Source organism: Ixodes scapularis, unplaced genomic scaffold (assembly GCF_016920785.2).
Source record: "Ixodes scapularis isolate PalLabHiFi unplaced genomic scaffold, ASM1692078v2 PGA_scaffold9__187_contigs__length_104089568, whole genome shotgun sequence".
Classification (NCBI taxonomy): Eukaryota; Metazoa; Arthropoda; class Arachnida; order Ixodida; family Ixodidae; genus Ixodes; species Ixodes scapularis.
Window position 1 is genome coordinate 60,794,704 of NW_024609884.1, and position 133,104 is coordinate 60,927,807.

The 133,104-nt window shown below is 46.7% G+C and overlaps 2 protein-coding genes across 5 annotated transcripts; one reads left to right on the forward strand and one right to left on the reverse strand.

The window, feature by feature from the left end:
- Nucleotides 1-6,102: 6,102 nt before the first annotated feature.
- LOC8027571 (nucleolysin TIAR) lies at nucleotides 6,103-104,537 on the forward strand. Of its 4 annotated transcripts, none has more exons than XM_029983288.4 (13): nucleotides 6,103-6,254; nucleotides 6,326-6,357; nucleotides 6,459-6,555; nucleotides 45,832-45,927; nucleotides 79,434-79,491; nucleotides 83,301-83,388; nucleotides 86,867-86,942; nucleotides 87,001-87,109; nucleotides 87,171-87,278; nucleotides 94,506-94,590; nucleotides 102,898-103,024; nucleotides 103,181-103,323; nucleotides 103,383-104,537. In XM_029983288.4, the coding sequence occupies exons 1-13, from the start codon at nucleotides 6,243-6,245 to the stop codon at nucleotides 103,516-103,518; spliced, it is 1,167 nt and encodes a 388-aa protein (XP_029839148.1). In that variant the 5' UTR covers nucleotides 6,103-6,242; the 3' UTR covers nucleotides 103,519-104,537. The 4 variants fall into 4 exon arrangements, with proteins under 4 accessions (XP_029839148.1, XP_029839049.1, XP_029839114.1 ...); XM_029983189.4 differs by having other exon boundaries at nucleotides 6,140-6,254; nucleotides 102,898-103,090; XM_029983254.4 differs by having other exon boundaries at nucleotides 6,140-6,254; nucleotides 102,898-103,039.
- On the reverse strand, nucleotides 42,443-44,697 carry LOC115318736 (piggyBac transposable element-derived protein 4). Its single transcript, XM_029978452.4, has 2 exons — nucleotides 44,614-44,697; nucleotides 42,443-44,402 (listed from the first exon to the last, which is right to left on the reverse strand). The coding sequence occupies exons 1-2, from the start codon at nucleotides 44,618-44,620 to the stop codon at nucleotides 42,604-42,606; spliced, it is 1,806 nt and encodes a 601-aa protein (XP_029834312.3). The 5' UTR covers nucleotides 44,621-44,697; the 3' UTR covers nucleotides 42,443-42,603.
- Nucleotides 104,538-133,104: the final 28,567 nt, after the last annotated feature.

Consider the following 133,104-nt stretch of genomic DNA (forward strand, 5'->3'; position numbering starts at 1 on the left):
GCCAGGACCAAATACTTCACATATCGCGCGCTTTCGGCACCGCGGGTCGCCCCCGTAGGTGGAAGAGGTTTCCGCGTCGTCCGGTTAAAATATGACGCACTGGTATTTAGTTACTCCCTCCGTGCCCGCTGGCTTGCCCGAACTACCCGAACCCCAAGAAACGTGGAAGCCCCAAAAAAGGTAGACGCTTAAATATGATTGTAGGGCCCCTTTAAAGGGATACTTCAACGAAATTTGAAATATTCCCGTCGGGTTCAAAAATAGGTTGAATATGATCCACAATATCCGTAAATGACAATCGCACGTTTGTATTTTGAGCCTGGTGGCTGTATTTTTCGTTATAAACGGCCCACTCTGGCAAGCGCTCGGAGAAGGCCCAGCGGAGACCACGTGACATCCAACGCAATCGTGATATAGGTCGTCTCAAGACGAGCAAAGCTACGGCGAGGCTGACGTCGAGAGGATGGCCTAGTCGTTCCAGCCACCGAAGCGGCTGCTTTTGTACGAATTTTGAGTGACGGTTTAAAATTCTATAATCTTGTAGGGGGACAATAGCGACTTCTGTGACACACAAAAGGCATTCTCGGGAAGAGGGGAGTTCCTCCTGAACCTCTACTCTCGTCGTGGCCGGAGACGAGACAACCTCCGTCACTAGCTGCCAAGGTTACTAGACGGGCATTACAAGCGAGGCGTTAGCGGCATCCACCAGGTGCTCTTTGCTAATCGTTTAATTCGTTTTAAAATTCCTTTTCGTGACTTTTTTAACAAGATATTGGTATGTTCGATTTGATGGTGCTTTTTTGAACACATATAGACCAAAAAATGAGCGCCGAAATTTCGTTGTAGTATCCCTTTAAAGGGGCCCTGGAAGGAGTCTTTTTATTATTTTTTTTTAATTTGTACCGAACCTGAGCGCACTAAACGTAGTAACTTAATTAAAGGAGCGATGCAACAATTTTTGTACTTTGCGCAAATACCGCTTAAAACGGATCCCTAACGTTAATGACCTATGAAACACGCGTTCGTTTTTCACCCCACGCAATAGAAGTCCCAGAAAAAAATTAAAGAAAAACGAGCAGCGTTCACCCCCTCAACTCGCAGCCAGAACAAGCGGCCACGTGATCTGGAGCCGATTCTATGCCGCCAGTGTTGATCATAGCCACGCGCTGGGGTTGGCAAAGCGCAGGACACGCGCTGAGTTCCAGACATTGTTATGGCTCGGCTGTTGTCGTCGTTGCAGCGATTGGACACGGGTCACAACCCGAATGCTTCTCGAGCTAGCAATTATCACGAGCCCAAGTCGAGTGCCCACGCAATGCTCGGGTCCAATCTATGAACCGCATTCAAATATCGTCACTTGGGTGTACTGCGATCCCCGAGTTACGTCATCAAATTTTGCAAAGGAGAGATTGAATGAAAATGATCGCTTTTGTCCTTGCAATTACACCGCAACAAAGGAGTTTCTTGGCCAGTGGCGTTGCGTGTGAGTATCCTTGAGTCCCAGGTGTGCCAGTAAGCTCGTGTCAAGTGAAAAACATTCTGATTGAATATCGTTGCACCGCTCCTTTAAACTTTTCTCGAATTTTGCTTTATTCCAAAAGTTATAGGCAAATTAAATTTCTAAAAACAAGCAATAAAAAACAACCTCATGGCGTCCTTGGTTGCTTGAGTGGCCGTGAACTAGAGGAGGGGTAGTGAGCTCAGCGAGCGCTCACGGCTGCCGCACTCCGTGTTGACGGCTCGAGAGGGCGCCACTAAAGCACGTGTTGGATAGGCTGTATGAAGCGGACGGCCAGGGCAGCTCGTATTGCATTTGCAGCGCGACTAAACACTAGTTCGGCCTAACATTTCATTGGCCACAAACGACAGCAAACACGGGGTAAAGATCAGTTCAGAACGGGAGCCACCTCGCGCTGTCACACCGCCGAAGGGCCAAACCGCAAGCCAAAGCTTCTCGCCGAAGGCCTTCGGAGCGCTCGGAACCGGTCGGATCCTCGACTGCAGCGCCGCCGCGTACATCCGGGACCTTTCTACACTCGCCGCTCGTAGCCGTCGTGGGCGTCTGATCCCACTACACCTTGCTAGTATGCGCCGCCTTTTCCACTGCTTGGTTGCGGGTATGTCGACGGGTCATTTCTTGTTTCCATACTTTATAAACTGCATTTGTTTCTTTTCTGATATAAAACACTGTACAAAAACTACTTTTATAACTAATTGAAACGGCTCGCGCCACTTATATTTTGTATTTCGACTAAAAAGAAGCTTTTGGCGGCTCTCAGCAGTAGTAGGCCCAGGACCAAAGACATCACATTTCGCGCGCTTTCGGCACCACGGGTCTCATCCGTAGGTGGAGGAGGTTTCCGCGTCGTCAGGTTGAAATATGGCCACTGATATTTAGTTACTCTCCGTGCCCGCTGGCTTGCCCGAAACCCAAGAGATGTGGAAACCGCAAAAAAGGTTATACGCCATCAACATTCGGTAAAAGCTTTATTTTGAATTTTCATGCACAGTTAGTTACTAATCCAGTGCGTGTTTTTTGTTCCATAACTCCATGCTTCGTTCTTGTCTTCTCTTTTGGTTGTTTGATTTGGCATATACGCGGAGAGCAAGTCGTCTGCTTCTCGCATAGGAGCTGCGGTGACGTAAGGACGACGCCGACCTCTGATTGACTTTGATTGAAAGGATAGTGGGTAGACTGCAATGCTAATGCCTCGAGGTCTACCCACTCTTTTTTCCCATCAGCCAATGCGAGCGTTCTATCGCAACCCCTGTGCAAGAAGCAGACGAACTTGCGCTCCGCACTTCACACTTCGTACTTCATCCAACATTACTAAAACACTCCGTTGGGAAACTCCCATAGAGACAGCTTTGAAAAAGTGGCCCCAATCTGTCTCCGAGCACCGAGCTAATGACGAACACAACGCCACCATTTCCCCCGCAGCGGCCTCTCGAAGAACTGCACGTGACTTCTATTTTGGCTTAAAAACAGATACAGCGGTAGAGGTTACAGGGGTGCCACCCCCGTCTCCGTGGTGGACGCGCCGCGTTCAACTACTGACGTTAAAATGCACCTAGGTCAGGACGTGCTACCTGAAAGGCCCGCTGAGGCATGGTTGTATGAAAACAATATTAATTGTTCCGCAAAACCTTGCGAACTAAAGATGATAAAAACATCACGCGCCCATAATTTGGTATTAAACTCCAATAAATTCCATACAAAAAGAGTCTTTTCGGTTTGTTTTTACGCAAAAACAGGCTTTCAAAAAGCTCAAGGGGACCACAGTACAGACAAACGATAAAGAGTGGCGCTGTTGTCGCATTTAGCTCGGTCTCGGTGGACGCCAGCGGCCCCGGTTTCGACGGTGAGTTTCCCACCTGAGTGTTTTAGTAACGTTGACTTCATCGCATACTTTTGAACACCATATAAACGGAGGAGAGGGAAGCTACTTTTGTAAGAATTTTGAGTGACAGGTTAATCTTCTATAATCATCTGGAAGGAGAATAGCGACGGCCTGTGCAAATCCGGGAAGCTCAATCGGAAATGACGTCATGTTGCACATGACGTCAACGTGACTTGCACATGACATCATTTCCGATGCCCTCCAGAAAAAAGGGGAAGAAGGAGCTCCCCTCTTATCAGGATCCTTTTTTGTGCCTCCCGGATTTGCACAGACGTCGCTATTCTCCTCCCAGAAGGTTATAGAAGATTAACCCGTCACTCAAAATTCTTACAAAAGCAGCTTCCCTCTCCTCCTTTTACATGGTGTTCAAAAGTATGCGATGTGACGGCAGTGCAAGGAGCCTATAGCGTAAATTCGTGCCCTATAATAGCCGTCTGCAACTTCAACATGTATTATACATGCGTATTGGCTTGTTTTAGCGCAGTGTTAGGCGCCATGAATTTCAAAGAAAAACACTCTAACTGGCACATGTTTGTACATCCGATTGTAAAACGTTCCAAACTTTTTATTCTGTCACAACACTAAGCAATATTTGCTCTTATAATCGAGCGCGAAGAGAAAACGCCTTTGCGTTTTCCCATAGGAATGCATTAACGGAAGTCTAATTTAGACTGGTCGCTGTCTGCTATAAATAGCAACCACCTGAACTTCTAGCGTTTATTGTTAATAACTCTATGTTCTGTATAGAGTACACAATCCGTTCAAATACACAGAGAAGTTCAACGCGTTCAGTGTGACTGTTCAACGACGCCCGTCGGCGTATCAATTCAAAGCAGGATTTCGGCACTTTCAGGCTTTCACTGCATTGACAAAGGAGGCTTGAATCGCCTGGAGCTGCCATCCCGTGAAAAAGACGTGGCGGATGTGTGCTCACTAATATTAGAGAGAAAAGTGTACAAGCGAGCTAGAAAACAAACATCGCAACCTAAACCCGGACACAAGAAAAATAAAATAACAGTCAACTCTCGTTCTCGGTGTTTCTCTCGTGTGCTGGAGGATGGTGGCCTCTAAAATCTGCTCTGAGCTGGTAGGTTTTACGCGGGTTGGGAGCCGATGGAGAGAGAGAGAGAGAGAGAGAGAGAGAGAAAAAGAGAGAGAGAGAGAGAGAGAGAGATGAGGTTTGCGCACTTCCACCCAGTGTTCGCCGATCAGTTCCCAAGTCCTTCGCTGATTAAGGCCTTAAGCTCAAGATCAAAGTTAATTAATCTTTGAGACTATGATATCGATATTCTCAACTTCGCGGGACGCCGCGCGCGCTCCGCTCCCATGGACAAAGGTGGCGAACGCTCATTTTCCACCCAAATGTAGCGTTAGAGGTCCGAACTAGATGCCAAAGTTTCAGCGCTAACCGTTATCTAATTTAAAAGTTACAAATGATTTTTTTTGAAAATTTCAGTAGGCAAATGGTGGCCTACGGAGCTTTCGAATACGTGCAACCGAAAGCAGGCAAAAATGGGCCCTATTTTACCATTGAAATTTTCAGAAAATTACATAACTTTTGAATAAGATATCGGCTCGTGCTCACAATTTGGCATCTGGTTCAGACATATTGCGCTACATTTGGGCGGAAAATGAGCGTTCGGCGATGCATAGTTTATTTTTGCAATAAAAATGTTTTTATTTTTTTAGGGGGGGGGGGGGGGGGGCACTTATGTCAATATCATATCTGTAGAGTCCCATTACTCCCGCAGTTCGTCGCATTGTGAATGTAAGGGATAACCACATCTTTAATTTTATGCACTATATATTTTCCATAAGCTGAATTCCTACTCTATAATATCTCTCTCTCTCTCTCTCTCTGTGTGTGTGTGTAGGTATTCCGAATTCCCGGCCATAGAGTTATTATAATGTACTTTACAATAACTATGTTCCCGGCATGGGGTATGCGAATCGTAGAACGAGACTAGATGGACAAGCGCGAGCATATACAGTTTTGAAAATCTAGCACTTCCAGGTACAAGTCAAAAACAGGAAACTATTTCCAATTGTTGATCGTGTGTAGTTTCAGTTCATATAATCTCAAAATTCGCGAAAAAAAAACAACAAACAATAAAACACGAACGGAGGTTTATTATAGGAGACATCACTATCGAGGACTCGAGATGCCCGTCAGCTCGCAACGAGTTCGCTGATTTCCGCACGCCGTGGCTATATCGACGGTCGGAACGCTTTATTTCTGAAGTGTGTCATCTTATCCACTCGATAAATGCGACACAACACATTCTTGTACACCGTGGACACCCATTTTCTATAAGTAAGTTCTTGCTTGCGGCGGTCGAGAAATGCAGAACGATAGAAAGAGAAGCAGACGCCTCTTTCGCGTCCTCGGTGCTCCGTCGCGCAACGTAGAAACCACCACAATCCACAACCACGCCGTTACTAGAACCTACCGGAGCCGGGAAAAACACTTCCCGAGATTCATAGCGCGTACGAAAGGACGCAGGAGAGAAGGCTCACCGGACCAATTAACTGCCTGGTTTTTATCACCTGCCCCGCTCTCTGCACGTGAAATATCAGCGTAAGCCTGAACACGTGGAAAATAAACGGCGTATGATTGGTCCAACGAGCACGTAAATTCCACCGTCTTGTCAGGGCGGCGAAAGGAGCTCGAGGACTCATGACGTCATAGGAAGTAGCAGGGGAACGACGGGATAGCAGTGTGTCAGCTCCTCTGCATCTTTTCTGACCCAACCAACCCAACCTCCTTGGCTGTCCGCGCTCCCATGATGCCTCGGCGCTTCGGTTGTGCTTCGGTTGTAGGTTTAGAGTACTGACGCCATAATGGCAAACAAGGTAAAGCTCCTCTATTTCTTGTCGCTTGCTTTGATTTGTTCCGATCTGATGACATGCTTTGCCACTTGCAGGACCAGGGTAACGACTGTCAGCCACGTACGCTGTGAGTACACTACTTCTGGCTCGATGTGCCGGCCGCTGCGTTGCCGGCGCTCGCGATGTCTTCCATGTGTTGATCAACGTGTCGCTTTCTTCGCTTGGCAGGTACGTCGGGAACCTCGACACCGCCGTCACCGAGGAGCTCTTGCTGGCCGTCTTTGGACAGATGGGGCTAGTCAAAGGTTGCAAGATTATTCACGAGGTAAGGCGGGCCGGGGAAGGGCGCTCCGATCCCAGCTTTGTTAGCAAGCGGTAACCCTAACGCCAAGGATGCCGCCGCTCGCCGCGCTTTGGCTCTCGCGACTGGCCCGGCAGGATCTTCGCCGTTGGCTCGTCCCCGAGTCGCGGCCCGATGGGTCTGGGGCGATCGCCCGGGCTGGCTCCAGCTTGGGCTATCGCTTTAGGCCTAGCGGCCGAGCTCTCCCGCGCCCACCGACTGTTTCGCGCAGGGTGCGTCTCCACTGGTTTGCCGCTTCGTTCTGGACTCATGGAAGGTGGCCTGTCCAACCACAGGCCACGTTCCATGTGTTCCCTGCACGTGTGGGGGCTTCGAACTGATGCCCGGTAGTTGCGGCAGCGAACCCCGAGGCACGGGATGTGGATCACTGCCGGCGCGGGTAGCGGCGTACCTCGGGGCCGGTGTCCGGGCCCGTCGTTCGAGTGTCTCGAGGGCTGCCCCGCCGTGGCTGCCTGGGGTCTCCGAGCAGACGCTCTCATGGAGACTGCGAACGATCCGCCACAGCGGGGGGGTTAGCACAAGCGCGCATCCACATCGCGCGGAGAGGCCCATTCGCACACGTGGAGCCGCCGACGAGGGCGACCCTAACCTCGAGTGGCCACAGAGGGATCCACGGCGGTGTCCCGATCAGTGGATTGTGCAGCTCGGCTCTTTGCTCCATGCATTGGTTCGTTGTGGGGGCCCCAGTGCAGCGTGACTGGCGGTGCGTGTTCCAACCGACCGGGATGGCACTAGCTGCTAGCGCAAGTGCCGATCCGTGTACATGGCTCGCATTGGCGGCACGTCAACTGCCATTATGATGGTCTGGCCACGAATCGCGTACTTCTGCAGCACACATTTCGCATCGCCGGGTGGCGTCGTGTGCGAGCCATGTATTTCGCTTACTGCCATGCTCGAGGGTACCTGCATTTTGCTTGGGATTGTGCATCAGCTTATTGTTTTTGAACGTCGTGTGAAATTGAAGGGAAGGCACATGTCGAATGCCCAAGAGGTAACCTGTGAAGTCTTGCAGAAGTTGCCGACAGGGAAAGGTATCGGGCGCGGGTTTATGTTGCATCTAAAGGGTTCTGTGTGAAGGGGAACTAAGCACTTTGGTCTAGTTCCACTTTTGGGGATGAGATAACTTTCACAGCTGGGCATGAGCGCTGCTTTTTAGGCCATTGAATTTGTTTTTGTCTGACTGCACTCTGACCACGATTGCAAACTCTCAGCTCTAGTTTGTTTCAGTGCTGGCATTCACAGCGAGGTGCACTTGCTCGTACTGAGCGAATCGGGGTGTGCCAGAATGCAATCCCCTCGGGCACTGTTAGGTCTCCTTACATCCTTTGCAACCAAGGGAGGAAACCAAAATCAAAACTGCCGCGCAGTACAGGTTCGAGATGAATATGTAGCGTAATCTAGCACTATCGGCAGTACTACAAGAGCAGAGCATCTCATTCAAGTGATTGTGACCACAGAAGACTAACGCTACCAAAAGTTGTCATCTTCAACGATGTGCTCAGTTCCGCCGATGTGGAGAACGGCACTTGGATGTGCAATGCAGTGCACAGTTAGCAGGAATTGCTTTATCAATCTCCATGCACATTTTATAATGGTTTGCTCCAAAACATAGAGTTCACAAAACATTTTGAAGTGCTTCACACTTAAAGAGTGAGACTCGTTAGTTCTTGCAGGTCTTCTGAGTCGGCTTGTGACAGGCACTTAGGCAGTCTGTGAGAAAAATTTGATAAGTTGTTTTCAGTGTTTTCTCTGCAAACAGAAATTCCACACTACGCTGTTGTGTCAGCAGCATGCTTGTTGCAGTTTGGTTGGTACACTTACTGCATCATAGATGGTGACATTATCTGACTGCATTCGAAAAGTTGGTTTGGGACGGATTCTTCGTGTAGCGCTCTGCAAGTGCAGGGCATTTTGCGACTAAACTACCACGGTGCCAGTGTATGTCAAACAAAATCGCTGTTAGTCTATCAAGGAAGGTAACATCATCCTTTTATAACGTTTTTCAATAAACTGCAAAATTTGAAGCGGGGATGCAATACATTCTGGGTGCAGTTGGCTACCGAGTTTCGGTTTCGATTGTGTAACTTCAGTTTGTGGCATTACAGTGCGACCAAATACACATTTATATTTTGAATCGTGCGACTTCCCACAAGTGTTTGATACTGTTGTCCTTTCTGTCTGACGTGGAAAGAAAGTTGAGGCTTTTTTTTTTCTGATTTCTGATATGCTGCATTTTGTGCATTGGTAAACATAGTAATACCCCTGTCAGACAAGCACGTTAAATGACATTTAAGGAAAATGACATTACAGCTCAGCCAATCCGCATGTTTCATACACCATGCGGCGCGTGCACGCGCCACGTGCAGAACCAGGATCATGAGCTGATTCGCCGAGCGGTGAATGACATTCAATGAAAATGACATTTATTTTCCCGTCTGACAGGGGTATTAGATGATGGCTTTCTGAGATGGGGTTAGGATTGAAACGGGGCGAGTAATTGAGAAGTTGCAGCAGCCAATCCAGGGACAGTTTTTTCATGTGAACAATGATAACTGAAGGTGGGGTCTGGTTTCGTTCATGTTTGCATTGGATAATTTTTGCAGCTGAACAGTTTCAGGAAGATTAGTCAGTATTCTCACTGCTCTTTAAAGACATAAAAAACGTTATTGCTGCCTAGCTTCTAGCATATTTCATGGGGCGCCACCACCATGGGGCCAGATTTCCTGCAGTGCACCCAATGTATGTCATGGTACAAGTGCACTTTGCAATGGAAGACTCTCTAGTTGATGCCTCTTTCATTGCAAACCGATAGCAGATACACCTTTTATGGAAAAATGATAGTAAGCTCGTCTTTCATGGTGGTATTGTAGATATATACCCTCTTCGGGTCAAAGTCTACAATCACACCATTTGTACAATGACGTGAGTAACAAACAAGGACCATGAGGCACGAGGACAGTGCATGCCTCTGCTGCCTAGACGGTGGATGTTTTTTTTAGGAAGGTGACAGGGTGAGCAAGTTCTGAATGATTGACTAGGATGTATTTTACTGGCTGCTGTATCATGGGAGCATTTTGAGCCTCCTTTAGGAATTGAGTCTGTCATTTTCTTTGAAGTGATGACAACCAACCAAGATTTCAGGGACTGGTGAGCGACGGTAATGTTTTGTTGACAAACATGACACTTTTAACCTGAGTTGTTTAATTATTTGGTCGGCACATGATTGGCTTGGATCTGTTGTGCCGTTTTGTGGTCATCAATGTACAGAAAAACAATTACAGCATGTAATATCCACTGATTCTCTTTCGGAAATTATTTACACATTTCATTTCTGTTGCCGTAATGGGGTTTCTAGCTGCTGAATCATTCAAGTAGTTTGTAGTCGTCGTTTTCAAGCAAGCCAACTTTGGATGACTGCCGAGGCGAATTTTTCTAACAACCACACCTTGAAATTGGTGCCATTTGTCGCTTTTTTATGGAAAAGCCCTTGTCGCCCAACTGTATGTCGTTTAATGAATGGTTTCACCAAGCTCGAGGGATTGGGTGTGGTTGTTAGAAAATGTTCCCAATGAACTTGTGTCACTCGTGTTGCAGTGATGGACATAAAACCCAAAGCAAGATTTTTGCTAGTGTGAAGATGGTCTGACAGCGCTATCAGAACTGTAATTCTGACAGGGTGCTACCATACTGACTCGTAAAACAAACCTGACCATTTTTTTGAATGCGTGGCCATGCACCACCTGTGCCTACAAATGCTTGCGCAGAGTATGGAAGTCACCTGGTGCAGTTGCCTGGCTGGTGTGCACGTCAGTGGAGGATGCGATAGCAGTGATGTGATTGCTGTGCCAATTGCGCCAAGGGGCTAACCCTGATACATCCTGCTACATTTTGCCGAAATATGGGTAATCTGCACCAAGCCTGCGCTGAAGGACCAATTTCGGTCGCCTTTTTAAACCGAAACTAAACTGAGTACCGTGAGCTAGGTGGCGCAAGCAACTGCCCGGCACAAAGTGACTTGCATCAATCGTCCATCTGGTCTTGCATGGTTTTTCCCGCCGTCTCTCGTTTCACGCTCATACTCTCGTAAGTCTTGTCTTGTGTCTCTTTAAAATTTTTGTACGGATAGATGCAAGCATCTGCGGACATTCGACGCTAGCGTGCCGGGTACCAGCCATGCCGTCGTGATGTGAAATATAACCAGGTTTTTGCGTGGCGGGAGTTACTTTGTGAGCTGAAGCACTGGCTCCTGAGAGCAAGGACCTTGGGAAAACCATATTTGTTCCTTGCCTACCAGTCACCATGTTGGATGACGTCAGGTGTTGCCGTCTCCACGTCGCTGCAGATATGGTGCTTTCTAAACTGACACGTAAGGACTGCCGCAAGGTTATCAACATTCCTCCTCTCTTTCAAATCATATGCTACTACAAAAGTACCTCTTTAACTCGGACTGCTGTGTCGAAGTATTGATTATCTAGGTTTCTCTCGGTGGGCTTTCTTTTGAAAGGGACCCTGGTACGTGAAAAGTTGGCCGCGAAAGAAAGTTGTTGAAGTGAAGTGAGCTAAAGCAAAGAAGGCAATGTCTGCACACTGAACCCGCACGACGCGCTTGTTTGTCTCGAGTTCAGTCGTTGCGCAAAGTGCTCCAAGTACTTTACGATCCCGACTTGCAATGTCTTGCATCGATATGCTCAGGTTCTTTTTTTCTGTGTGTTTAGCTTGTACCTCGCCTCTGGACTGTTTTTTGTCGTGCGCTGGACCGTTACATTTTGCATACAATTTTGGGAACCATTTGGCAGCGGAGCAGAGTGGCATAATACTACGGCTGATAGAATGCCATTTCGTCGAAGCACGTTTTAGAGAACGGGCACGTTTTATGGAAGCACAGTTTAGAGAAGGCAGAGCCTCAGTTTAGAGAAATACCGTTTATAGAAAAGAGGACGCTATTTAAAAAAGGGTATTCTACTTCGCGCGTCTATCACTGGTGCGCTTGTTAACCCAAGCCCCCCCCGCTGTGCTCCAGTCGCTTCGCGGCGGCAGTCTGCGGCGGCTCATTACAAAAATGTTAACTTACCTGGCTTATCCGCACACGCCGCTTTGCGGCGGCCGAATTCGCTAAAAGGATGATCATCGCCATTTTCTTTGAACTGGGTTTCTCTTTAAAGGAATTCGATAAACTGGGGCCGGTAAAACGATGTTCGCTAAAACAAGCTTCTCTAAACCGCTTGACTCCGGTTTTGGTTTCGATCGAACAGCCATCTCCGCTCGCATGACGAAGTGCGTGCAACTGCAAGCTGCTGAAGTTGCCCTCACGTGCATGCGAACATGATTGCACAACGGAGGCACCAGCCGGGACGTTTGCAATCCATTTTAAATCTGGCACGTCGGGAACCAGTAAAACGGTGGCAAGTGGTTTTTTGTAATTGCTCGGCAACGCCTACAACACTGTGCACTTGTGGGATGTCTCTGTGTCTCTTTGGAGACATTGAAAGTGGACATTCAGTACTTGTCGAAGGAAAAGCGAGGCTTGCAGCAGCCTTTCAGAAAGTTTCAAAAAGCAAAAGGAAAAGCACCCGCTAGTCTTACTGCACCTTTTTCTTGTGTACAGTTTTGCATTGCACTGGAAGAGTTACATGTGTTGGAGACTGCTTGAATTTATTTTATTGTATAACTAGTCAATTTATGCTTTGATATTTACTAATAAGCTGGTCATATTCAAATTAATTTCATATGTGCAGTTTGGTTCTTATTTATCTATAGTGGGTACATATATATGTATCATTTAAAGGGCAACTCCTCTCAATTCTGAAGATTTTAGGATAACGAGTGATTTCAAATTAAAAAGCTCTTGTCAAAGACACTACGTCATTTGCTTCGCGAAAAATGGGATATATATTTTTTAATAAATTTTAAACGCGAGCGGAAATCGAAACTGAAACTTTGGCTCTGTCCGGCAACATTGGCCTCGGGCTTTCAAGAACATGGTTGTCACGTGGTACGAGACGTCACGTGATCCTCGGCCCAATGACAGGTGTGATTGGGGCGGGCGTGTGCCAGGCGCAGGTGTCGTCTGCACCACACTTTTTGCCACGTTCTGGTATCTATGACATTCGACGACGTCTGCACAACTGCGGCATAAGTCTGCGCATGTGGTGTCCGTAGTGTGGACGAAACTCCAAGAAGCAATAATCACAAACGGTGAGATGACGACGGCGGTTGTGACGCGGAAGACGGCGGTAACAGCAGGACCATAGCGGGCGGCCAGACGGCTCCCAAGAAGCACGCTGTGCAAGTGCGTTACGCCAACCATGTGGACACTGCTGAGCGCCGAGAGGTAACGTTGCTTAAGCTATGCGCTACGCTCGCCCGGAGAAGTAAAAACAAGGAAAAGGGGGCAATGGTGATGACATTTAGCTCAATATTGGCTATGCCCATGCCATAGCCTTGACTGCCCTGTTGGTTGCGCCTAAATTCGCCCGCTTGAGTCGGTCGATTTCGGCAACTTGGCGAGTTGCAAAGTTTGCCGGATTGTTTAAGAAACATATAGACAGAACTGCATTGTAACAATTGACGTGTGGTCTTCCTAGGCGATACTGAAGAGGACTGCATTGTTCTTTCAAAACCAAAAATGAAGTGGAGTTGCCCTTTAACTGAAGCATTGCAAAATATGTCATGTCATTGGCATTTCAGTTAACATGTTGAAAGATTCCCAGGTGGTCTAACTTGACCATAATTTGTTTATTGTGGCGAGCAAAGTGCCCTTCGTTTGTCCAGCACTTAAAACAAATATTTTTATTTTTCTAAGAATATCTGCTCCAATAGCTACTTTTTGCTGTTCCGAAACGCCGTTTTGGCTGCTCTGGAAGCCATAATTACTGCTCTGAAACACTGTTTTGGCTGCTTCAAAAGCCACTTTTGCTGCTCGAAAACACTGTTTTGGCTGCTCCGATAGGTGCTCCAAAACGGCTTAGGCCAATCACATCACTGCGATAGCTCTCCCTAGTGCACTTGTGGAGTCAATGCAAGATGCTATTTCTGTCTAGGCAGCCAGATAAGATTGCAATTTTAATAAGGACAATGTCGAAACTTGGCAGTGGACTGATTTCACCAAACAGTTGGCACACATGTCACGCCTCCATAACCTTGTCCACAAAAAAAAAGGCAGAGGAGACTCTGAGCAGCGGCGAGGTTGTTGCACCTAGTAGAGTGACTAAATTAATTGGCACTCGTCAAAACGGTTCAGTATGTTGCTACACATGGCATAGATGCTTGTAGCTGTATGTATCGGTAAGCAAAATTTCAATCTGTGTTATCCATAGACTTAGATGAATGAAGCAGTGCTGTGCTGAGTGGCTATGTGTTGGTGGAACTGGTTGCATACTTTATAGGTACTGCTATTGCTACCTCTGACCTTGGGCAAAGCATTTCAATAGATGTCACTCGTAAGAGACTCTTATTACTACTGAACATATTGGTTCAGCCATATAATGCTTCAGATTGGGGTGATTAGCAGGAGTGTGGAAACATCCCTCACCCCTAGCTTCAACACCGTAAAGAGTCTGTATACCTTGGCTTTCCTTTGCACTGTGAAGGCTACGAGGGATGCGGTGCTAATTGATTCAAACCACCTTTTGTCCATCCCTAATGATTAGTAGTAGCGTGGCTTATTTTATTAACTTGAAATGGAAGCATTCCATTCATCTGGAAACTTTGCCAATCAAAAACTTGACGGAGCCCAGCCGGGTGGTTTGTGTTTCCACTTGTCATCATTGTTAGTTTGACAGCGTGTTGGGAGAATGTGTTATGCGAATGCATCACCCCGTGGTGACAAATTTGTGGCATACCTCTCGCAGTTATAAAACTTTGTGCCTACATAAACCTTCCAACTTCGCGAGACATTCTGATATGCCATCAACCCCCAATCAATCAATTCGCGAGGCATTGAGCATGCAGAAATTAAGTTGATTACAGTAGATCCTTGTCGCATTTGTACAAAACAAACCTATGCAAAGGTAGACATGGGTGGCTAGTAAATGGGGAAGAAAATGTTCTCAAACAATAACTTCAAATGTTTTTGCAACATTATTTCCTTACCCTGCAGAGTATGCAAATCGATGTGCAAACAATATGTCTAAATGAAAAGTACAAGGTCAGCATAATGTGATCTGATCCTTTCGTCTCCGCAATCCAACAGCATTTATTTAGTCGACTAATCTAGAATCTCATGTTCAGAATATTTCTCGAACTCCCAGCAGATAAAAATAGTTAGCAAAAGAATAGGACAGAACTTTGGGGGCTTTCTAGCTTCTGGTAACCTTGAGCAGCCACTTGCAGGCATCACTGCGTGTAGTGCAAAATCTGCTGGCTGTCTTCGTAACTTTTGGATGTCAAGAATGTTGTTTAACCTCATGTCTACTAGAGATGTAACAGCCTTCCTATCATGCCACTTGCAAAAGGAGTTGAACTGGGAAGTTTTGCTAATAGTCTTGGCTTAAGCAGGCAGGGGCTGTATGTCTAGGCAGGTGCTTTATGCAGTCATAAGATAATTTCTTCCGTGGCGTTTCCATATTGGGTTATTTGCTTTTATGGTAGTAGTACCATTTTTGCATCACAACTTTTATTAAAATATTCAGAACTTTGCATCTGGGACTATAATTTGCCAAATCTAGATTACCATTGTTCAAGCACTTGAAATACTGCAAAAAAGAAAAAAAGCCTGCACCAGCCGTAAGCTTAAAGGGGAGAGGAGCTCTGGCAAAATATTGATGGTCATTGATTTTTATAAATGAGAATGTTTTGTGGATTGCTTCTGGTTTGGGCTATTTGCGGCATGCGATTGGGGGGGGGGGGGGGAACTGGTGATGTGCTGTGGGGTGTAATAACACCACGAAGAAATGCAGCAGTTATCAGTTTCTGGCCGAAAAGTCCCTGCGACGGAAGTGGGTTCGAGCAGTCCTATGCAAACGCTGGCTCTGTAACGTTTGCGTTGTTCTAGAAAACAGTTTGCACCGTGCTATCAAACAAAATCTTCCATAGCATTTTGCTTCTGAAGCGACATCTAGGTCCACATGTCGGCAGATCGTGAACAGCCGCCAAGGGTGATCCCCTCGAAGGTGATGCTAGTGGATCGAATGCCAACGGCGAATTGTCCGAAATTTTGCTCTGAAATCTTAAAACATTTGCTGGTCATTGCTCAACTCGGACAGGCTTGTTGAATCGTAGCCAATTGTTCCCCACGGACGATCGTGACAGCCTTCCGACGCTGTGCGGAACAGGCTCCAGCTGCCCATGTGCTGATGTTTATACAACATCTGGCGTCACAACAAGATGGCGGACCAGTAAAGTTGCAGGTTAATTTCGGTGTTGGTTATATCGTATTTCTACCATTCAAAATTGTTTAAAAAGATTTTTGGGAAATTTGCTTGCTGTTCTAGGCTCAGTCTCTTACTCCTTAAAGGCCGACGACCAGACTTGAGATTTTGCAAGGCAGAAGATCCTCCTCACCATGGGAGAGGAGGAAACAGGCAACGGTGGACAGGGTAGAAGGGGGAGAGGAGGGAGCAAGGGAAAAGTGGAAAGTGTGAACTGGTCGCCTGTCTTTCAAGAAAATAGGTTTACTTAAAAATGTTAAATTTGATGCCTAGCTCACTTTTGGCAATAAAGATAACATTAATGAAATAAGGTCTGAATAAATAAAATTATGAAAGCTACAGAATGCAATTTAAATTTCCTTAAAGAGTATTTTGTTTCTTTTATCTACCAAAAGCTCTGGGTGTGTTCAGTACTGCTTTAAAAGTTAGATGTAGTGTAGTGTTCTAAAAGTAGCATCCTTAAGTAAAAAAAAGCAACATATTTTTGTCTTATCTCTGGTTGCATTTTTGAGGACTGCTCCATACAGAAATACTTGAACCACAATTATGTGACATTTTTTTTATATGAAATGGTGTTGCGTTAGGCTGCTTTCACACAGTTGTTTCCTCACACTGTCCCGGCGCCGGCGGAAAAGGTACCGCGCCGAAAACGAGACGGTGGAGTGTTCGAACCAATGGTGACGAAGCTGCCGGCGGTGGCTACATGGATGGATAGATGGATGCTGGTGGCTATACCCTCTATTTTGGGTGGTAGCTTGCGCTACGTAGCCTAGAAGCCTTTCTGCACCTCTTTAAAATTCTGCGTCCAACTTTTGTACCTCGTTAGACTCTATAACCGTGTAACCCATTAATTCGTGTGCAATTTCACACTTCCCTGGATCTCTACCACCAATCTTGTAACCCCCTTTTTGCAACTACTTTGTGGCGGCGCCGATCACCAAATGTAGCGTACGATCGTAGCTGTCACAACTTCTTTTGTTTCTTGGAGCTTGCGTTTGGGTCGGTGATGACAATCTTTCATGTTTGAAAACATTTTATTTGTCTTAGCATGTCTTGCATCAATCACTCGTTATGCCACATTTCTTCCCCGACGATCAACTACCATATTTTTTCCCTTTGGCTGTTCTTCCTTAAAATTGCATTTACATCTATCGTAAAGGAACCAATATGGTCTCATCATTTCGAGCAGCAGCTCGGCGGTAAATCAAATTTTTTGTTTGCTCATTGTTGAAGAGCTGTAAACGTCAATCGACGTCCCGTTCCTTCCCGAGAAGAGTTTTGTTGGCTTCGTCGTTGGGGTACGATATGGTCAGTCCCCCCTCCCGTGGCCGTACCCATGGTCACCCAACTTTTGAAAATCCGCCAGATTGAGTGAAAGTTTTCTTTTTTGGGATTGGTCTTCCCTCATTGGGGCGGGACTCCGGCGTCCAGTCTCCCATCAGTGTCGGAGAGTTAGAATATCGTCCTTTAGCGCACTTCAGCTCCAGTGGTGCGATTTGGGGCCCAAACTGGTCCAGAAACCCTCTCCCCTGGCGGGAACGCTGACCCTTGCTGCACCAGGATGGGGCAAAAGACAGTGTGGCCTTAAAGTCTTAAGCTACTTCATAATTTTTCAGTTTTTCGTTGAAGGATTTAAAATATGTCGGAATATTCTATTAATTTTACATAGCCATTGCTGTGTATTACAGTGGGACCTTGGTTTTCAAATTGCTCTTTGTCAGTTAGGCCTATCTGATTCGTCACAGTGAATGCTTGCATCGATTTCTCCGGTCACCTCGTGAGTGAATGTCAATCCCATCATGATTCTTTTGTCATCAAATGTACAAGCACCTCATAGAACCAAATTTCACTGCGCTAAGCTTCGTGGCCGTAGGATACCATCGCCATCGTCAATACAGTTGTGTGACTGGCACTGTTCTGCTCCCTGATGACAAGAGGCAGATTGCCTCTTGTTCTCTTCTCTAGCCCATGGAAAGAACCAGGCAATCTTGTCGGCACACTCCCTTTTCACCAGCCAATCTCGCTTATATGCTGCAAGCACCACCTAAATTTGCCATTAGCTGCAGACAATCTTGGGTTTGCAATGAGGCTGAACTATAGCGGGTGTCCTTTTAACTTTGGGACCATATTTTTGAAAGCCCTCAGAACGGTCTGTAATAGTGACATAAGTGGGACTCAATTTTGTATGTATTTCCCTTTGGGTAGCTGTGGCATTTGGATAGCTGTGCCTTTTTATTTTGCCATAGGAAGGGGCAACTCATTTCGACACTGGACAGCGGCCATATCTTGAAAATAGTGTGTAGATCTGATCCCTTAATATTGTAAAACCTGCAGTTTATAGTCGGTGACAGGTTGTGAATTGTGTAGATGCTTCGCCCCACAGGCGTAACGCGTCCACTTCAAGTGCTTCCATGTTGTAAAGTAGAATGTCATCTCCTCCGTGACATGGTGACATCTGCAACATCGGCTGCAGGGACGAGTGGAGAGAGAGCGAAGCTTGCTGTTTCCCGAACGGGGCGACATTGTTGCAAGGTGGCAAAGCTACCCCTGTTATTTTGCACGAGGTGAAGTGCTCGAAGATTTTCTACTTTGTGTTATCGAAAGTGATGGGAGGACACCTTCATGTGACAATGGTAGGACGAGACAATTGCTGCTTGCCTGATTCATAATCAGACTGATTACAACGACGAGACTTGGCGAGGGCGCCAGTTTCACGGATAAATAAATAGTGCCTTGAAGGCATCCTTCATTTATTAAAGTGAGCAGGGAAGCAGACGAAGTCCGGTGATGCAGGATAGTGGTCACGTCACTCGAGTATTTCACACAGCGCATCGCATCTATAGTGGTGACCTCAACATTGCCACGCCACCAGGAAATCACCGTGAATAAACGCTTGCACCACCAGGATTTTGTGGCCATCCTTGTCCCAGGGAAAATATTAAACAAAGAGAAGCCATTCGTCTAGGGGAAGCTTGTGCCAACCTCAACAGGTGAGGCTTATGTGAATGTTAGAGCAGGCGACACAGAGCACTTCAGTTCAATTCTTGCATTGTCGTGCAATAACTATCATGAAGAAACATTTCCATCGCGCCAGGATTGTCCAATGCGACTTGCCTCGGGGCAAAGAGTAAACGAAACGAGAAGTCATCAGCACCACTTTCGTCGGTCTCGCCGAGTGTGGCTTAGCGATCGTCCATGCAAGTCGATGGCGACTAAATGGGACGGCGAGCAGACCATTAAGTTCTTGCGTAAAAGAAAAAATGGAAAACAACGAATTACCGTGCCCAAAAGCGAATAGTGGCACAGCTCTGCAACGTAAACCCAGGTCACTTCGAGAAGCCGGCGTCCCTCGGTGTCGCCAACGTTGGAAACTGTGTGCGCCATATTGAAAACGACTGTTCATCAAGCCTTGACGTCAGTGATGTCAAGAAATGAGTGGAAGCAATTGATTGGCGGAGTGATATGAGTCCCTTTGAGGCACATTTGCCACTGAATTCTTTACTTGTCAACTATCATAGTGGAAGGCGGGCAGCGTTTATGGCTCATTTCCACACAGTGCCACTACATATCAATTTGCACGAGAGAGTGAATACTGCAAGACAGTGTGAACGTGACGTCGGTATTTTTTCCTTATTTCACTCGGCTATTGTAGATGGATGGGCTGAATGTACAGTTAACACCAATTGAAATTAAAACAAGTGATTGTCAGGCCTGCCCGCATCACGTGTCCTGTACCTTGCCCCCACGAATGTCGCAAGACCACGTGGTTCGATGTGATGTGGTCATGGACACGAGACCAATGTTGCCTGATGCAACCAAAGTTTCGGTATCTGCTGATGTAAATTAAGATTACACAAATAATATTCCACACTTTGAGAATTCGAAGACGTAGAGCTGTTTAGTAGTGCTTTGGGAAATGGAATCCCATGTAAGCCTAAATTTTGTGGAATTGAGCGGAGTTGCCCTTTAGGGCAATAACAAAAACTTCCCTTGGCCAGTGTCCCCTCAATCGCCTGGAAGTTTCCACTTTTGAATGCACATGCTGCGAGCGCAGTCTGTACGCATGGTGCCATTTCTTGGCAGAGTTTGAAACCAAAGCTTACCCAAATGGGTACTAGGTTTTGTTACTGAAACTTGTATGTACAACTTCTTTCAAAATTTTAAATGTAAGTACCCAAATCGGCACTTAAAGGGACAATGAAGGCAACTTTGGATATTTTTTTAGGTGATTGAACTGGGTTCCAGGCATGTCCCAGGCAACATTCCTCAAATTTCAGCCGAAACAGGCGCTTGTGTGCCGCGCAGATCAATTAAACAGTCGCGGTAATAATCATACCGGGATCGATTGCAGCAACGCCCCGCGAGTTGCGGAAGAAGCCTGGAAAAGCAGACTTTGCGTGACGTTGCGGGGCCTACGTCACAAGACGAGATGCGTCGGGGATTGGTCGAAGCTAGAGAAGTGCCCTCTGTCACGATTTGGTTTGCAATTTTTATTACCAGTAATCCATTTCCACTTGAATAACCATAAAAACTATAAACTGGAAATGATTACTAAACCGTAAATAAAACAGCATAATTATTTTTCCCTTTGCTACGGGGGGTGCGAAACGGGCAACAAGCAACTATGAGCAAACAAAATAAATAAAAACGAACACGGCACGGAACAGGAACACGCGGGAGAGGTGTGGTTTTGGTTTCAGATGTCCTCAGTGTCGTGCTTACTTTGGGAGCCACCGCAGTAACCAGAGTCTCGATCTCCCAAATGCCACCCATACTGACTATTCGCACCTGATGTCCCTCCCTACCTCACGTCGCCTCTGCTTTCGGAGGCCCAGAAATGAGAATGGGTATAGTTCAGTTTCGGTTTCTTTAGTTCTTTCGTAGGCACAAAAATAAGTGTCACAAATGTCTATAAAAAATTGGGCAGTGTGCTAGGTTCCCAAGAAGCCTAAAAACACCAGTTAAAAAAATAATTAAAATTGTCTACATTGTCCCTTAAAGGCCTGAAGAGGTTGACACTGATCTGAAAAGGATAATGAATAACAGTGTGAGTCTAGCAATAAAAATATATTTTACAAATAATAATTGTTTGTTGGAGCACTGATAAGACTAAAAGGTCTGAACGACGCGGCCACTCGCACTCTTGGTGCATTCGCGATAATGCAGCACGTGTGGCAATTTTACTGTTCTGGCTATCAATTATTATGCTTATCTCTCATTTCCGACTGTGCACATTGCACCACACTAATAGCTCTGATTGCAACATTTCAGTTCTAAAAGAAAAGCAGAAAATTTTATGAGTGCAGTGTTATAAAAAACACAGCTTTCTAAAAGAAAAGAGATTGTGTTTAACATGTTTTTATTTGGAGGCATTTTGAAGTGATGCATGCGTCAATGTCTGGATGTTGATATGCTTTTTCCAAGTTTGATACCACATCTCGGTGAAGTTCTCCCCTAAAGCGGCCCTGCAGGGTCTTTTTTACTGGTTCTTAATTTGCACCGAACCTGAGCCCACTGAATGTAGTAACTTCAAGAAACTTTTCTTCTCTCGAATTTCGCTTTAGTTTAATAGTTATAAGCAAATTAAGATTACAAAAACAAGCAAAATATAACCTCTTTTATGATGTCCGTGGTTACTTGAGTGGCCGGGAACTAGAGGAGGGGTAGGTGAGGTCAGCGAGTGCTTACGGCAGCCGCACTCCATGTCGACGACCCGAGAGGGCGCCACTAGAGCATGTTCTGGATTGGCTGTATGAAGCGAACAGCCAGGCCGACGGCTCGCTTTGCATTTGCTCCGCGATTAAACACTAATTCGGCATGACACTTCATTAGCCACAAACAACAGCAAACACGGGGTAAAGATCAGTTCAGAACGGGAGCAACTTCGCGCTGCCATGCCACCAAACGGCGAAACCGCATGACAAACCTGCTCGCGAAGGCCTTCGGGACACTCGGAACCGGTCGGATCCTCGACCGCAGCGCCGCCACATACATTTGGGATCTTTCTATGCTCGCCGGTCGTCGGCACCTGATCCCACTGCACCTTCCTAGTATGCGCTGCCTTTTCTACCGCTTGGTGGTGGGTATGCCGACGGGTCATTTCTTGTTTCTGTACTTTATAAACCGCATTTGTTTGTTTTCTGATCTAAAATACTGAACAAAAACTACTTTTATAAATAAATTAAACGGTTCGCGCCACTTATATTTTGTATTTCGACTAAAAAGAAGCTTTTAGCGGCTTTGACCAGTAGTAAGTCCAGGACCAAAGACGTTGCATATCGCGCGCTTTTGATACCGCGGGTCGCCGCCATAGGTGGAGGAGGTTTCCACGTCGTTCGGTTAAAATATGACACACTGATATTTAATTACTCTCTCCGTGCCCTCTGGCTTGCCCGAACCCCAAGAGACGTGGAAATTGCTAAAAAAAGTAGATGCTTAAATATGATTGCAGGGCCCCTTTAAAGGAGTACTTCGGCTATTTTCTGAAATACCCCAACTAACTATATTCTGGGAATCACTGGCATTTACCCTTTGTGGTATGCTATTTAGTATAGCGAAATTCAGAATCGTTATTGTGAAATCAGAAAGGTACAATTATGCCAAAGCCAACATTCAAAGATACCCGCGTTTCTCAGTGCCGTGACGTCAGTGAGGGCAGTCTTACAAGTCGAGTGGGCTGTCTAAATATGGCCTATGTTGATCATTTTTTTCGTGCTTCTGCATGGGTGCTGGAAAAAGCTTCCAAAGCATTCATTTGACACCATGAAACTGCTTGTAATCAGTTGGGAACAAAGTCTTCAGTCCAAAGTGTGATCCCCTACCTTCTGCTGATGTCACTTTTTCATTGTTGCCAGTAGAGACTTTCATCCTGAAAAACATGGTGAGGACAACAGTTGTAAATTCAATAACTGAAAGTTTTTTTTGTTTTTTTTTTATTTCGGTCCAATATTTGTGCCCTTATTTCAGTGATGTGTGTTGGTGTGTTTCGAAAATATTCAGGCAAGTCAGGAACTAGAAAGAAAACACTGGAGTACTCCTTTTAAGGACGTCTCTTTCAAGGCTGGAACACATGTAGAAAAACCAAAAACAGAAATCTGACTGAAATTAAAAACATCCTAAAATTTTGCACAAAAAGAAAAAAAAAACAGCTATCTGAGGAAATTTTTTAAAGGGCAACTCTGCTTCATTCCTGATGTTGAGAAAGTAATGCAGTTATCTTTAGTATCTCCCAGGGGATACTAAAGTCGCCCAAAATGTGCTAATTTTTGGCGGGCGAAGTGTGGCAAGTCAATAGCACTGTGTTGGCACAACACAGGTGTACCAATTTCTTGCTTTTTTTGCACTTTTCTAGGCAAGGCATACGGGCGGCGCTAGCAGTGCACTTATCATTCATGTGATTAGCTGTGTGCACATTATGTGCCCGTGCAGTGCACACTTCTTTTTGTATGAAATATCCACCCCTCTCTGCCCCGCTAATGTTTTCTGCACGTGCATAGGCCCTATCTATAATGTCTAGCTGTGACAGCTGGCAAAAGAAGCAAAAGGTTTTGTGCCTGTAGCTGCTCTGTCAGTTGTGCAGCCCAGGAATTCTATTTCACAAGTTATTTCTTGACGGCGCACTTGGAAAACTGAACGGACACCGTGTGTCGATGGGCCTCTGGGAGGCCCTCTTGCCAAGCGATCAGACATCGATCTGTTCCGATCACTTCTTGCTTGGGCGCTACAAACGAGATTTGCATTCAGTAGTAGATGCCGGCTTGTTGGTTAAGTTTGTGTGTCCCAAGTCGGACCCTATACTATCAATCTTCGCTAGCAGGACGCCTCCCGATACAGCGGCAGCATCAACTGGGGATGTCACACACTTTTGTAGAACCTGAGGTCTAAACTGGTTAGGTGAACCTTCTAAATTTTCTTAAAGGGCAACTCCGGCCAAAACTCAAAATGAAATAAATTACTGGTATCGCTGTAGTGACACAAAATACGACTCCGGCCAAAATATTACGTCCGTAGGACGCCGCATTTTTAACTAATGGTGATAACAAAAATGCGACCCGCCGCGAGCCGCTGCTCCTTAGCAACATTGGGCCGTGACGTCCATATCGTTCTCTTTTTTTCCTCCGGTGCGGGTGTTGCGCGGAGTCCGCTTCTTTGAGCCACTAAAACCGCTACTTCGGCTTGTGATTGGCGTGTTTAGCCGTTGCTTTTATGTGTAGCCCGTGTAGCTTCGGTATAGCCTTTTGTTTATTTGCTTGTGAGGACTTTAAGACTTGTTTTAGCGAGCAACTCGGTGCGCCCAAGACTGCCCAGCTGTTCCTCGAAAGATGCCGAGTGCAACTTGTAGCGCTGTGGGCTCCTCAAACAACCCTCTGCACAACACGAAGGTGCTTTTTCACAAGTGTCCGACGGACCGGAAATTGGAGAAGTTGTGAGTTAAAGCTGTTCGACGAGTGGACTTTGGACTTCGGCTTTTACGCACCCGAGGAAAAAAGAACGAAAAGCAGTCGTGTTCAGCCCAGCACACGTGTGTTCGTGCGCCGCGGCCCGCGCCAGAGCCTAAAACCTTTGTGTCCTGGGACTGACCCGCAGCGCGAAAGCGAGAGTGCCCCCAGTACTGGGTACGTCATTGGCAGCGCGGCGTAAAGCAACGCCGCTCCATCTATAGAGCCCGGATGACAACTTAGGCCTAGCGACGAGTACGGAAGACCACACACACGGCGACAGTCGCCGAGTACGGCACCGAACGAGTTCACTTGTTTTCCAGTCGCTAGCTTTTGGAATACAAGCGATGAGTACGGCATAGCGCACGCACGGCGGTGGCCGCTGAGTACGGCACCGTACGAGTTCACGGGTTTTGCAGTCGTTAGCTTTTGGTTATACGCACTAACTCTTGCTACATATGGTCGATAACTACCACAAATACAGAATTAAAACAAAATCAGCTTACCTCCTATCTTTAGACGGCTAGCGCAACAGAGGTAGGTTGCGCTCAACCTGCGTACTCGTTGAACGAGAACGATCGTGACGTCACATTCACATAGCGGCTGATTTCTAGTGTTGCCGGGGTCTTGAGCGGCTAGTTTTGGTTTTGTTGGCCGCGCCCCAAACAAAACTTTCAGGCGTCGATATCTTTAAAACTACGCATAATAACGAGAAAAAAAAATTACACCTTGCAATTCAGGGACGCTGACTGCACTAAAAACAGTCATATCCCAAAATCGAAAGCATGAACCGGAGTTGCCCTTTAACTTGAGGTACCAAAGTTTTTAAACAATGTTGGCCTGATTTCCACGTAAATGTTTGAAATTCGAAAACAACTTGTTCAGTAGCTTGTTTTACATTTTAAAAAAAATATTAAATGTTTACACAAAATGAGGTCAAGCATATAAATTTTTAATGATTTAGTTAGTTTGTTACAATGCTGTACTCTTCCTCAGTCAGGTGTCACCAGCTTGTTTTCAGTTTGTGTGCATGCACATAAACGCTGGTTTGCGCATTTGCGTTCTCTTATGTTGAGTATGTAGCATTCTCTTGTAACCGCTTGTGGAGATTAGGGTCTTCAGTCTTTTCTTATTTATGAAAAGATGTTTACCATATCCTACATTGAGACACCATGTCTCCTGCAGATTACAAATCTACTAGAAGATATTCAATATATAAACTTGAAGCCGAGTTGTTGGAATTTGATTTAATTATGTACGTTACGGGTCGTTAAAGTAAACATTTTGGTGAAATAGGAGAATTTTTAAGTGGACTGTGTTTGCAAGAATCTAACCTGTGCGGTGATGCTATTTTAAAGCTATTCTGAGACTATTGTTTAAAATATTTTAATTATAGCATAGAAAATAGACTTCCATTATTTGAGAAAGTAGTTTACTGCATGCCACACCTCATCCAGACATTTATTAAACTATCATCACCGCATTGCTCCATCATTCATGACTAAAATGGCACCAAAGTTCTTGACAAACTTCAGGAAGCACCTGTAAGGCGTTGGTTCTATTGAAACAAGTACGAACAGGAAAAAGGCACTTGAAAGTTTTAATGTTCCTATTGAATGTTCATATAAAGATCTAGATTGTTTAAGGTTTTCTTTATATTTACCGTTTGTGTTGAGTGATATTATTCTGCAGAGAGGTGTTAGACGTAGCTAGATGTTGGAAGGGCCATTTAAAAAAAAAAAAAAAACAGTACTTCCAACTTGCATCTACATTTCGATAATTTTTAAGCCTTATTTTTTCGCCGTGGGCTTGAAATAATTTTGACAATGTTATAAGCAACTATTTCTCATAGATAGTGCATAGATTTGATCTCGCAAATGCTGCAAAATCTTGTCTAGTTATGTGGAAGTCTGAAGTGTTCAAGGGCTAGTGATAGATGGCGGCAGGACATTCACTGCTTACAAGAGAATGACAATCTGTAAACCAACCTTAAAGGGGCCCTGCAACGACTTTTTGAGTGGTTTTTAATTTGTACCGAACCTGAGCTCACTGAACGTAGTAACTTAATGAAACTTTTCTTAAATTTCGCTTTATTTTAAAAGTTACAGGCAAATTAAAATGACAAATACAAGCAAAAAATAACCTCTTTCATGACGTCCTTAGTCTTGGCTTGAGTGGCCGTGAACTAGGTAGGGTAATGAGCTCAGCGAGCGCTCATGGCTGCCGCACTCCGTGTCGATAGCTCGAGAGGGCGCCACCGAAGCATGTGCTGGATAGGCTGGATGAAGCAGGCGGCCAGGAATGTATTTGCTGCGCGATTAAACACTTATTCGGCATGACACCTCATTGGCCACAAACGACAGCAAACACGATGCAAAGATCAGTTCAGAATGAAAGCCACTTCGCGCTGCCATACCGCCAAACGGCCAAACTGCAAGCCAAACCTGCTCGCTGCATGCCTTCGGAACCAGTCGGATCATCGAGCCATACGAACACAGCGCTGCCGCATACATACAGGACCTTTCTACTCTTGCCGCTTGTCAGTGCCTGATCCCACTACCCGTTCCTAGTATGTGCCGCCTTTTCCACCGCTTGGTGGCGGGTATGTCGACGAATCATTTCTTGTTTCCATACTTCATAAACTGCATTTGTTTCTTTTCTGATCTAAAATTCTGAACAAAAACTACTTTCATAAATAATTGAGGTTCGCGCCACTTACGTTTTGTATTTTGACTAAAAAAAAAGAGCTTTTAGCGCGGCTCTAACCAGCAGTAAGGCCAGGACAAAAAACGTTTCGGTGTCGTCACATAATGCGCGCTTTCGGCACCGCGGTTGCCCCCGTAAGTAGAGGAGGTTTCCGCGTTGTCCGATTAAAACATGACGACTAATATTTAGTTACTCTCTTCGTGCCCGCTGGCTTGCCCGAACCCCAAGAGACGTGGAAACCGCAAAAAAAAAACGTAGACGCTGAAAATATGATTGCAGGGCCCGTTTAAAGGGCAACTCTACTCTATTCCGAAAATATTTGGAATAATGAGCGATTTCACAAAAAGAGCATTAATCAAAGGCACTACATCATTTGCTTTGCAAAATATGGGATATATATTGTTATTATTATATATATATTGAGCCGAAATCGAAACCAAAACTTCGAGTCCATCTGCCTGTGCCCTCCAAAAACATGGCTATCGCGTGGTACGAGACGTCACGTGGTCCACTATGCAACGACGGGCGAGACTGGGGCGGACCAAAGGGCCACCGTTGGGGCGGGCGTGTGCCAGGCACAAGTGTCGTCTGCACAACACTCATGACCATGTTTTGGTGTCTATACGACGTTTGACGACTTCTGCACAACTGTGGCATCAGTCTGTGCACATCGTGTGATCAAAGCTACGAGAGAAAATTATCGCAAACGGTGAGACGACGATGGCGGTTGTGACGCGGGAGATGGCTGGATGGCTTCCAGCAGGCGCGCTGCACAGGTGTGTTACGACAGTCACGTGGACACTGCTGAGTGCCGAAAGTAAATGCTGCCGACATCACCAGTTACGCTTGCCGGGAGAATTAAAAAAGGGCAAATAGTGATGACGTTTAGCTCAATGTTGCCTACATCAACACCATAGCCTTGACTGCGCTGTGGTTGCACCTCAATTCGCCCACTGGAGTCAAGCGAATTTGCTAACTTGGTGCTTTGCAAAGTTTGCCAGGCCTTCTAACCCTTCGATGCCCAAAACTTTACTTGAAATGCTGGAGACCTAGAAATCATGATGTGGTTTTACAACACATATAATAACAGAAATCTGGTCTTGGAAAAAAAATTGCCTTTTTTGTAATAGTGTTTTTGAAATATTGATTGTATGCAACATTGGGCTTTTGCAACATTATTTTACGTCCCATGACTGAAAGCAGTTACGACCTGGTGGAGACACAATTGTGTCTACGACAGTAGAGACACTTGTGACTGGATTTGCGATATTTGCGCCAATTTTTCTTTTCCTTTTTGATGTCAGTCGTGCACACCATCACAACTCCCATCCGCTGTCAGCTTTGGCTTTATAGAGGACAAGTGATCCGTCTTGACGATGCATTTCGATTCTTCACCACTAAGCGCAGGCATCCTCGCCCTTGCGACAGAGGGCGTTGCATTAATGGAGGAGGACATGGTGTGGGAGGAATTAAATAATTCTTCAGTTGTTGCTCCTGAGCAATACTGGGCATTAAAGGGCTAAGACACATTTAGACAGGACTGGGTTGTAATATTTGACGTGTGGTCTTCCTAAGTGATACTGAAGAGGACTGCATTTTTTTTAAAAAGAAAAATGAAGCAGAGAAGTCTTTTCAATGGTCAAACTTTTGTCAAACCTTGAGTTAAAGGTTCTAAAAAATTGAACCTGGTTGAACTCTGACCTCTACTCGTTCGCCACACCCCTAGTGTCACTATGTATTTAGTGATGCAATGTGGAAGTGATATGGAGAGTCCTTTTTTCCCCCAAAAACTATAGTCGACTCCACACACATCTCCACAATAATCACTTGTGACAGGTAGAGAGGGCGCGATCTAGCGCATAACCCTACAGAGCTTCGTAGAGTGTCGTAAATGCAGATAGTTGTTTGGCACAAAACACTGCAACAACCTTATCGTAAGAGCTAACGAATGTTTTATGCTGTGGACTGCACCACACTTCCCTGTTCCAGTCAGAAATAGAGCACTGCATACTTTTTTTATATTCGTCGCAACACCTCTACGTGCGGTTGACTGAACTTCACTTTATAATAATGTCTACAAAACGTGCGTTTAGAGGAACACTTGTTTTTTTCTGTGTTAAAACGGAAGCTGCAGCGGTGCAGGTGTCGTGTTGCAGAGACTGCGGATCGGAGTGGACGACACTTGTGACCTTGCTCCAGTTGAGCATGCTTGTGACGACATGGGACCAATGGTGCCCGCTGCAGGTGAAGTTTTGGTTTCGGTTTGTGATCATCTTTACTTGAAGGTTGCACGAAAGATGTTTTTGAAAAGATGACGACGTGAGTCATTAGTTACTCCATTTCTATGTATAACAACTATTATCCCAAAACTCCAGGAATGGAGTGGAGTTGCCCTCTCAATGAAGTTGCAGTATAATCTCAAACACAAGTATATTTGTGATTTCCCCGCTGTACATTTTCTCATGCTGCTCATCTTTCAAAAGTAGTGAGCAACTATTTTTGCATGATCTGCTTTTCATTGAGTTTTTTTTTGTGCATGTTGCCCAGCTTTCACTCTTGGTTTTTTCTGCTTGCAAAAGTTTTTTAAGGTCATTTGGAGATGTATATCGTGATAGGAATGACACTATTCCATCGTATTTTAGGATCTCTTCGAAAGGAGACGGACCCCCATCCTCCCATGTCCTGGAGATCTTGCGGGTTTCAGTTGCTCCCATTTATTTGATTTGCATGTTTTCAGCACTAAAGTCGGTTTCATTTAAGGTGCAACAATGCCACTCTAAGGCATGACATATAAGATATATGCTTTAAGGTGTATAGGAAGAACAACCAACGTGTTTTGACAAATGGTTCATTGGATTAATCTGCGTGACCTTTTCTATTAAGCAATTGTTAAAAAGTTGTACCCTTGTTTCATCAGTAGCAGTATATGAACCAATCGCTGGTCATGTCTGTTCAGCTGGCTTATGCATGACACCGTGCAAAAATGCAAATCCATGAGTGAATCACAGTGCTCCTTAATATAAATTTTTTTTAATCATCATTAGCAGCCATTTTGAGAAGGGATTGCATACAATCATGGCTGAATGCATCCCTGCTGTAAATAAATTTTGGTCCAAATCATGTACTTGTTGTTTGACTTGCTTAGCCTTGCTTGCAAGATGTCACTGCAGGTGAGTACAAAGAAAAATACTCTTACTAACTACCAAATATTCCCTAACGATTACTTCGAAGCTTCCATGGATATTGTATAGGCCTTGGGGGACCTTGGCACCCTCCTCTGTTTTATACAAAGTCTCCTGAATTGTTGGGAATTTCCCGAATTCCATTCTTCTGATCGTATGGATGCTGCTTCATATCCAGAGAAAAGGCTGCAGTGTTGTTTGGCAACATATTTTTGGTAAATCTCGCCTTGTACAGTTTATGTGGCTTAGACGCAACATGTTCCCACCTTGCTGGTGGTTCTTCATACCTGTCCTTGCAAAGGAGAACTAAATCGGTGATTGCAAATGAATACTGCAAAAGGTATGCGCTCAGCAGTAGAGGGAAGTCTGGGCTTGGTGCTCCTTAGTAACACTTGTCGGCATAGAAGTGGTGTGTCCATTTAATGCTAATGCACTTGTAGCCCCGCCTTTTTTTTTTCATTATCAACCATCCAGTTTCGACTCAAAATAATTTGATATCACACTCGCTGTGCAGGCTCATATTAAAGCCTTAATTCACATGCCTCATTAACCTCTGGTGGGAGTTCCCTCTGTCATGCTCTGATTGACGGGTGGGTTACCTCCTGAAGCTGCTTTCATGTGCCACCAAGAGATGGTGTGAGTACCCTTATGGCTAGTGCTTTGTGCATGTTCTTTGGGGCCTGCTGTGCTATCCTAGGGCCTCATTACATGACCCATGTTTTGCTCAAACCGCAGTGGATGCTTACCGGGCTAACGTTGGAGAATATTTTTTTTCAATATTCTTTCTTCTAAATGATAAGGCATAGGTGTACACACTAAACTTGATCCATTGCCAAAGGCTAGATGTTTTTTTAATTTTTTTTAATATTGACGTTTTAGTTTTTAGCAGTGAAACTGAAGAAGTTAGTTTCATAAGTGCCTGACTACCAACATTTTGCACTCAACAGCCATACGCCCCATTAGAACACATTGATATATATATATATATATATATATATATATATATATATATATATATATCGGTGTCTGAAATCAAATGCCGGGGCTCGATCTAAAATGGCCGGTAAAAATCGGTGCCTGCCTGTATCAATCTACACTTTTTGTCAAAGGTGTATTTCACAGGTGGGTTTTATCTGGTAAAATTAACAAGCCGTCCCTTTCTGTAAAAGATGGGGCAAAAAAAAAAGAAAAAAAAAACTTGCCAAGGTCAACAGCAGACAACGACGCAGAAGACAGTTGAGTGGTGGGGCACGTTTGGTGCACATATTGATAGATGGTGCTACCTGCTTCTTTTGGCTTGCTTTTAAGAATCTTGAAACTGTCCGCGACGATCGTGGTCTATTAAAATGAACATAAGCTTTTTTAATGTACCTTTGGTTTAAAAATAAACGAGGACAGTAATAGCAAAACTTGGAAGTAACAAAAATAAAAGAAAACGATTGCATAACGACGGCGCTCTTGCTACCGACGGAGTTTGTCTGCGTGCCGTCTGATTTCTTTTGCTGGTTGGCTACACCTGACGCTACTCCCGACACCATCTATCAATACGCGTGCCAAATGCGCCCCGCTGTTACTCTCGTCTGCGTCACCGTCCGCCGTTGACCCTGTCGATTTTTTTTTGCCCCATTGTTTTACAGAAAGGAAGCTTCGCCTTGTAATTTTCAAGGTGAAATACACCTTTGAAATACAAATTTGACGAAAGGTTTAGATTGCTACGAGCAGGCGCCGATTTTTACGGTCCATTTTAGATCCCAGCCTCGGCGTATCGGACACCCTATATATATAGAAACATAAACTTAATATTACAAGGGTTCCCTAAACAAAACTTACCCTATCTTCAGGACGGTTGCAAGACTTGGATCAGCATTCAAGTGCTTCTATTTGTGCCAATTGTTGAAACATGCTGGACACAAATGGCTTCTCTGCACGTCTCCGCGGATTGTGATGACCTTTAATACCGTCGCTCTAGCCTCCTCTGGGTTGGTGCTTCCACTGATTGAGCAATCCGTTCATTGTCCTTGGGCTGTCCACGCTTGTCCTTCAACTCTCCCAAAGGTGCAAGCACTTGCGTGTCGTCTAGACCTTGCTTTAGGCTGTGCCAAAAAGGGAATGTGCCACCTCCTCGAAATGATTGACACTGTTTTGCCTTGAACCATAGAAGCTATGAGCTATATGTTTGCAAATGCAGTCCCGCAAATGCGGTCTGCTCCCTCATTGGTACACGACTTTCAGAGCGTGACTCCTTCCAGGGAGGTACCGTACTGCCGAGCTGCCAAATGTCCATGTCAAGGAATCGTGGTATCGTCAATGACAACTTTTGGCTCATTTTATCATCCAAAAGCTGAATGTCAAAGCGGTGATCCCGTGTCGCACTCAATCCCTTATTTGCAAAATTCCAGAACTTTAAGAGCAACAAAAAGCAACAGCAGAGCATGTTTTGCCAGATGCATGTTGCTTTTTGGGAGGCTTGGGGAGTGAAGTCTGAATGAGTCCGGTACAAATAATTGCTCTGTTGAATTATTCTATTCATGCTTGACTTCTCTCTTTTGTTGGTGGAACAGCGGTACTCTCTTGCACACCTCTTTGTTTCTTGAGCCATCACATCCCAGATACCTTATGTCATGGGAGAACAACTGCAGACTTGTTCATAATCAGCCTTGTTAGAGAAGTTTTAGTTGAGTGCACAGCGCTAATGCAGAAGTCCTAGGGAAGCAGTCCTCTCCGATAAATCCGTGTCCTCCGGTCGGTTTTTGCTTCTTGCCTTGCTGCTACAAAAGGTTTGCAGCTCCATCAGGAGGTTTGAAAGCACATATGAAAACAAGCATGAGGTTGAACTGTTCACAAATCGAAAAGTACTTGTGAGCACGACGCACAATAAAGATTTGTTCAGCTATTACGTGGGCAGATGGATGCATGCATACGGATGAACTCGTTACGTCAGGCAGCTGTTTGTGCCACCTATTCGCGACTCCAACTAACTATAGGTGGCGCCACTCATTTTCCAAAATGGTGGTTATAGTGAGGGTCGGAGATGCGTGCCGCTGTTGAGCCTGTCCAGTGTGCTGGCTTCACTGAGCAAAACAAATTATTTCTGGTAATACGAGGAAGCTAGGGTGTTATGAGCGCAGGTCACCTCTTTACCCTGAAAACAAGAACGGTGTTTAGCGTAAGATTTACGCAAGGATGCGCGTTTTAATTCTGGAGTGAAACCGAAACTAACCTCTATTTTGGATTTGATTTCTGGATATAGGTCTTAATTTAGGATTCTGTCATAACTTAAGATGTGTCTCACATCGTAATTATTTAGTTAGAGAAGTTGTTCGCGGGAGCTTTATTTTGTGGCATGTTCGATCCAGGCTGATATTTGTAGTTGTTGAAAAAAATCGGTGCTGATATTTTTGCGTTCTGGTTGCCTTTCCTCGCTCAGATAATTGTCATGGTAAATAATGAACTGCGGGCCTTTTAATAGGTTTTGGGGTATTTAGATGAATAATTGGTTTAACCTTATTCCCAGCACAAGAATAAGAGAATAATTCCAATTGGGTTTACAATATGTCCACAAAACATATAAATTAATAAACGCTGTTTTCACTGCAACAACCCAGAGACGGAATCCGAGTCGGACAGCTGCAGTGCGTGCGTGCGTGCGTGCGTGCGTGCGTGCGTGCGTGCGTGCGTGCGTGCGTGCGTGCGTGCGTGCGTGCGTGCGTGCGTGCGTGTGTGTGTGTGTGTGTGTGTGTGTGTGTGTGTGTGTGTGTGTGTGTGTGTGTGTGTGTGTGTGTGTGTGTGTGTGTGTGTGTGTGTGTGTGTGTGTGTGTGTGTGTGTGTGTGTGTGTGTGTGTGTGTGTGTGTGTGTGTGTGTGTGTGTGTGTGTGTGTGTGTGTGTGTGTGTGTGTGTGTGTGTGTGTGTGTGTGTGTGTGTGTGTGTGTGTGTGTGTGTGTGTGTGTGTGTGTGTGTGTGTGTGTGTGTGTGTGTGTGTGTGTGTGTGTGTGTGTGTGTGTGTGTGTGTGTGTGTGTGTGTGTGTGTGTGTGTGTGTGTGTGTGTGTGTGTGTGTGTGTTTATAGCAACGCGTGGCGCATAGGACTTATATTACCTCCAGTGTTTGACTGTGTCTATCTTGATAACGTTTTCAGAGTTTTTCATTGCTAAAAAGGAAACAAAATTATACCTTTCCAGAAAGACTTTCGTGATCTTGGCGTTAATTGGGGGCTTACATTGCCGCGATTTGTATTAATAATAATATTAAAATTCAGATATTTTAATACGTAATTTTTGAAGCTCTAATATAATTTGTTGCTTATGATCTAATTTAAAACGCGCAAACAAATACGACAATCAAAAGTGCTCATTATCTTCACTAGTGCCAATTGCAGCATTTTTAATTACCAAGCAATAAAATAAAAATAGTCTAAAATCAATGAAAACATTCTAGCTAATGGGAGAAATCCATGTAAAATTACATCAATTCTGGGTAAGGTATATTTTGCTTTCAAAGTCGAAGAAACGCCTACCTGCTTGCGCGTCTGCTCACTGCAGCACGTTTCGTTGGCGTTGGAAGCCGGTGAAACAGTTGTGAGTTCTAGTATTGTGTATACGAGCGAACGCAAGCGCTGTGTGTTTGCGTTAGCTTTGAAAATTGCTGTCTTCGATGGCGCATGGCGATGAGGCGCACGCTCAACATGGGGCACGCAACTCAAACGCACACCGTTTGCGTTTGCTTCTATGCGCAATACTAAAACTCTCAAGTATAGGTACAATCCCATACCGGCTGCAGCACTACGTTGGGACAGTGAAGAGTGTTGTTTGCATTCGGCAATTACATTTGGCGAGCCATGATCGCGAACAGTTCCGCGGTGCCCGCTGAGCAGGAGAATCGGGGGACCCTCACTAGAGCGCTTCCCGTTTCCGCCGCGGGAGGGCGAGCGTCGAGCTAGAGACGCGAATAGACGCTGAAACTCGAGAAGGTAGGGCGAGGGAAAGGAAGGCGGGGAAGGAGAAAGCAGACGGAACGCTGGAGAGAGGTTTTTCCCTCTTCTCCAGCCTCACCGACTGTAAGCAGCTAGTCTATGGGAGCATTTTTGTGCACCATTGTGGAGCACCTTGAGTTTCTTGAGCTCTTGGCACTGTACCCCAGCTTTGACGAAGACACGTCTTGCAAGATGTTTTGTTCTGTCTTCGTGCTACATGTCGCTTTCCTTTTAACGCCCGCTTTCTTTTACCATTAACTACATGCTGATTGTCTTTGGGCACCTTGGGTGACTTTTGGATGCGTTATAATTCTGTCTAGTTAACCATGCTACTTCATTCTTGCGGAAGGACTGCAACACCTCCATTGAACGACAGTTGAGCCCATCCAGTAACTATTTACTCGTTTCTTAAGACAGTCGGTTTCTATCACTTTAGAGGGTTTGCATTTGGCCTGAGCAATGGAAGGCAGACTTCCATTGCTCAGGCCAAATGCAGATTCCTTGGGTGCTTTCGTTATAACCGGAGTGTCCACTAGTTTCCTACCTGTGCACTACCTCGAAACAGAAGCAACCTCAATGACAAGTTATTGGTGCTGTGAATGGTCAACCACTTGGTTCGCGTGAACCTTTGCAATATGCTTGAGCATGCCTCTGTGTGGGGCAAATCTGTCCTTCCGTAAGAGACTTTTGGGCTTTTTCAGTGTTCAAAGGGCTCAAAAGGTCTAGACAACAATAAACAAGTAGACACTCCATTTTTGTTCAAAACATTTGATACTGTACCCTCCAACTTTTAGAGATCAATCTAGCATCTTTAAATATCCATTGTGTCTTTCAAAATTCGACAAAAAATTAACTATATAGTCGCGAGCAGTGTAGTTGTACATGGTAGCAAATACTCGCCCGTAACCGCAAGTTCGAGCGTTCCACAGGGCATTGTTTTGGCATCATTGTTTCTAGGGTATGTAAATGACCTTGTTGAAAATGTCAGGCTGAATCACACTAGCATTCTCTTGTGTTGAGTGCGTTGGGGCTGGCAGACTCTCCAGACCGAAACACTTCCGACTAGAGTCGGTGATAGGTTAAGAAAAGTCTTCTGGCTGGGGAGGAGGAAGCAGACAAACTGCTAAAGAGAGGAGGTTTCCTCCTCTCCTCCATCATTCCTTCTGGTTCCTCCTCCGCTGCCCTCCTCCCCCTGGAAAACGGTTCTTAACCTGTAACTGACTATAGTGTAGAACTAAACTGAAGGATTTGCAGTATTTGCGAGGTCAAATCGATGCAGTTCCGAATCACTCGGAAACGCGTGCTGTGTGACAAGTTCATGAGCGATTGCACATTTGAAAACGCAAGCAGTGCATTTGGTCGCGACATGATGTCGTGATTGGGCAATCGAAACCGAAACTTGGTGACCAATCAGTACCACAGCATCTCGCCCTTAGGATCGCTGCCATTTTGGATCAAACGTGGAGAGCCTCGAGTAAGAGTGTTCAACTCCCACCATGGAGAGCGTTTGCAATTTAATGACGGCGTTAAGTGCGAAACACATGTACGACAAACCGTCCGATCCGACGTCCGATCAGGCAATACGGCGGTCGGAGGCGAGGGTTTTCAACGCTCTCTGGTGCTGCGGAAACCCTCGCCCCCCAAGGTCATTCCGGCAGTCCGGAATGACCTTGGGGAGTCAGCGTCTGAAGCGGCTGACTGACGCAGAGGAGGCTACAACCCCTCACGCGCCCTTTCGCCTATTTCGTATGACCATGTGGCGTCAGTGCAGGCTATGTATTGGCGATTTCCATCGCATATTTCTTAAAATACTTTCGCGGCTTCGTCTTTTGATCGCCAGACACTGAATATCTACTTCGCTCGAGAAGGTTGGAGGGCGAACCTGCCGTCACAGCTGTTTGTTCTAGACGCTATTCGCGACTCAAATTCACTATAGGTGGCGCCACTCGTTTCCCAAAATGCCGGTTATAGTGAGGGTCGGAGGTGCGTGCGGCTGCTGAGCCTGTCTAGTGTACTGGCTTCAGTAAGCGACACATTATTTCTGGTAATACGAGGAAGCTAGGGTGTTATGAGCGCAGGTCACCTCTTTATCCTCAAAACAAGAACAAAAACGCAGTTTAGCTTAATATTTACGCCAGGAGGCACGTTTAGATTCTGGGGCGAAACCGAAACTAACCTCTGTTTTGGATTTAATTTCTCGGTATAGGTCTTAATTTCTGATTCTTTCATAACTCAACATTTGTCTCACATCGTAATGATTTAGTTTCAGAAGTTGTTCTCGGCAACTCTATTTTGTGACAAAGGTGTTCGATCCATGCACTTCATGGATCCATGCACTTCATGGACCGGGGGCAGTTGTAGCCTCTACCGTGGTAGCTAGAGTTCCTGTATGAAGCTACCTACGGTAGCAGAGTTGCGCATAGGTCCGCCAAGCCAGTTGTCGCATTCGATGCGGTCATGTAAACGGCATAATGTGCTAGAGAAGCGCATCGGATTCAAGTCGCCAGCCGGACAGAGGTGGATCGAGACGGCGAATACGCATTCATTCAACCCATGTAAACGGAGGTCGCATGCATTTCGGAACGGGAAGGATTATGGGAAGGCGCTCGCTGCAGGATCGAGTGAAGAGCTGAGAACATTGCGGCGGCCAACTTGGTCGGCGGCGGCTGAGAGCGGTTCCGTGTGGTCGCCCGCAGTTCCTCGCGAGAAGAAACGCGAGCTTTTATTGCCAAACTAAATGAGCGGAATATCACTGAGCTGCTTAGAGAGGGCGTCCCCCGTCCAAGCCTTGCGAAATACGACTTGCGTGTCCAAGGGAGTGCCTAGAGGCTTCGGCGCAAACACGAACGACGCCGATAGCTCCAAGCACTGCATGGTAGCGCAGAACGAGCTGCCTGGCTACGCCGGAGCCTTTCGGCCTCGGGGAGCGGTCGTGGTTGGCAAGGTCTGGCGAGGCGAAGCGCGGTGGCGTCCTCAGAGCGGTTCACGACGATCTCGCTCGCCAGGCAGTGCGCACGCACGTCGCCTCTGATCCAGGGTGGCCTAGCGGCCCGATCCGGAGCCCAAGACGTTTGGGTTTTGATCTTTCTTCCGTCTCGTAACTCCTTGCACAGCATCGAAGACAGCGGGCACGCCATTTAGTTTACGTTCGCCGAAAGCGTCGACGCCTTCACGCACTTCACGTGCGATGCACCGGAAAACGTAGTCACGTGGTGCGGCCGGTGCCGGAAACGCAGCTTTAACTTTGAGCTTTGACACGGCGTGGCGCTACCTTCGCGCATGGCTTGGTGCGCATTCATGTAAACATTGCCGCGTCGGCTTCTTTCGGAGTACGATTGGAGTCGATGCGCAGAAATCGTATTCGTGTAAACGAGGCTCCAGATGTTCTGTAGGAAAGCCACACTGGTTGTTTGCAGGAGTCGGGTATGGTCGGCGCAGCGCCGAAGGTAAGCGCTCGTTCATTCCGCTTTATTTTTGGCAACCACATTGTTTTTTATGCACGTGTAAATACGAACGTGTACACCGCGCTCGTGTAAATAAACAAATATTCAAAATAAACGCTCGCTGAACTTTTTATAGAGGTTGCCACCAGGCGGCGCAGTCGTGTTCGGCGTTTCGGCTTCTCTGCAGCGCGTGGATGCTTTTTGAACCTCGCGATCTCGTTAGACGAATAGAGATGCGAGCGGCGCGGGGAAATCAAATGCGCCACTCTGCTCCTCCGGCGGCGGAGCATATACAGGAACTCTAGTGGTAGCGAAAAACTAGCGACACGAATTGTTGCGGCAGAATGGGGAACTAGCTACGGGTTGAAAGGGAAATCTGCACAAAGCTGCCGACAGATGGCACTAACGGTGCCAATCGCCCGGGCCACGGCTGCCGCAACCCCCCCCCCCCCCCCTCCCCCCCCCCTTTTTTTTTTCTTTTCCTTTTCCCTCCCTTTATTTTGTGTATTTTATGTTACATGGTTTTATCTTCTGGCGGGTCGTTACTGACTCCGCTGGTTCAATTGAATTTTCAAAGAAGAGTTGCTTGAGCCGGGAACATTTGAATACATACAGCTTTTGGGCCTGACAGCTATCCTCGAAAAACGCACGACCCGCAGAGTTACGTGTACACGACATTATATCAAACCACAAAGAAATCTGCCGAATTTTTCTTTGTATTTTTCAAAGACCAATACAATTTCGCAGCCACTTGCCCTTGAGGCATCCACGACCTCGATGAAGTCTGCGCTGGGAGAGGTGAACTTCTTCCTCTAAGTAGATACACAGCATTATTCTGGAAACGTGTAGAAGAAAGTCTTTACTCAATGTTCGCTTGCTTCGGCACGTTTTAAACTGCATAAAAAAGGTCTTTATACTGAATTTTGGTTTTATTATTTTTATTTAACATTCGAGGACAACTTCATTGACCTTTCTTTTTCTGTCTTATGACTAAATGTATTTACGTAGAGGTAACCGTCACAGAAAGCAGCTAGAACTCACCTGCAGTAAACAAATCCAGGGTGCCAGTCTTCCGCATATTTCCGATCGCTGCATCCCAGATGAGTGAGCGTGCTTCGAGCGAAAACCAAAACGTTGCTTGGACCTCCCATGCTTCTAGCGATCGAACAGCCTCGTAGGAAACACGGCTGACTTGGCCGGCAAAAAAAGATCTTCCAGTTCCGATGTGTCGATTTCGCCAACTTGGCGTCGGCGCATCCGAGCCATCCGCGCTTCCGTGCGACGCGCGACGAGGACGGAGCAGAGAAAAACGTTGCAGCAGCCACGGGTAGAAATTCAAACGTTGGCGCCGCGGATTGCGCAACCCCGTCGGGAGAGGGGCTTTCCGATTGGCTCAGGCAGACGGAGTATGTTGACCGTATGGTAATTGAGGTCGTCTTCTACCGCGGCGCGTTAAAATGTTAGCGGTGAGAACCAGAACTAGGTACAGGTGGTAACGCATGGATGGATGTAGAATCGGTGGTATGTGGCACCTTCTTTGATTAACCTGCGAACTTCGGAGCTGCATCCGGCTTGCCTTCCTCGGGTAGATTACGCAAACACTGCATGGGAGATGATTAAACTTAAAAAAAAAAAGAAAGGCAGAGTGGACACGGAGAAGCGCTGCTGTCTGTCTATTGGTTAATCTCTTGAGTGGCTGTTGTTGAGGTTGCAAACAAATGCACGCAGTGAGCTGGCACGGCGTACGTCGATACGCGTTCACTTGATTTGGCCCTTGTGGCGTTTTCGCTCGCTGCCCGTGCCAGCAAGATCGTAATTGTTTCGTTATTCGCTGTCTCACATGTAGCGACATGGCGGTGCGGTGACGATAGCACGCGACAGATGCACAACCCGGGGAAACCGAAATTTCAAATTACCCGTTGTGTCACCTGGTCCCAGAGTGCACCGCCTAAACCGCTAGGGGCGCTCCTATTTTGCCCATCGCAGAGCCGTATATGGCGAGAGTTTGGCCAGTCTATGATCTCGCCGCCGTTACGCCCCCCTCCCGAGTGAGCCAATCAGTCCGCGGTGCAGAGCGTGAGGCGTGAGCGCATGCGCGTGAACTCCCGGTTGCTGCCAGCTGAGCGGAGAGGGCCGCCATTTTCATTCATTCCCCGGGCGGGATGCATGGGATCGACATCCAAATTTCGGTTCTTTTCTTTTATTTGGCAGGCCCTGGCAAGAAAATTATAGTGTTATTCCTCGGTGGCTTAAAAAGCTAACGAACGAAGTTTCTCCATGTTTGAACGCAAACTTTGATTCGGGCGAAAAATAAATAAGCTCGTAGCAGACGACGCGTAGCCTCAACAGTGCTCGGCGCCAACAATGTTACGTCAAAATGGCGCTCGTCTACCCGTTGCTTCCTTCTTCCTCCCTCGTATGGCGGTCTCCTTCCTTTCGTTCACTTTTCTCCTCTCCGGCGCCTTCATCGCCACAAACACTGTCCAGACTCTCCCAATATACGGCTCTGGCCCATTGTAGCCCATTGCGGAGTTGGCGCTATCAGAGTGTGCTGACGTTACGTGGAGGTAGAGGAGGCCGTCCACGGGCTTTTTACGCCAACACGCGTCTCTGACGTAACGCTACCCCGGTGGCTACTCGCACGAATCTAGGTTTCTGCGCACGCGCAGTGCCCACGCCTGGCATGGGCAGTGCGGGTGGACAACCTTGAAGGGCTGTCCCCACGCTCCGGTGTGACCGCGCGCGAATGGCTACCGCTTGGGAGTGCTGACGACGAGACACTCGCAGTTCTCCATCGCAATAGTCCGGTGCAACTCAAGAAGGTAGGGCGACGGAAGGGAGGGCCGGGGAGGAGGAAGCAGACGGAACGCTGGAGAGAGGGAAGAGGTTTCCCCCTCTCCTCTCCAGCGTTTCGTCTGCTTCTTCCTCCCCAGCTTTCGTTTTGCTCGCCCTACCGTCTTGAGTTGCAAGAAACTATAGATGGAGCACTTCGAATCTGCGAATGGCTAAAGGGTTTGCAGTATATGCTAGATCAAATCTATGCACTATGATAAATGGTCGTTTGTAACGTCGCAATTATTTCGGGTCCACGGTAAAGGAATGAGGCTTAAAAAGACTAAATACAGGGGGCCCCCAAAACAAAAATTAAACTTTTTTTTTTTTTTGCAAAAATGAATTGCGTTTTGCCGAGCGCTCATTCTCCGCCCAAAGGTGGCGCTAGAGGTCCGAACCAGAGTCCGACGTTTTAGCCCGAACCGATATCTTATTCGAAAGTTATGAGGTTTTTTTAAAATGTCAATGGGAAAACGGCGACCGACGGAGCTGTCGAATACTATGGCGCCAGAAACCGAAAATGGGCGAAAATGGACCGAATCATTCCATTGAAAATTTCAGAAAACCAGATAACGTTTGAATAAGATATCGGTTCGGGCTGAAACGTTGGCGTCTGGTTGTGACCTCTAGCGCTACCTTTGGGCGGAGAATGAGCGTTCGGTGATGCCTAGTTTATTTTTGCGGCTTAACCCTTTATGAGGCGCGAAAAATATACTTAAATCAAGTGTGTTATTAGTGTACTATCTGATTTGTGATGACCTCGAGAAGTGCCTCCTAAAAAATGAATGTGCAACTACATATAGTTTTTATAAAAAAAGTGGGACATATATGTCCCACCGCCTGCCGAACCAACAACGAGAAGTGGGACGCCTGTGTCCCACGGGCATGTTCAAGGCCGACTAGAACGAACAACTACAAAAAATATTTTTGTTTATTAACTCAACACCTTTAAATTGTGAAAAACACTCGGCAAACAGTTCAGCTATAATTGTTCTGGGAATGTTGCATGGCAAACACCGCCTAGTCTTGAGGGAGCCCCTTCCGCGCTTTCCTATGTAAATGCCTTTGCGGCGTTCACTGTTCGGAGTGAAAAGGTGCGAAGCACTCGACGCAGAGTGGTACAGCGCATGATTTGCAGATGTACTGGGTCCTGGATTCTTTGGTCCTGGTGGAGCACCATCTACACCTTCGCCTTTTGCTAATTTTTTGTGCATGATGACCACTCCCTTGAAAGCGAAGCTCACTGGGCACTCCAACCATTGCTTGTCCACTTCGCTTGCCTCTTTTCTTGTGCATGAAAGCCGCTACTGTGCGTTTCTCCCTGAATGTTTGACGGGAGATGAGCTGGCGTCCCAACATTAGTCGAAACTGCATGTAGTCGACTTCCTTCAGTGACTTGTACTGAATAAAGGCGTTAACAGCAGCAGCGTCAAGCAGGTAGTAAAAAATTCGACACCACCACTTTTTTGACTTGCGGTCTGCTGGGTGAGTGTTCCTCTTCTGATCAAAGCGGTCAACACCCCCCATCCACTTGTTATAGTCTGAAAGCACTTTCGGACAGGACACACCAACTTTGGCACCACTGGCAAGCTTCCGCGTGACTTCTACGATTTCTTGTGGGTCATGGTAGTTGGACATCGCGTGTACATTCTTGTTGTCGCGCCACTGTGTGGCCGTGACACATCCTTTGGACCACCACAGGTGCTGGCCTTTCTGAAGCTTGCACTCCTTGTTTAGCTCGATTGGTAGGTCCTTGCGTGTCGGTCTGAATGTGCCTGCAGCTAGCACTCTCTGCTCCCTGAGCTTCTCCATCAGCTTTGTAGATGTAAAGTAGTTGTCAAAAAACAACTGACTGTTCTCTTCTATGCCATGTGAAAGGGATAAAACGACGTGTTCGCCCAAGGAGAGATCGGGGGGTCGCTTGGCATCCTTTCCCTCGTATATCTGGAACTCTAGGAGGTAGCCAGTCTCGGAGTCAGCCCTACACCAAACTTTATAGCCTCGTTTGATCGGTTTCATTGGCATGTACTGTTTTAGAGAAGACCGTCCTTTGAACGGTATCATACTCTCGTCGATGGACTGATGCGTTGACGGCGCATATTCTCTCAGGAACCTTTCGCTCAAGGCAGTGACGAGGGGCCTCACTTTTGAGAGCTTATCAAAGCCGTCTTCTCCGCGCTTCTTCTCAAGTTCGTTGTTATTGAGATGAAGGCTGTTCATAATCGCCTGAAATCGTTTGAAAGTCATGACGTTTGAGATCTCGGAAACGTTGAAGAACTTGTCTGTGCTCCAGTACAAGTACACGTGATGCACTGGGTGCACACTCATCAGAAAAAGCATGCCCAAATACGCTTTGAGCTCATCTGTAGTGAGGTTTTTCCACCCCGCTCGGCGTTTCTGATGCGCATAACGATTCGTCTCTAGCACGATTGTGTCAAGAACTTTTTCATCAAAATACAATCCAAATACGTCAGCGACACCTGATGCCTCGGTAAGCTTTTCGGAGTACCGAGGATCTCGATCTGGTGGGTCCTTCACAATCTCGCTAGGTAAGTCTGTACACCAAGAAGAGCCGGTTGCATCCACTTCATCTTCCTCGTGTTGTGCCTCGGCAAAGCTGTCGACCTCCAATGTGCGTCGTCGCCGTTTTTTGGGCTTCTTCCTTTCATAGGTTTTTCTTTTCTTCGATGTAGCACCTGTAGACGGCCCTGCTGCATCTTCGTCCCCTTCCGCTACGGTGTTTTCGACAGGAGCTAGCTCAGGAATGACGTCTTCGTCGCTGGATGAATCGCCATCCGCATCGCTTTGGGTCGGATCGTCTGGGAGACTGAAGAAGAGTTCTACCGCCTCTTCGGACGTCAGCAACTTCCTCCCTAAGATTAAAAAAAAACTATGCGAGTCAGTCAAAGGCGAGGAGCAAGGCTCATATAAACTAGCTGCGTAGGGTTAGCGGGAGCATGGGGTGAAGATCTCGAGTTTTACGTTGCACAAGTTTTCTCGGATATTTCGCAGTCAACAACACTATAACCCGAGATGTACAACAAACGTGTGTCACTTTACAAGAAATAACAATGCCAAACTCACCCGACATCCCAAATTCAAGAAGGACCACGTTGAATCAGGCTGTCCAAAGCGACCGCTGAACGCGCCAAGACCACTGCTTTGTTTGTACGTTTAGATGTTAAAACAACTGTGCTGAGAGGTTGCTGATGCTCCTAACAGGTGGCGCGACAAGAAAATGTGGGACAATAGCAGTCCCACGAACCCCGAGTGGGGCTGTTTTAGAAATCGGAAAAGTGGGACGTATGCGTCCCACTGTCTCATAAAGGGTTAAAAAAACGCTCTCTGACAGCTAGTGTCACGTCGCAAGCAGCCACGAGCCGTCGCAAGACGCTCGGTACACTCAATGCGCAAATATGTGAATCCGCTTTGCGTGCGATGGCTACGAGGCCCCCTGTGGCTACGAACTCGACTTAGTCGGGTTCGTAGCCACAGGGGGCCTCGTAGGGAACGACGGAGCACAGAATCGTTCCCAACAAAAATAAGGTGGAGCCGTGTTCTGTGTGGACAGTCCGGAAGACGAGCGCGTTCAGCGTTCCCTTGGGTGGGTGATTTTGGCCATATGTTTTCGCAAAGGGGCTGTGGGACACGAGCGCTGCGTCTGGGTTCGGCGAGAAGTCCGCGCTTGGCGGCGCTGCCCTTGCTTCGGAAAGAGTAAGATCCACGCGCCGTGCGCACCACCTCCTAAGGAACTTTGCACGTGCGACTGTACAGGCTGTTTTCGAGCGCCATGTCGGCCCGAATGCAGTGAAACTTTTCGAAAAGGGGTCTCCCGAAAACATGTCCAGCAGGTCCGAGGGTGTCTGGTACCATCTACGAGGGGAGGGGGGGGGGGGTTACATGTAAACTAAAATCCAGACTCGTGAAGTTAGATTGTGATAAAATCAACACCTTAAGACAGCTCCCTGAAAAGTTTCAGTTCATTCCGTTCGTGGGTTTGTTGGTAGGAATAGCGCTCGGCGACCCCGTGCAATTTTCCGAGGGACCTGGACGCGCAGAGAGGGACCACCCGCAGCCAGGGCGCGTGCTCTGGCGGGCGGCGGGGCCAGTGCGGCTGTTGTCACGTGCGTGCGCGCGCAGGGCGCGGGCCCCGTTCGATCGGCCAGTGTGCGCCCGGGTCTCGCTGGGCCCGGTCGCAATGCTTGCCGGCGAGATGCAGTGGGCCCCGCCGTGCTTGCTTTGGGTGAGGGTCACGTGGACGCCCGCTACGGCAGGGCCCTGACACGCTCTCTTGTCTCGCAGCCCGGCAACGACCCGTACTGCTTCGTCGAGTTCACCGACCACCAGTCCGCGGCGTCTGCCTTGCTGGCCATGAACAAGCGACTCTGTTACGGCAAGGTGAGTCGCCCGCTCTTCCGCAGGGGTGCACGTGGCCTCTCCGCTGCGAGGTCGGGTTGGCCGATCCTGGCACACGCTGGTCCCGGCCAAGGGTCTCGCTCCTCGAGTGCTCCGACTCGGAGCTGTGCTCGTGGAGCGACAGCTGTCTTACTCGGACTCCGAGGAGGCCCCTGAATCCTTGTTGATTCGCTGAAATTCCAAGCCGCTACTCGCAGCAACGTACTCCGTTTCACTCGAAGAGCTAAGAGGGTGTCCGAGGGAATGCTGTCCCTCGGGGAGTTGTGCTCGGCGACACCCTTTTAGTTTTGGCAGTTCATTGGGGTGCACGTGTCGTAGCAAACACCATCCGTATCCAAGTTGCCGTGTACGGATCGTTGTTTATTAGCGACGATCCGCACCCGTCAACTTGGATACGGCAAAAGTCAGCCCATTTGTAAGTTATTACGTAGTGAAGTGGGCTGACTGACGGAAACATGTCATTGTTCCGCCGAAAGGGGCCGCCCGAGGGTACTCCTACCGGGAGTGTTGTCTTTGACTGCTTTCTGTTCCGATCGATGTGGAGAGCACGATTCTGAGCTTTTCTTTTGATCCCCAATTTTTGATTTGCTGCTGAAAATTTCGAGGAACGAACCGAAGGGCCGTCAATGCCCGGAACGTAGACCGCGCCTCGGCTATGCTGGCCTTGTCTACGGATCGGCAGAGACCACTGAAGAACGTCCATCTGTGATGTCACCGATTGAAATGTGCCGACTAAAACGGATATATTACGCGGCACCAATGATCACGTTGCACTCTTTTAAAACGTCCGCCGCGGCCGATGACGTTATTTTGAAATAATTTGATTATTTAAAAAGCTTCGTTGTCTGAGGAACGTTTTCAATTCCAAAAAGCCCTTTCTAAATGCAAAAAAAAAAAAAAAAAAAAAAAAAAATTCAGCATGCGGGAGTGCTTTGGTAGACTGCGGTTGGTTAAGAAGAGGCCACTAGCCTCTTCTTAACCTTCGTCTGCGGTAGTTGGGCGCTTCTGGCCGTAGCTGCCTCCGCGCCGTCAAGCTCTGCTACGTCCTCTCCTTGGTGAGGCTTTTGGTCACGTCGTCGGGGTGCGAATGGGCCTCCTCGACCGGACACGAGCACTGCGTCGGCTCTCGGCTCGAGTGCAATCGATGTCCCCGTGGACGCTAGTGTCGGGGCCCTGACCGCAGGCACTGGAATTGCAGCGCTCGAACGATGGGCGCATCACGTGCCCTCTGCGTTGCCAACCCCCGTCCGCCTGGCTACGATGGAGCGTTGGCGAGATACCTCAGGCGCCCCGCTACGGTGGCGAACGGGGGAACGCCGATCGCTATGCCCAGTTTTACGGTAACGTGGCCAAGCGTTGGAGCGAGACGCAGCAGCGCTATCATGGGCTGCTAACGTAGGGAGAGCCTGCGCCTGCTTTGACATTCGGAAGGAAACGTGACTCGGTCGGCTCGTCTAAAGTGCATTTCACATGCAGCGATTTCTCTCCTATAGACCTTTTTCATTCACTCTTGTCCTCAGCCATCTGATAAACATATCCGGTATGCGCGACGAAAAAAAAAAAAAAAAAAAAAAAATGTAGGTGAGGCAAAACGAGTTCCGCTTATATCCTGAGCGTCTTCTTTTGGCGTGGCAACGGCAAATCAATGTTTTTGCCCATACTGGAAGTGATGGCATTCAAGATGGCTGCGCCCTCGTGGAAAAGGTTATATTTCGCCGCATGCTCACTGTCCATTCACGGCGCGGCAGTGAATCACGTGACAGGAGCAGAAATACTGCTGCAAAGCTTGCTCATAGAACGGTGTTTCCACGTTCATCCAAGCAGACTACACGCGGAGGAAGTCCTGCGCAGTCGGTTACAAGTCAAGGAGGTAGGAGAAGCTCCTCCCATAAGCGTGATGCGCCCGTTTCAAATCCATCCGCAGTCGAAAGAATAGTTCCCTGGAAACGCCCCTTGTTCCGCTTAGTGATGCCAACTTGTCTCCGACCCCCACTTTTTAAGAAAGCGACCTCTGTATCCATCGGAGGGGGAACGTAACCCCCCACTCGTGGCTTCCACAACGCTAAGTCAAAGTTGAAAGAAAAAGCAAATATTCGCAGGAAGGCAAAACCCTCTCCCGCGTTGGCCACAACGTCACGGTGGGACGCTATTGGATGCGGAGGTGGCGGAGGGATATATGAATCCCTTTGAGGGGCATTTGCCGCTACCTTCTTGACCTGTAACTTACGTTTCTCGTGTTGGGGGCCTTCAGCGCAGCTTACACACTTGCAACCGAGTAGGACGGAGAGAGACGCGACCGGGTTTTAGGCCTCTAACGACGTCTCTGAGACCAGCTCCGCAGCATTGTATCCGGTCCGAAGTCGTCGCAAGAGGCTTAAAAACCGGTCTTGTCTCTCTCGGTAGTACTCGGTTACAAGTGTGTGAACGGGCCTTTACTTTTGTACTCGCCGGAGCTTCAGTTCAGCCTATTTGGTTTGGTTGTGTGAATAAGCTTTGTGATTTAAAGTCCTCTTTCATTTTCCTTTTTGGTATCTGAGCATGTATGTATTCACAATAACTGAACTGCATTTAAGAGAGGACACTACCCCAAACTTTCTAACTGTTTAGTTTGATTTCCATTATACTTGCAAGGCATACTCGACAATGTGAGAGGTTGCCATGCATTGATCGGGGGTTATTAATTAATCCCTCGAAGGGGGAGTTACATGAAAGTACCTAAACATGCTCTGCACCCACTGAGCAGAACTATCGTTTTGTTTGAAACGGTAATGATAATGGCCGATTATTTTGGTGAAACAGACAATATAACACCTATGTCACGCAGCTGTAGATAGAAAACAAAGAAATGCCACCATTTTTACTATAAGTGAAAATAAGAGATTTAGTTTTTTACATGTATTGGGTTCAGGATACTGGAGCTGTTCATAGCAAAGTATCATGAACATACAGAAAGTAAGTTCAGTTGCATTTTTTATAAAATATAAGCATAAAAGCTCCAAAAACTGGCTCCACACATGAATTCATTATCGAGTGATAATTTTCCTGAACCGAGTTTTGATGTCAAAAAGTGAAACGGCGATAAACGCGCTTTCAAGTCCTGAAAGCTGGACTTCAGGTGATATTGGAAATCATTTATTCGGGAAAAAGTCGTTCAGTTCCCAGGAGTGAATATTTGTGACAATCTCCGCCAGGTGACCTGGAAGCTGATACGACTACTGGCTAAAAATAGTTCCTTTAAACAAGTACAGAATTCTTAGCTACCGTACCAAAACAACGAGTTAAAAAAAATATATATATAAGCGATCTAAACATATTATTTCTGGTGTTCGTGTGCCTGTTTTTATTTTGAGGTTGTTATCGGAAGCCGCCGAAGCCTGAAACCCATTGTGCGCGTCCGTTCTGCTGCTAGCAACATTGGGCATCGCAGTGGCAGAAAGCGCTCGTCGACGAATCGTGTAAAACGAAATTTTGCGAATCGTTTTCGAAATCGCAGCGCCGCTGGAGGCGGCGATTTTGGCCGCAGAATCGCAGCACATGGGAGAACGCGCCTAAGGACGTTGGTCTGAACTGTGGTTTCCGAATTGCTTAGGTGGGGATTGCTCGAAAGCGATCTTGGCCTCGGCCTGAACGGAAGCACGTACGGAGGGAACCAGCTCTCCTTTTGGACTGGGGGGGAGCTTTGGCTCTAGGCGGCCAGGGCAACGAAGCATGAACGAGGGGAGAGCACGCGTACGCAATGCGGCATCGGCCACCGCGGCACGCGAAACAGCCGAGGCGGCCGATGCGGATGGGGCGGCATTATTTTGATTTGATGGGAGCGTGGACTCGACGTTATCTAATGGGGGACGTTACTTGCGATTAAACTAAGAAAGGGGTCGATCGTGTGTGCGCCGTTGCCTTTTGAAACGAGCGCGTTTTTTTTTTGTTTTTTTTTTGTCGTCGTGAATGGCATTTTTTTTTTTTTTTTTGTGTTGTGGCGACGAGGCGACATAGCCTCATTCGCCGTTTGCCAAATTATGCCGCAAAGGAGTGCGCGGAGGGAAAATCGAATGCGCGGTGCCTATGTCGAGAACGTTAGGGATTTATAAAATCGTATATGCCAGGGGAAAAAAAGATCCTCAAAACGTCTACCTTTTTTTTTTTTTCGCTCTTTACTATCCAGTGATTGTATTATATTTACAGCTGCTGTGGTTAAAGGGGGTGCGGAATCGAAACTTTGAATATCCCCGGAACACTTCGAAACGGGTGAAATATAATCCAATATATGCGCAAATTATAATCACAAGCTAATATTTTGAGCGGATGGCTATATTTTTCGTTCCAACCGACGGATGGAACGGCGCGATGGCCGATTGGCAATCCCGCCGCATCGATGGCCAATCAGCCATCGGGGCGGCGCGATGCGTCTCGGGATATTTGCCAAAGACGTCACGCTCGTAACGTCACGGTCCCATAAACGGCCAAGGGCACCGTAATTACGATCGTCGTCGCTAGATGGCGCCAGCTTTATCGTCAACGCGTTACAGTCGCGCCAAGTAGGAATACCCGAGGTGTGGTGTACTATAACAAGTTACAACTCAAGAAGGTAGGGCGAGCGAAACGAAAGCTGGGGAGGAAGAAGCACGCGAAGCGCTGGAGAGGAGAGGGGGAAACCTCTTCCCTATCTCCAGCGTTCCGTCTGCTTCCTCCTCCCCGGCTTTCCCTTCCCTCGTCCTAACTGTGCCAAGCGCTGCTCGTTCTTGGGCGCCTCTGTCGGACACGCCGCGCCGTGGCGCTGTTTCTTACGGGCCCGTGACCTCAGACACTCCACCGAAGCTCGGTCCCCCAACTACCAGGCGGTATTGGCAAATCGTTTTATTCGTTTTAAAGTCGCCTTTCTTGCGTCTACGGACGAAAGGCTGGGGTTTGTGAACTGCTGTCATAAAAGAGACCACGTCTGCGTAAAGAAAGAGGCGCTGTCGAAGACCACGGTGTAGCTAGCGAGGGAAGGGATGAGGTGGCGGGGCACGGGTGACGCCGGCGCTCGGAGGGACGCGGTTTTCCGACGCGGTGGTTTCCGAACGCCAGTGGACCTTCTCAGAGAAGAGCTGTTCGCATGCGTGAGCGCTGTCCTCACCCGACGGCAGAGGCTCATATGAGCTGCAGTGGAAACGGTCCAGCTATGCGGCGAACGAGGGCAAAAAAACGTCCTTGGCGCATCAGAACGCAACGAGGTGCGCGCCTATCGGAGGGCAGCAGAGAGAAGGCCCAATGTCGCCGAGCGCGCGCCGTCGTTGGTAGAGATCGGGCGGGAAACAAAAGCACGTGCGCGCTTTGGACGAGGGAACGAGCGCACGAGGTGCGCAAGGAGCGGGCGGACTTGCGAGCCGCATAGATCCTTCCAAGGGAGCCTGAAACCCCAGTTTATATAAATTATTTGGCGAAAATGAAGTGGTGCCAGTCGATAGCCAATGTAGAGCAGTGCAGGCGTACAGTATTTAGTGAACAATATTTGCGATGAATCCTATGATACGAGGCTCCGAATAGGTTATAAAGACGTGAAAGGCACTATGGTTAGCTTTTTTTTTTTTTTTAATTTCTGGGATGAGCTATATACAAAAAAAAGTGTATTACAAACTCGAAAATTATTGTGCGGTTTTTCGTTTTTACTTATTTTTAACAGCCGACAGAACTGGGCATAAAAATCAAGCAGCCAAAATGTTGCATTTCCCCATCCTCCACTTTCAAATTTTTTTTGTTTTTTTTTAAGGACGATTTCGTTTATCACGGAAGTGGGCTATTACGTAGAGTTTTCGAGGAGAAAATCGAACTACCCACCCCAACACGCGTGTTCGATTTCGAATGAAACCACCTAGTAGGCGATGCAGAAGCGTCCGAAGCGAACGCAGTCTTCGTCATTTAATCGGACGTACCCATAATTGGGCGCATTTGTAGCAAATGACGTACACGAGCCAGTTCAGTGGGAATCGAATAACCCCGGGCTGTCTTTGCTCGGCGCCGCGGGAGGAGGTGAAGGAGAAGCAGCAGGACAGAGCATGACTGACAGGACCCTGCGGGAACAGCGGCCGTCGGTGCGCGCAGTATGCTCCCGAATGACGAAGCGTACTTCCCCACGTGAACCCACCACGTCGCGAGGCAGATCGGAAGTTCATAACGCTCCAACGGATAGCGCAGCGGTTGTGTCACGCCCCTGCCGTGACAGCTTTGGGTTGTGGCCAGTAGCCACTAAGTGCCGTCCCTTTCGCACGAGTGGGAGCTACTTGCGCGAGGGCGTAGCTTCGTTTGCCGCCTCGGGAGAGCGCGTGGGGATGAGACGCAAGAGGAAGTCACCTGGTCGCCTGCAGCACCGCAGGAACTACGCTAGCCCTGGCTGGGGTGCCTTCATGTGCGCTTCGCTTAGTGTGGTCATTTCGGTCGCGACGCTGCTTTTTAGTTGTGTTCTGGAGCGCCTCAAAGACGCGCTCCAGACTAAGAAAAAAAAAAGAAGGGTGTAGCCCTTACACCCCTCGTCCCATATACGACAGCCCAAAACTTCCGTTGGACGTACAGCCCACTGACGTCGAAGTGACAGCCCCAAGTTTTGGGAGAGGCTTGATGACGGTGCGATGCAACATTAAACCGATAAAGTACGTATCAGACCACAGAAAACGAACACTGAGGCTTTGCAGTAGTGCCAACTACTGCCAACTAAATCCCGTCTCGCGCCGTCAATATTGCTTAAAAAATACTTTTTTTCGCGTACAATTTTTTTGACACGCGTGTCCCAACCAATACATGTTTTAGAGGTTTTTTATTGCGCTTTTTATGCAGTAGAGGTAGGAGAGGTTCATTTAGACTCGATAAATATGCCTCGCCACGTTTAAAAAAAAAAAAAAATCTATATTTTTTTTTGTTGTTGGAGAGTGATTTTTTGGCGCAGCGCCGAAGTCACGTGGTTTTCTGCCGTTTTCGACGGTCGGCGTTCTCTTCTGGCGGTGACTAGAAAACTCGGCGGGAGGAGTGCGTGTCTCCGAAAGAAATTGCGGCGCTATTTTCACCTAAAAAATAAACTACGAGTCACCGAAATCTTCAGAACTATGGTATTGAAAACGTATAAGCGATTTTCGGAAATGATTGGGAAGAATATGGGGCCCGGTACGGTAGCTCACGCTAGAGTTTTACTGCATCGTCGCGAGGACTCGGATAACGATACCCGATGCTCCGCAACCCTTTTTGCACATGCATCGTATCGTAATCGGAGGTATCGGAACGACCTACTAAAGCTCTCTTATCCGTCTCCATGGATTCGTGGGCTTCTTTGGAAGCCAAATCCTCGTTAAATTTTTTCTTTTTCTTTGGGGGGGGGGGGGGGGGGGGCACTTTATTTGTCCTTAGAAGCTTGCGAGGGTCGCTGCCGTTTTCCTCACTATGGGTAGTGCACGTGCTGCCCACGCTGTTATGTTTTGATTTTTATAGTGCACAGAAGCTGGACATTGCACGTGCTCGCATCAGCAGAGGAAGTTGGAGTATCCTCACTCTGGGTTGTGAAAAAAAATTCCACCAGAGGGGCGATACCCAAACTTCTCGCCGCGAATGTGTTCGCTCTCAGCTTTTGAGGTCGCTCTCGACGTTTGAACCGCCGAGAGCGCACGGGCACAAGGCAGGGGACTGAACAGAAAAGCGCGACATATCGTATTTTGTAGACGGCCTGCTCGCCCTGCAATTCTTACGTGTGACGTCGCCTCACTAGAAAGCGCGGAGACATGTGAATGGTGCTTTTGACGTAACCTTCATTTTCCGTTTTTTTTTTCTTCATTTTTTTTTTAGCATTTATTTTGAGTTTAGAGATAAATAGCGTGCCGGGAAGAGTAAATCCCGGGTATTCCGAGAATGTCGTAATTGCTTGTTTGGTTGCGATGGAGCTAAGCCTAACTGGCGAGGAGCAGGTCGCTGCCGCTGTTCCTTACTCTTGTGGGCGTTTGAAGAGATCCTCCGTATCTCGAGCGCGTTAACAAGGTCTCGGGAGACTCTTAGCGTGAAATAAAGGGGGTGCCCGCTTTAGCTCTTCGTGTTTCGTGTTTGCGTGGCGCTTAGCTGAGCAGCCACTACGCGGATCTTGATCTTGCGGATTACTTGAAATAGGACTATGACAAAAAGAACGTTTATCAACGTTTTCTCGGTGCTTAGCTGAGCAGCCACTACGCAGATCTTGATTTTACGGATTACTTGAAATAGGACTATGACAAAAAGAACGTTTATCAACGTTTTCTCGATGCGGTTTTTGCTCTACTTCGGGCGGCGAAAGTTTCGGGTTCATTCTCCCAATGCTAATGTAAAGAGATTCTGAAATGAAAATTTAAATATACCTCTCACGTTTGTAAACAAGTTAAACGGGATCAGCGATATATGTTGATGTCAGCAGCTCGCTTTTGTTTTGAACGCGTGGCTATGTTTTTCGTTCTCAATGGCTGCTCCTGGCAAGCGCTCGAACAGCAGCCATGGAAGAGCGCGACGCGTCTAGGGAAATCCGGCGCATTCGCGACGTCATTTGTCTCAACACGGGCGAGTGTGCGGCGAGTCTGGCGTGGTTATGGGCTTCGCCGCTTGGTGGCGTCAGTGTGTTGCTGCCTGCAACTACCTCCGCTACCTGGCGGTTCAAGATGCCCTAGGGTTGGTTGGGCGACAAGAACGGAGGCGAAGGGGCTCACCTACGTCCGTCCCCATTTTTTCCTCTTTTTCCTTTGTTTTCCCCGTGCTCCTGGCTTACTATGCTAGGACCATGAGTCTACGACTCACCTTCTCTTGGTCTTAACCCACGTGTCTTTGGTTATGTTCCCCAGCCGCTGGAGTCGAAAGGCGCAGGCGAGAAGTGGCTTGGCGTCGTACTTCCGCGGAACGGCGCTGCTGTTAGAAGACAACTGACGTAAAGACATTCTTAGTAGCTTTGGAAAAATCCACAAGGTGCAACTTAATACTCGTTTTAATCGTAAAAAAAAGGCGTATTTTTTTTTAACAAAAGTGGTGTCGCTACAACGTTGTCAACATTTAGATAATAAAATAGACGCTAGAATTTCGTTTTATAGTCAGATACAACATAGTGCGTGGGGAAAAAGGGCGTGCACGAGAAAAGCCGTTGTAGAAAGGAGGTCGCTCCTATCCTCTTCAGCTTTCCTAGTTTCTGCCTTTTCCCCCTAACACTGTCTTTCTGATGTTGCGCTCTCTGGGCGGCACCATTTTGTTCGACAGCAGCGCCCTCTCCATACATCCGGGAAATTCCGCGGGTTCGGCGGGGTAAAATGAGAGAGAGGGCACGGGCCCGACTCCGCTAGCAGACGACAAAACGGGAGGTTGCCATTCTCCATCTTTGGGCTGTATCGGCGGGCTGTACGGAACATCGAACTCTCGCTCGTGGCTGCCGTTATGAAGTGGTTCGCGTTCTTAGAATAGTTATGGCTACTCCAAAATCAGCCTAGAGCTCTCTCTTGTTCTACTTCGGTAAATGATCAACTGACATATCTTTTTTTCCGATACTTAAATAGTAGTTGAGTCAGCCGGCAGTACTACCCTCAACTACTGCGTGTATTGCAGCAGGAGAGCACGTTTTTATTTATTATTTCAGACATCCACTCATGGTCGCTAAAGGCCTACACCAGTACGAACTCCGTATAGTAAAAAAGGTACAACCACCGGATTCACTTTTCGCCGGAGAGACCGGCCAGTCTGAGACAGTTTTCCCTATTTTTTTTTTTTATTTGCACGCAGATAACATCGCAATTGGACCTTGTTAGTCGTTTTATCTAGCATAGTAATACACGATAACTGGCATACCGGAATGTGCGCATCTGCGCTTGAAATTTCCAAAATGACGCGATTTTAAACAGAGTTCGTACGCCAGCCGGATGCTAGGTACAGCCCACTCGGCGGAGCAGACGACATGCGGGTGAGAGGGGGAGGGCATTTTTTTCTCTTTTTACCCTCTCTGCTATGACCCTAATGGAACGGTCTTTAGTACCCCTTTGATATTGAGAACTGTGTGGAAGAACGTTCGTTCCGATCGCCGAACTTGTTTCTATTTTTATAGACATACTTTTAAGAAAGGCGTTACATGTGACGCGTTGCTTGTATCCATACCTGTTTTCACCGCAAGAACAAAGTAAGTTTTGCTCAATGTTCCTACTCCGCGCGAAGTATAGTTCGTACAAGATTTAATTGTCGGAGGGAGAAGCGATGATTTTGGCATTTGAAGCGTGTATGTCTTGATAGCGTATATGTAATCTAAAATGCACGGACACATATCTTAATTATCTACATAAAAGGGGAAATTAGTAATGCTCCGCGAAAAGCCGTGCTTTTTTTTTTTTTTTTTTACTGGGGTTGTTGAGGTAAAAACGAGTATAGTCGTTTTTCTCGGTAACGAACTAACGACCTACTAGTTACGTTTGAAGAGAAGGAGCGAGTAACGCATTTTGGTTACTTTTTAAATAAGTAACGAGTGTTCGGGTACTTGGTTACTCTTAGAGAGGCACGTGTCCAGTGCCCAACCTAGTTTTTCCGCCCAGTTCGCGCCTGTAATTCGCACGACGAGAAAACGCTAGATTGACCAGAAGAAGATCTGCACAAGTATGTCAGTATACTTATTTAGTAGATACTTATATTTAAGAAAAACACAGTTTTCCCTAAATGAACACGTTAATAGGCGATGAATGATTAACGACGACAAATACTGGAAGCAGCTGCTACTTTATAGAAACGGCACATTCAGAGTGAAGAGAAAACGTGTTTTGAATCTCATTTGTGAGTTCAGTTAATTTTTGATTGAGAAACGAATGAGGGTACTTAGACACTTTATTTCAGTAACGTGTACACGTCTGCCTATAGACCATGGGCCTGAAACTCGTTTGAGTGTGAGGGCCCCATAGACCACCCAAAAAGGTAAAAAAAAAAAAAACATGTAAGGAAAAAAAAAAACAATTTGCACGTTTCTTTTTTTTTTTTTTTTCAAGCAACGGATTGCGTGATTTTTGTTTTCTTTAAAGTCGCAGTTTTTCCGGTGACATCTGAAGCTCCGATTTGTTTCTAGGACTACTTGAGGGCCTTACCTGATATAGCAAGAACCAAACCAAGAATCGATGTTTTTTTTGTTTTTTTTTAATAGAACAAGAGAAGCAGGTACACCGTCGTTCCCGTGGCTCAATTCATTACAGAATAAACCAAGCTCAACGTGTGCGAAAAAAAAAAAAAAAAGAAAAACTTTTATTCGATAGTTTTTGATTTCCTGATGATTTTTTTTTTTTTATAGCGACAGTCTGAAAAAAATTTTGGTATTTTAATGGTGATATATTTTCTGATACCTAAAATCCCGAGCTGGTAGCTGTATCTTTGGCGGTTCCTCCTGCTGAGCGAGGGTTCGTTGAGCTGATGTGTGTCCTCGAGCGAAGAGCTCGCGCTTGCAGCCTAGTAGCGCAATTGTCGTACCGGTGAGTTAGACGACAAAAAGCTGGGAAGCCATATTAAAGCGAAACAGTAGGTAAATTAAAACGCAGTAGTATAAACTACGTGAATACGTTATACGAGTAGGGCTACGTTTCGGGCGGAAATCAGTCGGCGACATGAGATGATTCTGGCGCATGGCATTTCCAGCGCTCGAGACATCGGAACGGGGGCCCGCAGCCGGTGGGCCTGCGAGTCGCGTCGCGTGGAGTCGCGGGCCGCGTGTTTGAGGCCCCTGCTCTAGACCCTCGGCGCTGTTTAGAAACAACTCCGCAACTGTGCCAACACAGTCGAAAGCAGATGCGCGAACCAGCCGTGAGTTTCCAGGGCGGTGAGAGCTACGTGCTCGTCATCGTATCTTTCGCCACGTGATCACGCTTCCGTCCGTACCCGCGCGAAGAAAGCGGGCTCAAGTGAGGTTGGTCCCGGCGAGCGGGGAGCTCTCGTCGCCGTGTAGGCTTAGGTGTGGACGAAGTGGGAGACTGCGCAATCCCGTTTCAGCGCAGCGTGCTTGCTGGTGCGGTGTCGGTCCCGTTGAGGTGGCGATTAAGCGGAGCACCGACCACTGGAAGGCACGAGCCCCACTGCTCCCGTGCCGTTCGCCCTTGGCCCAGTCCGACACGGAGTGTCTCGGACGGTGGTGGCACCGGTGCGGGATCGTCGTTCGCGAGACACCTTTCACCCGTAAGCTGAAAGCGCGCGATGGAAGCCACGCGCTCGCCGGTCCGCCTCCCTTTCATCGCCGGAGCCCGTACTCAGTCCACTGTCAGTTTGTGGGTGGACCGAGTATTCGCTCTTTCTCACGCGACTTGGAACGTGGGAGCAATAGTCGCTTAGAACATTGTTAGAATAAGTTGGAGCACACGGGCAAAGAATGACGCGCGAGAACTAGGTACGGAGATTCGTGGATGGCTCCAGTGTGCCAGCGGTTCCACGACACAATGAGCCAGAGGCCAACGTGTGAACCAGCCTTCACAGTGGGCACCGGTCACAGCTGCGTCGTCGCGTCAAGTTTCTCCGGTCGGAAGCGGGAAGGCTGTGCCGGAGACGTGAGCTGGGGACGTGCCCCGCCCTCCGGACGAAGGCCCCTCGTGGGATAGCTCGCGAAAGTTGGCTCGAAATATTGATTCCCGCAGCCGGGCTTGCAACGTTTGTATCCTTGCCGCGTTGCATGTATCGTCTCACGGTAATCGCAGCGCTAACCCCCGATTCAAAGTTTCCGTTGTGCGTTCGTTTTTTTTTTTTTTTTTTTAACACCGAAGACACTGGGTAGGGTTGGTTTGCCCGACCTGAGTGAACCGTATCGTACCAAGACCTCATATATAAGAAAAGCCTAATGCTTTTCTTCGTCACCAAAGAAGGCCACCTTTGGCCAGAGATCAGACACGGCTACAACGTGAGCGTTCGGCTGGGAGTCGTGTTCTTACTGATTGGACACGAGTCTGAACGCTCGCGTCGTAGTCCTGTCCAATCTCTGGCCAAAGGTGGCCTTTGGACACACTTGTAGCCGAGAATGGCCGGCTGAGACGAGACCGGTCTCTAAGCCTGTTGCGACGGCTTAGGACCCGCTCCGCAGCAGCGCATCCGGTCCGATGCCGTCGCAAGAGGCTCAAAAAACGGTTTTGTCTCACTCGTCGCAAGTGTGTGAATCGACCTTTAGGCTTTCTTATCTAAGAGGCGTTGGTCATACGGTGCAGGGACTGGCGTATCCGATTCAGCCACGGATTGTAGCTACTGCCCCGCTTTGTCGCCGCACAGCTGCCGCACTTCTCTGAACCTGATTACGTGGTGGACGGCGAAGGCTACGGCCCCAGTGAGCCAGTCGGCGCGCCGGTGCAAGGCACGTGACATTGTATCGTCGGAGTACCTAAAGAGAGCTGTCCCTTGTTTCACTCCGTCGCCCTGGTTGCTTCCAGGGCGCCGTAGTGTTCGCTCTTTGCCAAGACGCGGACCTTACTCCCGTTCAACGATAAGAGTTCACATGCTCTCGCCAAACTCTTTGGTGCGGGTCATTTTTCGAGTGCTGGTCTTCCGAGCGCCAATTGGATGGAACAATTTAGTTTCTTTCTCCAAAAGCTGGTGGAATTTTCCCAGGGTTTAGACATCTGTACAGTAGGGTGGAGGAGTTTTGTTTTCAACGGCCGAGTGACGCTCTGGAGGATTCTGCAATGACTACCGAGAAAACTAGTTCTGCAAGTTCTTGTGACCTCCTGCCACGCAGAAAAAGAAATCTCTATCTGATAGACTAATTAAAACAAAAATACCGTTTTATTTTGCTGGAAAAATGTGCAGCCAGCCCCGAGTTGCACACTGTTCGTGTTAGCGATGTGGTAGGAAAAAAGAGGCGTCTTTCCTATTGTCCCACGCACTCGTGGCTCCCCCTGATCGGAAGTCCGTCCCGGACGAAAGAACGACCCAAGTTCAGGATGATGCCCCGCAGCGACTGCGCAGGTGGGGGGGCGTCTTTGGACCCCTGGGCGCGCTTCGGGCTCGGGGTGCGCGCCGCGGCGTCCGCGCTGCGTCTCTGCGTGGCCGGACATCGATTGCGCGTTCCGCAACGCCCGGTGGAGCCGAGTGCCGCGAAGGGGCGTGACGGGCGCTGCACCGCGTGCCGCACCGGCGCTGCGGCGCTTGGCGCGCTGCGCTGCCGTCCACGTCTCTGGCTGCGCGAGTGTCGGCTGGCGCTGGCGCCATGTTCGTGGCCGGCTGGCCCCTCGGAGCTCTGTCGCTGCGGGCGCCGGACATCGTGCCCCTGCTTCAGGTAGGCGCTCTGGGCACCCAGCTCTCGCTTCCGGGTCGCGCGAGGACCGCGGATCGCCCGCTTGGCCCGACACCCCGAGCGCTGCGGGGACGGGGGCGTGGCCGCGTTTTTCCCGCGGGGAGCTCGTGCGCTTTCCGCCGATGGCGCCACGTGAGCGGGAAAGCGGGACGGCGAGCACGTGTCTCGTGCCTCTTGGAGCGTGCACGAAATGGCGCCCCCTCGTGACGACGGCCAATTTCTGGGCTTGGAGTTGAGTGCTGTGGGCGCATGCGCGTTGCATGCGCCACATATCTGGCGAAGGGCCGTACTGCGCACTTTTCCGCCAACTGCATTCGAGCGCCACCCGTGGCGGCGGCGTGGTATTGTCACTGACAGGGTGACAATGGCAGGGAGGTCCTCGAGTTATCCCGCCTCCAGCGCGCGCTTCCTGCTTTCCTGACCACGGCCTTGTGGGCGCAACCCTTGGCTTTCCCCGCCTGAAACTGAGCGCAAAAGGAAAAGTGTTATGGATCCGTTCGAGCTCCGAACAATTTCCTCTCGTTGGAATGCTCTACTAAAGAGAGAACTGTTAGCGGCGCGTGGTTAATGTTTAAACAGAACTAAAAATAGAGGGAGACACCGCGGGTCTCTGCAAGCCTGCTGCGGCTGAAGAAGCACTCGGCACTAAACCTTAGAGCTAAAATAATTAACATCGACGTATAAAATGGAGTACAGCGCGCGAACGGTGGCTTTCTTCAAGGGCTGGAGGACGGGAATTAGGAATTTATGAGACGCTGTGGTAATGCTCAGATGGAAACAACGGATGTAATGATTAATGATAAAATAATTACTGATTACACTCGAAAGGCCGACGTATTGAATTAATATTTTCAGTCAGTTTTTGTTCGTCAGTTGAAAACGAAACCTGGAGCTTTTCGAGCATATAAAGTGAAATTCCTCCAGCAGAACCTGGAGCTTTTAAGAAGTGCAGATGGGTCTTATGCAGTGAGTCCAGGTGGGATTTCACTTAGGATTATAAAGACTTGCGCACGCGCAATCGTATCTTTTAATAAAATTAACAAACCATTAACTGGCGGCTCATTAACAGCCGATTCCAAAGTGCAACATCCGGTGTCTATACATAAAAAGGGGCCCAAAAACGACGTAACAAATTGCAGGCCTATTTCGCTAACATATATTATATACTGTAAACTACAGGAACACGTTTTATTTTGTTACATTACAAAGCACCTCTACTTGCATTTATTATTATTATTATTATTATTATTATTATTATTATTATTTGGGTCCCAACATTGATTTGAAAAAGGTGCAACGCAGTTGTCTGAGCTGTATGATGAGTCAGGATCTAATAACAGTGTTCATGGAGGCGGGCAGATTGACTGTGCATTTGTAAACTTTGGGAAAGCGTTCTAAACTTATCATTCACTATTTATGTTTGCTCTACTGACGTCTAACCCCTGGTTAGCTCAGTTGGTAGAGCGCTCCACTTGTATTGGAGAGGTCCCGGGTTCGACACCCGGACCAGGCGGATTTTTTCGGTCGCTCACCAGTCACCTAGCTGTGTTTGGAGTTTTATGTTTGTCCTACATCTACTTATGTTGGCTTACACCTGGCGTGCCGCTAGCCTCCGTTTTGAGACCGTTGTTATCTTTAATGTTTGTTAATGATATTAATATTGGCGTGAGTTCGAAGGTACAATTGTTTCCTGCCGATTGTGGTCTCCACAGTTGCATAACTGAAGGGAAAGTGGCACACTGATTTGAATAGAATTATTCAATGTGCAACGAGTGGAATATAAAGCACAACGTAAAGAAACGTTTCCATGTCAGTTTTAATCGGAAAAAAAATTGACAGTCAATATCAATTTGAACAATGAAGTTGTGCCGAAAGAACAAACATTATAATGTTTAGGTGTCACGCTTTCACCTGATGGAACGCACGCATAGACGATGTTACGAGGGCCGTGCGAGCACTAGGATTTCTGTGCCGAAGCTTAAAGGGGCCCTGCAAGGGCTTTTTTATTGGTTTTTAATTTGCACCGAACCTGAGCGCACTGAACGTAGTAACTTAATGAAACTTTTCTTTTCTCGAAATTCGCTTTAATTTAAAAGTTATAGGCAAATCAAAATTACAAAAAAAAAAAAAAAAAGCAAAAAATAACCTCTTTCATGATGACGTCCTTGGTCGCTTGAGGGGCGGTGAATTAGAGGAAGGGTAGTGAGCGGAGCGAGTGCTCACGGCTGCCGCACTCGGTGTCGACGGCTCGAAAGGGCGCCACTAAAGCATGTTCTGGATAGGCTGTAAGAAGCGGGCAGCCAGGGCGGCTTGAATTGCATTTGCTGCGCGATTAAACACTAATTCGGCATGACACTTCATTGGCCACAAACGACAGCAAACACGGGATAAAGATCAGTTTACAACGGGAGCCACTTCGCGCTGCCAAACCGTTAAACGGCCAAACCGCTAGCCAAACCTGCTCGCCGAAGGCCTTCGGAACGCTCGGAACCGATCGGATCCTGGAGCCCGTATACGACCGCAGCGCCGCCGCGTACATCCGGGACCTTTCTACGAAGAAAGGGTAAAAGCACAGGCGAGCTGGTGCCCGCTCGTCGGTGCCTGCTCCCACTACCCATTTCTAGTATGCGCCGCCTTTTCCACCGCTTGGTGGCGGGGATGTCGACGGGTAATTTCTTATTTCCGTACTTTATAAACTTCATTTGTGTCTATTCTGATCTACAATACTGAACAAAGTGTTTTCATAAATAATTGAAAGGGCTCGCGCCACTTGTATTTTGTATTTCGAACAAGAAGAAGCTTTTAGCGGCTCTGACCAGTAGTAAGCCGAGGACTACGGGGGCGACCCGCGCTTTTTCGGCACCGCGGGTCGCCCTCGTAGGTGGAGGAGGTTTCCCGCGTCGTCCGGTTAAAATATGACGCACTGATATTCAGTTAACTTTTTCCGTTCCCGCTGGCTTGCCCCAACCCCAAGAGATGTGGAAACCGCAAAAAAGCAGACGCTTAAATATGATTGCAGGGCCTCTTTAATACAATCAACTCGAACTCTAAAAGAACTTGCCCATGTTGCTTATGCATTGGAGTATGCCTCCAAAGTCTTGGACCTTTGTCAGAGAAATCGCATTGAAAGGCTTGAGAATGCAAAGCCGTGCTGCTCGCTTCGTCCATGGATGGTACAAACATTACGCTAGTGCCAGTGATACGATAAGAGCTAAGATAAAATGTATTGGCCCTCCGACCAAAAAAAAAAAAGTATATAAAAGTATATATCATGAAACTACTGGCATGAATAGTTTAACTTATATTTTACCTTCCAAATATATTTCAGGACGAAAAGGCCACATAATAAAATGAGAGCTCCGTGCCAGGACGAAACTGGCTCGGCATCCGTTTTTTTTTTTTTTTTTGTAAAGATCAGTGCTTTGATTTGTGAGATTGTGCCGCAAATGCGGACAGGTTTTTTGCGTGTCTGTTCGCACTCTGCAATAATGCCTGACGGCGCTGCAGGTTCAAATGCATAAATAATAACGCATGGACGTTTGGTGAGCTTCGAGCACTCATACGCGGCCAAAGCACGATGGAAGGACATCTGAAGGAATCAAAATCAACTTAGTTGGTTACGCATAACGAAATACAAAGCAAAATGACTAAGAAGACAGGACAAGCGCTGACTAACGTTTAATGGACAATAAGAAGGAAGAGAAGAGAAACATCGATAATGTTTTCTTGGTCTTCTTGTTGGATATTAAACGTCAGCTCTCAGTGCTTGGCTTGTGTTCTCTTTCGACTAGCCCTTTTGCATTGTGTGTATTCCCCCATCTGAAGGCAATTCCTTGCGCCTCTTACCCTGTCAGCGACTATAAATGTATTATTCCGGTAGACAACGCGAGCGACTCTTTCTCTGGTCGGAACTAGCCGGCGGTACCTCGGTACCTCGTATTCCGCGCTCCCCCAAACAGTCGGGCTGGTATGTCGGTTGGCAACTTGCGCTCTAAGCCCTTCCAGGGGTCCGATTATTTTGGTCACTGCGAGAGCCAGATCTAATTTGCCTCTCGCTGCGCGAGCTAAGAGAGCGTCGGTAGAGTCTGCTAACGCGAGCGAAGAACGCGGTTCGTCTGCTACGAAGCTTTATTCGCAGACAGATATACAGGGTGAGTCAAAGGATCGATGGTTGTTTGGAGGAGCGGCATTAATCGCTTTCTGAACGCATCGAGATAAGATTTTACACAGAGGTGACTGAAGAACGTGCATTAAGGGTAGACAAATTTTGCTGAACAAACTTACCTGAGTAAAAGGTTAGAAGCGAAAGAACTTAAAGGGCGGTGCAACGATTTATGATTAAAAATAATTTGCATCTCGTCATTTTTCCGTTGTTTATCGTGTCCCGGAGGATAGAGAAAACACCTCCTTCATTAAAAATGTCGCGATTCCGCTGCATAATCGCAAATCAAAAGTCTAGCCTCTCCCCCCCCCCCCCCCCCCCCCCCCCCCCCCCCCCCGCAGCCCAAGTGGCATTTGGAGGAACTACGTTACGACGAAAAGATTTCGTGGCCTCGCTCGGCTCTAAGCTGCAGCATAACGCCCGCTGATGTCAGCAGAGAGAGGGAGAGGAAGCGTACTCCGAGAGAGCACACGGGAAGCTACACGGCACTCCGAATGACGTCACTAGGAGGGGGACCAGGTATGACCCTGAAGGCTGGGAGTGAGTTGAGGGGTGCCCGAAATGCCAATCTTCATCTTTTTTTTTACGCAACAACTAGGACACGCAGGCGAAATCGGTTTTCTGATCTTTACTTCATAAGCAATGCTCTCCGCGTCATAAAAAAAAAAAAAGGCTTCCGGGGGGGGGGGGGGGGGGGGGGGAGGAGGGAGGGAGGGAGGGAGAGGGGGAGAGGCAGGGCAGAAGCGGGCAGAAAGTGAAGCAACCATATGTCACCCTAGTCATACGTCATAGCGACGTCGAGCGTTTTTCGAGCGAAATTTCCATACCCTTAATGCACGTTCTTCGACCACCTCTGTACAAAATCGTGGTTCTTTTTTCTTTTTTTTTTCACAAACTGATTTATGCGGTCCCTTCAACCGGCCATCGGATCCTTTTGACTTGCGCTGTAGAACAAGAAAACCCCGTACGTCGTCTGCTAGCGCACCGGTAAAGTTTATCGTCTTCTACGAACCGAGCGCCGCGGCGAGGTGAGGTCGAACGCAGGCTGGAATTGTAATCGTGTATTTCACGCTGGAAGCCATAGACAACTCGCGCTTCGTTAACAAATCACAGGTTCTGCTGCCGTAGACAAGCTGACATGGACCGATGGATGAGGGAGAACCAGGGAAAAGCACATCGGAGGCTGCGATGTCTCTCCCGCTATTTGTATCTTAGTGAGACGTTCTCACCAAACTATTGCCTGATTGGGAACTCGCTAACGGCTCAAGAGTGTCTCCTCAAGCTGTGGCGCCACGTCCGATCAGCAGCCGAGAATGCTCGCATCTTGACCACAATCGAACCCCTGGCTTCCGTTCGGGCAGTGTTTAGACAGGCCTTCGGCGCCCTGGTAGCCGACTCGTTCAGACTGCCTGGTGGGAGCTTCTTGCTGCTCGGTTGCACCAGAACCACTGCCGACACGCCCTTCCCCGAGTGTCGGGTGTCGCCTCGTGCACAGCTGGTCCATACATAAGGCGGTCGTCGAGCTCGAAAGCTCGGCCGATTTAATTTTACTTTGTGGCGAACTGTTTACTTCTCTTCTGGAGGACGGAAGGGCGTTTCCTGCAATTTCAGATTAAGCTTTAGATAACTGGGTTCACAACCACAAAAAGGACTGGTGGAGGATGTTTAGAAAAATGTGATGCACGATTTGCGGCTCGAAATTCGTTTTCTTTTCACCCGAAAACCGCCGATCGAGGACCGGCCTGTTTGAGTCGCGCACAATCTCTTCTCCGTGGTCACGTGCCGTTTGCTATAGTTTAGACACAACCACCAAAGATAATCAAAATCGTGGGTCATCGAAGGCACGCATGCAACATTAAAAATAGAAAAATAATATCATACCCATTTTTTTGTAGCTTATGAAAAACCGCAAATTCGTTAAATGAAAAAAAAAAAAAAAGTTGCACAGTTTCGCCAACTCTCTCCCCTATATTTCTTCTTCCTCCCCAGTCTAGTTCCGGTTTGAAGCAGTTGCGTTTTTTTATTTTTTTTTTTTACTATATTAAAAAGATTACTTGACGCTGTAGCATAATATTGATTGGGTAGTCTTCTGACTCCTGGCAAGAAATAAAACAAAAATGGGGAGGAAGGGGGGGAGGGGGTGTCATTATCCCTTTAAAGAATTAGAAACAGAATTGAAACTTGAAATATCTCCGGAACATTTCGAAATGGGTGAAATATGATCCTTGATATCCGTAAATGAGAATCGCACACTTGTATTTTCAGCGCATAAATATATTTTTCGTTTCAACCGACGGATTCTAGCGAACGCTTCAAAATTAGCCATCGAGGCGGCGCGATGCGTGTCGGGATATTTGCTCGTGACGTCTCTCTCGCAACGTCACGGGCCCATAAAAGAAAGGTCAAGTGTACCGTAATTACGATCGTCGTCACTAGGTGGTGCCAGCTTTATCGTCAACGCGTTACAGTCGCGCCAAGTAGGAATACCCGAGGTGTGGTGTACTATAATAAGTTACAACTCAAGAAGGTAGGGCGAACAAAACGAAAGCTGGGGAGGAAGAAGCAGACGAAACGCTGGAGAGGAGGGAGGGAAACCCCCTCCCTCTCTCCAGCGTTCCGTCTGCTTCCTCCTCCCCGGCCTTCCCTTCCCTCGCCCTAGGTGTGCCAAGCGCCGCTCGTTCTTGGGCGCCTCCGTCGGACACGCCGCGCCGTGGCGCTGTTTCTGATGGGCCCTTGACGTCAGTCATTCCAGCGAAGCTTCCCCCCCCCCCCCCCACCCACCCACACACTCACCCCCCCCCCCCCCCCCCCCCAACTACCAGGGGGTATTGGGAAATCATTTTATTCGTTTTAAAATCGCTTTTCTTGCGTCTGCGGACGAAAGACTTGTGTTTGTGAATTGCGGTCATAACCACTTCTGCACATAGAAATAGGCGCTAAAATTTCGCTTCCGTAGCCCTTTAACGGGATACGGAATTTAGAGCAACATTTAAAGGGGAAGGGGCGTAGATTTGTCTACGCTAGGTGGCGCAAGCTACCCCCCGATGCAAACGGTATAGCCAGAGCCATGTATACAGAGAGTTTGGTCAATGGGAGTCGCGGGCAGAGCCAGGGCGTGCACCAGACGCGGAAAGATGGCTTGACATGCTCTCTTGGGCAACCGAAACCGAAAATTATCCTAGCGGTGGTAGCGAGAAACAGATTTAATCATAGGTATATGATTAAAGCGCGTAAGAGTTAATTGTAATAACCCTTCAATGGTTGAAAATAGGGTGCACGTATTGTTTCGATCATGATCATGCAGAAAGATGTAAGAAACGAATGTGGCTGCTTGAACTCCGTTTTGCTTGGACAGAGTGTGACTGCTCGGACGGCAGATTCCCGGCCCTCGGCGCCTGGCGTACGGATTATGTCGATCGTTCCGCTAGTCGCGCTCTTCCACCATGACTTTGGATGACCGTCATTGAAACATCACGTGCACCATATTTTCAGTCACCGAGAGTTACTCCGACGCACTTGTTAATTTCGTTTCTCGTGACCACCACCAGGGTATTATTTCCGGCTTCTTGTTGGCCACATTCGAATTTTTGAAGACGCCCTGAAACATGCCCAGCCCGCTTTCGGCCAGTGACGTCTCCTCATTTGCTTCCTATACTTCTCAATGAATGCCCAAACTCCCTTCCATCCATCCAGCCGGGGGGGCTAAAGTAATCTGACACCAAAGCGTACCCTATTTCGTGGCTCTCGGTTGCACCACGGTCGCTTCGCTGACGTCGGTAACTGGGAGCGAGGCACGTGACCGCTGCGCTCGGAAGTATCTCTGCTGGGCCAGATGGCCGGGCTTGGGCTGCTGCGCAACCGAGCGACCTGCCCAAGCACCGTATGTTTGTGCAGTGGCGTCGGGCCGCTACGATACGATCGATCCACCCGCCAATCTGCATTGCGAACTCGTGGCGGGGCAGCGTTGGTCTGGACACGGGGCCAACCTGGCTTTCGCTCGTTCGAAAGTCAGAAGGTCTCGACCTGTCGACGAGGGGCGGGGTTCGAAGACTTCTGCACTTTCCGCATGTTTTGCTTTTGTTTCATAGCTCGAAGAAGTTTGGATCGAGCCGTCAATGGCTTTCAAAGCCCCGTATATTTTACTTTCCGAATTCGAACCTCGATGAGGTTTGAAACTTTTCGTACCAGAACTTCGGGCGGCTCGAGTTCTGAGTGATCGCATATATATATATATATATATATATATATATATATATATATATATATATATATATATATATATATAATAACGTAACTCAGCGAACTGGCAGCCGACAATAGCTATCGTCCTTTTTTTTTTTTTTTACTTTGTACATTTTAGTGATTTTGGTACACGGTTTTGGTAGCTCATAGTGACAACTTTTAGGGACATTTTCTAAAATGGCTGGTTTAAAATTTAATCTTTTACAATAAAAAAAGTATTGTGGTGTGTGTACGTTTATACAGCCGGAACTTATTCTGCCTCATCGAACGACTTGTCTCAGCTGTAGAGGAGGAATCTAACCAGTGCAGTACAACCACTAGTCTGGGGTCTTCAACGGGCATCACGCAGTAGTGATATTGTCACGAATGACGAGGAGACGAAACAAAGAATAACGGAGGAAACTGAAACGTTTAATGGGGCAAACTTGGGCCCAAAACAAGGAGGAAACAAGATAACAACTGAGCGTCGCGGGCGTCGAAGAAACAGCAGGATCGAGTGCTGGGGCGAGACTGACTCCGGCTCGCCCCGCGGACCTGCTTATGTAGACGCGTGGGCTTCTGGAACAATTGGCGTAGAAGGTTCGGCGCGTAGAACATTCTAACCTCGAATATGCAAGAGGGCTCTCGGATTTACCAAAACGCGACATTACAGACACAACAAAAAGGTGTATACGCCGCCAGGCATTGAACCTTTGCTTTTCGCGTGAAAGGCAAGCACGATAAACGTTAGGCCACGGGCGCGCTGCCTATTTGTCCAGCTGCGCGCGCAGCAATATACAGCATTTTCATTGCGTGAATGGACTGTGTACAAAAAGGCAGTTTTGCGAGTACGGCGAAGCAGTACTTGCAAGCTGCCGAGTGCCAGAACTCCTTCAGATACCTCTGTTGTCTCTTGCGGTGCAACGATTTTTGGACTTTGGCCAGTTAAGTGCGGCAAATAATTTGTCACATATAGAACGAAGAACAGAAAACCACGTTCTCTTGCGCGCGCTAGTTTTTATTTAAAAAAAAATGAAACTAATGGAAGGTTAAAGATCCCATCAACTCATGCCGTCTCTTGAGTGACGTCTCTGGGGTACCACTCTTCAGAGACCCCAGCCGCTTCCACCACGATCGTCGGCTGTTCTAGAATTAGCATCGCCGAAGGTCGCGGCTAACGATCGACACGTAAGAGTTGGTGAGGGGGCGGACGGCGATTGTAGCGGCAGAGGGGGGAGAGGTTTTAACTTCTGCCTGACCCCCATAGACGTGTCACCGTAGTTCCCGCAACCACCACCCGCGGCTGCAAATTGGCAAATAATTCGTTTTTTTTTTCTTTGCGATTACGCAACGGAGTAGCAGTTTTTTGGGCATGGTCGCGCGTTTTTTCGTCACTTGTGCCTAGATAAACATTATAAGAAATATGAACTGCAATTTTTTCCAACATTAAGATCGTAAAACTGACACCGCAAAGGTCGTATTTTTTGTTGTCTAAAAAGATGCAAGTTGTTGTCATACCCACAAGATACCACAACGCGAAAAAAAAAAAATACATTTTTGGCACCCTTTTCTCCGTCTTCTCACCTTCTCGCTTTTTATTTGTGGCATCAAAAATTATGAAATTTAGAAGCTTTCTAAGCTACATTTCTATAATATTTAATAACGGCATTCTTAGAACATGTTCTTTTCACGCAATTGCGAACGCACTACGCCCTTTTTGAAAATCCGAAAATCTGAGTGCGGAGTGATGTAGCCTTCTGGCTTTTTATCCTCCCTCGGAAAACATGGCGGCGCTGGCGGCACTCGGCAGATGTAGCACTGAGGATGATCGGTGAGCCGGGGAATAGGGCGAAGTTATCTTTTTTAGGCGCCCGACGACCTCTCAGACTTCGAAAAAGAAATCGTCAAACGGTCAAAACAACTGTGTTTGGTGTCTGTGTACCGTGGTTTCGGTTGTGACTCCGCCGGGGTAGCCTTTCACGCAGAACTGGCGCGACGTGGGCCCTCACTTCGCTCACAAAAGTCCACTGCGCGTTCTCTCGGACCTCACGCCGGTTCAAATAATATAAGATCTCTGAAAGGGCCCTAAAAGAACTTCAATCTCGAAAGTGAAGAGTCGTCTGCTCACAGCGATAGGCGGCAGGCACGGAGAAGAGCGTTTGGTCGCGGGGCGCGGGCGAACACGACACTTCGGGTCGGGATGGTTCGGAGGCGTGAAACAGGACGATTCAATCTGTGACGTCACTTCACTGGCGCGGGTACTTCAAATTCGGATCTGGGAAATTGTTTTTTACTTCACAAATACCGAGTTCCCAAGTTCCGAACTTTGAGGGTAATTAATGTCCAGGCATCGGTTTCAGTCGTATCGGATAATAAAACGTTATTCTGACTTGTCAGTGCCCCTTTAAAACGCATTCACACACGAAAAAAGTAAAAAAATGCGCGTTTTCGTTGACGTCGATTTTACCGTCGAAAAAAAAAAAAAGCGGTCACTCAGGTAGTGGTGCAAAACTATCGATAGTACTATCGATAGTCGCCAGAAATCTGACTATCGATAGTAAAAAAACTATCGATAGTACTATCGATAGTCGACTATCGAAAAACTATCGATAGTACTATCGATAGTCGACTATCGTAAACCTATCGATTGTACTGTCGACGGTTTTCTAGCGATTGTTTTGCGACACTACTAGTTTGCGTCGCTCCCTCTTCTCTTTTTCTCGCTTTATTTTTTCAAATGGGACACCAACTAGCCCAAGCACTTACCATCCCAACTTTGGTTCAGATTTCAGTGATGAAGAAGGCGGGAGTTAGGGCGAAGAGAGGGGGAAAGGAGGCGAACGGCGGTGCGGCAACTGTGTTCGCTCCGCACGCAAATACTACCAAAAACGCGCGTGAAACTGCGGAGCAGACGGCGCCAGCCTCGGCGGCACTAGCTGGCGCCTTCTGTAAGAGTCGTCTCCCTTTCTACCGCGGAACAAACGGAAAAAGAAAAACAAAAGTCCCTCACTTTGCAAACCGAAACTCTGCGGTAGTCCGCTGAATCTGGCTGAACCTCGAAGACAAGCAGGCAAAGAGGGACCCGTTGCTAGTGGTGCGACACTACCCATAGTACTATCGATAGTATCGATAGTCGCCAGTAATCTGACTATCGATAGTAAAAAAAAAACTGTCGATAGTACCATCGATAGTCAACTATCGAAAAGCTATCATAGCACTATCGATAGTCTACTATCGAAAAGCTATCGATTGCACTATCGATAGTCTACTATCGAAAAGCTATCGATTGCACTATCGATAGTCGACTATCGTAAAACTATCGATAGTTTTGCGACACTATCGATAGTTTTGGAAAAACTATCGTTAGTCAATTTATCCATAGTGCATCGCTACACACAGTGCCTCCCGACGTCGGTTTCTTCTCGGGGAACCTCGTGGTTTTCGAGAGAACACGATAATTGCTTATTCGTCTGCTTCGTACAATTAGTGTTGCCTTGCCTTCGTGCTTGCATATGCGCTCAGAAACAACCGTCTTCTGGGAATCGACAACGGCAATGTTATAGCCAGCCGGCAAAAGCCAGGCGGCGCCAGCAGTATGGGGGCCCAAGGTGATAACCTGTCTCGTTGTAACTTGGCAAAGGGTGAACGATAAGCCCCACATTGCGTGCCGACGTCTTCGATACGCGCGACGTATGCGATAGCAACGCACATATATTGGAGCACGACGCAGCGAAAAGCCTGTTGCTTCTTGGCACTAAAAGCGCACTCCGGGGATGCGTAATCACGTTCCGATTGGCCCGGGAGGGCCGTAGCTTCCGCCGTACTGGCATGTTATGGGAGCGCGGCTTTCTGGTCTCCCCAGTATTTCTTGCTTCAGACACTAGGCTAAGCGGCGCCACCAGAGCAATAGCTCATATTTGAACAATGCAGCCGCCACTCCTAGGCGTACCCAATGTTTCTTGCTTCAGTCGCTAGATAGCGCCAAACCAAACAGCATTGCAGGTTGCCTATATTTACGTTTGACAATCCAGTTGTATGCTGCATATGTGAGAGGCACGGACTCGAGCGCGCAGCTTCAGGAGGTGCTCTTTTGGCGCGTCTTTTGTGCATACAGTTCGGTGCTACGCCCGCGCGTCCGTACCTTTGATAGCACTGCCCGCAGCTTGTGCGATAGTGTTTTCGAAGGAGAACTGTTGTATTCCGTAGTGGTGGCCTGCACACAAAGAACGCACGAAACACATTGGGAGTGGTCGCACCCGCACAGTCGAAGGTCGGAACACACAACGAAGTTCGGTGGCGGCTTTCGCGCAAACGATGAAAAGTATTTTCGCGGCGTCACACACGCACATGAAACACTGCTCACAGTCGTCAGATGTTCCAATCGGCTTGCTTTTCTACACGCTGAAATGCTTACAGCTACGTTTGGCGGCTGCGTGCATCCCTCGAACCCTCTGCCTTTTCGCCTTCTTTGTGGATCGAAAATAAAAATAGCAAAAACAGGTCCCAACCGGAAAAAGACGACACGTCCGGTCGCTCGTTGGTTGGCCTAAGCACAAGCGTCGAAGGCAAGACATCGCCCTCGACGCGCGACTTTCAATCCAACAACGAGCAAAATATGTCACCATTCGCCGCGCGTTTTTCCGTTGCGCCCCGCTTGCGCAGGGGGGCCAAGACTTGCGCCGTCCCACACCTATGCTTCATTTGTGCCCATCGTCGATTCGGCTCTTCTGTGTGGTCATTTTGGGCGCTGTATTTCTTTTTGTTAGGGAGTTTCAGTAGATCGTTGCGAGAATGGTACCCGATACTTCTCCGGTGCCTTTGCGCGTGCATCGTATCGTTGTCGGGACTTATCGGAACGGTGTGCTAAAACTCCCTATTCTTTTAACGTCCGATTCAGTCTATTTTCGCCCGCGAGTTACGTACCTGGACGACCCGCACGGACGAAACGTCGGTCTGTCCGACGAATGGTGTTGCTTTGACGTATCTTCTTGCCACATGATATAACACGTGTGTGTACTTAGGTGATCGTTTGTGAACGTGTGTAGCGGAGTATTTGGAAGGAGCGGGCAGAGGCCAGGGCGTGCACCAGACGCAGAAAGAGGGCTTGACATGCCCTTTTGACCAACCAGAGGCCGCAAACTATGCCCTAGCGGTGAGAGCGAGAAACAGTTTTAATCATAGATATGTGGTTTTAATAAGCCCGTAAGGGTTACTTCTAGTAACCCTTTACGGTTGAAAATACAGTACACGTGATGTTTCGATAATTACCATGCCGAAAGATGTGAGAAACGAATGTGCCGCTCGGACAGAGTGATACCGTTCGAACGGCAGATTCCCGGCCCTCGGCGGCTGGCGTACGGATAATGTCGATCTTTCCGCTAGTCGCGCTCTTTTACCATGGTTTTGGAAGACGGGGATTAAAATATCACGTGCACCATATTTTCAGTCACCGAGAGTTACTCCGACGCACTTGTTACTTTTGTTTCTTGCGACCACCGCCAGGGTATTATTTCCGGCTTCTGGTTGGTCACATTCGAATTTGTGAAGACGCCCTGGAACACGCCCAGCCGGCTTTCGGCCAATGGCGTCTCCTCATTTGACTCCTGTACTTCTCAATGACTGGCCAAACTTTCAGTATATACGGCTCTGGGGCTAGGTAGCTCCGTTGGGTGCGCTCCTCACCGTGCCACTACTGCACTGCGGAGAAGCGACAGCCGCACAGTAGACATCGCGATCCTGCGTACCTCACTTCGCCGCAGAGCAGCGACTGCTTAGGCCCTTAAGGGTATAACGTTCCTCCAAAGCAAGATGGTGCAGCCGGCATTAAAAAAACAGACTTGTTGAATGGTAATGAAACGCTCCATCGTGCGTGTTTTTTTTTTTTTTTTTTTGTGTATGTTTATTATAGATGAGAGCCGAAGTGCTGTGTGAATCATTGGTCGTAATTTATTTGCCGCATTTGAGATTTGAAAACGAGTATTGAATTTAACTAGGTGATTTCAAAATCGCCTTGATTAGATGTATCTGGGCGACATGAAATGAGAAGTCGAAAAATCAAATTTGTTTTGAAAATTTTAAAAGTTTTTATTTCGCTTGCATTATTCTCCTAGGACATCATACTTTCATGGATGAACAAAGTTACAACAAAATTTGGATGGCAAATCATGAAAAAAGAACGTGTCTAACTTGCGGTGTCTGAAACATCGCAAGTTTGCGCGAATATCGGCCATCTCCGAGAGGCTGTCACTGGGGACAGCGGCGCTTTCGACACTTCTCCGAGTTTAGTTGCAGTAGACGATACTAAAAGCTCAATTTTTGCGTTTGGAACTACCGAAGCAAGCGTTCGTTTTTATGAAAGGCGGCGCGAAAGGAAGCCTAGAACGGTAGCGAAATAACTTTTACCCTGGCGTGCTAAGCCTAACCACAGCAACGGCGGGGGTGGAAGCGCTGCGCAAATGGACCTTTTCCATATACCGACGGCACCAGGCGGTGGCTGCGCGAACTAAAAAATCGAGGAAGTGACCTGCGCTACCAATCAATAATGGGAGCTACGTTACCAGTTGCTTCGCTCTCTGAGCAGCGTGGCTTGCCCAATGCAACGAGGTAGGCCTAGCGCGACTTTAAAGGAAATCCGTAGCGTCCACCCAAACGTCGTGTTTTTCTTTCCGTCCACTTTCTTTTTTTGTGTAACACAATTATATATATGCTGCAATTACGTGTTCTACTCGTCGATTTACAGCCTCATTCCGAATTTCCTCGATTTTTTCGTGCCGACTTCCACCGCTTGGCATCGGGCGCTCGCGCGTGCGCAGAACGCTTCTCGGAAAAGGTCCATTGCGCCTTTGTGCGCCTTTCTGCGCAACTGTTGCAACAAAAGTGACCGGAAAAATTTTTTGTTTGCTTTTGTTTTTTAATTCCTAAATTTATTGGAATGCTCTTCTTTACTGGCAGCAGTCATTTACCGTGTTGTGTTCGTTTAGATAATTCTGAACCAATGTTATGGAGCCGCCATACCGATGTGGTCGTATCAACATCAAAACAGGCGACTTTCATTTGATGAAAACAGGCCGTCTCATGTTGGTGAGCCGTAAAGCGCCAGCAGCACGAGGGAGCACTGCGCGAGGTGGTTGTTTCGAACGCGAGGAAAAAGTGAATGATTCTATTGTACCGTATTAGGACGAATATCACCAATACACAGCAAAAGTAGTGTGTTTATTTTCGTTCCCCGTTCCCCGAGACGAGTTGCTTCGTGCCGTCAGTGCTACAGCTCAGTTAACAACGGCGCGTAGTTGTCTGATCTCCGAAAATGGGACATGCATAAGTAGCTTTGTCAAAAGTTGCGTTATCGTCAAGTTTTTTTTTTTTTTTTTTTTTTTGCATTGTCGCGGATTGTTTACGTGTATTTTGATATATCGCACGCATTGAATCGCGTATACCGTGAAGTCCCGAAAGTCTCGCATGAACGCCCGCTCCCGAAAGATCGCCCATCCCGTTTTTCGGCCTGAATATACATAACATAAAAATTCCCCCTCCTCTTCATCCCGATTCCCGCCGGGTATCGATCGCACGATGTTCGACCGGAATCATCAACCGCGCGATCTGCGTTATCGGTACGTGTGACAAACGCGTTGCGGAGTCCCTTGTGCTTATCGCACCGTGACACGTGAATCTGCAGCGTCCGCAATCTACGTTTACCGTTCCCGTGACATTCAAACTCAAAACTCGTACGCGCTTTTTTTTTTTTTTTTTTTTAAGTTTGCGCGCGAGATATTGGTTCCTGTGATGGGCGTGTTTGTAACGGTTTTCCGTGTTTAACGCACCGTGAAGCCCGAATCTGCTGCGTCCGCAATCTGCGGTATCTGTTCCCATGACATGCGAGTTCCTACCGGTTCCCCTGACACCCGCGTTTGTAGCTGATTGCTTTCTTGCCTGTATATCACACTGAAGCAGGAATATGCTGCATCTGCGTTCTGCAGCTGAACTCCTGCGTACTTATCTCAGCATGTAATGCAAACAAATTTGGCGTGTCTGCGATCTGTGGTATCAGTTCCCAGTTTGCCTAATTAGGAACCTTTTTTTTTTCACTAGTTACAAAGTTAATTAACATGTTTCAGTTATTAGCCCTTAAATCATAATGATTGGCCCCCTATAATGTGCCCCCTGGCCGTATAACTCGCCTGTACAGACCACATTGGTGTGGCTTTCACGGAATTTTTTTAAACAAAAATGTAAAGCCTGGAAAAAAACAAAAAAACACCATATGTACAGGGTGTTTTACAAAAGGTGGACAAATTCAGTATTGCGAAAACTCTGTATCACACCAAAAAAAAGGCTTGTGTCGGTTTGGTCCTAGACCAGGGGCCTATTTAGGAAAATGATAAGGTTCGGTGTTATTAAGTTGTGAATTATTTCAGTGGTATTAATTTTTTTTTTTTTTTTAATATTGAGTTTAAAGGCATGGTCCCATTTGGAAGCTTGCTGAACATCATCGAAAAACAGAAAATAAAACAGTTGGAGTGTGATAGAAGGCACGCGTGGTATTTTACGGCTTCTCAAAAACCGCGCAACTTCGAGGGGTTTTTAAGTTTCGGTTTGCAATCGGAGCGCTTCTCGGTGCCGACGGTACTGCGCCTCGTGGAGAAATAGTGCAACCAACATCTGCTTCGCTGTCCTCGCGCAACGCAGCAGAGGGCAGGTTGCACTATTCCTCCATGGGGTGCGGTGCCACTGGTGCCGAGAGGCACTAGGATTGCAAACCGAAACTTAAAACTTGTCAAAGTTGTGCTGTTTTTCAGAAAGCTGTAAAATGCAGCACATGCCTTTTATCGTTCTGCAATTTGTTGATTTCGTGTTTTCGGTAATGCTCAGCAAGGTTCTATAGAAACCATGCCCTTAAACTCAATATCTAAAAATTTAATTACGCAAAAATAATTAACAACTCAATGATCCCAAACTTTAATAATTTTTCTAAATGCCCCTGGCCTAAGACCAAAGCGGCATAAGCTTTTTTTTCGTGCGATGGATAGTTTTTGCAGTATTGAATTTGTCATGGTAATAAAACCCGAGACTCAGGAACACAGAAGGGGACGAACAATTGAGACGTTGTGTTGTGTTCGTCCCCTTCTGTGTTCCTGAGTCTCGGGTTTTATTACCATGAATCATCACCAGCTCGCTTGTTTTTTAAGTATTATTTCATTGAATTTGTCCACCTTTCGTGAAACACCCTGTATATTTATTAGTATATAAAGACACATAAAAGTTGTTCATTTGGCACGGAGGCCTGGTTCCTTGCCTCCCCTTGATTTGAGTGCGTGGGAGCTCTGCACCGTCGCCTCTGTCTCTCGCGTGATTCTCTGTGAACGATGCTGACACTGTAAATGCTATAAACACTTGGAACAACGAACAATAAGGACTACATTGCCTCAACTTTGTAGGTAGTCTTCTGTTTATTTAGATTTATTAGTTGGAGCTCAAACTTTTTTTTTTTTTTTTTTTGTGTTCTGGAGTTTTTTGCAAACACTGACGGTTTTAATTGTTCATAGCTCTTTTAAGCTGCAGTTTTCAATCTTATTTACTAACGATCCTGTTCCGTAACACTTTTTCTCCAGTACGTCCCGCATTGGCTTTGTTTCCTAATGCCTTGAATGATCATTATTGCCACATGCCCCCGTTGGAAATAAACCACAAAGGAAAGTGCATCAAACTTTTGAAAAGGTGCATTTGTTAGAATTAACTCGAGCCTGGCCAATGGATGGTGCTTGAGACCTTGCTGGATGAATTATTTAAATCGCAAGACTCTGTCTCACTCCTTATAATGTGGCTTTTTTAAAAATTTATTATTAGGATTAACAATTTTCAGGAAATGATGTAATAGACCCTTTGCAAAACATACAGCTGCACGACGGCGGGGAATTTCGGGAACCCTCTGTACAGAGCAAGCGCGCTTTCTTGTTGCGCCTCCGCGACTGCGCGCGCGTCCTGGCAGCTACCGGCAGCGTTAAGGCATCACGACAGGTGAACTTATTTCAATACGTTAATCATCGTAACTTACCTTAGCATATTGAAGTGTCACCGAATCCATTTAGTTTGCACCGCAACCGTGGCAGGTTTCGATCAGGTTCGACAAAGCGTTGGTGCAGCAGACGACAGAGCCGGTACAAAGGAGAGGAATGAGAAAGGGTCAGCTGCCGTTGGTTCGTCGCTCACCCGACTCGGCTGCTCGAAAGTCATTGCCGTGGTAACCTTTGCCTGCTCGCGTATGCCGCATGGTCACGTGGTAGTGGGAGGAGGGGCGTACCGAGGACTCCCATTATTCGTTACGCGGCGCGTGCAGGCTTTTGGGATTTTTGCAGAGGGTCTATTGGGATTTGATTTTATTGTTTGTTTATTACATAGTGCAGACCAGCAGAGGGTCCAGTCCAAGCAGGAAGGCCAAAGAAAAGAAGACAGCAAAGTTCTTACTAGATTACAGAAGACGTCCACAATTAAGAACACATCCTCGAAAAGTGGCAGAAGCACATACAAATGTGCATCGTCGTTGCATAAAGTGGTGTGAAGTTTAACTGAAGCAAATGTTGAAAATGGTCTTCTTGGCCGATGCCTGGAGTGAAAAGATGGGCACAAGAAGCCTCAATACCTTTCAGTGTGGCTATAGCCAGATGGTGCAGCCTGGTGATAGCATGAAGGCATGTTTGTTTTTAAGGGTGTGTGTGGGTGCTTCCCTCGAGAAGGTGGTGGTTGTGCGACACTGTGGTGGTTGCTCACCAGATTGTGGGCTTTAATTGCTTCTCGCTGCGATGACTTGCAACCCGGGACTGACTAGTGCCTGTACGCTGTTTTTTTTTCTCTCTTTTTCAGGAGATGAAGGTGAACTGGGCCACGTCACCAGGAAACACCCCAAAGCTCGACACTAGCAGTGAGTAATGTGGCCTATGGGCCCCAAGTTTGAGCGGGCTGGGTTTGCTCGGGCATGGAATGTTGGTGTCCATCGGTAGGGCCTCGTAAGTCTGGCTGTGTTGCCCTCTCTTCAGAGCTGCGCTCTTCAGAACTGCCAGGGTTTTTTTTTTTTGTGTGGTGTGTTTAGTCCGATTTTCTTTTATAAACCCTCAATGGCCTTTGCCATCTCTAACTTGAGGACAGGCTTGCCACTGGCACCTCCTTTTTGTGGAAGATTTGTTTTTCTGTCTCAGCTTTGCAAAGTTTCCTAAATTTTTGTTTTGGTTAGTGAAAGGTTTTGGCTGTTTTAGGTAGTGGCAAACTGGTCGGTCAAATTATTTAATGAGTCCCAAATGATTGTTTGAATCCCCTGTTGGAAGGTAGGATGGGAGGGATATCTGGAATAAAAAGTTGGCTGAATCATGCAATTGACGCTTAATAAGCTCGGATGGGGGATAGGATAATTTCGTTGCGTGTGCTCACACCAGCGGCTGCTGACTCATGGAAAGATAGTGCGCCACTTATTATAGACACTGAAATGTTTGGTTGAGCATCCCTCTAGGAGGCACTGACAGCCTAAAATGTTTTTGTTTCATTGTTTCAAGCAACTGGAAATGATCCTTAGACATCACTGTCAGAATTTGATAATTGGAAACTGCGTTATTGCTACATAAAAAAAAAGTGAACATTTGAATTTGAAGTTTCTGCACAAGTTGATGACATGAACAGTTAACTGGTACTTCCCTACTGTTCCTTGCTACCCTAAAATGGAAGCTTTGTAACGCGATCATGTGCACTCCTCTGTGTCCTCCACCCCAATCATAAAAATGCAATTTTGCTTGCAGAAACAGTACGAAGAGGCTTGAAATATGAGCAAAATGAATCAGGAGCGACTCATCAACATTTTGCCAAGGAAGCTCATAATAAACAAAAAATAGCGAAAAACAAAAATCCTAGCTTTCATTGTGATCCTGGCTCAGTTGCTGGTGGGGAAGGCTAAGGTGCCACTTGGCAGTGTGCAAAGTTTCAAATTCAAATCCTCTTGGGGACGTCTTTTTTTTTTTTTTTTGCATTCTTGTGTTTCCTGAGTGCTTCAGTGAACAGTTTCTAAAGCATTTTTAATTTTCCCATTGCTGCTGCACGATTTTTCGTTAAGAATCAGTATTTTTTTATTTATTTTTTTCTAAAATAAGAGGCACATTTTTACCCTTAGCAGGCTGATACAGATCGTCAGTACTCTTCCTCATGGTATAGTCGACATATGAAGCAGTGTTTGGGGTTGGAGATGTTTTTTTTTTTTTGTTTTTTTATAGAATGTAAACACATTTTAGTACTTTTATTTATTTATTTCAGAAACTGCCAAACCTTACGGGTTATTGGAAGAGGGGGTTACAACATTGTATATGTGTGTACAAAACACAAGAAGTTGTACATAAAAAAAAATAAACATAATTGCATTGTTGGGTTTTTCGGCGTTTATCGACAAGAAAGCAACAGCAGCGATAGGAAAATAAAAATAAAAAAAATGCTTGCACTTAAAGGGAAGATGGGGCACTTCTACATTTGAGAAAAAACGCTTGAATTGCGTTCATTTGGCCTTTAGAATAACAGATATCAAAATTATATTTCAATGCGACGCGCCGGAGAGCCACAAGAGCAATTTCAAAATAGGGCTGAAGCCCCGCCCCCCTAGCCTTGGGCAGCCAAAAGAGCCGTCGATGACGTCACGGACAGCGACAGTCTTTTGCGTTTTTCTCGCGTTTAACAATACTTACGCAGCAAATGGTTTGGGTATTCGGTTTCACGGGGTAAAAATACACTAGAATTCACTTCTAACTCATTTTTTCCAAGAAGCTCCGTAGCTTCCCTTTAAACGCTAAGGAGATGCAAAGAATAAATAAAAAGCTTCTGGAGGGGAATTGATGATTAAATTATGTGCTGGTGCATTAAAATAAAAATGCAAAAGAAAGAAAAGAAAGAAAAAAAAATGTCCCCAAGAGGATTTGAACACCCAGAACTTTGCATTTTCAGGGTGGCATCCTGGCCCTCTCGGCTACCAACCGAAGCTAGGAACACAGGCTGGTTGAGGGGGTATGGTGTATAAACCTGATTAGCAAATGTAGGCTGAGGACGTTTTTGTTTTTTGTTCATTTTCATTTATTACGATCTTCCCTGGCAAAAGCTTTAGGCGTATATCCTCAAGTATGCAAATACAATTCATTTCGCTCATATTTACAGCCCCTTCGTCCTGTTTCTGCAAGTGAACTTTCATTTTTCTTTTAGTAGCAAGGATGCATTTTGCGCACATTGTTTGGTGGTCGTGTTGGGACGTGGCCCGACTGATTGGAGATGCAAAGTGGTTCTCTAAAACTTCCTAATAAAAAAAAACAAAAAAAAAACAAGAGTTTTAGGGTGTCAGTGCCCCTTTGAGAGGCTTTCATAGTATACTTGTGGTAGCATTCTTTCTCGAAGAAATCGAGGCGTGTTTCATTGAGTGGTAAATTTTTTACATCAAGTGTGCCACTTGGTTCCCAAATTTGTTTCCAGAAATTCTAATACATTTTTAAATTTTGGCCTGTGCTGATTGGAAAGTTTTAATATTCTTTTTGGCATAATTGTTTCCAAGTTGCACATTGATTTTGGGGTTGTTGGGCTTACCTATTGGGTCCAGTGAAAGTTTGTGTCACCTTTTAGTAATTTCTGAAAACAATGGCCCATTTTTCCTTTTGAATTAGTTTGTTTATCCAAGTAGGCTCTGTTGCATTCTTTTTCCAGCGGTTGTTAATGGCTGATCAGGTGATCGATGCTCCTTCGTATGGTTGAAAGGATTGCAACGAATTCAGTTAATATTTTATTGCACCTAAGGAACGAAAATAATTTGCAGTTACGGTTGTCATGCGTGGGTCAAGATGGAAGTTGGTAGCCAAGATATTGGTGGTTTGCGTTGGGTGTGGCCCAATCTCGATGCTGTAGATCCATTCCTTTAGCTGTTTGAGGTTGATTGATCCGGCAGTCAAAATGGTTCATCGCCAGCTGACTGCGCCGAATCACTACCATGGATTCCATTTGTGGTGATACAACCTAGAGGACAATGCCTTGCACGACGTCGTCGTTAGTGAATCCCAGACCTGCCCGAAGAAGCCGACATGATGAAGCTCGACGAGGGATGCCGCAAAGCAGCAGACACGTCCGTCTTGGCGTTGCCTCGTGCTAGCGTCACACTCGTGGCGAGATACTTAGAGACACTCTGGCGGTGACGCTGTACAGATCCACTAGTGACGACGTTTAAAGGCGCGGGGTGCGGGGGTGCACTGGCCTTGTCTTCTAAGTGGCACTGCTTGTGGACCACGACGGCACCAAGCTGCTTGATAGGACATCACTTCTGCGCTGGCCTGACCTCGCTTGTTAACAGATGCACAGATACCATCTTTCGACGAAGCGAGCAAACGGGTGCTTGCCTTGCCGGATGGGCAGCTGTTTTGACTTTTGCATTCACTGTGGCAGGGTCGGCAGACAACTGGTGATCCAAATGGTGGACTCGAAGTAAGAGCTAGCAGTCGAATTTCTTGTATATATATATATATGGTGCAAAGACCGGAAGTTACTGATTGACGCTACACCCCCTGGATGATTGCTCGGTCGTTCTTCACCCACCCTAGCGAGCCGAGAGAGTCGCTAACATTGTAAAGAGTTTTGGTAATCGTGGGAGCTGTGGATGGCTGTGTGTTTACGAGGGATTGTGGGGAGTGCGGCCTCTTTGTGGTCTAATTGAGCTTGTGCTTTTTGCAGAACACTATCACATTTTTGTTGGAGACCTGAGTCCTGAAATCGAGACAACTCAACTGCGGGACGCCTTTGCACCTTTTGGCGAGATCTCGTGAGTGTCCTTCCTGGTCTTGGCATAGGAGTGGGGCAGCCTCCCGGGCCACACCTACTGCGTTATGGCCTCAATGTCTAAAATGTGTCGGCTATGAACGACGTTGCTGTTCAAAAGCACCAAAGGAAAGCTAAAACACCGATTTAAAAAGAAATTTATTTAGGAGCGCCATTTTATAGTTTTTTGTCGCCTGAATTTGCATATTGCGCTGAAATTAAACAGGCGGAAATGCAATAGTTTTTATTTCAGAAAAATATCCAGCAATTGCCACAGTTGTCGGCATCTCCAGGACAGCTTGGGGGCGAACAAGAGTACTCTGACCCCATTGATGAGATCAGCTAGTTCTCTCCAGCAGACAGGAGCAGGTGCAGCTATGACAAATTCTGAATTGGTGATAACTTCGCTTCTACTCATAAAATTGAACGAAAACTTAACCCACATGGTTTTGAGCTGCATATATTTAGAACTTTTAGCAGTTTTCCCGAATTCAGAAACTTCTTCAGCTTCCCTTTCACATCTCTCAACTCTCGGAGAGGCAGTGTTGTGTTCGAGTTGCTGTAGAACCAATTATAGTACATTACCGACAACAGATTGTATCCCTGACAGTGGTATGTTGCTGTGCTGTGTCGCAGCGACTTACTCTTGTTGCTGCATCAAGGTCGACCATTCTTTCGGTGTTCCATTGTTCTCCTTACATTTTCTGATTACGACGCATATCACGCACAGAGCAGTCAAAACAAATGAAGGTTTCCGATTGGCGTGTGGCCCAAAAAACGAAAAGTTCCCGTGTACGGAGTATACACCTAGAGAGAAAAAGAAGTCAGATCTGGGGTTATAACCAGCAAAGCAAGGTAGCAATTGAAAACGGTAAGAAAAAAAAAAACGAAGTCGTTTACAAATTTCTGTAATGCGAAATTAGAGCGCAGCCCTTGAGGAGGGGGAGGAAGGGAGGTTATGCCCCTCCTCTGTACACTCACTTCCTCCCCTCCTCTCTCAATTCAGTTTTCCCGCTGAATTTAGCGGGGAAAATGACGTCACATGGACTTGGTGTCTCGTCACCTATGAACAAATTTAGTTTCTCCGCTAGATTTAGCGGGAAAATTGACGTCGTATAGCGGAGAAACTGAAATTTTTCTGCTAATTAATTTAGCAGAAAAATTCTAAAACTAAATTTAGCAGAGAATCGAATTGGTGTTGAGTTCGCATGATGTCAATTGTCCCGCAAAATTTGGCGCGGCTACGCCGACGCTGCTCAACCCAGAAATGGATGCTTAAAAGCTGTGCTCTAAAAATAACCACATTAATTAAAGGGGCCAAATTGGTGTTTTTAATTAATTTATAGAAAATGCAGGCAAATTTCACCAGGTCACGTGTGGGTCATCCCGTGCCAAACATCCCAGAGGGTGATACCAACAGTCACTGACGTCTTTGAAAAACAAAAACTAAATCACTAGATTCTAAACAGACTTCCAAAAAATATTTATAGAATTTGGTTTTACACATGTCTGCTTTCTGAAATTTTTTGCAGTGAAGGTTAAAAATCATTAGGTATGACGAAAACCGATTATGCCTGTGTTCAACTTCAAAAATGTTTTTCTCTCGAAAAACAAAATTTACTCTGATCAAATTTGCTTAGTTTCAAGGTAAAAAGCTAATGTAACTGATATGCCATCCTGCATCTTCAGCAAGTTTTTGGTAACTTTGAGAGTTCTTTTTTTTTTTTTTTGGAAAGTCGGTTTCCTTTATTATTTTCTAATAATTTTAAGCATAAAATATAGCAACAGTCAAGCCCGGAAATTTTTTTTTAAATGCTTTCAAGGTCAAGTAATTTCTGTTTTAAATGCTCAGCATGTCTTGTTTTGTGCTTGTTTACTCCAGAAAAACCAACACAAACTTACATGATATGAACTCTGGCATTGCACGAAAAAAGAATCTCGGCAGAGTATCTTAAAATAATTGAGGTATCCTCTTTAATCGCTCATATATTTGCAGAAAGTTTTAAGCTTGTACCTGTTCGGCTTTTCTGCGAAAATTTCAGAGCGTGCTCACATGATTAAGAATTCTTATTCTAGAAAAATAGTTTGGAAAAAGTCCATATAGAATTTAGCAAACAGCTGCAATTTTTGGGGGAAGAAATTTGGGACGGTTGGTATCACCGTCCAGTATGTTTGGCATAGAATGATCTATGTAGGCAATTATAGGCAAATGCCTATTCTTCTGGGCCTTAGACATCGCATACATGCAGGTGACAGCCTGAGGAAAAGGCTGAACGAAAAGGAGAAGAAAACAACGAAAAACCTACAGGAAAAATACTGTAATCTGTAACCACAAAGTTGATCATATATACCAGGTGTGGCCAAGCTGCGGCTCTTCGCATGTAAAAGTGCGGCTCCTGGCTCTTTCCCTTACCCCCCTCCACACACTTCCCCACCTCCCTCCCAGTCACACGAGCACTTCCCCGAAAAGAGAAATTAAATGAGCTTTAAATCGAAAGACAGGTTGAGGTTTGGTAGTATTGTGTTACTGCTATCTTACGTAGAGTTGAACGCTTTTGACTCGGATAGATTGAAAGTAGTTCTAAATTCGTTTATTGCTGTGGAAAAGATTTCCCCCCTCCCTCCGCGGCTCTACAAAGCTTCGTGGTTTTGTTGGCGGCTCTTAGGCAGGGTCAACCTGGCCACCCCTGTTGTAAAACTGCCAGATTTTGTGCCTTGGAAAATATTGTGCTGAGGCCTTCAAAGTCCTTGAAAACCCTAAAAGTTCTGTCTTTAATCCTCATACAAATCCTGTACATCATTCAAATCAAACTGGTACGTTTTTTGTTGTTTTTTTTCCCCGTTTTTTTTGGGGGGGAATTGTGATGATCCAGTGTCACTCTCACTTTGCATCTTTGCGTGCCAGTAATGCATAGTCACAAAAATTGTCTTGAGTTGGATCCACATTCTCTCGTTGGGGCCGTCACTTTGTCCACTCGATACAAGGGGACACAAATTCAGCCTGGTTTCAGCTATCGGAATAATGTGCTATTGGTAATGCAGAGGCGTATTGCATAGGTTTTATTTTGTGTATAAACTACTTCTGGTATTGGGGTTACCGACATCAAATGATGCTTTAGCTGCTAGACAGTCTTTTTGTCACGCAAACTTTATAAATCTGAAAACTAGATGACCTATCGTGGGCTAGAAGGACAATCGTAATCCTCAGTTTGTTCCGCAGTCGTCTTGGGGACGCGTCGCAGGCCGCGTAGGCGTGCTTCTCCCGTAAGGTCCCTTGCACAGTGCTCGCGGGTTTTGTGATAGGGGTGTCTGGAGCTTCTAAAGGGTGCCGTGGGGCGAGTGAATGGCTCCACCCTTGGGCTCGTAGGGTTGACCGGATGGTAGAGTGGAAAAACGGGACTTTGTGCACTGGGCTGTGTTCGGGGTCCCCGTGTGGGTGGCTTTAGGGGTGGTGTGCAGCGAGGGGCCCCCTCTGGTTGCAGGGACTGCCGGGTGGTGCGGGACCCCCAGACGCTCAAGTCCAAGGGCTACGGCTTCGTCTCGTTTGTCAAGAAAGCGGTGGGTTTGCGGGACGCGGGGCCTCGTGGGCGGCTGACTCCCCGCTTTGTCTCCCCAGGACGCCGAGAATGCCATTGGCACGATGAACGGCCAGTGGCTGGGCAGCCGAGCCATCCGCACCAACTGGGCGACGCGCAAGCCCCCCGCCAACCGCACACAAGCGGAGGGTGAGTGGAGCACCCCGGGGACAACCCCGTGCCCAGTTCTGATTGTTCGGCTGGCTTGCAGTGGACATCTCGACAAGCACCAAGCCCCTCACCTTCGACGAAGTCTACAACCAGTCGAGTCCGAGCAACTGCACCGTCTACTGCGGCGGCATCACCCAGGGGCTCTCGGGTGGGTGGCCTCACACGGGGCTCTCCCGCTGGCGCTCCAGGGGTGGACCCACATGCAGCCTATTCTTGGCGAGCATAATGACATTGAGAGGTGTCCCCAACAACGCGGACCTTAAGGAAGCACGTTTCTACTACCGCTGGATGTTGGGAATATGCCAAGGGCGTGCACCTTCCGGATCGGGCTTCTCGCGTACTTTGGCCGCATGCTCTTTGTCAATCAGGGCAGCCACTCGACCACCGACGAGCCTGTTGCCTGGGTACTAGCCGCCCATGTCGGCCATAAAGGAAAGCAAACATAATTTGAGTGGCGCAGGGTGAGACTGAAGAAGGCTCTTAAAATTTATTTCTGGCGCAGTGGGTCGAAAGCGTGTACCTAGATACTTGTCTCAAGATGCACATAGATGCAGGCTCTGTTGCCTCGAAGGAATTTTTCACTACTATCTGTGTACATGGGGTTTCAGCTAACTTCTGCCAAGACCTAAAAAAAAAAAGCTGATGCACGCAACGTGTGTCGAGTTGACATAGTATTGTTCAGCCCTATTATGCAAGCCAAAAGATTTATTGCTATGCGCCAAACTGGTTGATTAATGCGGATTAATAAGCTATCCTTTTAAATATTAACTTGCGCGCAAACCTCTCAAGCTGTAGATCGTGTTGAGAAGCATCCCACATATTGCTTCCATCAAGGTAGCCTTTGTGTGTCTAATTTCGTGGAACTTTTAAGTGGCGGTGCACGAATTTTCACACTTTTTACAAATACCACTCAGAACGAATCCCCGATTTCTATAACCTATGAAACATGCGTTAGTTTTTCTCTCTACGCAATGGTATTTGCAAAAAAATTGAAGAACGAGCAGCGTTAGCACCCTCAACTCGCAGCCAGAACAAGCGGCCACATGATCTGGAGCCGAACAGTGCTTGGGAACCATTGAACTTTGGGAATAGAGACTGGCATTGTCTTTTTATACCAAAAAAAAACAAAAAAACATGATTACGACACATCTTGCATTCTCATGAAAATATTCAGCTTTTAAATTTTAACAGAAAGTTTTAATTTGTAGTGCCATAATTAAGACATTAAGGGGATGCTTGTTAAACGCTTTGCCATATAAGTAGGTAGTGGTTTCAATTTCATCTGTTCCACTATTCTGGTCTTGCTTTGTTTTCTTCAGTGGTCTGCAGTCATTGCACTTCCCCGGCCTCTCTGTTAGCTGCGCTTGATCGGCTCAGTCTGCATATGTTTTATGGCGCATGGTGCATGTGGACGTACCTGAGGTGGTGTGCGATTCCCAGAAGGTGCAACTTAAAATGGTTGTGTCTTACCTTCTGGGAAAACTTTCTATATCTCCTCTGTGGGAGAGTCGGTGATAAAAAAAAAGCCACATTAGTTGTGTGAAAAACTGGCAACATGTAGACGACAGCGGATAGCTCCGTGAGCCACTAGATACCATGCGTGCAAGATGTATAAGTTGGTAATAAGCATTTGCAGCATTAGAGAAATCGTGCTATTATAAAACTATTAGGTGCAACACTACTAACAGGGAAGTTTTCTATTGTCTGGTTTCATCGGCTGGCCAAGTCGTGGAGAGGGGGGGGGGGGGGGGGGGGGCGTGGGGGGCTGAAAGAAGGGAGAGCGATAATTCTCCAACGTTGTTCTTTTATCCCATGACGAGTAAACGCGTGTTGATCTATCGGTTCATTAGTTTGCCTTATTCGTGGCATGGACTTCTGGATACATCTCGAGTACTTCCACATGTTTTTGTTTTCAAGGGGGTTCGGTGTATGCTTGAAGTGAAAGAGTGTGAATGTGACTTTGTCGCTGTCCAAGGAGTGATCCTTTAATCTGAATATTAGGGACAGACCAGGGCATTCCTGGGACTAGAAGTTAGATTAGTCGTGTTTCAAATTATTCAGATAGTGCTCACTGCACAATGGGCTGCAAGTCCTCCTTGAGCAACGTGGGCACAAGTGCAGTTTCTAGGCTTGTTGCGAATAAGACAGATAAAGTTGCCACCAAGTTACTGCACGACGCTTTCCAAACAAGGGTCCCGTCGTTTCTCAAGGCTGCGACGAATGTGGTCTCGTTTTCAGTGACTGCCAAAGAATGTGTTGTTCAGAGGTAGCACTAACACTGCATGTGCTCCTGCGACACCTCCAGTCACAGAACTCCGGTGGCTGACTGGTCTGGAAGCAGAGTGGACCCACCATTCCTTTGTGCAAGTCAGCTCGCTCAGCTTTGCAGAGGTTGGACACTCCTTGGTTCGACTTTTGTTTGTGAGATAACAAAGAGCTAGTGTTATTTGTCAGGACTCTCCTCCGCTCGTCCCGTGGCAATACTGCTTGAAAGGGGGCTTCTCTGTCGGCAGGGAATACCTTGTGGAACACCTCGAGCAAGTGTCTGTCGGCACCGTGACTACCGTAAGATTCTGGCAGGCGCCCCACTCCCGCACGAAAGCCCACTCCGGTGTTCAGCACGATTTTCTAATTATGCAAAAATTACTTGGGATAGGCCACTGCTAGGAACCCCACTGCCCAGGTGACCTGGTTAGGAATGGGGTAAGCCAAGATAGTAGACGAGTGAAGCGTGGGGTCAGGAAATGGCGGTAATTTTTTATTGTGCCTGCGAGAACAAGTTTGAAAGCCACCAGGATCTGGTAGAAAAAATTACCGCCCGAACTTAGGCTGGACCTAGAACAAGTGAGGTATTGGAAGTCTGCTGTGCAGCCAATCAGGATACAAACTACTTGACAAAATAAATATGGGTCACATTGCTTTTCTTTATCGGAAATTCTTGCAGCTAATTTCGGACAAACTAAGTAGCGTTCTAATGGGACTAGCCCAGCTGATGAAAGGAATCGTGTTAGTGCTGCATGCCAATAAGGCAGTTTTTGTCGAATTTTCTTAGTACACAATCAATCCACGAAGGGCTTTTTGTACTGCAACACAGTGTTGGCGAACGTCCACTTTTTTCATTTGGCTTTACTGGCCGGATTCCTGTGAAATGAGGTATGTTGGCTAGCGTTGTTCAACTTTGTTTGCATAAAGCAAAGGCAAAACTTCGCTCTGTCAGTGCCACCTAGATTCATTGCTCTGCTGCACTTCTGCATTGTTTTTGTTCTTTTCGCCGAGGAGTATATTTTCTGCTGATATCCAGGAGATATTAAGCATAGTTGAGCTGTCGGGCAACAAGTTTGCCTCGCATGTGAATATTGAGGCAGCAGAACCGAGACGAAAATTTGGACGCTCGCACACATCGCGTTTGAGCATCAACACCCCGCTACTCTCACATGCCCATAATCATTGCCAGTGCAAAAAAATGCCTTTTCTAAAACAAGAGTCTGCAGACGGGCAGTCAATGCAGTGATACTGAAGAAAGCCCATAGACGAGAGAGACACAGAAACAACAGAATATTATGGAAATTCAGAATAACATACATAATTTTAATGCACAATAGCGCCAAATTTAGTGCTTGAGTTGACATATGTTACACGAGAGATTTAGAATAGCGTGTCTCCGTCGTGACGCAAAACCCAAGCATGTCGCGCGGGCAACTCCACCAAGATACTATAACAAGTTTTAGTTCACCCACAAAATGAAGCAACTTCAAACAAAAATTCTTTTTCTAGAGCAACTCTTCAGATTTGTATAAATATGAGAATGCAATGCGAGCGGTCGACTGGTTGTGCCTGCTCCCGTCGCCTCGGCAGGAGAGGTTTCGTATTCGCAACTCCAACGCTCTGTAGCTGGCGGGATGGTAATTCCTTGATGGCGGAAGAGACTGGGTTATATTCTCCAGGACTTTCCATGCGTTTTGTCACTGTCAGTATGCTAAAATTCATTTGACTACAAATACAAGGTGGTCAGGGCAGGAGCATATCGCAGGTGAGGGGGGTGTTGACGTGCATTAAAAAAATTATGTTTTTTTTAAAGTTGCGAAGCAGAACACAGCAATTCCTATTTTAACACACTTTTTTTTTTTTTTTTGTCATTAAAACTGCATGATGCACGTACACGCCGAACAGAACCATACGGTAACTGCAGCACCAGGCCCGACAGTCATTGCTACTGTCTTTGCCGCGTGGCCCGCTCCTCTGGTCCTTCGTTCCTCCACGAGAGGGCGAGCGGTGGGCTGGAGTTGCGAATACTGACCTTCGCCGAGAAGCGTTCGCACGTTGCAAGCAGCAAAGTGCGGGTGATTGTTGCCAACCCTGCTAGGTCTTCCAAACCGTTTGTGACGTGCAACTCCCATAGGAGTGCAACGTCGTCTTGTGTTGAAAATAGCAGTCACGGGTGCTGCCGACGTTGCATTTACGACGACCACCAAAGCAGTCACGGCCGTAGTCCAAGTAGCCTCCATTTTCTAACTGTGCTCATCTTGGCTTTAGCCAACTATCGTGCATCACAAATCCTCCATGGAGGAATGCAAAGACTTGTTGCATATGCGAGTGATTTTCCGAAAAATGGTGCCTGCGAAGTGCCAATTGCGGTTAGCAGTCGGCACGTTCGCAGGGGCAACTATGCAATTCTTTGGGTATGCAAAGCTTTTGTGTAGGCTATTCTAAAACTGATGATAGACGGCGCACAATTAGACAGAACAGACGAGGTAAGAAGAGAACGGAAGAGACGCGCTTCTCTTCCGTTCCCTTTTTACTTTGTCTGTTCTGTCTATTTGTGCACAGTCTATCATCATGCTTAATGCATACCAACTAGCCCAGCTTACTACAGTTTATGTTCTAAAACTCCCTGTTGACTCATTCGCAGCTGCACGTGTTGGTGCATTTTGACACCCGTGCTTGGCAACGCAACCACCTTGCGCCGCTTTGCTTTCCTTTTTTTCGCGAGCAATGCAAACCCCTTAGCAGCGTTTTTTATGCCGTCTGATCATGGCAGAGGTATGTGCCAGAGGATGCAGGTACCTCATTCGAGTGTTCTTGACTTGCGACGGATTGTGACACTGAAGTGGCGTGCAGAGCTGCACGAGTGAGCTAACAGAAAGTGCACAGTAACATATTGTCTGTTATTGCCATTTAGTATTAGGCTCTTACGAGTGTCTTTGAGTATATATGTCTACAGATTAGAGGAAGATTGGAATAATGTAATGGAAAAATTTCCTAGCTTTCCAGAGGACACTGCGTTTCTTTTAAGTACACCTCTTCGAGCCCACGACGCAGTCGGCGTGAGCACATCGCTGCTTTTGTCTTTCTTTAGGTTTGCACCACATATAGGCACGTGGCAGCGGTGCTGGGGTTTTAACAGTCTCCAACTTGCTGATTGCCTTGACTGCCGACTGAACTCGAAGCAGTCCACAGTCTCGAGTTCAGTGTCTCAGTTCCAAAATAAGAACTGGATAAAACTGGTAGTTATGTATTTGGAATGTATGGCACGTGGGGTGTATTGACACTGTGGGTATCCCGCCCCATAGAACACTACCCATAGCTTTTCTAGTTCTAAAGTCCACGAAGAATTGAGACGATAAAATTTGATGTCACGGTCAAACAGATGTAGAGTTCAGTTCTTTGTGCTAAGAGGCCAGTTGCAAGGTCGCAGACTGCCCGCTTTCTTGCAGCTCGTGCAGTTGCAGATGCCAAGTAGGAACGAACCCCAACACATGGCAGCCCTGCTCTAGTCACTGGCAGGTTGAGAACTGCGTCTCTTGTGAACGCCCGACCTGTGCTTGGTTCTTGCCTTCTGCCGTGCTTTGGCTGTGCGTTTGCGCTCAAAGCTCGTGAAACGCCAAAGCGTTGTTGAAGGTCGGAAGCGCGCGTTGGAGGCGAGGAAACTGAACAACCTTCTTGCCACTCTGCTCCTGTCGGTCACCAGGGATGTACAGTGCAATCCACTTGTAACGATAATGAGAAAAACCAAAAATGCAATCGTTATAACCGATTATTGTTGTATCTGAACTAGAAACTGATATTTTCTAGTCTATAAACTGATTGTTATAAGTGGATTGCACTGTACCGCAAAAACCTTGCCGGGTGCAGATGGACTGTGTCTGCAGGTGGGCAGGTCAACATGCAATCCTGCAACACGCTGCTTCCCAAACTGCAGAGGGTTGCGAGGTGGTCGGCGGGGGGGGGGGGGAAGGGGGGGGGGGGGGGGGGTTGCGGGTTGCGAAGCGGCTAAGGAACGTGGAAGAAATGTGAACCTGGCCTCTCTACGGTGGCATCGATGAAAATGAAGTACAGGTCGCAGCACACCATTAAGCTGGGACATTGGCTTGCAGTGTCCAAACTCTGTCCTCGTTTTGAGAAACTGCTTTAACAAACAAGCTCACTTAGACATTAGGAACAGTCATTCCTGCTGGCATGCATCTTTTTCTTGCGATGGGTTTTAGCCCAGCTGATCCACTCTCAACTGTTGAATCAAATTTCGACGTCCATTTTGCGTATTACTTTTCTTAGACTGCAATCTAAAAGCTTGTGGCACCACAAAAAAGCTGGGGGGGGGGGGGGGGGGGTTGCGAATATTATAGTTTTCAATGAATTTCAACATCCGTAACCCATTTTGTATTGGCTCATATCACGGGACCCTAAAAACACACTCGGAGTACATTGCAGGGGGACCAGGGGCGGTGCGGAAGCCTCAAAGGTGACACGAAGGCTTGAGTGCTGCATGTGACCACTGAGAGATGTCATTAGTAATAAATCATGTCTATTCTCTCTTCTCCGTTCACCACTAAGCTCGGAGGGTGGTGGAAGCTGCATGCTTGCCAGACCAATGAGACGCCTTCCTATCATCACCTGACCCTACTCTCTGCCCCCAAGTTTTCACAGAAAGTGTGATCAGATGTTACCGGAGCAGCAGTTGACTGTTCCAACGCACCTGTAGCTTCCAGCGCTTTGTCCACCCAGTGGTGAACAAAGCTTTGGAATGTCCTTTGTCCCATAGTCTGAATGCTCAGTGTGCATTAGAGGGGCCTCTGACAAAATGATATTGAGACTGGGTGGAGTTGCACCTTTTCTGCCTCTCACTTGTTTGCCGCTTGCCAGGACTTGCGGGGTGAACCGTATCGAGGCATACTTTCGCTCTTTTGTGTCCCCGGTGCCATTGTGTTGTACAGGTGCAAGTAGACTGGGTTGAAATGAATCTCGAGTATCACTGGGCTTCCCCTGGCATTATTGGGATCAGCAAACAGTGCAGAGTTTGTGCCCAGAGGTGCAACAGCACTCGGTATGAACTTTGATTGTTGCTGTTTTCTTGAGCTTTCACGTTTTGTCCTTGCAGAGGAGCTAATGCAGAAAACATTCAACACCTACGGTGCCATTCAGGAGATCAGAGTTTTCAAGGATAAAGGCTATGCGTTTGTTAGGTAAGTCTTGTCCTTGCCTACCTTGGTGGAACTACCTGGGAGGCTGTTGCTTCGCTGACGCAATTGTCGGCCGGTTAGCGTGGCATCTGAAGAAGTGTGCGAAGCGAGGTTGCTTGCATCGGGAGGTGTGCCTGTCCCTAGGCACTGCAAGGAAAGTAGGGTTGTAAATTGAGCCAGCTGGTAAGAGTTAAAACACAATGAAATACAGCCTCAGTAAACACGGACGAAGAACAAAAAACACACGACAGGACAACGGCTGTTGTCCTGTTATGTTCGTTTCTTGTTCTTCGTCTATGTTCACTGAGGCTGTATTTCATGAGGTTTACCTGCAAAGAAACGCCGTTCGAAGAGCTCGCAATCTGGCTGAAGCCTGTTGCATCAAAGGTGCTTACAAAGAGTTCACTGGCGCATTAGAGATCCCCAGGTGGTTTTAATCGATACTCAGTTCTTTCCATTAAATTTTACTTTCCCCAAAGTTTTAATTAGGATATGCAATGAACTACAGGCAGGCGCTGTTCTGATCATCGGGAGCAAGGCTACATGCTGCAAAAGCACAGAATCAACGGATGTATTCCACGGATGCGCTGCACTGAATTGCACTTATGTGAAGGGTTTCCGTTGAGCTACTTTGGAAGAACACCGACGTTTCCAGCTTGTCTGAGTGTACCGTATTTATTTGAATATAAGGCAAGGTTTTTTTCTAAAATCTGTAATCTCAAAGTCATACCCCGCCTTATATTCGAAGCTCAGTATAGCAATATGACATTTTTTTTCTCTTTCTTGGGGCCTTTAACTGCCCCCTTGCCTTATAATCGTGACCGCCTTATATTCCAATAAATATGGTATGTCCCTTTGAAGTGGCAATTTAATTGAAGATCAGCGACTGCCCCGTTGTTGACGCGTCGACACATTGCCGTGGTTTTCCTGCCGTGGTTTCGGGTGGCGCAACCGCGCAGCATCGGTTATGTCCGACGTAGTGCAGTTGCGGAGGAATTTTCTTTTTCTTCCCCCCACCTGTGCATGTTTGTACGGAGGAGTCACTTTCCTTTTGTTTGTGCTTCATTTGCTTTGTTTCATCATTATTAGAGTAGTAGTGTTCGTTTTGTTGGTCTGTACCTTGATTCTGGTGGTGCATGACATAAATTGCATGAGCAAGGTGGAAGATTTGCTGAAAATTTGGGGTTTATCAGAGTTTATTTTCATTAGATTCCTAAATCTCCAAATAAGAAGTTTAATTTAACTGTTCCCAATTTCTCAAATTAAAAAAAAAAAAAAATATCGACACAATCGTTTATTAGAACTCACTTGTATTGAATGAGCAGTCAATACCTTGAAATGACTACACTCACAGTTGCTGGGAAACATGAAAGCTTCAGCAGCCCCTCTTCTCCATTGAAATGTATGGGTTCATAGCTTTCACTGTTATAAAAACACTACCCCCCCTCCTTCTGAGAAGCACAAATAGTATGGTCCAAACTGGAAACCTAAACAATGGCTTTGATCATGACCCATAGGTACCAGGACCCATTGTCTTGAACGAACCTTGGCGAGCTAAACGGTAAATCCCCATTTGTCAGTAGTCCAAGATTTTAGTGGAAACACCCCGTGCTCTTATAAAATTTATTTGTAAAATACAACTTTATTTGGCCGTCGCGACCTCTAAAGGCCCGTTCACACACGTGCAACCGAGTACGATTGACAGAGACAAGACCGTTTTTTAAGCCTCTGGCGACAGCATAGGACCGGATGCGCTACTGCGGAGCAGGCCCTAAGCTGTCGCAAGAGGCTTAAAAACCGGTCTAATCTCTGTCGGTCCTACTCGGTTGCAAGCAGAGGTCGGCATTTTAGGTCGCCCTCCCTCACCCTCATAGCCACACTCACTTAAACCCCTCACTCACCCTCACAGCTACACTCACCTTCAGCCCTCACTCACCCTCATCCTCACAGTCCTACTCACCTTCAGCCCTTCAGTCACCCTCACTGAACCTCACGCCCCTCGCGCACTCACAGCCCTCACGCACTCATGACCCTCACCGCCCTCACGACCCTCACCGCCCTCACGCCCCTCACGCACTCATGGCCCTCACGCACTCATGGTCCTCGTGCACTCATGGTCCTCACTCACCCATGGCCCTCACTCACCCATGGCCCTCACGCACTCACAGCCCTCACGGCCCTCACGCACTCATGGCCCTCACGCCACTCACCGCCCTCATGGCCCTCACGGCCCTCACACCTCTCACGCACTCACCGCCCTCACGGTCCTCATACCCCTCACGCCCCTCACGCACTCATGGCCCTCACGCCACTCAGGCCAGCTTCGGATGGAGCAATTTCGCCCAGAAACTTGACGTCGCACCACCAGCAACACGGGCCGCCCGCGTTCACACGCAACAACCAATTGCTGCAATTTGCCATCCTCATCATGAAATTTTTGTTTTCTTGCACTATTTAGACACACAATTACGCGCTATAAACGTGTTTTTATGCATTTATATCTCGTTGAGAATACTAACGCACCTTCCTGAAACAGTTTATTTCGAAAAACGATCAATTTCATACCAGAACCAAGTCTTTTGTTGTCATCATCACCGGGACGAGGTATCACATGAAAATATTGCGTCCCTGATTAAATGCAGTCGCCTCAAACGTCTTCGAATTGCTCCGAGTTGCTCGCTTATTTCGAGCCGGACTCAATCTCAGCAATTCGTGTCGATCTAGGAAAAGCTAGAGAACACCCCACCATAAACACCAAAATTGCTGAGAAAGTTGCTCCATCTGAATGGGGCCTCACGCACTCACCGCCCTCAGGCCCCCCTCACGCCCTTCACACACTCACGCCACTCACCGCCCTCACGCACTCATGGCCCTCATGCGCTCACCGCCCTCACACCCCTCACGCACTCATGGCCCTCACGCCACTCACCGCCCTCACACCCCTCACGCACTCATGGCCCTCACGCACCCACCGCCCTCACGGCCCTCACACACTCACCGTCCTCACAGCCCTCACAGCCCTCACGGCCCTCACTCACCCTCATACTCATGAATTTTCCTGGTTCAGAAACTCACTCAGCCAAACCTCACCTGTGAAGATGAGGGTGAGTGAGGGCCCTCATGAGTGAGGTTTGCCAAGGTATGGTTGCAAGTGTGTGAACGGGCCTTAAATTCTGTGTTTTTGAAGTAAATCTGAATTGACGGAAATTTTACCGGTGAGGGTTTATTGGGACACGTAACCCTAGCAGGGTTGGGCAGTATCGCAATAGTATTTCAGAAATATTTTTAGTATTTATATTTCTGTATCCCGATACAATTTTTCAGTCAGTATCTGTATTTCAGTATCAGGAAACATTCTTGCTGTATTCCTTGTATTGCAATAGAATCCTGAGCCAAGGGATCTCGTTAAATGTTCGAGAAATCAGTGACCCCCAAGCGAAAGGGGTAGAAATCAGACCTTGAGACATAGTTATCATGCAGACCAAGGTTTGTTTCGAATATTATGGGCCATGGCCCCTGGCATTTGTGACTCCCTTCCCTGTTTCCAAAGATCCAACATATGTCTTTTGGGGTGCTTCGGTTGGGCAACTATATTTTGTAGAATCAAAACATTGAAAACACTGTGGGCACGAGCTTCATAACTGTACGCTGCACTCCCAGCCCCATTTACTAGGGTGAGCGTAAAGTTTATCTCTTCGAATCATCAGATAAAAGAACATTTAATATAAAGGAAACGTCTTGAAGTGACTGCAGAAAAGGTACCGACATGGGGCTAGAGGATGCTGAGCGTTCGGGGATATTTGGTTAGATATAAAACGAATTTGGGGGTTTGTGTGATATTGCTTCGAAGGCGTGCAATATATCTTAAAGAGAACTGCACTGCATTCTGGACGAAAGGTATTTCTAACCTACTGAAGACTCGCTTAGTTCCCACAGCTTTTTGTTAAATGGAAAATGGCAATTCTGTGCGAAAACAGTCACGGGCTCGAGAACGTCAGTTTAATTTCAATTTTTTTCTCACGGTTAGTATGAGTTTTTGTTTTCACTGGATGACTTTTTTTTTTAGCCTTAGTGTCCTGTGGAACGCTTAATCTCATTTGCTAAGATATTTGCCCAAATCGGCAGCGGCTGATTGACGAGATATTTAAAAATTCTCAACAAATGTAGTTAAATGAGGCAGAAAAGTCGTATAGGTGAAATAGGTAGCAAAACATTGTTTAATTTCTCTTTTACAAATAGTAACTTTTTCAGTAATACCACTGTTCACATAACACAAAGCTCTTTAAAGAGGTAGTGTAACAATTTTAATGTCGAAAAAATTGGCAGTTTGTATTTTTTATGTTGTTTATCCAAGCACAAGGGACCAAAAGTGGGTCACCTTGCCCCCAAAAACTGCTGTTCCGCCGTGTAATCGCGAAAAGAAGCAAAAAACACTTAGTATTTACCGATCAAGCCGCGTGTGGTGGTTACGGGAACTACGCTAGCATCTCTAGGGGATACGCGGAAGTGAACAAAACCTCTCCCCCTCTGCTGCTACACTCGCCGTCAGCCCTATGGCGAACCGTCTCTTGTGTCGATCGCTCGCCGTGACCTTCGCCGATGCTAATCCTTTTGACGTCGACAATCACAAAGGAAGCGTCTGGAGTCTCCAGAGAGAAAACCCAACAGGAAACCACGTTATCCCCCAGAGTATGTCACTCCAAAGGTGACGTGGAGAGTTGAGGCACTTTGACCTTCAATTTGTTTTGTTTTTTAAAATAAAAACTAACGCTTGCAAGAAAATACGGTTTTCTGTTCTTCGTTCCATAGTTGACGCAGATTAATTTCCGTAGTTAATTGGCCAAAGTTAGAAAGTCGTTGCACTGCCCCTTTAAGAGAAAACATAAACCTAAATTTCAATTTTTTTTTAAAAATTCATTTTTCAATTTTGAGGTTTTCTGTTTTAGAAACTAATTGTACACCCTTACACTAAATTTGCTAACCATACGCCTAGTTCCTTTGATCTAAAATATTTTCAACACATTATGAGGCAGTAACAAAGTAAAGGAGTTCAATGTTTGAATGCATTTTTCTCAGTTCCACTTTTTGCTGCAAATTTCATATGAAGGAATCTTTTGTTCGAAGGTGAAAGTATTCTGATACCACAGTCAACATGTTTCTGAACTGAAATTTACTGGGGGGGGGGGGGGGGGAATCGGGCTATCTACTTTTATTTTGTTATAGGATGAAGTCCTCAGTGATAAAAAAAACTAAGTTTTCAAAGGTTGACATAGGACAGATATGCATCTCATATTTTAAGGCAACAACTCTTCCTGAAATAGTTAATTTGAGTTATTAAAACTAGATAGCCCGAAGTCCCATACTCCCCACTTTATATTCAAGCAGTCAAAATGGTGCTTAATAGCTTCATTTGCATATCATAGATTTCTTAAGGAAGAGAGGCACATCAACTTATGCAGGTATGTAAATTTGTCTTAGAGAGCTGAGAGTTTGCACAGTACACATACGTCTGAAGTTCAATCTCCCCTGCAAATTTCATTCCGATCACTTGAGTAGTTTGGAAGTTCAACCTCTAGCCAGTGTCCCACTTTAAAGACAAATGTATGCGAGTGTTACTTCCCCGGCAAAATGTATTCCTATGTTCGTATTTCCAAATGCTTTTCTATTTTTTATGTGTATTTCTGATACATGTCCCTATACTTTTGTGCGGATGTATTTTAATATCAATATTTTTTGTGTATTCTAAGTGTATCCGAGTATTTGTATTTCCAAATACATTTTAGAGTATCTGCCCAACCCTGCTTATAAGCTACAGAGACGAAAAGCCAGAGGTACCGTGAGGCATCTGTACCAACATCTTCAATAAGTGAGGCCATGTGTGGTTGAATCTCTCCAATAATTTAAGTTCTCTTTCAATGACATACTGCCGGAGTGTATTGCACATTTTGAGCTCATTGGAGTCAGTCCTAAGAAGTCCAAGCGGCTGAGCACAAATCTAAAAATAAAATAAAAAAAATAAACATGGCAATCTAAGTGTTTCTTTTTTCTTTTTTGTTGCAATTTTGGTGTTGATATTGCTAATACTGCCATCACACTCCACTTAGCCAAACTTCTGACATTTATGAGAAATAGTGCATTACAACTTCATTCCTACATTTTGAAACAGACCACAAAATAAGTAGGTGTTTAGTAAACAGAACAGGTGCTCTCTACTGGCACATGCAGTGGTTCTCAACCATTGATGTTTTGCGAACCCCTTGTGGATTTGCGGAGATGATGGAGGGCCCCGTTCTTCGTGAGGGGAAGGGAAAGTTGTAAGTTAATTACTATGATAGTGATTTAACAACTGGATATAACTAAGGGCTCGTGTGAAGTGTACTTGCCTTATTGACATATCACGAGAAAACTCGCCCGGAAATTGGAATGTTTCCTCTCAATCTGAGAAAATACAACTTTTAATTTTAAGACAAACCCCGAGGCTGGGCAAAAGATGAAAGACAGCACAACTCAGAGTCTGAAATACAGCTCAATTGCCGGGCTTGACTGATGAGGCTTGGCTTTGCAAATCCCTAGAACGCCTTTGCGGACCCCTAGAATGCCTTTGCGAACCCAAAGGGTCTGGGTAACCCCATCTGAAAACCTCTGGGCTAATGAATGCTACTGGTGGGGCTAATCAATGCAACAGGTAAAAATGGTTGTGCCCTTTATTTCGCATGTATGTCAGTGGTCTTGGATCTCCCAAACCTGAGCAAAATCGAGTTTTTTTTTTTTTTTTTTTTTTTTTTATTATGAGAAGTTTTTTTAGTGATAGCCACAACCCCCTTTTTGCTGCCGGGGCAGCAGTTTGAGGAGTGCGCGGATCTTCGTCGAGATTCTTTCCGAGTAATCCAGAGGGAGCTTGAATTTTGTGGCTATAAGGAGTATTCACTGGCGGCCATAGCTGTGTGTGCAACTGCTGAGCACGTGCTGACGGCGAGCTTCCTCGGTTCTTTTGCAACCTGCATTCCTCACCATCAAGATTTGCCGGTCTTAGCAGCCCATTAATGTTAGCTCGTTCGGAGCATGCACTCCAAAAAGCACCCCCAAATACGGCATCTAGTGAATACCCCCTATATTCGCTTGCTTCCTTTACGATCTACATCTGCGGTTTGCAGAATGACAAACATGTTCTTAAGCTGTAGCTTCCCTTCCGTGACTCCAAAGTCCAAGTTCCACTGAATCGCACAGGAATAGCTCCTATGTTGCGCAGGTGCAGTGCTATGCGAATGCTCACACTCTATTTTGCATGATTTATTTTTTCCTGTCAACCCTTACAACGAGGAGACTTGTACAACAAATTATTTTTGCCTGTCTCATGGAATTTTTCTACTATTTATGAGGTCTGCAAGCTTCCCGAGAGAGAAAAGATTGAGAGCCCCTCCTCGTGGTTCTTTTCTATGTTTTGAACAGCGCTGGTGAATTGCAGTTTATGTATCAGATATATTTTTACCTTGCACTTTTTTTGGGCCCGAGCATCCTATTCTCTCCTTTAATGTTACTAACTTAATGCTTAAAACTGATTTTTTTTTTTTTTTTTTTGGGGGGGGGGGGGGTAATTTTTTTGTACCTTTTGTTTAAAAAAATTATCTCATGCACTTTTATCATTTTGATTCTACTCTGAATACTATATTTCAGTTGTTTTGGTCAGCATACATCAACTTGTGTGGATGGGTGCCTTTACCCATCAATCAATAGGCCTGAGATAGTTAATCCTCACCTGTTTTTCTTTGTTATTCAAATGAGCACTCCATACATTTGTCACGTAACCCCCCCCAACACACACACACTCACAGATTGACACATTAACCTAGACTATGCTGTACAGGGTCCAGCAGAGTTGGTGGAAGTAGTTTTCCAATTTTTTTGCAAATGAAATGCTGTTACCAAAAACACCGGTGAAGCAGAAGGTGCTTCACCGGTAATTTGGATGGTAAAGATTGAAGTGAAATGGTAAACAACGAAGTTTACCACCTGCCTTGGGTGGTCAACTTTGCTGTTGGACACTAAGTTAGACGAGCCGAGTGGGCATACACCCAGATGTCGTGCCTGCCCCAACTGTTTCGTGCCTGTGTATATGAGCAGAATTGGAAGCTGCCTTTTGGAGAAGGGTTTATGAGTGCCACTTGATTTGGGAACAGGGCCTGAATGGGTTTGTGTTGGACGCGCTCTCGTGGCATCTCCGGTTGGCAGGCTTTGGCACTTGGGTCCTCTGCAGCCGGACTGCGGAAGGGGTGTGGGTGGCTGTAACGGAGGTCCCTCACTTGCTCGCAGGTTTGCTACCAAAGAGGCGGCGACACACGCCATTGTGGCGACGCACAATTCGGACGTGAACGGCCAGACGGTCAAGTGCTCGTGGGGCAAAGAGGCTGGCGACCCGAATAACCAGCAGCAGCCTCAAGTGAGTCCAGGAGAGGTGAACAAGCATCCCTCCTGGCCAGAACAGCGCAACCGCTCGTCTCCTGGGGTGATGACCGTTGATTGGGGAGCGCCGCTGGCCACGGCCTTGTCGGAGGCGGGGCCGGGCGTTGACGCGAGACGACTTCTTTCTTCGCAGAACCTGGCGACGCAGTACTCGTACCCGTACCAGCAGATGGGATACTGGTACCCCCAGGCAGCAGCGGGCTACCCGCAAGTGCAGGGCCAGTTCATGCAGGGGGTGCAGTACCCGTACAGCCAGTACTATGGCCAGGGCTTCGGGTGAGGCGTGCCCCGGGGGGCCCCGGTCTGGGCGGCTGACCCCCCCTCCTTCTGCGCAGGGGCGTGGGCATGCAGATGGCTTGGCAGGGGCTGCCCGGCCAGCCGCCCGTGGCCGCACAAACGGCCATGGCCCAGGGCCTGCAGCAGCCCGGCATGATCGGCGCCTACCCTATGCAACAGTACCAGGCCCAGTAGGCAGAGCAGGACGCAAGCCTCCCAGGGAATGGTGCCTTCTGCCGCAGCGTGCACCACAACCCTGCATCTCACCCAGATGGTTCCTCTCTCTCCACGCTGCTGTGGGGCGGAAACAAAAATTATACATATATATATATACATAAAACATATATACATATATATATATATAAAAAAAAAAAACTGCATAATTTTGCCACCCCATTTCTCTGTAGTTTGGTAGAGCGAGTCATTGTATACAAGGTAGGCTGTTTCCAATTGTAGTCTGGACGTGACTGCGGGGCCTGTGTATGCCAGTTGTTTCTCGAGTTGGCACGCATTCCCATTCCTGGGAGTCTGGCCGGAGGCTGGGGGAGCCTGTGTTTGGGGGTGGCGGTCGAAACGCCAGTGCCGTGTCTGCATCGACGGTGTGCCCCGGGGGACTGTGGGGGCCCCGACCGCCGGAGGGGCACGACTCGGGCTGCCGGACACAAGTGGAGGTGTTGTTTTTTGTAAGCCTTAAGAGAGCACCACGAACTGAGTTAAGATAGAATAAAAATGGCTGTAACCCACAGTTGCCTGTGTTTGGTGGGGGCTGCTGCGCCAGTGTCGTGCTGCGTCTCCCCAAGCTGCTGCCGGCGCTCCCCGCTGGATGCCGCTGGGGCTCATGTGTGTGTGTGTGGGGGGGCCTTGCATACACCCGTAGTCATGTGTAGTCCTCCAGTACTCGGTCGGCTCCAGCCTAGCTGCATGACGACGGAGCTTGGTTCCCGGCCTGAAGTTGTGCAGGCGTTGAGGAACCCCGATGCCTGTCGACGTGCTGCACTCATCGGAAGCGGTTGTGAAATTGAAACAAAGGGCATAGTGTGACGTATCTTCGCTGCTCCAGCTTACAAGAGCAGTTGCTCCCCCGTGTTCTTCGGTGCGAAACCCCCCCCAAAGGACCACTCTGTTCTCTGGCCGAAGCACTTTGCATACCTGTGCAACTTGGGCGACCGTGGCTATGGAGACGGAATAAACGACGAGGTTAGATTTGTACCGAATCTTCGTGTGCTTTGTGAACGGCGGCCCTTTAGGCGGCTGCTGTACTGCTGCTGCTACTGGAGGCCACCAATGGCCAGTGTGGACTTCTCTCTTTAACCTACTTCGGGTTGCACTGACGTGATCTTGTCTGCCGTGCTGGTTGTGTCTGGCACCAGAGTTGCTATTACTGAGCAGTTTTACGCTGATTTACTTTTAAGCAACAAGTAGGAACGACCAGCACTGTAGCTTGGTGTCACGTGGAAGCCACATGTTGGGGTGGATCAACACTGACGGCCTGGGGGCACTTGCAAAACATCCTGCTTAGTTCAGTCATGAACAATCTCCAGCAGTTTTGTGAGGAGACAGTGGAAACAGAAGGCATTCCTTCTAAGGGGCCATGAAACGGTTAGCAGCTTGCGTAAGCTATACTTCCATGTATTGTGCAATTTCAGGAAGTGATAAGGCAACGCAAAGGTGCAAGCGAGCTGGACAAGAACGGCGATAATCGCTGGAGAAGGGGGACAAAGGACAAACACAAACCCGTAGCTGTGTTAGGAGATATGTGCTTGTCCTTCGTCCCCCTTGTACCCCTCTCCAGGTATTGTCGTGGTTTAGGAAGTGGAGTTTATTTCGGCCTCCTTTCCTAAATTTGCTGACATTCTTGGGGACATCGATGTGGGGATTACACCCAGACCCAGTTCTTTTTCTGTCATACTTTATTTTTGTTGGGGGAGGGGGGGGGGGATTTGAAACCGTGATGCCCTCTGGGGGTCATTACAGTGACTACAAGTCTGGTAGAGAAATATCAAATTCTAGTCGGCCGCATGCGTTCGCAACAGCGTTGTAGTTTAGCTCAGTTACGGAACTGCCCATAGACTGCTTGCACGAGTGGTATCCCCCTCCGCCTGCGGCTCGCCTCCCGTCGTTCAACGAAAGTATTTTATGAAATATATGTTTCGAATCACCGTCTAGATGGATCTAGTTCTATGGCAGAGCTTTAACACGTTCAAAAGTCCGCCTTCAGGGCGCCGCCATCTTGCTCGGCTGGGGTGCGCGCGGCCCAAGCTCTCGTGCACCAAGGGCAGCTAGCTGCCAACGCTATGAGCTCGCGCTTCTAGCCTTCGCTGCGGTACAACATAAGGTGAAACGGAGTATAATTTTGACCGCTTTTGCATCGCTAGAGTAAAAAGGCACAACTTTTGGTGACTAGACGGTTTTCGTCGCGTCCATATTGAATGGTAGAATAAATGAACGTGCGCTCCAATCCAGAGCAAACTGCGTAGTTGCGATCATTGCTGCTGATTTCCTTTTGACGCCATTGTCACAGAGACTCCGAGATTGAACGCTTTTATTTCACGCTTTAAATGTTTCTTTATTTACTTGTAAATTAATAAATGCCGTTTCTAAAGTTGTGACCTCTTGAGCAGAGCGAACGCTGGAGATGAGGTCGCCTCCTCCAGTGTCCGCTATGTTCATAAAGGAAGTTAGTCTGCCTTCAACGAGAGACTTGTATCTCAAACCGCTAGCCTGCGGTCTTTAAGGTACACCCGACAGTAGTAATATGGTCCCTAGAACGCGTCTCCAACTGGTGTGTTTACCGCGTCCAAAAAAAAGTGGTCCCTCGATTTCCGCCTGATGACGTCACAAGAAGTGTCATGCTGTCGTCAGTCGCTATCCTGGTGGCGTCTCAACTTCGGTAGTGCATGTGGCAGACGCCTATTCTGCTGCAGGTCGCTCTCCGGTGTGACGGTCAACGGAAGCTTCGGCGGCCAGAAGCTGGGACGCCGCGATGACTGACATACTGGCGTTCGCTTGTGCTACTTGCAGCTTTTCGTTAGCATTTCTACGACCAACGGCCAGAATTGCGACATGCAGCATCATGACACTCCGGCTTCTGTGACGTCATTTGTTGCCATATCGGGACCACTTTTGATAGACATGGTAACCCTGGAACCAGGGGACAAAAAAGGACGGACAGACACGAAACTCCGAACGCAGCTAAAGATTTATTTTACAAAACACCTTAAATAGGCCCATAAACCCACAAGAAGACAGGTTGCCCAATGCCACAGAACCGTGGCAGGTAAGAACAAGACACCGGCGACCGACAAGAGGACACTATACTTCGTTTCAGCTTCGGTCCGAGCGCGGCCGACGTTATGAGCCGAAGGGCCAATCAAACACCACAAAAAGCGCAGCGTCATGGCGTGCTCTCGGCACTTTATAAGACTAGCCGGCGGAGGAGCAGTGCACAGAGAGACGGTGAATACCGGCTGGTCCTATCAACTGCAGAGAGCACGCCATGACGTGCCTCGTTCGCTGTTTGATTGGCCCTTCGGCTCATAACATCCGCCGCGCTCGGACCGAAGCTGAAACGAAGTATAGTTTGTAGGGACACAGGGAAGACCCGAAAGAACCAACGCGCACTCTAAAGGCAAGCAAACAACACAAAGGAACCAACAACTAGGGATGCCGCGAACTTTTTTCGAATCGAAGTTTCGATGATCGAATCAAGCGGTCGAAAGATTTCGATTTTTTCGAATTGTCTATATCGTAAAATTCGACGGAGGTCGAATTTTAGACCTTGTTAAGCTAAGAAGTTCGACGCTTTTCAAACCGTCGAACTTATTACGCTAAAAAATTCGATCTTTTTCGAACTTTCAAATTTATTGCGCTGCAAGGTTCGATGCTTGTCGAACTTTCGAACTTGACTGACCAAAAAATTCGATGAATTTCGAACTTATTTATCAAGAGAATTCGAAAAGTTTCGAACTTTCGATTTCTGAAAAGTCAGAAGTTCGACGAACTTCGAACTTTTAGGGTAAAAGTTCGACGTTCGTCGAACTTCGAAAGACCGGCGGACGGTTTCATTTGGTTTCAAGTAGTGGGGTACATTCGTAATTTTTTTTTCTCGAACTTCTACACGCGTTGCTGCGTTCCTTACGAAAGACAATCATTCTGATGTTAGCCTGAGACTGAGGCAGGAAAAGAGGAAGTTCCAAAGTAGAAGAAAAAGGAACAGTCGAGGATACGTCTCTAACACAGCTAAAGACAAGTTTATTCGGTCACCCTCTTATATACACTCCACAATCTTCACCACAGAACCTTCGCGACCTCCAAAGCCGCGAAGGTTCTGTGGTGAAGATTGTGGAGTGTATATAAGAGGGTGACCGAATAAACTTGTCTTTAGCTGTGTTAGAGACGTATCCTCGACTGTTCCTTTTTCTTCTACTTTGGAACTTCCTCTTTTCCTGCCTCAGTCTCAGGCTAACATCAGAATGTTTAATTTCCACCAGCTCGCCTGCGCACTCACTACAATATCATTGAAAGACAATGTCGTTTATTTCAATGTTCTGGCATGCTTAGGTTTAAAGAAATAAATCCCCGAAGGGGCGAGGAAGGACGACGGGTTTTTGACGATTATCATTTGTGCCAGATTTGAAGCACGCTGCAGCCGGAGCTATTCATGGTAGATAAGTTATACTTTTTTAAGAATGATCTATGTATAGCCTAGGTAAGTGCCGTCTTAAGATGTGATTATTGTTATTCAACGTGAGTTTCGAAGAAATGTCCAAACATGTATCTGCATGCAATTATGACCTAAACTTGATATTTATTTTCGTCTAAGTTGTTTGAGGTATCGCATTTAAATTAACACCACAGACAGTACATATCACTGCCATCTGCAGAATACAAAATAATATATTTATTGTTTTTTCACGTTAAGGAATAAATTAACTCATGGGAGAAGATTTCTAGTAGTGTTCAAGTTCAGCACGTCATTGAAAGAAAACTTTTTTTTTTTTTCGCTTCACGTTCCTGGGACGTGTTTCTTTTAGCCTGTACACATTTTGGTAAAAGAAACTTGTTTCGAAGTTCTGAACCTCTGAATATGCAAGAATAGAACACTTCCAACGAATTCTTGATAGTTTTTTTTTTTTTTTCTCCTGCTTTTTATTCCCGCATTTATTCTTTCTTCTCTTTTGTTACTAGCGGCACAGGTGTTTAGGCCGAAAAGACGGCTTTGAACTTCCGAACCACTAAGCATGTGACGAGCAGTGCCTTCTGACAACGAGTTTCTAACAATGACCATCTACGCAACCTTTTACGCAGTGAAGAGCGACATTAGCTATACATATGCATAAATAATTTCAGATTAAAATAAGCTCGACCACGCCCTCTTTCCCCGTATTGTTTTCTTTAACACTCCGAAATACCTGAAAGGGGAAGAAGGAGGCTGAAGCCCCCCCCCCCCGCTACCCTCTTTCCCCCCGTTTTTCCTCTTCCGACGCCACTTGTATGGTAGAACGCTCCTCGACCTCGAGTTGTGTCGGCTTTTGTGCTTTTTGCGCGGCGATTCCTCCGTCCCAGAAAATAAACCTCCAGGACAATTATAAACTTCACCGGATCGGATTACTACCAGCGTGCAAGGGGTGGCGAGGTAGTTTGCCAGGTCGCTTCACGGTTTTTCTGAGCCTCAACCTCCTGCTCGCCCCTGGCCGTTTCGAACTGGAAGAGTCTCGTAAAACAGTGTGTTCGTGCAATCACTACTGCGTGATGCAAATTAAAGGCCCCCCCCCCCGGGGGCTGGCGGTCACAATTCTGCACTGGCAAATATTCTAGCATGTCCGGGACACTCGTCGTCTCATTTAATTGCCTGACCAACTTCGCAGAATCTACATATCACACCCTAACTTTTCTAAACTTGATTTTGTGAAAACCAGTGAGTCGTGAAAACGTTATTTGAAACTGAAACTGTGGAAAAACTTGAAAATCGGACTTCGAACTTTGAAAACTTGGATTAAAAAGAAATTCTAAATCTTCAGTTTTTTTTTTTTTTTTTTTTTTTTTTTTTTTTTTTAATTTAGCGTTAAAAGAGAATCGAAACTTCGAACTTTTCGAACTTTATGCAAAAAGAAATTCGAAATCTTCGAATTGTTCGAACTTCATATCTATATAAATTCGAAGCGTTCGAAGTTTTCGAATTTTTTTTTACAAAGAATTTCGAAATCTTCGAATTTATCGAACCTGAAGTAAAAAAATATTCGAAATATTCGAATTCGACATTTTAGAAACCGTGAAAGCTTCGAACTTTTCGAATTCGAAACTCCGCTGTGGACAAAAGTTGCGAATTTTTCGAAATCGAACCTCGGTCGGTACGAAAATATCGAAATTTTTCGAAATCGAACCTCAGTTCGCTTCGCAAATATCGAAACCTTTCGAAATCGAACCTAGGGTGGTTCGCGACATCCCTACCAACAACCCCCCCCCCCCCCCCCCCCCCCCCCCCTCTCCTCTCCGAGTGGCGGTCGAAGAGTAAAAACTTTCAGGCTTTCCACTCTGGTGAAGAAGGAAGAGCAGCGGAGCTGTAGCTTCTGTTCTCGGCGGTGGCTTTCCAGGCGAGCGGTCTGCTCTTTCGCAAGGCAATCTGAAGTGCTCGACGGCTTCGCGTTGGTTACGAAACCATTCGCGCTGCTGCGCACTTCGCCGCTCATTCCCGTTCCCGCTCTTCTTCCCCCAAAGAAATGCTGCGATCTATGAGCGACGGCGGCAAGCGGACAACCGGCAAACACAACACTGGACAGCTACCGCCATCTATGAGCGACGGCGGCAACCAGAGTTTTGTGTCGACATTTCTTTGCGGGGGACACGATCCCGGGGAAACTAGCCCTTAACAGCTCCCCTGTAAAAAAATAAATGTTAAACGTTTTAGTGGGTTGGTAAGAGAAACGGACATATTGCTAAAACATCCACTATTCCTTGAAATCATCGACTCTTGCACAATCTCAGTGTCTTGCCACACAAGAGCAATCATCGCACTGGGACATGAGTTTGGCTAACTCGGAAGCCTCGTTACTATTTTTAACAGGTCCCTTTTGTTCACACTGTCGGTTATTAATACACCTAGCATTCTGGCCACCATAGCAAGAGCCACATTTTACGGGAATTCTGTACACTACACCGAGATCACAACTCGCAGAAGGTTCCCACCCTTTCCGAAATTCAGTCTGGCCACTTTGATCACTATCATCATCTGTGGAACGGCATCTGTGCCATACCAATGGCGACCTTCTAGTGACTGATAAAGGAAGACGTTGAAGATGCTCGTAAGTGGATGATGCGAGGCCTGTATATTCGGGGGGTCAGCACAACGCGACGTAGGAATGGAACAGAAGAGCTACGTAAGCGTTTATTTCTATTAACTCAGATTCAGTCAATCTGTGGGCGGCACACAATTGGCTTTAAAGCCCTTCGGTGTATAGAATTTTCTCGAGGCATCTGAGGGGAGGCACTCACTTGATCGAATGACGTTTTAGCGAACGCCCACGTTTCATCGAACGACATTTTAGCGAATAGTAGGACGCCGCGAAGCGGCGTTTTCGGGTGGGCCAAGTGAGTTCACATTTTTGTAATGAGTTGCCGTAGACTGTCGCCGCGAAGCGGCGTAAAGCGCAGCGCAACGGATGGGTTAACGCGCGCCCCCGTTATTCGCTAAAACGACCATTCGCTCAAATGTCGCCGTTCGCTAAACTGTCATTCGCTCTTGTGTTATGGACCCGCATCTGAGTGGGTTAGAGCTTTGTTCTGAATGCAGGTTCTTGGTCACCATCGAACTGAAAGTGATCAAGAAAGAACTCACACTGAACAATTCATCACGTGCCGTTGACTTCCGAAAGTGGCGGTGCCGATACAAGTTCATCTCCGCCATTGATATGGCAAAACCTAAACTGCTTTACGAACCACCAGATGGCACTGAATTTGGGAAAGGGTCTATTCTCTCCGCCCAAACAGAAGTCAGAGCCGTGTATACTCTCGTTTGGTCAATGGGAGGCGTGGGCAGAGCCAGGGCGTGCACCAGATGCAGAAAGTGGGCTAGACATGCTCCCTTGGCCAACCAGAGGCCTAAAAGAATCCCCTAGCGGTGGTAGCGAGAATCTGTTTTGGTTTAGGCGCGTAAGAGTGAAGTGTAGTAACCCTTTATGGTTGAAAAGAGGGTGCACGTGATGTTTCAGTCAGGCACGTAGCCAGGATTTTGTTTCGGGGGGAGGGGGAGGGGGGGGGGGGGCTATGACAAAATGCTGTATGAGGGGGAGGGTTGAGATGAGGTCCGAGCAAAATGGAAGATCTCAGGGGGGGGGGGGGGGGCGGCATACTCCCCCCCCCCCTCCCCCTGGCTAAGTGCCTGGTTTCAATCATGATCATGCAGAAAGATGTAAGGAACGAACGCGCCGCTGAACTCTGTTTTGCTCGGGTAGAGTGACCGCTCGGACGGCAGATTCCCGGCGCTTGGCGTACGGATTATGTCGATCGTTTCGCTAGTCACACTCTTCCACCATGATTTTGGATGTCCATGATTGAAGCATCACGTGCACTATATTTTCAGTCGCCGAGAGTTACTCCGACGCACATATCAGGTTTGTTTCTCGCGACCACCGCCAGGGTATTATTTCCGGCTTCTGGTTGGTCACATTCGAATTAGTGCAGACGCCCTGGAACACGCCCAGCCCGCTTTCAGCCAATGGCGCCTCCTCATTTGTCTCCTATGCTTCCCAACGAATGGCCAAACTCTCTACATACATGGCTCTGACAGAAGTTAATCTGTCCAGACGAAAACTTCCCGTGCCAAAGCCTTCAGGTTATGAGACGCATCATGGAAATACGGAACAGAGACAACCTTACTCCAATCAGTTGCGTCAGCTCCTCCGACATCCCGGCGCTTTAGCAACCGGGGAAGGATAAGAGAAGATACAATATCACTACCATAAGCAGCGAAAGACAGTCTACGAGGGGCATTCATAAAGTTCGTCTTATTGTCACGAAGGAATAGAGATTCAGGAATCAAACTCGAGCAGGAGTTGAGACTTTCTCTGCATATTCGCCACCAAAAGTTATCCACTTTTTCCAGCGATGCACCACATGCCGGAGGCCATTGTTATAGACCTCCTCGTTTTGAGTGTCCAGCAATCACTTGGTTGTTTCAGCAATCACTAGGTAGCCGTCTTTGAAATGCTTTCCTCTTATTTGGCCACTCTGGAATCGTCTGCGCCATTTAACCAAAGTGGCATAAACTGGGGTGTTGTCCCCGAACAACGCTCCCAAATTGGAATGAATATCCTTGGCATTGCTTCCCTTCAAAAAAAAAAAAAAAAAAAAAAAAAGAAACGGAGTACTGCATGTGCTTGGCACCGACGGGGGGTGCCATTCTTGTTTCGACTCCCTAGCGGCGTTCCGAGCGATGTTTATGCTGTGCGGAAACTAGAGGGACGGACGCTCATGTTGATGCCTGTTTTGTTCCGTTTCTTTTTTTTTTTTTTTTCACAGGTCACACCCTGTTTTACAATTTTGGAATGACAACTAAACCTAGACAAAAAGGGGCTTAGAGTCCTCCTTTCCGAACTCAGCGGAGACCATTTTGAACAAAGGAACGGATTCCTAAAAACTGTAGACGACCACCCTGGGCCTCTTCCACTGAAAATGATAACTCAGGAGCCGCTTGCAAAAACCGGGCCTTGACAAGATCTCTAACAGCCGAGTCCAATGCAGAAAACTGTGTAAGCAACTCAGTCACAGAGAGGTCGATAATCCTTAGATATATTTCAGACAGAACAGGGCTATTCGGGAACCTATGCAGAACCTACTTTTCTGCAAAAACAACTTTCCTTGAACGTTTGTCACAGTAGACCTTGGATAAAGCCTCAACCAGATTAAAAAAAAAACAAAAAAACCGACATCGATATTCGACCGCGACTGGAACCGCACCAAATTTTCATCAAGAACGCGCATCCGCGCCGGTGCGTTAACGTCAAATATTGCGGAGTCCAGAGAGTCGACTTTCTTCCGCGACTCCGTGCTGTTGCCACTGCGACCCGATGCGAGGAGGAAAGGAGCGGGAGGTGAGGGCGCCGGCGGACCGAGAAAAAACGATTTTATTCGGTGCCGCCTGCCCAGGCGGCATGTTCTCCGAGGGAGGATACAATTTTAGAAAACGCCATCATGTCGGTTTTTGGTATTTCAAAAAGAAGGGCCGTAGTACGTTCGCAATAGACCCTTTGCGAAATTCAGTCTGGCCACTTTGATCACTATCATCATCTGTGGAACGGTATCTGTGCCATATCAATGGCGGCCTTCTAGTGACTGATAAAGGAAGACGTTGAAGAAGCTCCTAAGCGGATGATGCGAGGCCTGTAAATTCGGGGGTCAGTACGACGCGACGTAGGAATGGTACACAAGAGCTACGTAAGCGTTTATTTATAATAATTCAGCTTCAGTCAATCTGTGGGCAGCACACAATCGGCTTTAAAGCACTTTGGCGTATAGAATTTTCTTGAGGCATCTGAGTGGGTTGGAGCTTTGTTTTGAATGCAGGTTCTTGGTCACCATCGAATTGAAAGTGATCGAGAAAGAACTCACACTGAACAATTCCTGGTGTGCCGTTAACTTGCAAAACTGACGGTGCCGATACAAGTTCACTTCCGCCATTGATATGGCAAAACCTTAACTGCTTTACGAACCACCAGATGGCACTGAATTTCGGAAAGGGTCTATTGCGTTAAAAAAACATGTTTTACGATTGCCGTTATTAAATGTTATAGAAATGTCGCCTACAAAGCTTCTAAATTTCGTGATTTTTGACGCCACGAGTCAAAAGAAGCGAAGAACGGGAGAGGAGGGCGACAAAAATAAAAAGGCGCGCGCGCCTAAAAAATTTTTTTTCGCGATGCATTTTTTTATGTTTGCTTGTCTATGACTACAATTTGCATCGTTTTAGACAATTAAAAAAAAAAAAAAAAAAAAAAAAAAACGACCCTTGGGGTGTCAGTGCCCCTTTAAGCAAGAACTTTACGCGTAAAGAATTCCCACTAGCACTCATAATCCTGTTAACCAGGGACGGAAACTCACGCTCTTTCAAAGGTTTCGTTATAGACAACCGACAAGACTTGAGGACTTGAACGACCCTTCGAAAGAAAGAAAAGAGATCGAGTTAACCGCCTTGTCTACTTTTTCGTTGAACGCATTCGGAAGCACGCCGACCTTCCCGGATTTGTCAGTTTCCAAAAATTACAAAAAATAATAAGAGTATATTGCGGCCAATAAGAACGGGAAAGCTATACTTAATGGGACCTAAGATACGATAAAGGTGTTGACGATAATATGTTGAGTTTTCAATAAATTATGAATAATTTGCTACCACTTGATAACTCAAGCGGTTTTCCGTTTTTGTCCTAGAGAATATGGAATAAGATTTTGATGCTTCGAGTTTAGATAAAAGGAAGTGCGACTAGGAAGGTGCAGCCTGAAATTACACCTGTGGCGAGCTGGTTCAGAAGGAAATTCATAAATCAAAATAACTCCTTCAAATATCATTAATTTATTATCTTCGCAATTCAGGAACTCATGAGTTGCTTAACTGTTTGTTTGTTTCGACAAGGGGAAGTCCGTCAGCTCCGATGGGCGCCTGGATAAGAAATTTAGCGAGTGCAGTACGACCCTTAGCCTGGGGTCTTAAACCTGCATCACACAGTAGTGATTACGCAAGCACACATCGGCACAATGCACGACCAGATCAAAATGGGCAAGAGTTGAAATGGAGCTTGAGATCCCTCGGTTCTGCAGCACGTATGTTCGCTCCACGTGCTCCAAGCTGTGGTGCATTAACACGCACGCCGGCATTTACTTCGAGTGGCGCACACTTCTATACTAAGCTACCTGTTTTCTCAACACGTCCTTACAGAATGACACAGAATGCACTCCAAAACCTCAGTAAATTTTAGAATATTTACTGGTAATTAAATGATAAATAAAATATAAGATCCAATTACAGCGATTGTAACGAAATTAATGTGACTCGTTGCATTTTTATGTGTTTATAAGATTATTATTTTCTCTCTAGCACGATCTTACAAAGTAGCTAAAGCAACTGATCCAGCAAACTTACCCACCATAAAAATATAGAAAAACTAGTGTCGACGTCCTCACGGAATGCGCAGGGGTTAATCACTTTGATCTACAGAGCGCTCCAAGAGAATGGTGCAGCTCATAACACTGTTTAAATCGAAAACGCGATCAGCGCAGGAAATTAATTCCTTTTCCTGCGCGTGCCCGGCGGGGCTCCTTATGAGCCCTGACAAATTCCGAAGTTAAACAACTGGCCCAATTTTCTAGCTTAGTACATGATCAAATCTTGTGCGGCATTTTGAGAATTGGCGTTGCAGTAATTGTGTCAAATTGAGTTAAATTCATATTCGAATTATATGCATCGCCTAAACATTTGCCCGCTTAGTACTAGGGACATGAAAGTCACAGTCAACTTTCCGAGGGAGGGGGCCGGTCAGGATGGTGACGACCGATGATGGTGTTCGCCCGATAAAAATCCCCCAGAAAGTCGAATAAGAAAAAAAAAAAAAAAAAAAAAAACTAAAAGTTGTTCGATCTTGCTGGACACATTACGGCGTTGGTAGGTTTATAATGGCCAGTGTGGCCACGTTTATTTTAAAACAAAACGACAAGTCAACGGTAATATACAAAACTTCCAAAATTAAAACCCATACTTTAGTCCCCACTCTCAAGAGCCAAATCCCCCGAGAATCCTCTCGGCACCCCTTTTCTAGACTCGTAAAGACCTCCTTTCCCTCCGGAGACGGACCAATCACTTCAGAGTTGCCCGTTGTCACGTGGTACACTCTTACCCAATGATCAGCGAGCTGTCAACGTGACCCCCCTCCGACACCTCAAAGGTCACTACATGCTTTCGTCACCGCCTGGATGGCACCACTCAGTTAAGTTATTGCGTCGATTAAAAGCGAAGTTTCTACACTAAGCGGCGAAAAACCCCGGACACAAGCACACCCGCTTAAAAGCTACATACCGACACCAGATGCGTCTGTTAACGACCGGGGTCCGACTGCTGCTCGAAGCCCCCTGTGCGTGAGGGTGGAAGACGACTCCCCGTTCATGTTCTCCCGCCGCGAGCGGACGCCCTGCCGCGGGTCTGCGAGCAAACGCCCAAAAATGCAGACACAAACATGGGCAGATAAAAAAACAAGCCGGCGCAACTGTAGAAAGATTAACTTTTCTAAAACAAATCTTACCTATTACAAACAAAATCCTTCGTTACTTAACAGTCACATTTATGTTAAAATAATGTAAACATTACGTCTGTTCACCTCATCTTCAGTCGTCATATACAGAATTGCAATGTATAATAAATCCTGGTTTTTTGCGGCGCTTTCCTATTGGCACTATGATTAGCCATGTGTCACATCGTCACGTGACGTCATGATGTCAAGACATGCTGTCAAGTAATGTCACATCACGTGACCCCGTGACGTCACGTGACTCACCGCGTTAAGTCGATTCAAATTGAGGACGTCGCTAGATCTATTAACGTTGTTGATACCGTGACGTCACATGACATCAGAACTTCGCACTGAGAGTCACGTGACACCATGATGTACCCGATTGTCATGATCCCGAGTCGAATGCTCTGGTTCATGACAACCAGCATCGCCAAACATTCGGGTAACGGCTCGTGTTCAACTCAAAGATTATGATGGGCCCGAGTCCCACTAGAGCTAGAAACCGAAACAAACGACAGCGACGAGCCTCAGACACATGCAGCATGTTCGCGATTGTACCTTTATACAGCTTTGAGTTGTTCGGTGCTCGCGAAGTTAGCACGAAGGTTTACAACCCTGCAAATGGTACAATCGTGTGCATGATACTCGTGTTTGAGCATAGCCTTCTTTATTCTACAAAGCCTGTCAAATCGCGAAATACTCTGGTTTAAGGCTAGCCGCTGTCGTTTGTTTCTGTTTGTCGCTTTAGTGGGGCCCGGGCATTATAGCCCAACTAAAACTATATCTGAAGATCAGCCCATGCTCTCTGCTTTGCCAACCCTGCGTATGACTATGATAAACACTGACGGTGTATATATTAGGATCAGATCACGTGGCTGATAGTTCTAATTGCGAGTTGAGGAGGGGAAAGCTGTTTCATTTCTTTCTTTCGACTGTCTGCCATTTTGCGGAGGGGCAAACTAATGGATGCTTTTGTAAGTTATCAACGTCAGGGATTACATCTTAGCGGTATTTATTGAACTTAAGGTAAAAAAAATGCTGCACGACCCATTTTACATGTATGCACAACATTGAGGCTCCCAAACATGTTTTCGTTATTGCTGAACTGCCTCAGAAAGTTGTCCCGAGAATGGAAGTGTTAAAGGGTCTAAATGTGACGTATTAGTCCGACGTTACATGGAACTATTGGTGTGTACGGGAGGGATACCTGAGAAGAAAGATCCTAGTGGCCTCACGGGGACAGCCGAACGTTGGCAGCCGCTCTAAGTCTCACAGGAGTGTCGTTCTCAAGTTCTCCAAGTTTCCACCGCCCTGTATTTTGTTTAACCTTCACAGTTTGGTGCAAAGTAAAAGCAAGGAAGAATTACTGTTAACAAGTGACACAAATATAATTGTCGAGTGAACACCACTCAATGCGGAGCAGGCAATCCCTGAGGAATAAAAAGTATATCTTGAGGAGCAACTAAAAACAAAAGGGAGTGGGGAGGGGGGTAGTTTTAAAGCATACTGTGTCGTAAAGATTCCTCTGCCCCGCATTTTTGGCGCAGATTAGAACGCGTGGCCTGGAAACGGTAGTGACAGATGGGTAGTTGGTACAACTAAACACTCTTGCCTGAAAGCACGTTTTCGTCGTGCCAGATACTCGCGCCATTCCTAACGACGATGCACCAACAAGAAAAATGTGTGCCTCTCAAATACATAGCTTGCACTGAGCGCGAAAATTTTGCAGCGTGCATTTTGCCCCACCGGTTTTGATTTTCTCAGCAAGAACAACTCGCAATGACAACCAGTATCTAGTGCGATTACGTCACGTGCAAACCATGTTAAATACTTCAGCTTTCTGGTGAAGTGCGACGTTCGCAACACCAGCAGTAGACGTCCAAGGTGTAAAGTTGTGTAGTATTTATTGCAGTCTCGCGATGAGATACGGCAGCCTAATGAAATGTTGGAGCACATGACCGATAAAGAACAGAGTCGTGAAATAAGGTTCCAAAACAAGTGCACGTAAAACCCAAGATAACATTAGCCTCCCGAGGTAGTATCTCGCGACGTTTCGAGCTGAGGCAAGCTGAAGCCCGAAATTGATTTATGTTAGGATTCCAAAAATCTTCGTTTGGCCCTGCGCGGAATCTATGTTTAATTAGGAATATCATTTTATGCATTTCTATGCGTTTCTTTTTGCAGTAAAGCGTTGTGTAAGGGATTATTTAGAAAAAATTACGTTTCATCTCTTTATTTCTGTACATTTCGTGTATTTGCCTTCCGATATATCATGTGACCACAGTGTTTTTTGGCATACCCTGCAACCCAGTATTTTACACTGTAAAACAGCTAACAAAATCACGTTGCCGAAGACTCAACAGTCGGCGTATTTTCGAGTATCGTCCTTCCGTGTCGGTCTCATGCGCTTATGTGAACTTCATAAAGTCATATTTATCGATGATAATAAAATATACTTAATTCCTGTCTGAAGATTTGGCGGCATAAATAGAAGATCCTCACCTTAAAGATATATAAGTAAATGCCCCTTTAAATTATCTGAAAGATGTTCTGCAAATCTTTTTCGGCGCTTTTATCCTCTATAGACGCGTTATAGGTGATTTGGAAAAGCTTTAAATAATGTTTTTTTTTTTATTTTGAAGCTAATTTAAATAACTGTATGTGTTCCTCACGCATATATGACTTCTCAAATATATAAAGTTTTTTATGTGTTTTTATTATCGCCTTTTTTTACTGGAATGAATGGTGGAACTATGACGATCGCACACTTAAACTCTCAGAAAGTGTCCAATTAAGTAGCTTCCGAATTGAGTAGAGCATGAAATACCACTTTGTTCTATTTAACAAAAATCATCAATTAGCGAGGGTGATCCTTATTTGCAAATTAAATTGACCGGCATTTTGTCAAGAGCAAACCTCAACATCCAGGCTATGCCAGTTTATCCAATATAAGAAAATGTTCACATGGGTAGGCACTGTTTTAGGTCAGATTCGATCTCAGTACGAAGGTGCTCATAGATTAGAGTGAACAATTTCAGCCACTCCTTTTCGCACGATTCGTCGCCCGCATCATGGTGCTGAGAGCAAACAATGCTAGTTAGAAAAACAAGCATTGCGATTGTCGCTTAGTGTTTCTATAAAATAGACTGGAAGGACTTGTCCCGTGACTTTCGTGACATTTTGAAAATTATATTGCCTTAAGCTCAGTCGTCTCGTCATCATATATATATATTGTGAAACGTATTCCGTAAAACACATTTTATGGTATATATGGCGACGAGGTGCCCATTTCATGATTTTATTCACTGTAATTAATTCCTTAGTTCAAGGGCAAAACCACGATTCAACTTCTAATACTGCGATACAAAGTTGTACCAATCACGGGTATTTTAGGCAACGTACTTCACTTCGCGAAAACATTTCGATTCAGGTACGATGTATGTGACTCTGGTCAACGAAGGGATGTTGAGTCGTATAAACACGACGTTTTGTATGTTAATGTAGATTTTCCTTTCTTGTTGTGTAGGAATAAATAACAGAATTTTATAATTTTGGTACCTGAAGATAAAACTGGATTGAACAAACGATAAAAAAAAAGAAAACTATATACTGTAAACGATTTATTTTTCGTGGACTCAATATTTCGCGATTTAGGTCAAAGCTGAAGTTTTGGAATAATTCGCGGGTTGTAATTTTCTCGACGCGGTGGAATCTCAATATAAATTTCAATGTGTTTACATTTTACCGAAATTGTTCGCGGGACCCATTTTTCGCGAATTGTAGGCGATTCGCGAAATTCTCAAAAATAGGTCCTCGCGAAATTCTCAAAAATAGGTCCTCGCAAAAATCAGATCGTTTACAGCAGTTAGTTTCACGGCCTAAATAGTGCCTATTGACAGAACAACGCGGAAAATATATTCTCAATTTAGCGGTTCAAACCGGTTTGAACCGGTTCGAACCGGTTTGAACCGTTATTTTTTGCGCCCCGGAACTGAACCGGAACTGAACCGAAAGCCGTGAACCCGAACCCGAACCGAACCGATAAAAATATCGGTTCGACACTCTGCGGCAAACATCGAAATCATTACGTGACATTAAAATGAAAATTATGCACTCGCACAGCATACGGAAGCACGCAATCTCTGATTATTATATCTGAACATGAAAATAATGGAACGTATAATCATGTGCCATGTGGTTGTCCTGTAGAATAATAGAACGTATAATCAGGTGTCATGTGGTTGTCCTGTGCTTGTCCTCTGTGTTTTATTCTTTCAATTTTATGTATGCATGACCCATGTTTGCATACTTTTTTTTAATGTGGTACTTTATTATATTGCAGGTTCCAGGAGAAAGATAAACTCACCCGACGGCCCTATTCTCTACAGAAGACGTCTTTTATTCTGCAGGTGTTCAAGTCCAGGTGGAGGACCTGTCGGTGGATGTTGGCGACGTCATCCATGGCGTCAGTCTCAAGATCGCGATGTATTGGACTTTTGATATTCAATATGCAACGGGAATCAAGTCCACCTTGGCTCTCTTTGAGCTCACGATTGGGCTGAAAGAAACACCACTGGAAAGCGTTGCCCTGAAGCTTCTTGGCAGGCTACAAGCTTTTACTAATTACTATTTTTTAGTCTTTTGACCTTTTTCAAGATTTTGATTTTACAATAAAAACGTGGTTGACATTACTGTTGGCTGACATGACTGACAGTACTTCTTTAAATGTCTGGATTGTTTGTCTCTAGAAGTTCTCAATTAAATTTTGATGCCGGCAGATTGCCTGTGAGTATTATTCTCTTATCTCTGAAACCTCCTCGAAGTACCTCCTTAAAGGGGCATTGCAATCATAATTAAGCCTCTACCTTTCTTGCGGTTTCCACGTCTCTTGGGGTTCGGGCAAGCCAGCGGGCACGGAGAGAGTAACTAAATAGGAGTGCGTCATATTTTAACCGGACGACGCAGAAACCTCCTCCACCTAAGGGGGCGACCCGTGGTGCCGAAAGAGCGCGATATGTGACGTCTTTGGTCAAGGGCTTACTACTGGTCAGAGCCGCTAAAAGCTTCTTTTTAGTCGAAATACAAAATATAAGTGGCGCGAACCGTTTCAATTATTTATAAAAGTAGTTTTTGTTCGGTATTTTAGATAACAAAAGAAACAAACGCAGTTTAGAAATTACGGAAACAAGAAATGACCCGTGGACATCCCCGCCACCAAGCGGTGGAAAAGGCGGCGCATACTAGAAAAGTGTAGTGAGATCAGGCACCGGCGAGCGGCGAGCGTAGAAAGGTCCCGGATGTACGCGGCGGAGCTGCGGTCGTATGGACTGGAGGATCCGACCGGTTCCGAGCGTTCCAAAGGCCTTCGGCGATCAGCTTTGGCTTGCGGTTTGGCCGTTTCGCGGTATGGCAGCGCGAAGTGGATCCCACTCAGAACTGATCTTTACCCCGTGTTTGCTGTCGTTTGTGGCCAATGAAGTGTCATGCCTAATTAGTGTTTAATCGCGCAGCAAATGCAATGCGAGCCGCCCTGGCTGCCCGCTTCATATAGCCTATCCAGAACATGCTTTAGTGGCGCCCTCTCGAGCCGTCGATACGAAGTGCGGCAGCCGTGAGCGCTCGCTGAGCTCATTACCCCTTCTCTAGTTCACGGCCACTCAAGCGATCAAGGACGTCATGAAGGAAGTCATTTTTTTCTTGTTTTTGTAATTTTACTTTGCCTATAACTTTTAAAATACAGGGACATCCGAGAAAATAAAAGTTTGATTAAGTTACTACGTTCAGTGTGCTCAGGTTTGATGCGAATTAAAAACCAGTAAAAATCCTTGCAGGGCCCCTTTAAGGAACATGACACGCAAAGAACTCAGAACTCTCTCGTATGACAGCTGACCTCAGGAATCGCCCGTCCAGCACACCTGGACAAGCCAGTTGGCTGCGTCTCAGGGTCTGAAAAAGGGCCCTCACTATTTGGAGGTCCGAGAGACGCATGGTGTACAAAAGCGACCCCAAAAGTGGGGAGTCGCGGAAACCCTCGGGGGTTATGCATAGTGTCCGACGGCACTCGAAAATATGGGGATCACGCGAGTCCCTAGGTGTAAAAAAGGGCACCAAAAAGCACCCAATTTAGGGGGGATCAGGTGATTCCCTGGGAGTTATAAGCGGTACTAAATAATGCCTGAATTTACGGGTGTCACATGAGTACCTGGGTGTAACAAAAGGCGTCAAAAAGCACCCATTTCAAAAGGGATTCCTTGACTCCCTGAGAGTTGAAAGTGGTTCCAAATAATTCCTCTAATTAGGGATGTAACATAAGCACCTGAATGTAACAGGGGGCGGCAAACAGCACCCGAAGTAAGGGGTGTCGGTTGAGGCTCGTGGACTTTGAGGGCGGTGCTAAGTGATACCGTATATTTGGGAAGTACTTGAAATCCCCAACTTGAGGAAATACCATAAACACCCCAGGGGAATCACCTATGGGACACGGTCTAACTCCCCTGAGGGGAGTACCCGTTTACGCCCTTTCTTCTTAGAGTGTACACTCGCACAATCTTCAGTCGACTTACTAATCTGAGAACCACGGCCAATTAGAGTCGATGACACTCTCCTTGGGCGCTCATGATTTCTGCGACCGTTCTGCTCGAGAAGTAGGATCAGGTTGCGAGATTACAGCAAGGTGATCGTGGTAAGGTTTGACAATCACGCAGGCGAGAGTGGTCCCGTGATTCAGTCCTCAGCTGATTTCGGAGCAACTGTTTTAGTCACGATAGTGGGGAGAGGTTTTCGTATATATATATATATATATATATATATATATATATATATATATATATATATATAAGCTCTACATTCGATTTACATGGCAAGATTTACGGCATATTTCATTTATTTCATTTATTAACCATTTTGAAGTGGGGTGGCAGGGACAAAAGGTGCTTAATAGCACCTGACCAAGGTCCCGAGCCCCATACAGGTTTCAGAGCGGCAACACAGATAAAAACAATAAAAAACAAAAACAAAAGATACAACACAAAAAAACAAGGTTGTTTACACATTTGTATTCAATATATTATTCAAGCTTCAAAATATAATCCTTTATTCTTTTTTTGAACGTATCTATTGAATTTACTGCTTCAGCTATTTCCAGAATTTGAGAATGCATGTTTAGAAGTTGGGGAATTTGCTGCGCTAATGTTTGTTCACCATAGCTCGTACGTGTGTGACCTCTAGCATAATCCACACGTCTTAAGTTGTAGTTAGTTTCTCTTAAGGGAAATTGGGTGTGAAACGACTCCGTGTCAGTTTTGAGATAATGAAAGATGGCTTTTGTAAGGTTGAACATTATTAACTGTTGTATAGTAAGCAAGCGATGTTTTTTAAAATAAGCAGATGTGTGATCGTTATAACTTAGACACTCGATAGAACGGATCGCTTTTTTCTGGAGCACTAGTAGTTTTTCAAGGTTATTTTTAGTAGTCGTACCCCAAACCAATGAGCAGTAATGTAAATGAGAGTGAACAAGTGCATAGTATAATTGGCACTTAAGCCATGTTGGTAATAAATATCTTAATTTGTGTATTGTGCCAATTGATCTGGAGAGTGTTATAGACAACTTGGACACATGAGTTGTCCAGTACAAGTGTTCATGAAACCATACACCCAGGAACTTTAATGACTCAACCTTCTCTAATTTGTAGGAGTTAAATTTTATATCTAAGTCGTAGTTAAGCATCTTATTTCTTGCCCTAAAAACAATATATTTAGTTTTTAAAATATTCAATTCAAGCTGGTTTGCAACTAGCCACAGTGATAAATCCATTAACCAATCATTAGCTGTGCTTTCGAGATACTGGAGGTTACTATCGGAAAAAAATACATTCGAGTCGTCTGCGAATAATACCATTTCTGAGCGATGCGAAATATTAACGATATCATTGATGTAAATAAGAAATAGTAATGGTCCTAAAATTGATCCTTGCGGGACGCCATATGCTATTTGATGGATGTCTGATTTGACGCCGTTATAAGTGGTGAATTGTAATCGAGAACTTAAGTAACTATTAATTAATTTGTTCGCTATGCCCCTTACACCATACATGTTTAGCTTTGTTAGTAGTATTTGATGTTTAATTGAATCAAAGGCTTTTCGGAAGTCAAGAAATATTCCGATGGTAAACTGATTATTTTCAATGTTTGTAATAATTTTATCTTTAATATTTACAAGTGCCATTTCCGTCGATTTATTTTTTTGAAACCCAAACTGCTGCTCGGAGATTATATTATGTTTTGTGAAAAAACTAGTCAGGCGATTATTAATTATTTGTTCTAAAATTTTCGAAAAAATAGGAAGTACAGAAATCGGCCTGTAATTATTGAGGTCATTCCGTACACCACCCTTATGTACAACGCAAACGCGTGCTACTTTCATTCTGTCTGGAAAGCGACCAGTTAACAGTGACGTGTTGCATATGTGTGTTAGCGGAGTTAATATTAGACTGGAAATGAATTTAATTGGTTCAGCTTTGAGACCGTCTTCACCTGGGGCTGTACTGTTTTTAAGGCAAGCAATCAGGGTACTTATTTCTTCCTCGTCCGTAGGAGAAAAGAAAATTGAGCTAGTTACGTTATTACGTATATATGAAATGACATTAGCTGCATTGGTTGTGGAAGACGAGCATGCTCCTGATGTTAGAAAATGAGTATTAAACAAGTCTGAGAGCTGTTTACCTCCGTAGCTTTTGCCGTCAATTTTCAGTTCAGTAGGAGGTGGATCACTAGGCCTGGAAATCAAAGTTCCTACAGTGCTCCAGATTTTCTTAGGGTCACCTAGGATGCTCATAAATTTATTTATATAATATTCGCGACGTGCCTTTTTTAGGTCCGAGTTTAGTTTGTTTCGAACTTTTTTGAACTTGACAATGATATCTTTATCTCTTAACTTGATAAATTTATCGTATATGGAGTCTCGATATTTTATTCTCTTATATAGCGTAGGAGTCACCCAAGGCTTTCTTGACTTCTTATGTTTTTTCAAGGTTCTTAGCGGGAAGGCATTGTCATTTAAAGATATGAGCTTGCTAATAAAAAGATTGTATGATATGTCTGGGTCACTTTCATTATATACAAAGTCCCAATTGATATTAGACAGCGAGGAGTAAAACATGTCAAGGCTTTCCTTGCTGATAGGTCGGTAAGTTATACAAGGGAAATACATGGGGCTTTTCCTAAGTCTCTTAAATAAACAAAATGTTGGCAGATGGTCGCTTACATTCCACGTTAACACCCCTCCTGTGAGTTCATTAGGATTACAATTCGTAATACACAAATCGATTACAGTAGCTGTTTCCAGTGTAACTCTTGTAGGTATATCAATTATGTTATGAAAGCCATAGCATTGTACAATCGCCATAAGGTTTATACACGTTGGGCTTAAAGACAGTATATCAATATTGAAATCGCCAATTAACGTTAACTGGAGACCTAGAGACGTAGCGTAATCCAATAGACTCTCAACAAAACCAAAAAAATTTGCAGTACAACCAGATGGCGGCCGATAAATCACAGCTATAATTATCTGTTCGTATTTAATAACCATAGACTCATAATCGCAGCAGATTGAGCAATATTCAGATAAAACAGTGTAGATAAGGTTGTGCCGTATATACAAAGAAACCCCCCCTCCTCTTTTGTGTTTACGATACATACTTTCAGTCTGATAGCCATCAAACAAAACAGCGTCATCTTTGCAGGTATACCAAGTTTCGGTGAACGCCAGAACATCAAACATAACGTTCAACTGATTCAAGGAAATATCTAGCTCATCTTGTTTGTTCTTCAGGCTTCGTGCATTTAAGTGGAAAAGAGATAGTCCTCTTTCATTGGTGGAAGTATTTCTCACAAAATGATTAAAGGAAGCAGAGTCATAATATGAACATTCTGTTTTGTTATCAATCATTTCAAACGGAAAACCGATATATGCTATCTGTAGCTATTTTATTTCTAGTTTATCTTCTGAAGATCGTCTTCATTTTCGATCCTGATAGCTCGGTCGCCCTGTCTCCTACGAACAAACACATTTCCGTCTTTTTGCCATGTGAACTGATAGTCCTTTTCTTGCGCCTTTGCCTTTGTTAGCCACAACAGTTTCTTGTTTGCCGCTGTTAGATTGTCAAACAAGCGTATGCTAGACTGCCTTTCCCGCAAGCTTGAGTTCTTTTTAATCCACTTTTCCTTTGTTGCTCGTGAGTTGAAACGTATTAACACGACAGGGATCTTATCAGCACGAGCTGGCAAGCGGTGCATGCCCTCGACATCACTTTCAGCGAGTTCAGGAAGTTCCAGTTTGGCCGCGAGTTCATTTACAGTGTGTAGAAGGTTCTCGTGTTCTTTCCGCGGTAAGCCATGTATTTCCAGATTCTGTCGACGACTGTATTGTTCTAGGTTGTTTACACTTATTCTTAGTTGTTGGACGTCAGGGCCACCATTGTTTCTCTCTACGTTTTCAAGTCTACTTTTTATTTCAGCTATTTCGTTGTCCTGTTCTTTAATATGCTTAAGGACTTCATCATATTGGTCAGACATGTGCTGAACCGATTTTTCGATGTTTACGATGGTTTCTTTCATGATCATTAGCGTATCAACCTTTTCCGTAATTGTCGCCAGGCTTGTGAGTTTTACGTTGATTTCGGTTAACAGTGTAGCGACATCAGGTTCCTGATCCTTCTTGCCCTTTTGGGGATTTTGGGTGTATCTGACTTTTGGTTTCCGGCATGTCGAACACTTCCAATTTTTGGCTTTATAAGTCTTTTCATCCGTACCAGCACAATTCCCAAAATGGTAACCGTGACCACATTCCGAACATGTCGCAAAAACACCATTCACTGGTAAAGTTTTGTGACATGATAAACAAGGACCCTCGTCCTCCATGACACAGAGGCGCACACAAAAAAGAACGGCTCAGCAGTGGCAGCAGCTACAAACCTTAAAAATGGTTTTGCAAGAAAATTACACCAACCTGTAATGATGAAAGCGACGGTTTAGCTTGTTACAACAACCGGTCTGCTGCCACTGCTGAACGCCTGTAAGGGCCGTCCTCCCTGACCGCCTGCTCTTGTAGCACGACTGTTGTGCCGTAGGTGACGCAAGGATGACGTCCCCCAGATACAGCCAATCGTCAAGAAGGTCCTGGTCGATGATCCTTGGGCGACGTGGGTGACGCGGCGATATGGCGGTATGAGACGGTCGTGAAGTGCCAGGGTGATAAAGCAGATCTGTAATGATGAAAGCGACGGTTTAGCTTGTTACAACAACCGGTCTGCTGCCACTGCTGAACGCCTGTAAGGGCCGTCCTCCCTGACCGCCTGCTCTTGTAGCACGACTGTTGTGCCGTAGGTGACGCAAGGATGACGTCCCCCAGATACAGCCAATCGTCAAGAAGGTCCTGGTCGATGATCCTTGGGCGACGTGGGTGACGCGGCGATATGGCGGTATGAGACGGTCGTGAAGTGCCAGGGTGATAAAGCAGATCTGTAATGATGAAAGCGACGGTTTAGCTTGTTACAACAACCGGTCTGCTGCCACTGCTGAACGCCTGTAAGGGCCGTCCTCCCTGACCGCCTGCTCTTGTAGCACGACTGTTGTGCCGTAGGTGACGCAAGGATGACGTCCCCCAGATACAGCCAATCGTCAAGAAGGTCCTGGTCGATGATCCTTGGGCGACGTGGGTGACGCGGCGATATGGCGGTATGAGACGGTCGTGAAGTGCCAGGGTGATAAAGCAGATCTGTAATGATGAAAGCGACGGTTTAGCTTGTTACAACAACCGGTCTGCTGCCACTGCTGAACGCCTGTCAACATAAAATTTCCTTCCGGATAGATTTATACCCGTTTCAACAAAAATGTTAACGAAACCATATGTTATTTGCGCTCACGAACCGTGTTAATAATGATCGTGTGGTTATCAAAAGTCTAGCTTGATTCACTAAATTTCACAACTTCTAATGGGGGATGTAACCACTGACAGTAATTTACTTTACTTGTAAGTGAATTTGTACGAAAGAAAAGATATAAATGGAAAGCTTATAAGAGAGTTTTGTTGGCATCATTTAGTAATTCCCGCGAATAACATCTAGAACGCTACTTGTCCTGAAAAAAAAAAAAAACTCAGTTTTTTTTATTTTGGTGAAGAAGGAAGACCAGCGAAGCTCTACTAAGCTGGGAATGAAGTTATGGCCGTCCACAAGTCGGTAAGCCAGAGTGGAAAGGCTATAAAGGTTGCCGCCATCTATGAGCGACGGCGACAAGCAGACAACCGGCAAACACAACACTCTGGACAGCTACCGCCATCTATGAGCGACGGCGGCAAGCAGACAACCGCCAAACACAACACTCTGGATAGCTACCGCCATCTATGAGCGACGGCGGCAACCAGAGTGTTGTGTCGACATTTGGTACCGGACACGAACCTGGAGAACCTAGCCCTTAAAGGGGTACTCCACCGATTTTTTGAGCTACCTCAACTAACTATATTTTCTGACTCCCCGGCCTTTAGCCTTTCCGGTATGCTATTTAACATCGCGAAATTCATAATAGGTATTGTGAAATCGGCAAATGAAAATGGTGCAAAAACCAATATTCAAATATTCGCGCACTTTTCAGTGCCGTGACGTCAGTGGCAGGCAGGCTTGCCAGTCGAGCAAGTAGTCTAAAAATAGAATATGCCAATCATTTGTTCCGTGCTGGAGCGCGGATACGGGAGCGAGCTTCCCAAGCATCCATTTGACACCATGAAACTGCTTCGAATCTGTTTAAAACAAAATCTACAGCCCAAAGAGTGAACCCCCGCCTTCCCCTGACGTCACTTTTCCATTGTTGCCAGTAAAGACTTCGAGCTTGAAAAACACGGTGAGGACCAAAACTGTAAATTCAATAACTTCGCGAAAAAACAATATTTTGACCTAATATTTGGGATACTATTTTCGCGATGTTTGTTGGTTAGTTTAGCAAAATTTCAAGCAAATCGGAGAGCATGAAAAAACCTGTGGAGTACCCCTTTAACAGCTCCGCTGTAAAAAAGGAAAAAAGAAAAGAACGGCTCGCGACAAGCAATTACCTACTGTGTGGTCATCGAGCTGTCGGCTGCGCAAACCAAGGTGTGCAATTATATATCTCTTCACAGCAAGAGATCCGTCAGGGAATATATGAATCAAGAGTATGAAACTTGTTATAGAATTTTTACTTTGGTGCAATTGACATGCCGCCATAAATAACTAGCCTGCATAGGCATTTTCTACGTTATTGCTTCCACACGCTATCCGCTCGCTACTTCTTTCACGCTCAAAGCTCTTTTGGGGGATTACCACAGTTCCTAAAATAGGTTTTTGAAATTTGGCAAGGTCGGGTTGTTGGGCACCGGCACCTGAAGTCAATACCTGTCCGACTCGAGCCCGACACAGCTCGAAATCAATAGGTCCGAACCCGACCCGAGCCCGAAGAGGGCGCTAGCCGGACCCGACAGTCGGGTTCAGTGGCGTAGCCAGGATTTTTATTCGAGAGGGGTGCAAAGACATTATCCCCCCCCCCCCCCCCCCTTAATGACGAGCCAGGGTAAACTCGGCGCTACGGAGGCTCACGCAAAGATTAGGGAGGTGCTATTAAGATAAAACGAGTGAAGCTGCATTGTAATTTTTTTTTAAACGGAGCAGGCTTCATTTGGGCCTGCTCCGTTTGCTCTAAAAAGCGGTGGGAGTTGCACACAACTCCCACCGCTTTTTGAGGTAGCACTGCATTACCAACGCGTGCCGGCCAGACAAAACAAAAGGATAGCTATATGTGCAATGTACACCAGCTCGTTTGCGCCCTTACTTTTTGTTCAAGAATCTTTTTGTATGAAATTTATTGGAGTTTAGTACAAAAAGAGGGGCGCGTTATGTTTTTAAAATCTTTAGTTTGCAGGGTTTTGCGGCACAATTAATATTGTTTTTATACAACCATGCCTCAGCGGTCCTTTCAGGTAGCGCGTCCCGACCTAGGTGCATTTTAACTTCGGTAGTTGAACGCGGCGCGTCCGCCGGGGAGACGGGGTTTGGCTTGTCATCGGGTTGCGGTCGCTCGTTCGTGTGAAGCGTCTCCAGTTTTGCACGCGCCCAGGGGCCTCAATTTATTTGTGGTCCCCGGGGTTCGAAGCCTCCGCCATGTCGACGCCTACGAAGGCACAGTGTTTCTCTTTTAATGTTCCGGCGGACACTCCGGTAGATGCCATCATGGACAGCATTCAAGCCGTCGCCGGCGGGGATGGTCTGTCGTACCTGCAACACCACGGTGGAGCAAGGTTCATGGCAGCGGTCAGCACCATGGCCGCAGCTCAACGACTTGTAGCGCAAGGGTTCTTGTCGCTGGGTAACGTGGAAGTCCCCCTGGAGCCAGTGGGAGCCCACGTTGTGTTTGTCTCGGTGTACCGCCTTCCCCCGTACGTGTCGGAGGAGGCACTGGTGCAAGTCCTCGCACAGTACGGCAAGGTGAAGGCGATCAACCACGTCACGTTTCGAGACCGCCCGGACGTCAGGACCGGCACCCGGGTGGTCAAGATGGAGATGTCGAAGCCGGTCCCCAACTTCGTCCACATCAAGGGACACCGGGTGATGGTGGACTACCGTGGTCTGCGACGCGTCTGCAGCCGGTGCGGGCTGGAAGGCCACATCGGACCCGCCTGCAAGACCCCACGTTGCGACAGATGTGGCGTTTTTGGGCATGCGACGGCAGGTTGCACGGCTGCTTGCCAACGGTGCGGCCACGGACACGCGACCACGGACTGCGTCCAGCGAAAGTCGTATGCCGCCGCCGCCAAGCAACCCAGCTGGGAGGACCGTCCACGCACTTCGCAGCGAGTTGTAGGCACCGTCTCCGACCCAGCCCCCCAGCTTTCCGGTGACGACTCGGACCCGTCCATCCGCCCGCGGACCCCGCCACCTCCCCCTGTTGTCTCGGATTCCGACGCTTCGTCGAACGCCGGAGTTTCCGACAGCCAAGCTTCGGGCGTTCCATCGAACGCGGCCGCCCCTACCGACGGCCAAACTTCGGACATTCCGTGGAACGCGGACGCCATCCCCGGCAGCCAAGCGTCGCGCGTTTCATCGAACGCGGCCGGCAGCCAAGCCTCGCGCGTTCCATCGAACGTGGCCGCTAAACCCGACTGCCAAACCTCAGACGCTTCGTCGAATGCGGCCGCCATCCTCGAATCTCACAGCATTGATTCCGAAGATCTGAGCGACGATTCCGACCGCCTTTTCATCGCTGAGGAAGGCGACGTGATCCCAGGCCAGGGACATCCGCCACCCCCGCCAGAGGCTTCGACGACAACGACGTCACGTGAGTCGTCCGCAGAGTCGGCGTCTCCCGACGCCGACATGCCAGACGACCGCTCCGATGCCAAACGCGTTTTCTCGCCTGCTAGCGGCGGCTCGGACGCGTCTCCCGCCTCGTCGGCTAAAAAGAAGCGGCTCGGCGCGGACAATTTTGACTACGCGGAATCACTGGAATTCTAATCGACTGTCTGCCATGTTTTTCTTTTACTTTTTTTTTCATGGGCCTACACATTCTGACGTTAAATGTGCAGGGTTTTCGGAATCCGAACAAGCAGCGCGAGGTGATACACTTTGCCCAATCTAATCACTGCGATCTGCTCTTTTTGCAAGAAACTAATTTTTTTTCTGCCCAGGATGTGGCAGAATTTAAGGCCCGTTTTTCGATTCCTTGTTATTTTTCTCTCGCACCTTCTTGCGCGCGTGGTGTTGGCGTTTTAATATTCCGCACTTCGTTTTTGCGAGGTGCTTTTTCACTGTGCGACCCGGACGGTCGCATCCTTGTGTACAGTTTTTTAATCGGTCATGCCAAGTTTCGGGCTATAAGCGTCTACGCTCCAGTTCGCGGCGGCCACACGCCGGCGAGGGATTTTTTTAGAAGCCTTCTGCAGTATGTGCCCGAGGACGGTTTTTTCTTCCTCTGCGGGGACTTCAACTGTGTACTAGACTCCTCTCGAGACGTTCGCGGGCCTGGTCGCGGGCGGAATACCTCTGACGCTCAGGAGCTGGTTCGGCTTCTCGGGCTGCACGACCTGCGCGACGCCTGGGTCGAACTACACGGCGCTGCGTACAACTCCACGTGGTCGCGGGGCACGTCGTCGAGCCGGCTGGACCGCGTCTATGTCCAGCAACATCTTGCATCGCGTCTCCTCAGCTGCGAGGTGTTTTCCTTTCCATCAGCTGCAGGCTATGTTTCAGATCATCGCCCGGTTTCAGCGGTTTTTGATGTGTCGGGTTTTTTGTACCCACGCGGCGACACATGGCGTCTAGATATCTCGCTACTGCGGGACGAACCGTCCATCTCCAGCTTACGACAATCGATTCGGGCGTCACTGACGGCCGTTGCCTTGTCCCCCGCCCAGTGGGACGCGCTGAAGTCTGACTGCCGGTTTTTCGCGACGGCAGCTGGGAAGTCGCTTCGGCGCCGCACGACG

Coding starts and splice junctions, on each gene's coding strand:
- LOC8027571 (XM_040503827.2), top strand. Junction 87,279..94,505: donor CATCACCCAGGGGCTCTCGG/GTGGGTGGCCTC, acceptor TTGTCCTTGCAG/AGGAGCTAATGCAGAAAACA. Junction 103,324..103,382: donor TACTATGGCCAGGGCTTCGG/GTGAGGCGTGCC, acceptor CCTTCTGCGCAG/GGGCGTGGGCATGCAGATGG.